Genomic DNA, 136,447 nt, shown 5'->3' with positions numbered 1-136,447 from the left:
TTAATATGTAATGTCGCATTTTCCTGGTATTAGAAAATACATTGTCACTTGTATTCCCCTAAAGCACAAAGATTCAGATCTATGATGATTGTCTGGTTCTTGGTAGAACAAGAATTAGTTTTGCTAGAACAGGAATGTAGACCATGGGTGACTTATGGTCCACTTCTTGCATTCTGTGGAAGTTCGGAGCCTGGAAAATATAGTATTTTTTTCATATTTTTAAAGTGCTCACCACTTCCCCCCCCCCCCCCCCCCCCCAGGAATTCAGAACTAGCTGTTCAGTTTCTTACTAACACCATGCATTACCATTTATGGCTTCCCTTCCTTTACTTGGGCCCTGTACCTCCCTGTTTTTAACTGCTTTCAACCTGAGTTGAAATGAGAAAGGTAATATTGCTGGTCAGCCCATAGCACTCTTTAAAAACAAACGGGGCAGAACATTATACTGTATATGTAAGTCTTGAAAGACACAAATTTCTCTCAATTTTCCTTTAATGTTATGAAAAAACTTTTTTTCACTACATAAACAGACCAGTTCAAAAAAATAAATCCAGATGCACCAGACAGCAAATTGGGAATTTTTTTCACTTTTCTTTTCTTGTAGTGCATGTATACTAGGAAACTCTAAAACATCTATATTTTTCTAGCCAGTGAAGTCAAAACAAAGAAGCTTTTGCAGTGCCTAATTTTAAAAATAGCATGTAGGCTAGCAGAACGCAGTCCCACATAAGACTAAGCCAGGAACACTTTGTATATTTGAACGCTTAGCTCTTTTCTTACTCATTTTCTTTTACATTATTTGCTGGTGAACACTGCAGATCTTTGTGGAAATAATCCACATGCTATTCAACAATCCATGTATTATGGTTGCATCCCTGACCATGTGTGCTCACGCTCGCTTTCACTCTGCTTTCCTTGCACTAGTGCCTAAGGCAAAATGTGGGTATCTGCCAGTCACTAGCTCTGTAGCTTTCCCCTTGTCAGAAACTATTTTTAGATTTACGTATCCCAAGAGAAAATAGAAATGTGATTCTGGTCCCATGAGGATTCTGTTGCTTGGAAAGGACAAATCTACAGTTCGTGAACCTCCTAACTTTTTAGTTACCTCTGGTTCTCTAATGGTTTTGCTTTCTCTGTTGTAGTTTGCTGGACTCATTACAGGATAGGTATAAAACAGATCATGTTGCCACCTTTGTGCTCTTCTACCAGAGTATTGGAGGTCTGTCTGATTTGTTTTGGAGGAATGTGTTACTGCTGAAGACTGTCTTAAAGTGAAAATGGCATCTTGAGGTGCTTATAAGCACAGAGATTAGATTGCTAGGTATCAAGTGCTTCGTGCCGAGAGGACAGCCATGTTTGCACTAAGGGTAATTTGTCTTGCTTGGCAGCATTTCTTTCTGTGAGAGCGTCTCACAGCAAAAACATGAAGGTTCTCAAACCTGCTACCAGATTGTGAATACTGTTTGCAGTTTGGGGAGTTTGATAAAACACCATGTTGTAATGTGGCATCTTTGAAAAGGAAGTAGAGAAAACACTGGTGGGAGAAAGCAGTCCATCTGAGTTTGTGCAGCTAGAGCCACAGAAAGCAGGAGATGCAGCACCGGGCAGGGGCACTAAGAACTGTTACTTCTAGCTGGCTTGAAAGAAAAACTGAGCAAGAGAGAAAATTCAGAAGATGAGGAGATCGATGGAGTCAGATGGAAGAGAATGAATTTTTGTGTATGGAGTAAGAAGTTTTGGACTAAGAAGCCCCATGCCTACAGCCACTTTGCAGTGAGAATATCACTGCCTGACTGCAAGAAGATGTATTTGGCTTTTTTGTTTCCAAAATCAAATATGGTATGCCATGTTAATTTGGTATTGTCTGAGCTTTTCTCGGTGAGACCTCTGTAGAAAATTACCTTGAAAGAGGATTTTTTTCTGTATCCTAAGAATTTCCTATGCCAACCTGTAGGTCCATAATGAAGAGGATGTCTGAGTGGGAATACCAAATACAGTCTTATAGGCTAATGCTGCCATAAAGCTGGCACAGTTGAAAAACAACAGCTATCCTGTGACTTTGATGAACAGGTGGAAACCGTGACATAATTGTTGAGCCAATAGTATTTCACAAGCAGCAGACGCCCAGCCATAGCTATTGCTCATAAATATCCATAGCCAGCGTGCTGAGGGGTATGAATAAGCATCAGTCAATTGGCTACTGCTGAAGTGCCATTATAATCAATGTAAATGGCTATTTTTAAATGCTATTTAAAAAAAAAAGTTAACAAACCTGGCATAGTAAAATCGAAGGACTGCTAATTGTTACTTATTAGAATAACTATCCTGCAGTTCAGAGCTGCTGTTCAGTTCATCTTGCAAACTTGAATCACTTTTGTTTCCAGAAGATGCAAGTAACTGCTCAGGGCTTAGTTTGGGTTTGTTCAGTGCAGAGATATCTCTGTTGTTTGACTCCTGCACAATATAAAAAAATTAAATGATAGTAGCATTTAAACTTTTGAAGGCATTACTGTGGTTTTTGGATGATTTAAGTGCATTAAACCTATACAAAATTTAACCTGCCATTTTTATGTGGGTATGTTTTCTGTGTGTACATAGGAAAACGATATGTATTAAGTCTAAGTTTAAATAACTCCCCCTCCAAAAAAAAAAAAAAAATCCTCTGCTTATCTTGAGACTTAGGATCTAGTTTAGTTAGAACTGAAAATAAAAAGTTGTATAAGGATGGAGAACTTCACTAGGAAGGACTTACCACTTGTTTATTACCTGTTGCCATTGAGCAGGTATAGTGGTTTTGTGGTCTGAGACTTCATTTGCATTCTCTCATGCTCATTTTAAACGTGGCCTACTAGATGTTTTGCAGTTTCTTGAATTCGGACATTGGGTGTTAGAACAGAGCACTTGTTCTTTGTTTCCATGGCTTCTTCAGCAAGTCCAAATAGGCTTAAACTCCTGTTGATAATTTTATAGGGAAGTAATTGCTACACATGAAGTCTTCCCAAAACATCTAAGTGGCATATACAAGAGCAAGCCAAATTTAAGACAAAATCAGTGTGAAGCAAGTGGAACTGGCCCCACAGGCCATTTGCTTCTGGAATCCACTTTTTTTCTTTCCTTTCATTGTCTTCCCCACTGTGGGTAGCTCCATTCATACATGGACAGCTGCATTCAATTCTTGCTGCTCACTTCATGCCACTTACCCACCCCTCATAATCCAGACCAGAGGTTAACATATTCAAGCTCAGTGAGGAAAAATGTAGAGGCATATAGGTAAACAGAGTCCCACATAGTTGTAAAACTCCATAAAAATCTTCAGTCTCCATGTTTTGGGTGTGTGCTGGGATTTTGGATATTTAGCTTTCTTGCTAAAGGACTTGTTTCAGAAGTGATGCGTAGAACAAACATGACAAGAAATGTAGATGGTCCTGCTTGTACAGAAGACTTAATAGAAAGCAAGCAAACATGAGCTTTACAGGCAGATTTGAAGGAGGAAAATGTGATAGCTTGGGAAATGTGTTCTAATGACAACTGAAGGGCCTTAGATGGAGCTCTTTGGTAATTCAGTATGCTAATGACTTCAAAGTGACCTGTGCTCCACTGTGCTGCAAATAGATTTCTTTGTATTGGTACACACAGGCTTGTGCTTTCTGGTCCATAGCCTTATTCATTAATCCTTACTGACGTCTGTTACTGAATTTGCCTTCTCTAAACAGTTGGTTTCCATCTCTGTTATTAAATCTCTATCCTAGCAAATAGATAAAAATTACTTTTAAAACACAGCCCTGTGAAGACACAAGACTGAGACATTCTTTTTTCTAAAGACAGTACCCCTACTGTTTAAATATACTTTTTTTTTTTTTTTTTTTTTGTAGTTGATATTCACATGTGTGTTCAGATCTGACAACAGTTTTGTTCTCTTGGTGAGGGAATTTTTCCTGGAAGGTTACAAAAGCCCATTAATACAACCGCACAATGCAGTGCTGAGGAGCGTGCATGCATGAACTACAAGTCTGCCAGCTTTTTGTGAAGCTCTGCAGGGGACAGTATACTGAAATAAAGCCTTTCAGGCCCTTTTCATGTAGTTCTGACCTTCCACTCTATATTAAACAGATGACTGGAACCAGAAAGATAGGTCATTGTGATTGCAGTTAATATTTGTAAGGACCAAAGCAGCTCTCAGCCTTTGAGGTAGAAGGGAATCATCTTAAGTGTGAAAATGTATCATCACAAGAATGGAGAGGATCAAAGGAAGGCCAGCTGGTGCTCGGACATCTTTTCATAACCTTTATTACAATGCTAGAATACACTAACCTCAATGGGAAGTCCATTCAGTTCATGTATTTCAAATAGATAATCTGTATTCTGGTGAAACAAAGCAAGCTAAAAAAGCCCCTTCTAAAAAGGGGGTGGTCGACACAAATTTGCCTATGATTTAATCATATTGGTTTTCTAAAATCAGCTTAGCTTTTTCAATGCAAATATATGAATGTATGACATGCTTATTTTAGAATTGGCTGAAAATTTGTAAATTTAGGTACAGAGAGTTCTAGCTGTTTTTACTGTGGTTTACTTCCACTTCAGAATAAAGGCCCTCTGCATTCTCACTTGCCATGCACAAAAAGTAAGTGACAGTATTTCAGGGCAAAACTATACAGAACAACCATAAGCATTAAATCATCCACGAGGCATATGTATGTGGAGTCATGAAGAGGCCAAGATTAAGGCTGACTAGTTTTGACAAACACCAAAATTTAAGCTTGGGCTTCCAGGGAATATCATACCACTGTAAGTATATATGAAATTAGCAATATCAAAGCAGAAAATCGATGAAGATTGCTGTTCAGAGGTAGGCTGTTACAGTAAAGTCCTGTGTCCACAGGCTGAGGGCTGTGCTACCAGCTCCATGCTAAATTGATAGGGAAAAGCAGTGGGACTGTAGGTACAGGCCAGAGGTGAGCACTTCTGCCATGGTATTTTTCAGATGGGGAATAATGGAGATCACTAGAACATCAAAGTTCAAACTCAAGTGTTAAATGGTTTAGTCGTTACTTTCAGATTTGGATTTCAATGAATCACTTTCTGAATTTGTTCCATGGATCCAGAATGGGGAAAGTATCCCTTCTACTTGTTGAGCAGGGACTTACTTCCAACCAACTTTTATTAAACATTTTGTCTAAAGATTGACACCTATGTAAGAATTGCATTATTTATGAAGTTAGGCCTTGACAGGAAATTCAGCAGTCAGTCTCTTATTGCAAAACACCAAACAGACAAAAGAATATTGCCTTTTCCTACCCAGAAAGCGATGGCAGGCAGTCATCACATCATCTGAGCAACGACTGCAGCCTGTGAAACAGGTCTGAGGGGTGCTGAAGTTCTGACAGCTTCAGGAGATGCAACAACTTCGTTTCAATTCAAAAGTCATTAAAATCATTCCTAAATTCTAAAGCTCAGGAAAAAAAAAGGTATTTAGTTTCTTTTTCTCCAAGTAATTTGCATGTCAAATCTCTCTCCCTCTCTCACACACACTCTCTCCCTCTCTCTCCTGTCAGTGATGTCTCTCTCAGCAGCTGTCTAGTCATGAATCACTCCTGTCATCTGAAGCATATTTTTAACACTTCTGGACGTGCTCTAAAAGCAAATGCTGTTAAGCAAACAATTTGCACTGTTTTTCCATACATTCTCTTCACTTCCCAAAACCTTTCATAATCATGATTTTAAAAGCTGGGTCACAGGGGAATCAGGTACTGGAAAATACAACCTTTTGTATTGGTGAGAGTATCAAAAAGTTACATCAAGTTCTCATGTAATGCAGATCTTCTGTCTGACTTGCAGAAGAGTTGAAGTTGCCTGAAGCTTGAAAATTTCACTTCATTAAGATTCATATGAATGTTGCCTTTGGATTCACTCATTGTAGTCTGCACCCTCTCAAGCTCAAACTTTTGAGTTTAGGAATTGAGCATACAAAAAGAAAATCACTGTCAAAGCTTAATTCAGGTGCTGTTACAGTAAAGTAGATTAGATTACGCTATGTTTGCTTCAGAGCAGTTATTTTACAGCCTGAATTGGAGAACATAATCATGGAGCCTGATAAATTATTTGTCTTGTAATCATGAGTTTCAGAGCTACCAGGAAAAGGACATTGACCAAAAAGGTTTTGATCTTAAAAGCTTTTCTGCTTTTCTCATCTCTCCTTTGGCAGAAGGATGCCTGCTGGGGCCTTAGGGCACTGAGGATCTTCGCTACGTGCCTGGAAGGCCTTTGGAATCATCCAGTAACAAGTCAAGTAGGAAGAAAAGTGTATTTTTTTCTTCTGCCACTGGCTAGTAAGTGACTCTTCTGGTAATTCTAATATTTGTCAGGAATACAAGTTTTTGAGCTCCGGATCTAAATGATTACATTAACACATGGGGAAAACAGGAATCCTGATTGTGCCCAGCTGGACAACTCTTTCCAAATAAAATGTGGCTTTTAAATAGCTAGGACCAAGTTAATTTTGAATTTTCCAAAGCCTAGAAGTGAAAACGCTAAAGGACGCTTTTGACTGAAATCCTAATGCAAATGTTATACAAACAGTATTTATGAGCTAAGTACTTCCACTTTGTGTTTGCATCTGGAACTTCTGCTTTTCTTTCTTGTTGCTTTGATGTCACATCCCTTTGTATTTTTTAAGTGCTTAGAAGAAACTCAGTGTGACAAAATACTAAATAATAATCGAAGTCTAAGACATAAAATGATACTGTGTAACGTATTTCTGATAAGGAGTGCTCTCATACGTGGACTGCAATATGGATGAGCATCTCGAGCGGTCTGACTGTCCTGCATATGTCGTTTGTCTTCGTTAGTAACCTGACTGTAGTGGAATCATCAAAGAGTTATCACTTCTGAAAGTTTTGTTTTAAACAAGGAAGCTTTGTCAACCACTACTAATATAGTCACTATTCAGCAGCTTAATTATAAGATCTGTGCTATTTGCTGTTCTCAAAAGTTCTTCCCTCTGAAGATGTGATTAGGTAAAACCTGCCATGAAAAGGGGTTAGCCCTTGGTATTGCAAGAAAATCCTGACATATTGTAAGTGTCTAGAAATCAGAAGACAAAAAGCATTTCAAAATATTTGTAGCTATTATTTGGAAGTCCCATTCATGATGCTTTAGGATATACCCACGTGATTTTAGAATGCGGGGTTCGTATCAAGTAACAGGTTCCTTTACCTCTCCCTTATTCCTCCGTGAATTTAGGCTAAGCGATTTATTTTCTCCTATAAATCCGCTGGGCCAAATGTCTCTCTGAGGCATCGTCACTAGTAGGTGGGATTCAGAGTAACTCCGCGGTGTAAGCCCGTTTGCCCACCGGGTGGCAGTGGAAGCCCGAGTTACAAAGGGGATGGTCCGGCTGGCCAGGCTGCTCCGCTGCGGAGTCGGCTCCTCGGCCCGCTGCGCCTTCTGACCGCACGTCCCAGGCAGTCGGGCTGTGGCTTTAGCAGTACTGATAAACCTCATTCCTTTATGTTAGGAAGCGATAATGTCTTAACTGGTTTGCTATCTACATCTTTAACAAACTGTAAGGAAATAATTTCGTACCCTTAGGCACACCTTCCCAACAGAGGTGGAGATAGCGTTGCCAACAACAGCCGGAATATCTCTGTGCTTCAGTCTTGTGGATATTGTGATTCGTGATACAACCATCATTAGTTTTATAATGTGCTTTATCCCCATGTGTTTGGTGAACATGTGCTCCTACCTTATGCCTTAATACTTCACAACTCTGCTCTTGCTGCAGGTTGTTATGCAAGGTAAGCCAGCTCCCCAGCACTCAGGCAGTGGTCCCTCGGGAAATGCTCTGACCCCACGGCAGAGCTCTGTGGGCTCTGGGGACCTCTTATCATTTCCTGATACTATTTGCTAAAGAAACCCTTAATTACTTGTTTAACTTAACCTGAAAGGATGCTCAGCACCCTAAGTAGTTTTAACATTACTCCGTTTTGAACTTACTGGTAACCACCTTTTGCCATCCTTTGATTGTAAGATGCCCTGCCAACTCACCTGCTAACTTAGGAAGTCATTCCCCACTAATTCTCCCTGCAGAACAAATGTCTTGGCTTCTACTTCTGGCAAGGATCTGAAAGTATTGTCCAGCTGCATGTATTCAAACTCAAAGGGCAGGGATCAGAGAAACCAGTCAAAGCATAAACAGAGAAAAGTTGTTTGTGTTCAGAATAATTAAAGTATGAGTGTTTGGACATTGCAAGATTGAAATTGCTTAGCTGTACCCTTGCCAGAATGGGAGGACAATAGGTCAAAAATCAACAAAAAAGAATCTGAAAGTGCTTCCTTTCAGAGTAAGCAAATATTCTCTTAAAAAAATGTACAAAACCTAAAATCTAGTAGTAAAGTGAAAAGTATGGATTTTGGTCCTTACATGTAATTTCTAAGGATGTCTTGATAGGGAGCTGCAATGTTTGGCTTTGTGATTTTGGCTGTACAGGTTAGTAATAGACGCAGATCAAATACTACCGTTGGTTTTAAAGCTGCTTAGAGGTCTGGCAGCAATAAAGGTATCTATAAAGTGTTATGAGTCAAATGCTACAACTTTGTCAGTACTTTAGCTTTACAACCCGACTACATTTCATTGCTTTACCATTTGTGGTGAGGGCTGTTATCACTATAACTGGTATTGCCATGTTGTTACTACCTGTGTCATTGCCAGAAAAACAACAGATTGCTGTCGTGGTTTAATGCCAGCCAGCAACTAAGCACCACACAGCTGTTCGCTCACTCCTCCCTCAGCAGGTTGGGGGAGAGAATCAGAAGGGTAAAAGTGAGAGAACTTGTGGGTTGAGATAACAGCCATTTAATAACTGATATAAAATTTAATAATAATAAATCATAATGAAAAAGAAAATAAGAAAAAGAAAAAAAGAGAGAAGTAAAACCCAAGAAAGACAAGTGATGCAAATGAAAAACAATTGCTCACCACCAACTGACTGATGCCCAGTCAGTCCCTGAGCAGCGGTCCCTGGCCAACTTTCCCCCTAGTTTATATGCTGAGCATGACGTCCTATGGTCTGGAATATCGCTTTGGTCAGCTGGGGTCAGCCGTCCCGGCTGTGTCCTCTCGCAGCTTCTTGTGCACCCCCAGCCTACTTGCTGGCAGGACGGTGTGAGAAGCAGAAAAGGCCTTGACTCTGTGTGAGCACTGCTCTGCAATAATGAAAACATCCCTGAATTATCAACACTGTTTGCAGCACAAATCCAAAACATAGCCCCATGCAAGCTACCACGAAGAAAATTAACTCTATCGCAGCCAAAATCAGCACAATTGCCTAAACTGGAACAGGATGCGTACCTCACTCTTGCTTCAACAGGGATTTTACTGCTATAGCATTTTCAACTCTGTTCAGTAGTACTTTTCCAAATGAATCTTAACTAAATGTAAATGTGTTTGTTTACGTGTTAGTTACTCTTTGAAAGCATATTGCTTTCTGTGTTTCTTGAGTCCACAGCAGCTGATAACCACAAGTACTATGCTTGTTTATCATAAGTATTTTAAGTACTCAGTTCTACCAGAACTGTCAATTGCTTTACTAATAGGCAATTAGTAAATTGTAATATTGTAATAGATATCCATCTATTTGTAATAGAGATCCATTAAAATACTGTTCCACAAAAACATTCTAAAACAACTATTATTTTACAACAATTATTTTCTAGAAAACAATTACTTTCCAAATATTTTTAATATTTTGGTACTAGTAGTGTCTTGGTAACTGGGTTTTCTTTAAGGAATCTAAATGAGTTATGTACATTGGACAAGGATGCTAAAGATATTCAGGCTCCTTGTTAGATTTATAAAAGCACTCAGGTGTCTCAAAAAGACACCCTCCTGTACCTACCTATATACAGGTACCCATAGACATATGTAAAAATGTCTTCAAACTTGGCCTTCGGTTTCCAGCAAGGCTGGACATTGGTGTTCTTTAGAGTTTGTGTATACAATGTACCTTGGGTTGGTTGGACTACTGAAGGAACACATGAACCATACTTGCTATCCATTTGTAGTCAGTATCATTATTTATGCTTGACATATGTGTAATTTTTCCCAAATGAGAGAAAGAATAAGCTTGATCAGGATGAGATGACTTTATACAACTGGAACTGCCGTTGCACTATGGTGTTCTGTGGGCATGATGATAATTGGTTTTTTAAAAAAAACCCATGTCCCAAACTGACATAATTGTAGCCTGAGCAAAAATCGTCCTTTGAACAGGCTTAAACTTTCTCTGAAATTCCATGAGTTAATACACTGATCCTCTAGAAAAATGTCTTGAGTAAAAAAGTAATTAAAAGCCTCTGTGAATGAAGATCACAACTTTTCCCCAAAAGCAAATATTAGAGACTTAGACTTACTGAAGCTCAATATGATGTAGTTTAAGAAAAAATGTCTATATGGATTAAAAGTTATTCTCCTGAAGTGGGGAGAAGGCAACCAGTCCCTGCTGCTGCAGGGATTAGAATGTTTAGAATGTTTTATAATATCCATAGCGGCACAGTAGGACTAGATCAGCAGAACAGATAGGAAAGCTCTTGAATGGCTGATGTCCTCCTTTAGTAGAAGTGACGGATACTTCCTTGTCTTTGCTGAATATTTCCTTACGCAGCACTCCTTTTTGACTTTCTAGTAGTTGACACCTATGTACGATAATTGGAGACAGATGAAATCAAGAACAGACTACTGGGAAACAACAAAAATATCCACCTGCTCCTCTCTGTGTCCAGTGAGCTGTTGCTTTATGATCTTATGACTATCTGCAAATTCTTTTTTTGTTAAGAGCCAGTTGGATCAAGTTCAGCTGAGGAAAATGCAGTTAGGCAGTTGGGAAGGTATTAAAATATACCACTTTGGACTTGTCTGTAGGGGTTATAACCTGGAGATTGTCACTAAACTACTACTATGAATTAGCTTGGCCATCCCAACACTCTTGAAAAATTTTCTGTCTGTTCTTTTCTGTCTGTCAAGCCTCAGGCCTGATTTGCTTTTCTTTTGGAATTCAGCTTTGTCTATAATGGGAAATGGAGGAGGGAATTGTTAGTTCATCTTTGTCCAGTGCTTTGAAGACGTGAAGTATTTTTGGAAGCTGCTTATTACAGTAGCTCATATTCTCCTCAGGCAAAGCAATCTAATATTTGCTCTCCACAGCCTGCCCTTAGCCAAGCATTCGAGGAGCTCTTGCTCCCCTTCTGTTCCCACAAGGCAACTGGATGTCTTCACTCCCAGTTCTGATTGAGACACTGATTCAAGAACCCCATTTATGGAGAGTTGAGACACTGATTCAAGAACCCCATTTATGGAGAGTCCTGAATGTGTTTGGCAGATTTCCTCAACTGCTGTACTTTAACACTCAGTGGGAACCCTATCTTTCTGGAATCGTTCCTTGCTTGGCATTTTTATTTTCTATTTTTCACTGTGTTTTCATTTTGACTAATTCTTTTTCAAATGTGCACCACGTTTAGAGATTTGATTCATTTAAAATTCCTAAGTACTGGGTTTAGATTTTTTAGCATCCAGGGTGCTTAATGCTCTCAGTTGCAGTTTCCTAAAGTAACATAAAATAAGTAATTCAACTGTAGTGGTGACAACGCTGCATATTTTACAGAATACAAATAGGTTTTTTTAAGTTCTTGGATCTCTTGCTGTGAAGTACCAATAATCCTGTGCTAGTCAACATCTGTGCTGTCTGGATGTAGCTGGTCTTGGTTTTCATTTTTTCAGGTAGCAGAGAAGGAATTATTCCTGTACAACCAGATCCTGCAGGGTTAATAATATTTCTTTGAAGTTACTATACTGCTTGCTACATCTTTTTGTCATCGTTTTTCAAAGTATCTTCTCTTGCATGGATTGTCAGTTTAAAGGAATGCAAAATGGGTTACCAGGATAGGAAAAACGCTGCTGTTTCAAACCCATGATAAAGCTCTAATCTTACAAATGAGTGTGATATGCAGTGCACATAAACTGTGAATGAGGTTTTACTTTTACGGTTCTTAATAACAGGCAAGACTTGTGCCTGTGAAACCGTTTCCATCCAGGATATAAAACTAGTAATATTATATGTTAATAGCAATACATTTTTAAGTTAAGAGTCCCCTTCTGATACTAGTTAATTAGTTACAGTTTTACTTCATTCATTGAATTACTATTTACTTGATTCCCTTGCTCCACCCACGCTGAAAAATATAATAGTAAGCACAGTACCTTGCTGTTTAGTAACATGTCTGTTTGCAGTTCTCTGTTTTTCACTGTACTGTATTTAAAACTTTATAAAAAAAAAAGTTTACTTACAGTGAAGAGCTGCTGTAGTCTAGGCACCTAATTCTAAGAATTCATTACTTCTAAAGGAACAATTCATCCTTTCAGTAAAGGTAGCTGGCTCATTCATGACTTGCTTTGCAGGCTCCCTCTTATTTTTCTTCATAATTTCACTTGTTAGTCATCTGAAGTGAGTAGACGTTTTGTACATCCCCCGTCTTTGTCTTTAGACATTTAGATATCTTTGTAAATAGGAAGCATATTTAGGAGCCACAAAACAAGACCTATGAAAACTGCCATAGTCAATAAACGAAATACCAACAGATTTAGGCTCCTCTCTCATTTGGCTGTTTCGGAAAACTTTTTCCATTATGCTGCATCCCTTTCCATTCATTTCACCATTTCGCCATTTCTTCTCATCATATATTTAAATATTGATCAACTTTAAAAAGTGCTGACCTGAATTATCAAAAGTGATCATTAATTTCCCATGCCTCAGATTTTAAGTGCTCAAATTAAGAGTGGATCTTGACTAGCTGGCTCCCTTCCCTTTGCTTTCTTGAAGCCTTTCAGTTTCCCTACTGAAGACTGAGTGAGATACCCCAAATCACTTGCTGCTTTTGGCAATTTCAATCACTGGATACTGAAGTGAAAGTGAAATCTTCTTAGAATTCTATCACAAGTACAAATTGAATGAGAAAGCATAGATGCAAAGATACAGAGGTTTGAATTTACATGTACATTAGAAAATGCCCGATTGCTTTTTTTTTTCCCCTGGACAAGTTCTATTTGCAAACTGAAATACAGCAAGATCAATGCCATGTCCAAAAACTTAAATGGCAGCTTTTGAAAAATTGCCCCATTAACCTGATGAGTTTCTAATTACAGTAAGATGTAAAAGCTTTTTTCCCCCGTGCTATGTAGGATTTTTGTCCTAACAGTTTTTTTAAAGCTACCCTGCTGTTAAAATAATTTAACTGCAGTGTTTGAGTATAATTTGTCCTACATTTCTTTTGCTTTCTCTGAGGAGTTACATAACTTCTTCATTTCTAATGAGTTTTCCTAAATATAAATTGTGATGTTATATTATGCACCTCCTTTGGCTCCAAACCAATTAATCTGAAGTGGTTCAAGGCCAAAGAGAAGTCTGGGATCGCATCCTAGCATTCCTGGTGAAAGGTTTGTTTATGTACTTTTTGTTTTAAATAAATGGTTCAGTGGTTAAGTCAATCTTCTGTTGAAATTGATCTTATCCTTTAAATTCATGTAATATTCTAAATTAATAGAGGATCATTTGGGTATCTGCATGACCTTGTGTTACTTAGATGCTGTTTAGAATCCATTTGTATAACAGCCAAAACATTACTGTGCTTTCCTAAATCAGATAACTTTAGCCATTTAAATGACTGTTTAAATCATAAGCAGGATTAACCTGGGAAGAGATCAGTAAAAGATCAACCTCACTTTACCCCTAAAGCAGTGCTTCCTTGCCTTTGAGTATATCCCATCACTGCTGTCTCCCCAAATCCCTCTGCCAGAGCTCTGCCTCCTCCTCACCAGGACTGTCACCTCTCTGCCCCAGCTTAGCAAAGCGGTGGGTCTGGTAGCTGGGACTAGCAAGAGGCCTCGTCTGTCAGTACTGCCTCTCCCTTTCTCCCCCAGAGCCAGAGTGCTCATCTCCCCTCCTGTATTTTGGCACCTTCTCTTCGCTAAGAGATGAATCTGCAGGTCTACAGACGGTGTGAGGAGGTACGGTACCTCATCTGCCTTGCAGCGCAATTTCTCCCTCCTGCTGCATCTGCAAGCTCAGAGTACTGACTCTCAGAGCAATCCTTCTGGCTTTTACTGTGCTGTATTTTATGTGGGTATATCACTGATGTTTGCTTCACCATTTGAGAAATGCCGCTCTTGAGAATCTGAGTGCTTAGAACTTCCTCTGTCTCAGTGTTATGCCAACGTGTGGGACTATTTTCCTTCTGAAAAATCTTATTTAGATCTCTGCATATGAATTCAGGATGATTAACACTAGGAAGCCAGGCTTGAAGCATTGTTTGATGTTTTAAAGAAAGAATTTCACAGCTTTCCGGTGACCATTTCTCCATTTTCCCCCATCAAAGAAGAATTCAATCTCCTCCTTTTCAGTGATTTTGGAAATAACAGAAACGCATTCTTCAATAGCAATACCTTTATTTCCATTCAGCAGTTCTACAGATCTCACAGTAACTGGCAGTAACTGAAAATCACAATTTTTTCATATTGCTATTTTCTGTCATCAAGGTATCACTATTGTTCATGCACAGGTTCACCATCCATTTACCCATTTCAGCATCAACGTAACAATTCTAGAGCTGTTCACACATAAGCCTATCACATATACAAATCAGAGAATAAAATCCTAAAGAAGTTCAGTTTTAGCTTCATTGCTGTCCCAGTGTGGATTTACTGGGCAGAGGCAGGCACTAAAGGGGCTATATAAACCTTAGCACTACCTGGTGAGGTGAACTCCTGGTTGTATCATGTGCTAGTAGCCAGGCAGTTGACTCTACCTGTCTGACTTTGTCATGCATTTCTTGCATCTCCTTTGGTACATCACTTAATCGGTGTTTCCCTATTGCTGACAAGAGTTTAATATAATTTCTGAAGATTATTGGCTTGTTAAACAGACTAGTGGTTCATGAGCGTTTTTATGAGAATGCTCTTCTTCCTTTGGTATTAAGTAACCTCAGATACCAAAGGGATGGACCACTCGATGCTTTAGGGTAAATAAACTGCTAGGACACCTGACAAATAACAATAGGTAGTGCTGCTTTACTTCAGCAGAGTTTGCTGCTTTTCATGCATGCTTATGTTGCACAAGCAATTGCTGCATTGCACTGCATCAGCACTGTTCCTAATCCTGATTTGGAAACATCAACTGTTAAGTTGACAAAGCATGACACATGGTATGGTGAAGTGTTTTCAGCTGCACTAACACAACAAATTGTAATGGCTCCAGAAGAGCCATTTCAGTTGATTGTGTCAATAAACTACAACCCACAAAGAAAAAGACATGTGGCCAATCTGAATAAAGCATCATCAAATCACAAATAATAGGTTAATGGTCACAATTTTTGTCCTCATTTTCAGAAAAAGTATTTTGCAGGAAAACAACCCTGTAATTTCTAGAGCTTTTGCCTGTGATGATTCAGTCCAGCCCTATGGCACTTACCAGTTTACAGTATTTCCTTCATTTCCGTTTGTAGGGAGTGTGTAACTTCACTCTTCGTACTTCTTCTACAAAATGAGGACTTGGTATGTGCTCTCGGTTTAGGTCAAAATGCAGGCTGTCCCGTGCAATTGGTCTTTCTCCAGCTTTTGTGAGACATAGGCCTACTGTTATTTAAGGAAGACTTCTGTATCATTTCCTGGAGCAAGTGCCAGCAGACACAAGCTTAGCATTACTTCCTACTTTTATCCTCCATTAGTTAGTTCATTAGGAAGAACTACATCTGCTTGACAGTAGTGCAAATTTTCTGCTTTCATAGTTAGGCTGATGGTACACACAGTGAATTCTAACCTCACTGAGAGTATTAAGGTTTCAGAGTAAGTAAATCAGGGTACAATCTGACTTAATGAGACTAGCCGCTAGGTCATCAATTCCGTGCATCGGCTGCTTTTTCTGTTGCCTATGTACCAGTCAAAACCCACAAGGAGCTATCGTGTTTCCTCAGAGATCACTAACATTAGATAAAGATTGCTGGCCATGACACTTAAGTGCCTCAGCAAGGATGTGCGTTTTTTGTTAAGCACCTGGAACTTGAGTTACTCTGTAGAAGGTACAGAGGACAGCCCTTTCCCAAAATTTACAACCCCCTGAATAACCATAGCAAAATGACCTACAGCAGGAGCCCTGGAGGAAAGAGGTGTGCTAGTTTTGAAGACACATTTCTTTTCAAATATTCTTTAGATTAATATATACCTTTTTGCATCCTTAAGGCAGCAACTTCTGACTAGGAAGCATGCCAGTTTTCTTAGTAAGTTACCTCATTCTTTCTTCTAAAACCATCAGTAGCAAACTACAGTTGGTCATTTGATATCAGAAATTAAACCCTCTTAGCTGCTCATTTCGCATAACTGGCCAATAAAGACACTTATTAGTCACAGATATTTGTGTGTGTATGTACGTATATGCATATGCACGCACAAACACGTATCTTTTTTCTGTTACATCATAGTATATGGGTGAAATGCACTTAAAATGAAAAATGTTAAGCCAAGTATTTGTAGTAGTACCGAGTGGCAACAGTGCAGTATCTAGTTGCTTAATAAAAATGCTAGGTAAGGATTTTTCTGTAAAACTAGAGAACTGGATAAGACCATGCCTAGTAAGTTCATAAAAGGCAGATTACCATTAAAGAAATGCACGGTGCCAAAGAGAAGAATAACTTACACTGTAGATAGGCTATCCAAAATTCTCCTTTTCTCTACAGGAGACACTAAAACAGAGTACCCCGTGAATATGCTCAAATAACTGAAAAAAAAGGCTTCACAAGTCAACTGGGGAATTTACATCCATTCATCTTAATCTGATACTGATACTTCCTCAGGCACACACTTAATACACAATTGCCCATTGCTTTTGACCATCTTCAGCCAACAGAAGGGCTCAAATATAAAATCACAGAAGCTGGAGATGAAAGGACCTAGTCAGTCAATTTGTTAAACCATTTGCTGTGTTATTTTGGCTCCCTATAGTATACTGTCAAAAATACTTCTGATCATCACTTGGACTTTTGATGTCATTTAGATTCTGAATGACTTTGGTTTCACATACAAATGAATGGCTTACACTCATCCATCCGTGGGTTATTCATCTGTTCTGTTCAATAACACTTGCCTGTAACACAAGGGTATTGCCAAAATTAAATAAAGTGCTGCTTGTTTTCTGAGAAACCCCTTCATTTCCACTTACAGGTGCAATTTTCTATGTAAAATGAATAACTTTTTTTTCTACTTAACACATCCAAGTATGATTTATGAAATGTTACTCAAGTAAGACAAACTTATTTTACAGTTTATTTACTCAGAACAGAACACTGATGGGAGAAATAAATGAGATAGACAAGACGATCCACAGTCAGAGACACGACTTGCTTTATGCCACAGCCAGGAAGGGAATCTGGGCCTCTAGCATTACAGACCATTGACCTCGGAAAAAGAGAGATGGAATGCATTTTGGATTGGACAACTGGAACAAACCATGTAAGAAATCAGTATGTATTGAGAGCCAATGACTGAATGTCAGCCATATCTGCCAGACACATGCATCTAGATGCTCTGAACATGTAAGGCTGAAAAAATAAGGCATCGAGAGGTGTATAAATGCTGCTGCCCTCATAATGCTCAGAGGTAAGTTCACTACTTCAGAGTCCTCCTCTTACCTATTTGGTATGGTCTTCAACAACAACAAAATCAGAACTGCTTGCTCAGTAATTCAGAGACACAACAATCAATTGCTACCTTGAAAATGTTTTGTGTTGGTTTGGAAGTATTCTATTCTACATTTGAAGTAACCTATTCAACTGAGAATGTTTTAAAAATATGTATCAGCCCACTGATCATTCTCATCTTCCAGTATGTTTACTTGGCTGCTGCAAAGGTAGTTACCCAGCCAGCAGTTTAACTAATTAAGTTGTACTTCCCAGAACTGTGCTGACGACACTAGCATTATCAATGATGTTTATGACAAAAAAACAAAGCCAATGAAGGAAAATCCATTGTTCTGTGCCCTGTGAGAAAGAAAGGAGGAGAAAAAAAAAAATCAATTATTTGCCAGAGAAAAATGAAAAGAGATTATAAGAACCAGAGCATCTTTCTTTAGGAGACCAATGAAAAATAAATCTTATTATCATTTTTAACTGTGAGATTGAGATTTATTTTTGTAGCAATAGGATGTTAAACAGTACATTTTTGTCATTAACTCTGCACCAGATTCACTGAGATTCTCGCATGTGAAGTGAGTGAAATAGTGAGTCCAATGAAGTCAACAGGACTTTCTCCAGTGACTGTAATTGAACTCAGGTTTCATTTGCACTCTTAACACTCACTTAAGAGCTTGCCTGAGAGCCAAAAAAGGATGTAGATGGCTAATGTGATTTTCAGACAAAATAAAATTCTTAAAAACAATACTCACAAAAATAAGGGTTTTTTTGAGATTTAAAAAAACCCACCAAACCAACCCTTAGTTTTGCTATGGTCTGCATAGAAAAGCCTAAATTCCCACGAAAGACATGAAATTCTGACTTGTTTGTGGAAGGGCTCACTGCTGAAATATCTCGGGTATTGTCCATCTACACACATTACGACCTTGCCCATTTTAGAATTAGCTCAAATTCAGCCACCCACGACCAGCGTCTGGTGCTGTTAAATGCAAAGCAGGAAAGCCATGTCTGTAACATCAGTTCCTAGGATAAAAGAAGCTGTGATCAGCACGGTTTGACTTTTATCTGCAGTTCACATTTGCATCAGCACTGTTAAATATTTCTGTGGACTGACAGCTGAATCCCAAGCACAAGCAAACCTTTAGTCCCTGCCCCTCCTGGTACCAAGACAAACCTTGTCCAAATGGTAGAATAAACTAACACAATGATGCTCTGACAGCAAGAAAATTTGAAATGAGAATTGGAGTCACTTTCAAGTTCTACAATCCGATTTTTAATACTTTACAATATTTTGCCTGTAATCTGTGCTTGCTCAAAGCACAGAAGGGAAAAGAAGGGCTGCTCATGCTATCATCTGTGAGGTTGGTTGGTTTTGAAGCATAAAACTGGCTCTAGGCTGAGCACCCGTCTGGCTCTCCTCTCTCGAGAGAGCTGCCTACCATCCAAGTCACTTGTTGCATCGCCTACAGTGGTTTTCCCTCCACACGCTGGAAACAATGCCCCTGCAAGACTACAAAACGAGCATGCTGGTTGCCTTGGGTTATAGAGACAGCATACTGAATACGAATCACTTTTTTTTTTTTTTTTTTTTTTTAAGACAGACGAGATCATAAGATGTCCTCTCTCACTCGGGCCGCACAGCCCTGCAATACGCATTTACCTCGAAGTGACGCGAGCGCCGGTTCCAATACTCGCGTCCCCCCCTTTGCAGAGAGGAAACCCGGTCTCACCGTCCTGACAAGTACGCTCGTCCTTTCCCTGCAGGAACGACTGGAGGGGAAAAAAGCAGAGGCGCTGAGGACGAAGCTAGCCGACCGGTGATAAACCCCCCAACCCGGCTCTCCCCGCCGCACGCAGCCGGCGCCCAGCCCCGGGGAAGCCGAGGCCGGGGCCCCCTCGCCGCCGCCTTATTTAGCGCAGCTTCCCCGCCCGAGGTACCGAGGCTGAGCCCGCCGGGGCTCCCCTGGGGCGGGGGCAGCCCGGCCGGGAGGCCCCTACCTCAGGGACAAGGGGCTGCCGTGAGGGGCAGGGCGGCGGCCGCCCTGGCCCCCGCCCGCCCCGGGAGCCGTTAGCGCAGGGCGCTTCTATAGGCAGCCGGCTCCCCCCGTACCGTAGCGTACCGTACGGTACCGTACGGCTCCGGCAGGGGAGGGGCGCGGAGGGCGGCGCGTCCCGTCCCGTCCTCCCGCCGCCGCCTCCTCCTCCTCCACCTGCTGCCGCTGCGCCAGTAGCCGGCTGGGGGGAGCCGCCCGCCTCATCCCCGCGGGGCCCCTTTGTGCTGCTGCTGCTGCTCCAGAGCTGCCCTCAGCCAGGCGGCGGGTGCGTCACGGCCCAGGCGCTGCGGCCGCCCAGAGTCACCCCGCGGAGGGAGAGCCGCCGCCTCGCCCCCCCCCCCCCGCTCCGCCATTGCTGCGCGGGCCGCGGCGGAACGACGCCTCGCCGCCCCCGAGGAAGGGCCGGGAGCCGCGGCGGTGAGTGGCGGGGCCGCTGTCTCGCACCTCGCCGTCCCTCGCGGAAGGGCCGGGAGCCGCGGAGGCGGCGCCGCCGTTCGCCGGCCGGCCGGCTCGGCGGCCGCGGAGGGGGGGCCGTTGCCCCTGCCCCTGTGAGGGGAGGCCGGGGAGCGCCATGGCGGGGCGCGGCGGGAGAAGGGCGGCGGGGTGCCCTGCGGGCACGGCCCCGCGGCGGGCGGCTGGCAGCGAGGGGAGCCGGCGCGCTGGGCGGGCGGGCGGGGAGGTGAGCGGCGGTGGGGCCGGGGCGGGGGTCAGCATCGGAGCCCGCCCGACCCCGCGGGCTGAGGGGCGATGCCGCAGCGGGGCCGCGCGGGACGTCCTCGCTCGGAGCAGGCTAACGTGTCGGGGATTTGGGGGCGCTTTGGGGTTTTGCTGGCGTTTCGTGGGGTTTTTTTTGTTTTGGTTTTTTTTGTTTTAACTTTGACAATGAAAGCGCTGGCCATCCTTCTTACCTCCCGAAACGCCAAAATGTAAGCGAGTCACAGCGACCAACGCGTATTTTTTCTTTTTTTTCTTCTGCCGTAAGATATTTCCCCCGGGGAGTGGGGAAAGGTCTGGTGCATCCCGAGTTTCTGACGGTTTGCATTTCTGTGCCTGTGTGTGTGTGCCAGCAGAAAATCCCTCTATCCTGGAAGAATGGTGAAACTGGGGAATAATTTCAGCGAGAAGAGCACAAAGCAGCCCCTTTTGGAGGATGGATTTGACACCATCCCCCTGATCACACCCCTAGATGTCAATCAGCTCCAGTTCCCACCTCCTGATAAGGTACAGTAGGCTTTAGTTTCCACCCTGGAGAATCACACCCAAATCTCAGGCAAACAACAAAAGAATAGGTTATGTGTAACGAGCGGCTTGGAAATCTTAAGAAATACGGGGTGTTTTAAGGCAAATTCATTCCCTCTGGGGAAAAAAATTAACAGCTAAGCTCGTGAAAATCCAGTAGTAGTGATTTGCATTAAAAAGCAGCGGGAAATGTTAGCAAGAAGCATATATAGATTTCAGTGCTGCTGTATGAAATACATAAACATGTAAGCTTCTCTATGCTGTAATGTCATAGCCCTTCCCATTCTTTATCTTTCTTTCTTGTATCTGGAAAGCACTGTATATTCTCTGGGAATGACGTGAATTTTCTCCACCCAGAAAAAGCCCCCCTAATGGGGGGATAAAGCACTGCTTTATTTTTCTGCAAGATGTGCATGGGCAGACTGGCTACAGAGAGAAAGAGCTTCCATGTGCCTTCTGTGCTTCAGTAGGAAATTAATGCTAGCCCCAGACAAGCTGAAATAATGAGATGAGAACAGGCAACTGAGTTTTCGCCTGGGCAACTTAAAGGGTTCAAAACCCTCCAAATAGGTGATTCAGATACTCTGTAGCGGGAAGGGAGCGGTCGGACATGCTGCTCACAGGTTGGAAGGGAAATGTACATCCTGGATTCCTCATTACATGGCTTGATTACTAAGGATTTAATTTTAAGGATTTAGGGAGGTGATGTGATAGCCTGTAAATATTTTTATTCTCCTCACAATAAAGAATTCAGTTAACTAAGTGTTACTACAGGTAAGGCATACAATAGTAGAATACTTTTTCAGATATTTCAATATTCTGTTTTTTCAGTACCCTGTTTTAGTAGGCTACTTACTTGCACATTTCTCACATAGGCATCTGGCAAAAAAGCTTTGCAGTCTTTGGAAAAAAAATTATCTGGGAAGTGGTCAGTAATATCTTCATGTTGATTTTTATTTTTGGCATTGTGTCTTGCCCGAGCTCAATTCTACTTCTAGATAAACTGGTAGATGTATGTTCCTTATAGGTCAAAAAAATTCACATAATCTTATCTTGGGGTAAAGAATTTTAGCTTGTGATATTTGCCTCGGTAGAGTATTGCTTGTAGGCAATACAAATAAATTTGTGACCTCCATTTTAATTGCTATCAACATCATTCTGTGTTGTGTGTGGTGACCAGTTGGCAGACATAAATGCAATAAGCCGTAACAGCTGTTAGAGAGCCTGAGGGTCCATTTTCTGCCCTCGGTTACGTGGGTGTAAATCTTGTAACTGAGGACAAAATTGCACCCTAAGGCTTTAAAACAAGTTAAGTCTTACTGTGTCTGGTAGCCCTGCCAACTGGTGACTGGATATAACTGATTAGCAAGGACCAACGTCCAAAGGAATTTGTTATGTTACTGCACTGCTAAGCAGAAGTCTGAACTAGGGACCTGTATGGTAATAGGTTTAACCTGAGCAGAGCCTCTGTAATGAACCCAGGAGGTTCTGTGCCAGCCTCATTGCTCCTGCTAGAATGGGGTGGAACTCCTCCCACCTTCACAGCATTTGCCTTGAACGAAAGAAAATGCACAACTAGGCTAGAAGCTTAAATAAAGGAATATTTGATTGGCTCTTCTACTGTTTCCACTGTCTATTTGTATATTAGCTTTCCTTTCTTTTTGCAAACATAGAGGGGGAAAAATTAAAAACGTATTTATTGGTCCTACTGGCTTCCTTTTGTAACTATCTGGTTAGTCATGTCAATGTGTCTTTACTGGTTGCTACAGACTTAAAGGGAGTAGAGCAACTGATGTGAAAAAAAGAAACAGTATTAAGATTGACACACAGATCAAATTCTGAAGTACGAAGACGCTCGTGTATAATGAATAGGAGTACATACTTCATATATCTATGCTTTTTACTCACAAGGCTCCAGTACGGCAGTGAAGCATAACTTCTTGAACAGTAGCGACTACAGTGCTAAGAATTTGAGGATTTTGACAGGTTCTAAATTAAAGGGGTGAACTGATTTAAATTCATATTTAGGTATGTTAAACAAAAGAAGACATTACATAACCAAGCAGATAGAACTGTACGTTCAGTGTCAGCTGAATGTGATTTGAGTTGCCTGAGATTATGCAACATAAAGGGGGGAGGAAGGGAAGTAAAATGCTAAAAAGCATTCCAGGAATCTTCAGGCAGTTTACTTCCATGATGCTGTTGGGCAGTTGTAAAGTTAAATAGTTAATAATTATAATCTTATTAATTATAGCTGAAAATAGGTATAGTAGTTTCTAAATCTATGTCCTGCATGTATATGTGTAATGCTGTAAAAGTGTCTAATAAGCTTTGTGGTACTGAGTCCAGGTACAGTTACACATTCTAGATACCATTTCAGGGAAGTGAGGAGAGGGGAAACCCAAAGCTTCAATTCCAGTGTCTGGCTACCTGTAAGTGTCACAATCTTCATTTCAGAACAATGTAGTTGCTATTGATACCATGGGCTGTGCTAAAGATAGAATCTGGTTCTAAAAATCTAAGAGTCTAGATATTTATTCTTTGGAACAACAGAGAAAATGGAGCAAATCTTAATAGCACTGCCAACACGATAAACTGCACCCTATCTTAAGAGTGATACTTTGAAAAAGATCCTGAAAAATTGCAGAAGCCAAAAATGAGGCAAATAGGTTAGGTATGTGAAAATTTTGTACAATTAGAATGCCTAGGAGAGTGCTAGAGATATGACTGACGTAATGAATATTTTAGGAATACAGGTAAGGTGCTAAATTGTGTAGCTTGGGGCAGTAGCTCATAGCAAGGAATAAACTGAAGTTAGAGCCCTAGGTGTTTCAAGAAATCTCATTAACACAAGGGTTTGTGTGCATCTTGCTGCTTGCAGCTGATAATTTAAAAGTTAGATGTTAAAAATAAGGGTGCCAAGAGCCATAGTCTAGCACATAGTGAATAGCAACTAGATGGGTCATTTCACTTCTTTTCAACTCAAAATCCTGCCACCAAAGAACATGGCTACTGGCAGCATCATCATCTGCTGAATTTCTATGGGCACTCTTCAATCGCCGTCTCATCGGTCACCAGTTTGAAATCCCATTAATGGGATCTCCTGAAGCAAATGGAGGTGGCTATTTTCAAACTATACAAAGCAGGAAGTTTCATGGTTTGGATTTGAACTAAGTAGATGCTTGCTTAGTATAGCAGCACAGTACCACCACAGCTGAAAAAATTGAATGTTTGGGAAACTGCTGCATAACAAGTCTTCCTGTAGGTCTATCAGAACCACTTTGAGAGATAATTTTGTTGATGATTGCTATGACAGGAAAAATAACTTAACAACTTACAGCTTCCAAAGAAGAGTTACACAAAGTGGGGAAAAAAAAAAATACTGTGCTAGACACGCTTGTAAGCAGGGAAAAGAAGAGTTAATGAATAAATAAGATTCCGGTGGCTGGCTTCAGCTGACAGCTTTTTTATTCTTTTTTTTTTTTTTTTTTTTTTTTTTTTTTAAAAGGTTGTGGTCAAAACGAAAACAGAATATGAACCTGATCGCAAGAAGGGAAAGTTCCGTACTCCTAAAATAGCTGAATTCACAATCAGCATCACTGAAGGGGTTTCAGAAAGATTTAAGGTAAGCAGTGCTATCTGAAGATGTTCATGACTCGGTTGTGTCCACAGAAGTCCCTAAAATCACTTGCTGAACGTAGTCAGAACTAGCTATAACTGAGTGGCTGTTGTGCGTATAGCTGGGTGTGAGAAAAATAAATTCAATGATATAATAGTTCAGTATTTAGCAATTAGAAGCAAAAGCAAATCTTGCAGAATTATTGCTTGTAATCCCTTGCTGGCAGATGAATTCAGAAGGCACTTCTGTCACCGTGTGGGTTTCGGAACATGACTGGCCAGCATGTATGTGGGCTGCACACAGGTAGCTCTCATGGCATGGATAAAGCTCCTGTTAGTGTTGAAGGACAAGAACCACAAGAGTATTTGTTTTCTTTTTGGCTGCTTATTTTTCACTGTGGCCAAACCATTCTCTTAAAAGCACTGTCATAGCCCATTATGTATTTTTTTTATAGTTAAAATGTATTACTTGGCAGCTCAGGGATGTATACCAGAGCTCTTTGCTATCTGTTTTCCTGGTCCAGTTGTATCTTACAGCTTGGTGATGACTGTTAGTGGCAGATGGCAGTTCAGCAAGAATCTGACTCAGATTTACTCTTTAGTGTCCACACCCCTATTGCTCCCTTCAGTAGTCCCAGAGGAAAGCTGAGAGCTTAACTGGTTGCAAGGATTGAATTACCTTTCCCCCTTCTCACTGGAGGATAGGTTTTCTTGCTCTGTGTAAGTAAAGCAAAACAGGAAAGTTGGCACTTCAGCTCATGCTTTCCTAGCTAGTCTCTTAACAAAGGAAGACTACAGTTTTTCAGTGCTGTTAATTTGGCATGTTGCCCAAGGATGCCAAAGCATTTTTAAACAGTAGGCAACCACACTGTTCAGGGCACAAGTACAAATGCATTTGGAAAGCCTAACATTTAGTAGGAGGGAAAAATACGGAGTTTCAGTAAAGATGTAGATTCTTTTTATATTGCACACTTCTAACCTCTCTTTGTATGATAGGAGTTTTAGGCCACACCCAAAGATTATAGTTCTGTTGTGCCTGACAAGTGCCTCTAAAAGTTGCCCAGGCCCAAGCCTACCTTCAGAATCGTATATACAGTGCTCTGTGGAATTGGAGCATGCTAAACAAAGGGAAGGCTCAAGGAGGCATTAGAGACTTTAGGCTACGTTTGCGAAGGAACTGTGCAGACTCTTGCCAGGACAAATGTTTTAAGTGCAGGTCACCTGGTGGAGGCTTCAGCCATACAGTGAAGCATGTAGGTTCCCAGTAAGCTGTGTGGGGAACCACCCCAGATAGCTAATAAGAGATGTTATGGGGTGTGGCAGGGATTTACTGAGGAGGTGAGAAACCTAGTTCCAGTTTTTCTATTCCCTGATTTGGAGCAAGGACATCCCATCCCTCAGGGAAAATGCTACATTCTGACTAACGTTCTTTCTTTTCCTGGCACTATAGTACTAGTCCTTGAGAGTAATCCCCTTCCTCTCAGGTGGGGGTTGTGCACTATATATTGTTGGGTAAGACGCAGATGGACAGCTCAGAACAAGGAGGACTTATGTCCGGCTGTCTTTTGTGCATGTCCTGGTCACACACTAAGGTGATCTGCAAATGCTTACTATGTTGTAGAAGAGAAAGGGCAGAAAGTGTTTAGTCTGAGTACCCTGCTAGGACTTTGGTTCCAAGCAACTGAGCAGAACCTATACCTGAGGAATTTTGCACTTACCCACTAGCTGTAGGGACTAAGGGATTTCATCGCTCGAACATTAAATGTTAGGTAAGGAAGGGTTTTGAATATCTTAGTCACATCTAAATGTTTGCACATCCCTTTGTAGATCTGGTTTCTTTCTGTCTTTGTTGGGAGAGCTGAGCAAATGAGACCTCGCTGAACAACAAATAAATAGCTTGTCATGCTGTTGGGTAGTCTTTTCTATAATTTGTATAGCTAAACATTTAGAAACCTTAACATTTTTGCATTGTGTTTTTATATACCTTTGGATGGCATACTTAAATAAAATATCTTTTAGATACTACTTCATGATGATCACTCTGGGATTAATCTCATAGTACAGGGTTGCTAGGTTTTGCTGCTAGGTAACTACTGCATCAGAGAGGTTTCAGTATGATTTGGTATCTCTTGGGAATTGCAGGGTGATTCACACTGTGGCTGTAAGTCTAGGCTTCTAAAGAAGAGTGTGGGGGTTGATCAGTTAGGAAAATTGTGGTTTAGTTAATTGAAAACAATAGTTTCATGCAGAACATTCAGGTCCTAAAAATGTCCCTTAATCTCTATATAACAGTTCTGGAATTGAATTATGCTGCTTGCAACATTTTAAAGAGAACTGACTGGTTCTCCAGCAGGGATGATTGTCATATTCACCACTCCCAGTAGTAAATATTACATGAATAATTGATGAAATTTCATAAATATGTAGATGAAAAGTACTGATTGTGTGAGGTTTTCTCCTGGGTCCTTATTAATTGTGAACCATCATGTTAACTGCTGCTGTTGATTCTGAGAGAGCAAAAGGATATTTGTTTGAAAATTAAATATTTGCTATAATTATGAAATGCATTATTTAACTGGTGGGATATTGACTTTGGCTTGTGTTCATGAAAAAAGCTTCAGATGCCATTTTAATGACTTTAATATTGTACATCACCGATGCCTAAGCTTGCCACAAGACACAGCCCAAATGTTGTGCTAAAAATAAAAAAATTCAGTCATATTTACAAATAATTCACATGTGTATTCTAAGATGTACTCCTTAAATAAGGACAAAGCTGATTGCATTTTTGGGATTCAGCAGTGCAGATCATCTAAAGCTGTTCTTGAGAAATTATACATTATAACAAATGAAGCAACTACAGCATGTGCATATGTCATGTAGATCATTTGGTGGTTTAGCAGCTGGGTGAATAAGAAATTATAAAATGTATTTCTGTATTCAGTCCACATTACCACAGTTATTACAACAGAACTGAGAATGTTTACAAAGAAAACTGCAAGTATAATTTTCCTGTATGAAGCCACATTCTGAATTCAAATCAGAATCTGTCAGAAGAATGTGAAGACTTACTGATTCTGAGAACCCTGTTGTCTTAATTTAGTTCTACGGCACTAACCACACCAAGGAAGATGTGATTTTTCACTGAAGATTATTTTTCATTGAGAAATAGAAGTCTTGGTTTTGTTCTTTGAACAGTGTAGGCTAATGTGGGGAGTTGGTCCTTCACATCTGGAAAGCAACTTTGAATGTGGCAGATTTTTCTTCTGTAAATTGAACGCTGTACAGAATAACACAACAAAGCTGGAAATGTCATTTCAAAGGAGTCTTATGAATCGGGACATAGGAGGAAGCTATTGCAGGAGAAAATTGATGGTATCAGTTACCCTAAAGACCAAACCTTTGCGTCCCCCATTGACAGAGCAGCATTTTTACAAACTCCAGTTGGATTTTGTTGTGGGATGTTTGTTCTGGCGCCCATTGAATTGGGCTACAATTGACAGTTGTGCACAAACACACCAATTTAAAAAAATGTCTGTTGTATCAAAGCATCAGATTTTTTTTTCTGTCTTTGGGTAAACCTGAATAAAGAACATTCAGAAGTATTTTGAAAGCAAACATGTTTCCCAGTAAATCTCAAGCCCTTAAATAAACCCAAGCTGCGGTATGCCTTCAACCATTTGGTTCTGTTCAAAGGCAATTCAATTCTTCAGATTTTATCCTTGACATCTCTACATACATCTAACTGCAGAGCCAAAGCCTCAAGCTTATTTCTGTGGTAAGACCATATGGTGCAAGCCATGTACTATCAAGTAGCAAGCAGTTGTTGAAATGTGCGCATGAGGTTACGGAAGAGGAATTGAGACTTCCTTTCAAAATCAGTTCTTGCAGTTTTTACCTGGTTATTTTAAGACTGAAAGAATGTATGCAACATATTTAAATATTCTACTTTTGGTCTGTCTTAAAGGGGCATCCTTTATAACATATTTCTGCCTCAAGGCTTTTTTACCTGTTCTTAGTAATACCAATGATTATTACTGCTGCAAAAAATAATCAGAGACAAGGAAAATACTTCTCTCTCTGTTTCTGTGTGATTAGTCTGCGTGTTGAGTAGCTCTTTGCTCCCACTTAAAAAGTCTGCTAGGTGCATGAGATGTCAGCTGATTCCTGTACAGGATATCACTTCCTTAAGTACATTCTGTGTCTGTCACTTAGTGCTGGAAGAGTGACAGGTACTTACTGCCATGAGTAGCTCTGTTTTCTTCAGTAGAACTACTCACAGGATTAAAGTTGTTCACAAGTATAAGCATTTGGCAGGCTTTGAATTTTTCCGTTATTACTTCAAGCAAGAAAAAGAAAGGAGATTCTTCTTTCAATATGACTGCTATTTTAAAACAATTGATGTAATTAACTGCATGGTAACTGTCATTTTTCCTTTTTTTAAAATGTTTGATAATCCTCTGATACAACATTGACAATCCTTCTGCTAAATTTTTGGCTAAAAGGAGTTTTTTTAGTCAGAGCTGGAAGATTTAGGTAAAGTGGATGCCTAATAGCAGCTCCCCTGCTCTTGTCGGGTGTCCTCTGCCATTGTATCCATTAGAAATCCTTTTCTTGGAGCAGAACCAGTGACACTGGTGACACAGAAGATGTTTTGGGTCTCTCCAGATGTAACAATCAAATAGCCTTTCCTCTTCTGCAGTAACCTTTTCCAGCCTTTCTCCTGGCCTCAGTAATATCTTTTGGGTTTGTATGGGAAGGTAGCGAGGTTCTTATCTCAGGGCCACAGGGTTTCTTGAACTGCTTCCTCAGATCTCTGTAGTTAAGAAACTAATACATGGTGCCACGTGATGGAGGATGATGGGAACACTGTCTTGAACAGCTGTGTTAAGCCATGGTGCTAGACTCTCAAGGCCACTGCCTTGTTAACCTGTTTTTGTCTAACAGTATCTCCCTCAGGTTTCGTTAATGAACTTCTTTGCAGGCTGGTTCTGTTGTCTTGCACTGTTGCTGTTAATAAGCACTGGGTCTGTAGCTTCTTTTCAGTTACTGTCCTTCATGAACCTTATCTGCCCTTCTTGCTGCTACTCCCAATCATCTCCAGGTAAGCATCCGAGCCAGTTCTCTCTTCCTCTTTGTCATCTCTGTTTGAGAAGGACAGTCTTTTGATTTCTCTTGCTTTTTCTGTACAGTTTACCCCAAAACTATCATGCTCTTTGAGCACAAAGCTTTGATGGGAACGTTCTGGTGAAGAAGTTGAGTTTAATAGATAGATACCAGTCGTATAGCTAATGACTGATGTGATGTTAGAAATACTCTTCTGAAATGAGGCACCTGGTTGTGTTTTGAGTCACCAGTCATCTTGTATATGTATGTATATTCCCACAGCAAGTATGGGAAATTTTACCAAGTTGTTCTGTATAATTTGGATTACTCCGTAAATGAATACGAGTCAAAGGTTGCATGTATAGATGTGAATATTCCTTATTTTCTTTCATGTTGCCATTTACTTCAAACTGAACATTTCTTAATCTTCGAGTGCATTGTTTCAGATGCATTTTTCATGTAAAATTCTAGGACAGGCCCAGGTAATAGCAAACAAGAATATAATTTTGGAAAAGCAGGAACGTTAGGGGAAGTGGAGGGCTGATTTCAGTGTTCTCTAACGTGCTGGTAGAGGGCATTGTGCAGCTGGAGATGCAGGATTTTAGTGGAGAGAGGTGAAATGGAGGTCACGGCCATTTGCAGGGAAGTTGGTGTGATGTTTTATGAATTTTAGTCTGTAGGATGTAGCCAGACGCAATCTATTGTAATTACAGTCTGCTTGCCTAAAATTCTCTTGTAGTTTAAATTGGATAGCAATAATCTTAATTTCCTGTCCTAAATGTTGTACAGAGTTGCTGTATTTCATCCCAGAGGGCTTTGCGTTTCACTGGTGAGCAAAGCATAAATTGGTTGTAAATCACTTCATATGAAGGGTGCTCTATAAATGTATGTCTTCACTCTTTTTGTTTGGTGCTAGCACCAAGTCTGTGTGTAGCACTTTACAGATGAATCAGAAATTAAAGTTGTGTTCCCAAGAGGCTGCAATTGAAACAGATAATGCATAGATGTAGAGCAGAGATGAGATGTGACCGAGTGGCAGTGATTGAGCAGTGAAAATTACTGCATGTCTCGTTAGTTCCACTTTAGTTCCACTTCTTGTAATAACAGGCATGCTCCTAGGTCGGTTTGTGTGCTGAAAGGTGCACAACAGAGGGAAAAGCGTGAAGGAAGGCAGTGCAAAGCAGCACAGTAAGAGTGGGTTAATGAAAGCATTTCAGGCAAGAGGAGGAGGCATGACAAGGAAAGTTGAGGTGAAGGCAGAGGAGAACCAGATGGCATCCAGGCTTTAGTGGGACAGTGGGATACAGGCAAAATGGAAGGAGATAGAGGTAAGAGGAGCAAAAGGGGCAGACTTGTGCATGCCTTGAAACATGGCTTGTAATTTGTTCAGGAAGGGGTGTGAAGAGAAGCAGGCACAGTTGGTGCAATTGAGGAATTTTGCTGTAATATTTGGGCTTGATTAAAAAGGGAGCACAATAAATGTTAGCAAAGTGAGGAAGGAGGAGACTACAGTAGCCAGGCAGAGAAAATACAGCTTGCAGTTTTTTGCAGCTGCAGCACGGACTGATTGGGAAGATCTAGCAGATCTTGATGGTAAGGCCTTATAACAAGCAGTTTACATGTTAGTGTAGTTGTCAGATCTAGTGAGTTTCATTTGTTCAGCTAAATGCTTACAGAGTCTGAAGACAGGGTTTTTTTGCTGTGGGTACACTTAGTTCATTCATTAGTCATCTCTCATTTCGATTACTGTAATGGCTTCTGGCTAGACATTGTCCTTCTTCTGCTCTTCACTTACAATCTATTAAAAAATCTGCCACATACATAGTATCTTGTCATCTTTTCTGTTCACTTAGTTTTGCTGCCAGATCCCCTTAAAACCAACTTTAAAGGACACTCTCAAGATGAAAACAAAACCACACTTTGAGTTCCTAGTTAAAAGAAACGGTTGGTTGTGCCATGTTGTAGTTATTTCATAAAAAGTATTTTAAAAGCCCATCACTCGTGTGGTGTGACAGTCACCTTGGAGTTCTGCAGGATGTACATGGCAGTGAACGATCATAGTAATTCAAAAGACTTCTGCTGCCACTGTGTGGGGTCCTACACTCAGCCAGCTGGCTACCGCAAAGAGAAGAGATTCGAGATTTCCTTCCAGAAGAGAGGGAGTGGTGCTTGTGCATGCATTGCATCCTCCCGTACCTTGAACAGGGGAAGAGGGAAAGTTGCTGCTAGTGCCTCAGTAGGAAGAAGAGAATAACTTTGCTTTAGTTTATAGTGAGTGTGCAAAGTTGCTGTGGGAGGAAGCAATAAAATGACAGCTTTGGTAGTGCTTGTGTTCTAAAGAGCAGCTTGTCACCTTCCCTCTTTCCATGTTTTTATTTCTGAAAGGCATCTGGGAGGAGAGGGCTCAGAAGGTGAGGCAGAGAGGTAGGGTTGCACAGTGTTACTCATGGGGGAGAGAAGCTGACTGCCTCAGGTTCAGAAGTGAACCTGGGGATCTGAGAATTGTGGACCATCAGTGGTGGGTTATTATGAGAGTGAAGGAAAATGGCTATTAGAAGGAAGAGAATGATTTTCAGCTTATAAGGGAGAAGTGGATTGGATTAACAGGTGATTGCTATCACCTTGGAATCCAGTGATGGGTTTCTTTCTATCTGTGTCATTTGCATGTGTGACTGTCCTTTACTTAAATAGAAGTTACTCGTATCCTGAAGGATGGTAAGAGAAGGGAGCTTCTCTTCTAATAGGAAGGAGACAAGAGTTTACTTGATTAGGGATTTGCAAATGGAGTGTGATTGCGAACTATTGGAGATAATGAGAGTAAAAATTTACATGTTAATACCAAAATTAATAAAATTAGGAAATACAGTGAGGGAGAAAGATTCAGTGAGAATTATGAACCAGGAACCCTGAGAGCTCTTCCCAGGGGCTTACTGTGTGGTAACGGAAGAACCATGCTGGATGTGACTTGTACAAGCAGTGAGAACTCACAGCTCCATGTAGGTCGCTGAAACAGGTAAATGCTCCATGTCTCAGCAAATCAGCCCTGAGATTGTGGCTCTGCAACTTGCCAGGCTCCAGCAATCCATGCAACAGTGGGCTTTTGACCTCTTTCAGAAAACATAATTACTTTCCAAAATAGCTTCAGAGCCTTGGAGAGTGATCCTGCAGTGACTGTGGAAATACAGATCTTTTTCTGTTGTCTGATATTTGGTCTGAACTACAAAATAGCTTGTTAGCTTTACAGTATGTTCCTGAGGCCTCATCTGTATGTCAAAATGGTTATAACTGGGAAATAATGTTACAATGCTACTATTCCCTGCTAGTAGGATGGCCAGGGAATATGGTTAAAATGCTTTGAGATTTGAGAGTATTTTTCAAAGCATTTTAAACTGTTTACTCCTATCTGTGGAGGAGACAAATGTGACCTGAATCGATAGGTACCATAGCAATAGTTCTGCTTGGTGTCCGTGTCCCATGTCACAGGCCTGTGCTCCTAGAGAGAGCAGCCTTTGTCGAAGGCTGTGTGGAATATATCTTGTAGGGCATGGGCAGCCTCAGCAATAATCCCATCCAGATTTTATCTTTCCTATCCTCACTTTCTAGTCTCTCTTTTGCCTTTCTGCTCTAAGGGAAAGAGCAGTGACTGGCAGAGCAAAAGGAACAGTGTAAGGTACACTTTGAGTCGGTGGGAAGTGAATGACCCAAAACCTGCAACTTGGGCCAGGCCACACGTGTGCTGTATTGCTGCTGGGCTGGATGAGGAGTGCTTCCTCCTTTCTGGTTCCTCATCTTCCCATGCTGCCCAGCAGCACCTGGAGCTCGGTGGGGAAAGGCGGCCTTGGGCCCATGGCCCCACAGGCAGACAGGGCTGCGGACTTGTGCTGGGGCACCTTGGCCTGGTGGGGCAGGTGTACCCTGGGCATCTGCATTCGGGTACAGCATGACGCAGGTGGTGTGCGGGACCTGGAGATACCAGCAAGGCATTAGAGAGGTCAGACAAGGAGCTCCAAGCAGGAACTGCAAGCTTAGGGGAGAAAGGTCAGTTTTTCTAGAACCTGGAGTGCAAGGAGAATTTTGGGGGGAGAACAGAGAATAAGGCTCGTTACAGTTTTGGGGAAGGGAAAACGCTGGAAGATGGGATGCAGGGTTTGGGCCAAGCTGGAGTGTGAAGGGCCTTGTACATGTGTGTGGGTGAGATAGCTGAGGAAACACAGGAAGAAACCTGTGAAGAAACCCAACCAACCACAGAAGAAAAAAGGGAGAGGCCCAATTAAAAAAGTATGAAAAGGGCTGAGGTAGGGCGTAGCTTGGCCAGGAATGGGGGGAGCAGGGATTACGTTGTTCATTATTAAACTGGGCCACAGAGGATGACCAGAAAGGAAAATGCACTTTATCTCTTGGATTCGTGCAGGACATACTGAGACATGGGACATGTGAGCAGAAAACATGAGGTTGGCAAGACAGAGTGATCTATCCATGTTAACCTTTGTGTATGCAAATGAGTAATAAACTTGGGGAAAGAGTAGCTGGATTTAAAATTTATGTCAGTGTGAGGTTTTCCGAGGGTGATTAAGAATATGGGGTTTTTTGTTGTTTTTTTTTTTTTGTAATCCAGTGACTGTTCTGAGAAACTGAAGATGTTGCTGTTAACCAGGAAGGTCCTTTGCTCCATGTCTTATTTTGATTGGCATTGTTACATTAATATCTGTATTTCTTCTGCTAAATTACCTTCTGATCTGCAGTTCTCCCTGCCTCTCCTTCAGCCCTCCTTTTTTTTTTTGCTTATTTTCTGTCTAACAAAAATCCTGATAAAATCCTTGGCTTCAGCAGCACATGATATTCCCCAGCCTTGTTTCAGCCAGGAAATTAGCACTCACTGTTGTCTGCCCATGGTGAAGTTCGCTTCCCCAGCATGAGAAGTCTCTAAAAGTTCATCTCAGTCCTCCACTATGCTAGTTCCACTGCCACACGCAGTTTGCAGTGTTGCAAATCCTATTAGTTCTGGGGTTTATCATAAAGGGAGTGTGTGGTGGGTTTTTTTACCAAGAGGCAAAGCTACAATTTTTTTTATTGCTTTCTCAAATACCAGATTATTCTTGTTTGCATAATTGACCCTGAATTGCCAAAGTTCTCTTTTTAGGAGGTGTATAGCTAGCTTACTCATTTTCCTTTAAAATTTAGATCATATTATACTTTAATTAATTAATCACATAATCTTGTTTGTTTCTGTTTATTACTGTTTCTTACGCTATAGCACATGCTGGCTTCTTTCTAACTTGACAAAAAAAAAAAAACAACTCAACCACTCTTACTCTGTAATCTCCTTGAGCTACTCACTTGTCTATCAGTAGAAGCTTTAGAATAATAAAAACACACATCAGGGACACTATCCCACGTAATGAATGCTATTTGCTCACACCTTCCACAAAAATGGGTCTGAATTAGGGAGCTTTGCAGCGTAACTGCAAAGCCAAAATCTTGTGCTTTCTCTTGTCAGTGGGTGAGGTAATTCTAGAGGTAGTTCTGTCTCTCATCTCACCTAAAAGGCTGCCAGTCCCCAGCTGCTCGGAATTTTTTCCTGGGAAAGGTTAGCTTGATACTAACACTGATTTCAGATTCAACTTAAGGTGTGTCTTGGATTTTCCTCCAGCCCAAATTCAGGACCAGGGAGGTAAAAAGTCAGTGCCATGTAATGCAGTCTGTAAAGGCTTCCCTGTGAGCGCTGTGGAAGGAGTTGCAACAGAACTTCTTGAGGCTAGCCCTATGTTGAACATCGTGTATTCCCTTATGGATCTGGCAGTGAACTACTTCTGTACAGTCTCTGATGAAGAAGGACTGTTTCAACCTATAAATTAAGGAGCACTGAGCAACCAAGCATGCAGACTACTGGTGTAACTATCCATACATGCATAGCAGGTGTAACAAACTCTCATCCTAACAAGAGAGGGCAGACATCACTTTCTCCTTGCCCTGCTAGTCACCTTTGTATTATCTGGATGACACCTGTGCTAACTTACTGTCACCTGACTCCATTCTTGGACAGGCGCACGGAAACAAACATGCTTACCAGCTGACTTAAACTAGACTTACATCATCCAAATACTAATAAAGCAGCAGACCCATACTACCTCGATGTGTCCTTCTGGCCTCGTGTGCGCTGAACAGAAATGCAACCAAAAAAGCCTTGCAGTACAGAGGCAATGGGCCACTGACCAGATACCCACTTTCTTCTTTGAGAAGGGGGAGGTAGAAGCACTTAATGTGCTGCTTCCCTGTTCTCCCTCAATAATTAAGAAGCTGTTTTTATCCTTTGCTTGATTTTACTGTTAACTGCATTGATAGCTGGCTTCTGCTGCCTACAGTAACAAACAGCAATATAATAAGCAGTGCATTACTAACATAAGCATGTTTTGTTTTTCTTCACAGGTAACTGTGCTGGTCCTTTTTGCCCTTGCATTCTTAACGTGTGTTGTATTTCTGGTAGTCTACAAGGTTTACAAGTATGATCATACCTGTCCAGAAGGATTTGTTTTCAAGGTAAATTGTGTACACATTCTAGAAAAATGGGAGAGTATGTAATATTCTCTGTGGTATTTTCTGCATAACCTTGGTTAAGTCATGCTGTGTTGCATAGAAGTTTGTTTTTGTACGTTAGTGTGCTTCCTGCTGTGTTTCTTTCTGCTTAATTTATAATTGTGGTTGTACTATTGCACAGTTTCCATAATGTTATTTTGCTAATGCTTTAAACACTGAAAATATAGCAAAAGACCCAACGCCAGTGTCCTTCAAACCTACTTTATCTGCAGTTGTCTGGACAAAGCCCTCATTTATTGGATCGTATGGTTTAGTGTTGCATGTTCCTCCAAGTTCATGTCTCTTAAGAAAGAAGAGAATGATAAAACCTGGGGGAAAAAAAAATTACTCTGGAATATGCATCCAAAACAATAGAATGATGTTCTCATTAAGAGTAGCAGAGTTACCTTAGGGTTATTTTTGTAGAAAGAACTTCTTGTTCTACAACAGTGACCTCTGAGCCCTACTGCCACAGGCCAAAAGTGATGCCAAAAAAGGGAAAACACATTTACTGGAAAAAATCCTGGTGCTAACCGAAAGGGAGTCTGGGGCTCACTTCATTTGTGTGAGATGGTAGTGCTGGCTCGTCAGCTATGACCTGGGCTGAAAGTCAGAAAGGTAACATTGATTTCTCAGTTGTAAATTTAGCAGGGTTGAATTTGGCTGTAATTAGATAAGAAAAGTAACAGTGATGATGGCATTCTTCCCTCTAATTTTTTAAGAATATTTAGTTATGTAATGAATCAAATGGGTACCTAGTATGATCTTCAAAAGGATTAAAGAAGGAATGGCTGCTTCAGCACTCCTTGACGATCCTGTTCAGGACTTTTGATTCTGTCACTTCAGGCGCATAAATATCTTACAAGAATCTAGTCCAACGTTATAGTCAGTGATGCCCTGCTGGATTAACTTAGCTCCAAGCATTCACTTTTAGGTTACTGCTTTCCCTTGGTTCAAGGGCAAAAGATCCTGTGGTTAGAATATTCGGCTGTAACTTAGGAGATCCAGCTTTTGGCTCTGCTGTTGGTTTTTTGTGTTGTCTCAGACAAGCACTGAAATCCTGCTGTGCTCATGTCTCATGGGACGATAGCCTTTTTTTTTCTCCAAGCTTTCGCTTGGCTTTGAGCAATTTGGGATATGGACTGTACATCCCTACCGAGCCTATCTTGATGTGATCCTGACTTGACAGGAAAGGCCAGTTACGTGCTCCTGTTGTAAGTCTATTAACAGTCTGCTGCTTCTGCTTCCTCTCATACCATGTTGTCCCCTGCTTTGAGTTGCAGCCTTATGGCTTCTTTTGTTCTTTCTTCCTAGTGTCGCAAACATTGAAGGGGAGAACAGTTTCTTAACTATATTTCTGTTACACTGTGAACAGAATCTGCTTGGGTTTCTCTCCTTAGGGCCCTGTGTTTGAAACAGAAGTCACACAGAACGTCCCATAGCTCATGCTTTGTTTTTAAGGGCTGTGCTACTATTAGTCTCTCCCACTGTTGGGTTTTGTGGAAGCTGTTTCCTAGCTGCTTGATGGCATAATGCCAGGAGACATAGCATCTTTAGTCATGTAACGCTTGAGAGTTTTACAGGATAAACATGTTGGCAAATGACACAAGGCCTGAAACTAGCAGTGTTGACGTGAATTTGTATTTGTTGCCTTTGCATCTTTTTTTGGGAGAGTACATAATACATAATGGCATAGCTTGGCACAGATGTCCTAAGAGAGATGAAGAAGTCTGTCACCTTGCGACCAGTGTCTCTGTGAACTGGCTTCGTGCTTCAGGTGAACTCAACAGCATTCTCTGGCCTGGATGTCCTCTGGCTTTGGATGCTGATGTGATTTTGCTGGATAAGGGCAAAGGTATCCCCTGCCTCAGGAAGCCTGGTACCATGGGAATCTCTGCATAAAGGCTGAGCTACCACAGCTGTGCGTCAGACTCACTCTTCTCTGCTTTGATGCTCTCATACATGGAGCAGTTTCAAAGGTTTCAGTGTTTTCAGCCTTTCTGCTGTCCTACACATCCAGGGCTTGACGGTGTGCTTAAAAAGGTGCTTATTTTCCTTTGTATAGCAACCTTAAACTGCTCGAGCCTCAATTTTGCGCTTGCTCAAGCTTTCCGACACAGCCCTAATACTGCTGTTGTGTAGATCACTCCTCTGAAGCCCTCTTTACTGGCTATTGGTGAGACTCACCAGAGTTTTTCTCAAAGACCTGAGTGCACTTGGATCCCGGAGGAATTTCTCCAGGGCTTCAGTAAGCTCCATACTGCATCTGTTACCCTTTAGCTTTCATTGCCAAGGCACCTGCATTCTGTCAGACTCATGGACAGTACAACAAAGTAATTTCAATGCATTAAAGACAACACCATCATCTATTGAGTTTGGAATTACTGAGCCAGCAAAGTTAATGTGACAGAAGATACTATTTATAAGTGAATACCACTGGGGTCTTTATGTCAAGGGAAAAAGGAGTCATGTTAATACAGCCAGATACAGACTGGCAACCAGGATTTTCTCTGGCATCAAAGGCCTTAACCCATAATCAATTTCTGAAATAGAAGCATTGTGAAAGAAACAAGAGACTGGCAACTCACTCTGGAGCATCCCAGTGTCTCCTCATGGCCTTCCTTATTACTTCTCTCACCTTGGAACCACGGAAACAAATAAAAAGGACGGAGAGGAATGTTCTGCATAAGCTGAAGGTCTCAGGCAAGTGGCAGGATGAGAATCGGCACCAGTTCCCATCGCTCGGTCACTCCTGAGTGCTGCATGGCTTGCCTTGATTAAGAGCTAAGGAAAGGGGGGCTATCCTTGGGCAGTACACAAGGAACAATGAGTAATAGGGGAAGTTTTTCCTGTCTTTTCTAGAAGCATGAAATCCCGGGAGCAAAAATGCAGTCAAGATGGAAACTCTGCTGTGTGTTTCTTTAGGCTCTTGTCAGATGTTGTGTGTGTTTGTAACTACAAAAAATAACATTACTGAGTCATTTTGCCTGTTACAAAGCAAATTGCTTCTAAAAGCAACACAAGATTCTGTGGCGGTTTTTTTAGACTGGCAGTAATCTTGGCTTGTCTTCAGTGCTAATAATTATATTTGCTTCAATTTCCTTGGCAGATTTCATTAGATCAATGGATTATGTTCCTTCCCCCATTTTAAGTATTTAGAATTGTGACTACATCCCATGACTAGGTGAAATAATCACTAGAAAGATGTCTGTGTCTATGTACTTAGTCATTTTATCACATCAGAAGTAGTGTCAGTTATCCCAGATAAAGCATGGATGATACTTCTAGAAGATGGCATGGTTGTTGTAGGTGAACATGCATATCACATAGCTGTATTCCAGATTCCTGGACTATTATTTTTTTAAAAATCTATGTCCCAGGCTTGCAGCTGGCATATACGATGATTATGACCATGGGGAAACCTCCGTTGACTTAAACAATGCTGAATAGGCACAAGTGTCTTCTTAGCCGGGGTTAAATCCCATCTGATTTCTAGCGCTACTTCAAACAAAACTGTGAGGGAAGATTTGCCCTGGTTGCTACTTTAACAAAAGGTAACAAATAAACTGAACCTGGGTGGATGTGGTAACTGTGAGCACTATTGCAAGTCTGACACACATCCAGGCTTCTGTCACACAAGCAGGTTAGAGCCAATGAGGTGTTAGCTCCGTGGGAGGACTGTTAGTCTTGTGACAGCGACTGTTCTTTTCAGCAGTCAAATTTGCCACAGGATTGTATTCTCTGGGGGCAGGCAGGTTCATAAGACTACCTGTAGGCCTGTTGTTTTGGCAAGTCTTGCTTTTTCTTTCATACCTTCTGATGCTTTTTTTCAGTCTAACATTTTTAGGATGCAAACTTTATATTCAGCCAAGACTGTCTGCTGGATCTTTCCCCCAGTCATTTTGAGCTTTATGATTTAAACCATTTGAAACTGTTGTTACTGGTGCTTATTTATGCCACTTTTGGTTGTTTGGGGTTTGTTTTTTTTTTTTTTTTTTTTTGGGTCTAACAAGGACAAGAGTCAACCCAAAAGTAAATGTGGACACATTTGAGATAGATAGCATCTGGTCCTAAAAACCATGACATTTTTGCATGTGATTTTGTGCTCAGAAATTTCCAATATTAAGTTTCATTTGCCAAGATCTACAAGAACAGTAGCAGTTCAAAGTTGCTGTGCTGTAGTATTATAAATGTTGGTCTTGTGGTGCTGGAAGCAGGAAGACTGAACAGCCTATTTCTTTTTAAAATAGTCAGAGTAGAAATTATTATTTTTCCTCAAGCTGCAGCTACTCATAGCTTGTATTTTAGAGGGTCAATTTAGTTGCCCAGATGACTACCCCAGCAGTCTGAGGTATCAAGCAAGACTGTCTGGACTGGCAGAGATGGCAGAGGACCTGCAGAGAGACCCATGACCTTCTGGAGCAAAACCTGGGGGGGCGGGTCACAGGATACGTCTAAGTCAGTTTTTTTCCTTCAGTGCAACTAGCTGCTTCGTTGGCTTTTACTGCATCATCACTGGAACAGTTGCTAGAGGATAACTGCTGACTAATGCACTGCATGTGCACATTCACTTTGGTTTTTAAGATGACAGCAAAGTTTGGATCCTCCTTAGTATTTAACTCTCTAAATCAGGTATTTCACTTTCAAAAGCTCTGAGCATCTAGCAGTTTCTATGTTGTGCTCTTACACTTCTAGGAGATTAAATAATGTAGTCCCACAGCTAAAGATAGCTTTTTAAAAGCCTGCTGTTGGCTACATCTTTCTGACAACCAAGAGTGAAGTATTTTCTGTGTGTGTACACACTTGCACATAAGCTTGGCCACCCACAATGTGCTCCCTGTGTGACTTGTTTACTGGGCTGTAAAACTGTTCATACCTTGGCACCAATACATCTGTATTAATTTCTGTCCCTCAGACTGAAACCACAGTATTAAAGTGCCTGAAGCTAATCTAACAGTGGGATGCAGACATCTGTAATTGTAGACCAAACATTTGGAACTAGGTGGGGAGGGAAAAATGGCAAAATATGGCTGGAACTAGAGATTGAGTCCTTTTAAAAATAATTTCAGGCAAGCATGTTTCTGTATGTTAATTACTCTGGCATATAAACCCAGATTGGGCTTCCTGGCAAATGCAAGAGTAGTTGAAGGATTGCAGGGAAGAACATTTTGAACACAGTAGGACAACACTGTAGTTAATTGCTGTATGTTGCATCTTGACTCACAGAAATTGAATGTTGGCTTAGACTAAAAGGAAAAGAAAAAAAACCCCTAACCTACTTCTGATGTGTATGAGGCTGTATCTGTAATCTAAGTGATGGATTTTCTTTTCAGAATAATCAATGCATTCCAGCTGGGTTGGAAAACTACTACTCCGAGCAAGACTCCAGTGCTCGAGGGAAATTTTACACAGTCATAAACCACTACAATCTGGCCAAACAAACCATCACGCGCTCAGTGTCCCCATGGATGACAGTACTGTCAGAAGAGAAACTATCTGAACAGGAGACTGAAGCCGCTGAGAAATCAGCTTAGTATGATAAGCTAATTATTAACACTATGTCATTTGAAGGTAACTAAGGGACTTTAAGGAACTTTTCATTAAATATAATTATGGATAATTTAGAGGTTACTCATGTTTATGGTGCAATTGCTTCTGTTTGCTGATACTGCTTTGCAAAAAAACCAAAAAAACTTGCTGCAGAACATTCATGGGCATAAAACAAGGTGCATATCAGCATTGCTTTAGAGCTTGGACACCATTTTCAATGTTAAAAAAAAAAAATCCAATGTTAGATATGTTCTTGCAGTTTATTGGATACTGACAGATTTCTTCACTGGATTTTTGGGGCTTGGACCTTAGATAAATCATGTGTTCTGTTGTCTGAACTGATACTTTATTTATTAATTATTTTAATTCTTTGTCATTTTGCAAACTGAAACACCCCAGCCATAACTAGAGTGATCTCTTGTTTAGCTGAAAGCTATATTAAATATTTAGTTTTGGCTCAAGCAAGAATGATAGTCAGCGTTGATGTCAAGGGCATAATGTAATGACTTGTATGGAGAAAGAAACTGTCAGGTAGCATTTTTCTTACATTTTCTTTACTGTTGTTTATTTGTAAGTGATAATGAAGTTCTCTGCAACAAGGCATGCTCAATGTTTTATTATTGCTGTCAACAGGATTTAACTGCATTTCCACTGTGGCTTTAGCATCTTGGTAAGGATGTGCACTGAAACACAAACTAGATAGACATTATGGAAAAACACGGACAGTTTTAGTGATTGATGTTGAGGAAAGTGTAAAAAATATACAGTTCAGGATGTTCTAACGAGAAATGACATCTTTTGATCATACTTGAGGCAGAAAGCCTATTCATAGTAGATGTAGTCCATTATGTAATCTGATGGATACAACCGAGGGAGTAATATGTCTAAATTTTCTCTTCCATTACATTAACATTTTCCTTTTTTATTAATTAGAGGTTTCAGTTTATGTATGGTTTGCAGTTTGATACTTTTTAAAACACAGAGCATCACAAGTAAAACAATAGCATATTAGGTAACACAGCTGGCTGTTTTAAAGCTACATGTGAACCAGAGTGAAGAGTAGAACTGTTTATGTATGGCTTGGGAGGGGAAAACACGTAGGAGAACATAGTATTGTGGATGCACGTTAAAGTTCCATTGTAATTACAAACTTATCTATTCTTTGTGTGAAACCATGTTTTCATTTTTATTATAAATCTTAAATATATATTACAAAAAAGACATTAATTTAACAGACAAAGTAAGTGTGTGAAACATCTGGGCAAGCAAGTCACCTTTTTGTTCATGTAACTTGAATGGGACAAGGTGTAGTGGACATGTCAAAAGTTCCTTTTTTTTTTTTTGGTAGAGACTATACAAAAATGAAGGGCAAACATTGGTACGGGCTGTTTCTGAAGATTGGTAGTAGAACAAACACGTTCAGCTCTACTTTTATTTTTCTCCAGTAGAACTGCTTTATCAGCAACCTTTTTTACCAATACAGTAAAAATAACCATTATTACTTAATTCTCTAGGTTTGATATGAAATGTGCATTACACAGTGTATCTGTAAAAGGCTTTTTATTAAGTCATTATGGTATGTGGAATGCATAAAAAGCAATAAATTATGTGCCAAATTTTTCTTTGCATTTAAAAATTTCAAGCTTAAGATACTCAAAACATACCATGTTTGCATTTTCTAATAGGCATATGCTTCAGTGAGTGTAATTAATTCACATGTAACTTTTGACATTTTCACTCTGCAAAGTAAAGAATAAGGATGATGCTGCTTGTTGCATATAATGTATAGAAATGTACATTTCAGAAGAGAGATAGCAAAACACACATTTCATATCAACATATTTACAGAGGACATTCAGATTTTACAGGATGGAAAGATCTGTTCCCCAAGACTGTCCTACATAGAAGTGATTCATGATACATCTCCTCCCCTTAAATTTAGGACAATAAAAACTTTAATGCACAAGTAAATACTGATGAGAAAACTTATTTCTCTCTCTCTCGTAACAAACATTAAAAAATACTAAGCTTTACAATCCAGGAGAAACAGATTGCTTATGCTTCTTGAAGTCAAAACCATTTTTTCCTCCTATTTAACAGGAGGGAGTTTATTGATTCTTATCTACAGTTGGTTTTGAGACCTTTTTTTTTTAGTTAACGAATTGCTCCCAATTTTAGTACTTCGAAGAGTTTAGCTTAAATATTGTCTATCCTTTGGCTTTGTTCCAACATCCCAGAACATCTGTTTCACTGCACAATCTGTTTGTGTTGTATTCTCTCTTTTCACCTAGAAGTAAAGCTCTCTAGCTGACTTATCATTATTATTACTATTAAATCAACCTGATCTCTGACTCGAGTAGTTCCAAAGGATTAGAAGTAGAGGTCATACATGTGCAAAGTGATCACTATGTACTGAAGTGGTATGATTAAATAAAAGCCTGAGAGAGTGTAGATGCTTTTGCACAGGAACAGTTTTCTCTTGATCTGGTCTGCACACTGGGAGCTGGACTTTAAACATGACAGATGTGTGGGTGACTATGATAAAACCATTATCGGTTTTTTTCTTCTGTTAGCTCTGCTCCAGCTTGTAGCTTTCTTAGCAGCTCTTTCAAAGGTTTCTATGCTATTTGCAGGATTAAGTGTGGGTTTATGTTCGATAAAGGGATTTAAAATGAATCCTATCTGCTCCCTCTGCACTAATGGATATATACACATGCTTATTTACTGGAAAACATTTCCATCATAGCAGTATGAAAAAAATGCATAAAAGACACAGGTATGCCATATATACCCTGCTCCATTGAAAAAAATGTCAAAAAGTTTTACAAACAAAGCATGTAGACAATATTATATTTTTAATTATCATACCAGTCCAGGAAAAGCAAGGAAAATGAACACATCACAAGGAAGAATAGGATCCATACTCTAAATCCAGCATTGTTTTTGATGGCCTGTGAGGAAAAGGTTATCGCCATTACCATCACCAGTAAACATACAGTAGAATTTCAACAGTGGCAACCGAGGATGACTGTTGGTGGCTTCACTCCTCCCTCCCCCAAGAGAGAACAAAACTTGCCATTAATTTCAAGTGAATAAAAGTAAGGTTGGCTACACCTCTTTAGATTTGTCATACTTCAGTTTCTCTCAAAATCTTAAAATTGGTCATTAAAAAAAAACCAAAACCAACACACACAACAAAAAAATCCCAAGATCCCACACAATGGAAATACACTTAAAACATGAAGAACTACATCAAAACATACATGCATAAAGGTTAGTTTTAAGTTCCAAAAGCAAAATTCTGTGATTAGAAATAATCAGGCCTTCAAACTTCTTCTGACTACACCCCCCCCCCCCCCCCCCCAAAACCTGACAACTAGTTTTGGAAGTTGCTTTAGCACTGTCATTCACTTATTTCAGTCTTATTTCAGTCTCAGAGCAAGTAGAGCAAGGAATAAGAATAGGAAGTATTTTTCTTGGATTCTCCTTCCCAAAACTGAGACTGGCATATAGCAGGGGACCTCTTTTTCTCTCTCATTTTTCAGATTTACACATGGAATAGACTTTTTAATGCAATACAAACATTAATGTGAGTGACAAAGTTTTGTATTTGTCACCTTTCTCTACTGTTTCTCAGCGTAGTTTAGGAAACTTAGTTTTACCTACAAATGTGAAAATTGTGGCAAAAATAACATCAGTTCATGCATGTTTGATGCACTTTTCAGAAGAGCTGAGCAGAAGGTAACTCAGGGGTGAGCTACATACCCTGTATGCTTTCAGGAGGGAGAAAAAAAAAAAAAAAACTGAGCCATTTACTCAGTAGCCTAATATAGGAACTCTCTTTTTATTGAAATCTCAGGTCCTGAAAGAAAACATCATTTCATTCTAATTAGTAAGACAATGGGATAGATTTGTTTACTAGGAGCATGTGAGATGCATTCAGTATGGTAAAGAGAGTCTTCGGCTAACACTCAGCATTTAACTCTAGTTCCAACAATTTCAGCACTGTCTTTCATTCATAGTCTGCAATTTCTCCCCCTCTTCATTTTATTTTAAACAAACTTCACAGGTGCTTAAATGCATGCCAGGTGACCTTCATGTTTAAAACGCAGGTGAGGCCAAGTAGATTTCTGCAGACCTGTATAGCTATTCAAATCATGGTTAGCGAGACAAGCAACACAAACTATTAAGAACCTCCACTAACTTGTACAGTTTTTCCAAAATCATGTCCCAGCACCCCAGCACACACTGCACCTGTACTCTGGGTGAGCTCGCATGTGCTGTTTAAAGCAACACTTGGGCAAAACTGAAAGTTAAGAGAAACAAGTGAGTTTAAAACACAACTCAGAAATGTTACCTCTCGTATGTCTTCGTTGCCTTCTTTGATATTCTCTGTTGCACCCACAACTAATTGATGGATATTGTCAATATCAGTTTCCTGTTAAAAAAAAAATAAAAATTGAGAAACAGTGATGTATGTTAGGAAAAAAACACTTCCAAGGACTTTGGGAACAAGCAGAACTCAGAAATAAAATCTGGTATTGCTAACATCTTAGTTTCAATGATGCAAAGGTACAGAGGCAATTAAGTTGTAATTTATCTGTGATTTTATGAGCCTGAACGGAGACCACCAAGATCAATAGGGAGTCTCCCATTTATCTAGAATCAAATCTAACCTGTCTAATTTTTGCCAGCTCTTTTGGAAGAGGTGCCACCATTTCCAGAAAAGATGCTATTAAGTAACACATTTAACAGGACACTAATTCTGAGGCAAAGGGATCATTCTAACACACATGTTGCATTTTCCATTCCCAGTACATACTGTTAAGTAACAACAGTAAATACCTTGATTTCACATCTGAAAAAAAAAAATTTTCCTTCACATTTGCGTCAAAGATTCATTAATCTTATGTTTACATCTTGCACGCAACCAAGACCAAAATACCCCCAAGAAAATCTTCCAACTGTATTTGCTGTCCTAGTATTAAATAATACTAACCTGTTGCAAGACTTTTTCAGTGAATATCTCTTGTAATCTGGAGATTTCCACCACTTTTCCTTCGATTTGTCTTGGCAAAGAACAGAAATACTCCGTTAGAAACTAGTGCAAACATTTCTTGCTCCTGCAGATTCAGATTCTCCAACCTGGTAAGCGGGCTATTCAAAAGGCACGGCTATTTTGTTAGCCGCCTGTTACGCAGCAATAGCCTGTGATTAGTGCTCTGACAGTTCACGGTTGGAAGACAACCGGCCCACAGTGAAGCTCCGGGAAAGGCACCACCCAGAAATTTGCAGATACCAGCTTTCACTGCAAGGGTTTCAGCTATCTTCCTTCTTACACCTAATGTAACAAAATCCATGGTGGACCCTAAGTAGTTCATTTTGACATATCATTTTATATGCTACTACGAAGTGCAGAATTCACCTTGCCTAGTACTAATAATCCGAAAGTAAAGCTCTCGCTTGAGTTAACCATTCCTGTTTTCTGCACAGCGAGTGGAGAGCAAGCGGCACCGCCGCTCTGCCGTGAAGAGAGGTCTCTGCATGGGGGTCAGTGATTGCACCTCCCCTCCTGCTGTCTGTATATGCAGCAGACAACGTCATAGGAATGGAAAACTAATCTTTTAAACTTAGATACGTGAGACAGAACATAAACCTTCCAAATTTAACCAGTACTATTTTGGATAGTCCGCGTGTCACTCAGAACCATTCTTTACACTGTGGGACAGCACAATGTGTAAACTCATACAGTTTGTTTCCTGGGCGCTCCTATTTCATCCCTCCTTCTACCACACCACTACAATTCAGGCAGCCAGGTGTCCTGCAACAAATGTACTGTGCGTGGGTTCTGGGACTGGTGTGCTCAGGAATCTGTCAAGTAACAGAAAACTGTACCTGACTTCATCAAAGAGGTTATTCATTTCACCCACAAGTCTCTGGTTCTCCTGTTCAAACTGGAAGAAAGGAAGAAGGAAATGACACACATGAGTTCACATGCTTGGATTCAGAGAACTTTCTTCAACCCCCACCCCTGATCAACCAACTTCCACCCTTCCTTGCAGTATATTTACGGTGTCTCAACTAAAAAGATCTTCCAAGAATTACTAATACTGGCCTAAATAAACAATATGAATCTGCTTATTTGTAACCAGTCATTGTAACACTTGTCATTCTCTTCCCATTAATGAAACAAACCCCAAAATAACTTGAAGATTTTGCTCAAGTTACTTTGCAGTAAGGAAAAATACAGTGGATTAAACCTGTCCTTTTTTATTATTTTAGAAATTTGAGTGGGGAAGGCTTTCATGCTTGTGAAAGCATGTGATTCTCTTCATGAGATCTTTGCAGTGTCCTTCACATTATTCATGTACTGCCCATGCCATGAAGTTAAGAGCTTTTAGATTTTGCTACAATAGGAAATATTTTGACATCTAGTACTTCATGCTTTACAAACGCATTGGCTTTAGTTATTCCAGCAGACCTCTTCTATTTAAAACTCATCAGTAGTCAATGAAACGTTTAAATATACTTTCAGCACTACATTTTTCAAATACAGGCATATATAGAAGACTTCATACAGGAAAATGAGCTTTGACTTTTCAGATGTACTTGACTGTCAGATCATTTGGGATTCATTACAGGACAAGCGATCATGCAGCAAGTATAATGACACGATTTGCTGACACAAAAACTGCACAGCCAAAACACAGCTGAGAAAGGTATCCCATGTTGCAGTGGCACTGGTTGGAAACCATTGTTAAGGACTGTGTTTTAGAAAGAACCCTTTAGGACGTGCTGAGCTGGGATTTTCAAGGTGCCTGAATACTCGAGTTTGATCCTGCAGTCTGGCAGCCAGCTACAGCTGGTTAAAAGCCCGAGGGGGGCCTGCAGCTCTCGGCCCCACAGCCACTGGGCTCCGGGCAGTACGCTCACGCTCCTGGGGAGCTCCTTGGCCTGCCCCTGCCCCTGCCCCTGCCCCAGCCCCAGCCAGAAGGCTCCTGCCATCAGGGACAGCAGAGCACCCTGTATTGGAAGGGTCACAAGTCCCGCTCCGGCGGAAGGAGGGGAAGCGTATTCAGGGTATTCTGCCAATTAATTCTACACGGCCAAAGCCCCGGTAACAGCTGGACCTTTGTGGTATGGACACAGCTGACTGACTAGATCTTTGCACTTTTCTCACGAAGCTGGAAAAGACCTGGGCTACATGGTTGTACAGAAATTCATTTCTACTGAAAACAGTACCTGCTGCACACCTCTGACGAACCCGAGTGATGCATGCAGCAGTGCAAATACCAGAAAACAGGATTCAGAATGCAAGGAATTTGACACAGGAGCTGTGCAAGACAGCAAGGCCTGTTCTAGTTCAGTTAATCTCCTTATTTTGAACGAGCCTTCATAACACACTGGGATTTTGGCATAATTCAATCACGTTACAATTTCATTAGCAGTAAAAGCACAGCAGTGCCCTCAGTCACCTTGCAAGGTCTCGTCATCCTTTTTAAGACAGAGCAGTGTGTTAAAGATGAAAATGCCAACAGAGCAGCACTGCTCACAGGTCAGACTAGGTTTTCAGTTGGTACAAGAGGAACTGCTCGCTATCTGAGCGTACGCCCAAAGCTTAAGCTTGCAAGAAAAGGTGTTGCCCAGAGAAGATAGTAAGTGTTTGAAAACAACTATCATCTTGTGCAAAAAGCAAAAGAAGGAAGGAGGGGGGGGAAAAGACTGAATCACAGAAATTACTATGACACTGAGGGTCATGTTACATCAGTGAAAGGCAAATGGGCATTTTGTTTTTAGAAGTGCTACTGAAATAGCTGAAAATGAAGCACGCACTTAGTATTTCGAAGTAGTTTAAACAACGACGCAGTTCGTCATTAAAATGCAACATGAAAACTAGTGGCTATAATATGACATACAGTTCATCTGACACATAGCTTCTTTCACAGAGCCAGTCTGTAATAATTTAACATTATTATACTGCTCTGTTTGGTGACCATCTTTGGCTCACCACTGTGACCCCCACCCTGCCCCAATCATGCCACCAGCATCTCTATCCCTAAGATCTTCTTTATACAGCTTGTACAACTCCTCGTGTGTGTTGCTTCAGATGCTGATGTATCCCTTGAAATGATACAGAATGTTCAAGCTGAAACTTCTGCCCTATCAAGTACTTTTATAATACTAACACAGAGAAAAAATAAAGTGTGTGGACTACTCAGGGTGAAGTGAATAAGATCTAGTGCAGCCACTGAGGAATTTGTCCTTCTCTCTCTCCCCACATGTGCAGTCAAGCAAGCGCTGCTTGCTGCTCGTCTGGTTTCACGGTATGACATTTTAGCTCACTGACCATTTTTTCCTTGTGCGTTTTCTGGTAGATTCGTAAACTGAATCCTACCACAGGACCAGATGATAGGGCTGGCTTAAGGGAGCGTGGGTAGCAGGAGCTGAGCAAGACTTCTGCACTGCCACAGACCCAACAGAAAAGCAAGAAAATAAGAAGGGGCAAGCTACCTTTCATACCCTTCACCTTCATTCCCTCCTTCTCATACCTCACACTATCACCACTGTCCCCCACACTTTGTGCTGTAACATTTTTCATCCTGCTTCAGGCCCATCAGGACACTTGGAAAAACAGTACCTGACTTTCTGCCAACAGCAAATTAAATGTCAACCTGCATGACTTAGGAGGAAAGGTTACAAATTTCTGATTTTTAACGCAGTACATTTAATTTCGCAGAAGTGAGTGTGAAATGACAGGTGTGTTTAAAGAAGGGTAACAGTGAATCTCATAGAAAAAGGTTCAGTCTTCTGACATAGGCAATCTATGTCATGAAAAATAATGAAAAATGATTTTTTATTTCTTTTAAAATACAAATTTCTTTTTGTATTAGAGGTTCACTGTCTGCGTGATTGGTAAGAACAGCTTTCTCTCCTTGGTTAAAGGACTCCAGAGGGTCCAAGATCACAGATGAGGAGGAGGGCTGTCAGGCACTGTCACCTTCACTGTGGGGTGGAGGCCTTGGGAAAGGAGCCCATGGGTCCAGGGGAAACAGAGAGGAACATACTGCACAGCTCCCTGAAGTCCCACTGATTTCCACCCTAAAGATCCAATGGATTTGTTACATAAAAAAGTATCAGTGTTGCAATACATTCAAGTGGCATTGTCACGGCTGTCTGTAGTGTCTCCTTCTACAGAGTAGAGCATTTGTTAAAATATAATTGACTAATACAGTTATATTTACTTTACAGTGGCAGATTGTTAAAGGTGTTTCATCACTGCACTTGTGCGTTCACACCACTGTATGTCTCTGGTTTTAGTAGAGTCACCTCAGAACAAAGCCAAGGAACAGAGCAATGAAATAGAGCCATGAGATACAGCACCGAGTTGACTGGTTGGTCCTTAAGTGACTAAATGGGGCCAGCAAACTGTAATTGTTTTTCCGACTTCTGTAAGGATAAGTATTTCTGCACAAATATTCAACATCAAAAATTCCCTATTTTGCTGCCTTAGTAAAACTGAGATAACTAATTTAGAAGGCAAATTTTCAATAAAGAAACAGTGAATGATTTTAATCCCTTACAAATAGCACAAATCCACTTGAGAAAGTATTCTTTAAAAAGTCCCTTTGATATTTAAAACCCTCCACTGGCACAGATTGCCTTTTAAACTGCTAAATTATTTTTGCAATTTGAAATCATAGCTGATGGACCGCTTGGCACAGACAGCGGTAAGATATGCTAAAACAGTCAATTGAACAAAAGGTTAGAGCGCAGAACACATCATATGCCAGTGTGTCACAAAGGGATTTACATGAGGGGAACATAAACCAAATGCTAGCTATCAGCATAGCTCAATGATTTATGGCTTATTAAAGTAGCCTCTTTTATGACAGTGAAATATTCTGTTACCAAAGTATGGCATAAAGTGACAAACTGCTTAAGGTATGTCTAAAGATCTAATGCATAAGAAGAAATGATCAGTTCTTTTTTGTTATCCCATGAGATAAGTCATTATATGTACTGTACCTGAATTTAAGACAAAACCAACCAAAAAAAAAAAAAAAAAGATACAGTCAAGAAAAATTAGGTATTTTCACAATTCAAACAGCAGAGCCCAATTTTTTCCCACTCAATGCAACCACAAGACATCTGCTCACAATAACTATAAAACCCATTAATATACCTGTACTCAGGGTTATAAACTGAAATTTATTGTGCAAATCATACAATAGCCTGCAACCATTTTGAACAATGTAAAGCTCTCTCCTGTGGGTAAAATACTGATAGAAATTGCTGCTGTAGCAATATGATAGGGCTTTAATTCATTATTTTACCCCCAGGAAGGATCATGGAACCATGACTAAGAATTGTTAAGTATGATTTGACACAACACATTCCATTTTAAAACCAACACAGCAGTTTCTACACTGTAACCTACCCTCTTCTGAGAACTGCTGGATTTTCTGAATAACTTAAATGCAGTTGGTCCACTCTTCACAAATCAAATGTTAAAAAAGTAGAAATTAACTTCTCTGTAACAGCAAACAATGCAGAGGAGAAATAATTAACTGTCCTTTGAGTGAATAAATGTATTGGTTTTGCTGGCAAGGTTTTGGTAGCGGGGGGGGTTACAGGGGTGGCTTCTGTAAGAAGTTGCTGGAAGTTTCCCCTGTGTTCGAGAGAGAGCCAATACCAGCTGGCTCTAAGATGGACCTGCCGCTGGCCAAGGCCGAGCCAATCAGCAATAGCGGTAACGCCTCTGTGATAACATTTTTAAGAAGGAAAAAAGTTGGGATAGGCAGATTCGGCAGCCGGAGAGAGGAGTGAGAACATGTAAGAGAAACAACCCTGCGGACACCAAGGTCAGTGCAGAAGGAGGGGGAGGAGATGCTCTAGGCGCCGGAGCAGAGATTCCCCTGCAGCCCGTGGGGAAGACCATGGTGAGGCAGGCTGTCCCCCTGCAGTCCTTGGAGGTCCACGGTGGAGCAGATATCTACCTGTAGCCCGTGGAGGACCCCACGCCGGAGCAGGTGGGTTTCCCGAAGGAGGCTGTGACCCCGTGGGAACCCTGCGCTGGAGCAGGTTCCTGGCAGGACCTGTGGGCCCGTGGAGAGAGGAGCCCACGGAGCAGGTTTTCTGGCAGGACTTGTGACCCCGTGGGGGACCCACGCTGGAGCAGTGTGCTCCTGAAGGACTGCACACCGTGGAAAGGACCCATGCTGGAGCAGTTCGTGAAGAACTGCAGCCCGTGGGAAGGGCCCACGTTGGAGAAGTTCGTGGAGGACTGTCTCCCGTGGGTGGGACCCCACGTTGGAGCAGGGAAGAGTGTTATGAGTCCTCCCCCTGAGGAGGATGAAGCGGCAGAAAACAACGTGTGATGAACTGACCGTAAACCCCATTCCCCGTCCCCCTGTGCCGCTGGGGGGGGTTGGTAGAGAAGCCGGGAGTGAAGTTGTGCCCGGGAAGAAGGGAGGGGTGGAGGGAAGGTGTTCTGAGATTTGGTTTTATTTCTCATTACCCTACTCTGGTTGATTTGTAATAAAGTGAGTTAATTTCCCCAAGTTGAGTCTGTTTCGCCCGTGACGGTAAGTGATGAGTGATATCTCTCCTGTCCTTATCTCGACCCACAAGCTCTTTGTTATATTTTCTCTCCCCTGTTCAGCTGAGGAGGGGGAGTGATAGAACAGCTTTGGTGGGCACCTGGCAACCAGCCAGGGTCAACCCATCACAATAAATTAACTAAAGGGTGAGGCTTTGTTACATGTTTGTAAAGACGCTTTCATTCCTGCATTAAAAGCACAATGAAGTCATTAAATATTGCTAAGTTAGTATGAAGGATTCATGCAAGCAATGAAAAAAGGAATGCACATTCAAATACTCAAATTATTTGCTAGTTACACCTATATTTGCACCTTGAACCCAAATTTACCTGAAGATTAGAATAATGGATCCAGTGACTTTAAAGTCCATTAAGAGTACAATTATATAATATCCAACTTTTACTAATAAAGGCCAACTCTTAGCTATAAATTGCCTCAAAAATACACTGAAAGAGCAGTTTTGCTGTGGAATAGTCACCACATACATCTCTAACCTTTGTAAATTATTTAATTATAGTGTTCAGAAAAAAAAACCCCAAACCCTAAAAAAAGAAGAAAAAAAATCATGCTAGGTCCACAGAACAGACCGATGGCTTCCTCAGCTCTGAGCATCAACATGTTAGTGGCAACATTTACATTTGAAACTCTACTGTGCACATATATGTATTACACAAATATACAACTCTGTTTACAGTTTGACAACTCCAATAATATGCAATCCAATCCAACAGTAAAAAAATTACCTGACAAGAAATGACCCTCATTGGGGGGCATTAACTAGAAACAATCAGCTCGCTTTCTACTCGCCAACTTGGTGGAGAAAGAAAAAAATGTCTGTATTAACACTGCCATGAATGCTGACTCACTTTTCTTTTAAATCATAATAAATGTAGACTCCTTCCAAGGCATAACGTGGAAGTAACTGATGCTTGTTCATTTTTAGGAGAAGTAGAAAGTAAGCCTGGATTTCTTCACAACAGTGCCAGAAGCACAGATTCATAGTGTGAGAGACAGACAGCCCTGACTGCTGGTGGTCATACTGTCAGCCTGCAGTGAGCTACAACAGGGGAGAACAGCTCTGGGTCAGATCAGAGCCACAGCAAGATTCAACAGGAGATTCAGACATCCAGCTTAGAACCAGATTTCTGCAAAACTCAGAATAAATTATAAGCAGAGAGGAGGCTATTCTAGTGGTAACTTCCCTTTGTATGCTTTTTTCAATTCTGGTTTCCTAGTGTCAGTACTAAAACACAAGTACTGAGAGCACATAAAAATAAATTTTAAATGTGAATTCACACATGGAAATTTAAGAACAAACTATGGCACAAGAGCAGTAATAATATTTCAGTGGATTAATATATATAGGACTACATGTTATTTTTATTTTGGTAGCATTTTGATCTTCTGCTTCTCTAAACAGACTAGTAAATTTGTGTCTCTCTTCCCACAGAGCAGACTGATAAAGCTGACATCTAAAGTTTCCAGCAGAAGTAATTTTTCTAAGCTTAATCATGGCACTGACATCAAGGCACTGTTATATAGTATAAATTTTCTTGCAAGCTATAGGCAGAACTGTGTAGGCTAAGAATAAGGACATATTATAGTCTGTCTGAACTAAAAGTTCATTTAATTTGGAACATCAGTGTTATTTTTATACCCTTTTTCACAGGAAGTGCAACTCCTGAAAGCACAACAGAAGTAAATCAGTACAAAACAACCAGTAAAAGTTTTAAAAATATATAATAATAAAAAAAGCATAGCACAGGAGAGCTCTGAATGGGTAAAGAATAATAATGGATTTTTTAAAAGTACATGTTGGTTCTACCCTAGGAAGAGCTGTCTGAATGCCTAATAAGAAGCGGTTTAGGATTGGAGATTTATGAGTCTAGAAATCCTTCAAAGCGTTAAACTATGAACGTAAATTTTCTCTTACTTAAGCCTGGAATCGCTCCCCCTCACAAGTCAATAAAGAGAACTTATTCCAGGGAAAAATTCAAATTCTTGGTGGGCAAAAATCAGAATTTTAAGATGTTTATCCTTCTTCACTCGATAACAGAACAGAACAAAACTCACAGACTTCAGCAACTCATCTAAGTCGTGAGGTATCTGGGGCCTTACTCTAAAAAGTATAAAAGGATTTCATGAAAAAGAAATGTATTTATTCCCAAAGTACCATGGCAAGGGATGTAATGTGTAAAACTTAATTACAGTGTGAGGCCTACAAAAAGCAATCCAACATTTAGTAGTCAGTTATTAGTAAACCCTGTCAGAGCCATCACCTCTGATGCTTGTTCCCTCCTGATCCTCTGGAAGATTACAGCAAGGGGGCTAATAATATTGTGCCTAAACACAGAAGAATGAAAATATGTAAAGAATTCTCTTTAAAAAGAAAGCAGGAGTAAGCCTTTAGATTTCAGACTGGCACTCAAGGACAACATGAGAGCATCAAGAGCAGCCTCTGAAGAACCTTTTCTCTTTGACAAACCATGCCATAATTATGTGCAACTTACTCATCGCTGACGGGAAGAGTGATGCATATTGTGTTTGGGAAGATCTCTAATCACTGCCAAGGAAGCTTCACATATTCATACTGCAGCAGCCCTCTGCCTTAGTAAAGTTCATCATTTTGAAAACTGCACATCTACCGGCTAGTTATAAATCAGTTTTTCCTTCTTTATATAAAATAAGGCAATGGGTGCTAATGTGGAGAGATTTTCTAAGAATTTTGAACCATGTCCAAATCAATAAATTTTAGGAATATCAAAAAGTCTAACATATAGGTTGTCAGCAATCATGCCTATGTCAGAAATTTTGTAGTATATCAGTTCAACTGTAAGCAGAATTGGATCAAATAATACATAAACGTGCTGATAATGGGGAAATGAACAAAAGGTAAAATTCATGAGATTCTGTTGCAACAGCAAGCTTGTAGCTATTTCTTCTAGTAACCAATCTGATTTTGATAATCCAAAAAAATAAAAAGGAATAAAATGAAGTATAACTTCATAGTTATACTTAAATAGTATAACTATTTAAGGTGTGTTCTAGAAATAATCCAAGCAAAAAATGGCCAACACTTTATTCTTTCAGAAGTTTCATAATGCTTCTTCTGATGTTGACTTGACTTCTATTGTTTCTTGACTAAAAAAGGAACTCATAATTGTAATTTTAAAAACAATTCTAATTTCAATCGTTGGAAAAATAGTTGTTACTAATTTCATGCCTCCATGTATGTATTTTGTAGCACTTTTAAATATTAGCGGCTACCAGAAGAACCAGGAAGCCATATACAAAAGGTATATCTTGTTATGGCGTTATTCTGCATAAAATGAAAGTTGAAAATGAGTTTGGGTGAATCTGTACTTTAACACATATGAATACAGCAGAAAATATAATAAAATGGACAATAAGACACAATATATACTTACCATCTGTATTTCTTCAGGTGACAGCTCATCTTCACCTTTGCCGTCCCCCCATAATCCAAGGTTACTTTGGGCATCAGGCAGATTCCTGTCTGTAAAAGAACCACCAAACACTTGAGACAATGCAGGACACTGAATAGTAGAGTGAAAATCATTCTTCATCCATTTCAGAATGCTGATGAAATTGTTATATCTCATTATCATTAACTGAGATTCACCTTATATTTACAGCACAAAATTACACCAATAACATTTAACTTCTAAACTGGAACAAAAGTCTACGCGTGAGTTTAATTTTGTGAACTACGAGGAGCTGCACTAATATATTGACAGTGAAGGATGTAAAACAACTTGCAATGCACTAAGGCTTGTTAGGGCACAAAATACTGTAGCATTTGTCTTTAACAGAAGATAACACAGAGTTTTCAAAATAACAGTCTATATGCAAAGCTATTATCTTCCAATGAGACTTGACAGAACTACCAGCTCCTCATTCCAAAGACTAAAAACAGAATCTCAAAGACATTTTGAGCAAAGTTCACAGGATGAGCTCAATTTCCTCACGCTGTTGTTCAAACTGCATATTACAGTGCAAATCCTACAGCACACTGTGCAAGGGGTCTTCCTGCATACAACAGGAATCAGATCTGATCCCACAAACTAACCCTTACACATCATGGCTGCTTCATTGATTTCAATAGCACTTCCCCTTTGATTAAAGCTAATCTGCATAAATCTTAGCAGGAGTTGGGCATAAAAGATCTTGAATGGCTATTTCTGGGATATTTCCTTCTGGAAGATTTATTTTTAGGCTTAATTATATACTTCTGATTATAGACGCAGAAGTTAGCATGGGAAAGAAAAGAAACTAAAGAAAAGAAACAGGAACCTACTGTTTTCTGAAGCTGTTCTAGCATCAGTGTTTAAAATCCCAATGGTAAGACTGCACTCTTGAGAGGGCCTCTCTTTTCCCTGCTGGCTGTGGCATTTTTACAAAACCCAAAAGAGAGATTTGCACCACCCCAAAACGGATCAAAGCTGAACCTGCTTTGACTTACGAGATGCAGGCTGCAAATTAAAATACAGAAAGTTTTTACTTTTTCATAGATTTCAGACTTCCTATTTAACCCAGTCATTTTTTAAAAGGCATTTATAAGTATTTTCATTTGTTTTGTTATAACCTTCTAAACCTAATTTTTTTTCAAATGCATAAGCAGCACGGATGCACCATCATTCAGATACTGACTTGGGAAGCCTCTGAAAGGAGTAGTCCTATTTATAAACGAATATATGAAAAGGATTATAAGGAGAAATTTTCACTTTTATCCTTCACTATAATATTCGTGAAAACTATTGAAAAATAAGTATTATAAAAGAGCATTGTTGTGTATGTCTCCTTTATAAATGTTATTTTGCTTCCCAACAACTAAACCAGGACGTAAAAACAATGACAATGTTATAAATGAGGCATGTGGATAAGGAATATAGTAAATAAAAAAAAATAAAACAAACAAACAAACAAAAAACCCAACCCCCCCCCCAAAACCCAAACCACAACCAAAAATAGATCTGTTCTTTCTTACAAGTAATAACAAATAAAAACAAGAATATCTTTTACAATTGTTTAGAAAGGATTCATCTCTATGTTTTCCATGGGGTATCTTCAGTATTTCAAGTCTATTTCACAGAAACACAAAACTTACTTGTTTAGGTAATCAATGTATTTACATTATATCAAAATTATAATGAATTATTTACTGGATTCAAAGAAAAGAAGATAATTAGTTTATGGAGCCAAGGAAAAAAAAAAAAGATATATTCCTATTTTATCCCAGAGGAACCAATTACTTTCAGGCACTGTCAGCACCATTAAAAAAACAGCACCTGTATCCAATGTGATTGCTAATAAGCAAATACACTTACGTAAGAGGTAAGCAAGAAACATGTATCTCCACAGGGTTCCTCCTGTCACTGCAGTACGTTTCCAGCTACTGGGAAAGTTGTTCTGCAGCTTTCATGGACCTGACATTAATGCTTTTCTACAATTCACCCAGCAAAAGCCAAACTACACTTCTTTTGCAGAAAGAGAAGTAGTTAACGCATGACGGAGATACAAAGTAATGATCAAATGCTCTGAACCCTTTTCCATGCTGAAAGGAGACAGCTGCTAGGCTTGTGGACCAGTTCAAAAGCTACTCATTATTTACATTTATTTCCATAAACTAAATGCCAATTTGTAATATGCAGATAAATACTGTCAGCATATAAAAGCAGTCTCCAGAGAGACTATTTTCCTACCATGAGGCATGTCCAGTATAATTCTCATGTAAACAGGTGCTTTGCCTCAAAACAAATGTAATCACATTTTGCTTTGGCTTCTGCCAAAAAAAAAAGACAAAACCCAAGTTATGCTTCAGCACGCCAAGCAGGACATTCAGCTGTTCATCATAATGTTCAATTTAAGAACAGGGCCACAAGCTGCTCTCAGAAGAACTATCTTTACAGCTGAGATATTTAATGCAAGGGACCCAGGCATGCTGATGATGGCTAATTCATAAATACAAATGATCACCATTCTCTAAACTACCAACATCCTGAGGATGAAATAGTTTCTTTCTAAATGCGGTTAATTTCTCCAGTTTCTTAAAAATCTGAAAAGTTACTTGAAAAAAAAACAAAAAACCCAAACCAACAAAAAAACCAAAGGCTATAAGATTTAAACTGAGCTTCTTGTTTCCTAGTCATCTTGTTCACGCTATTTCCATGCTTTGACAACCACCTACCAGAAAAGTCACAAGGCTGACTTCTATAAGCAGCAGCAACCAACACTTACCCTTATGTGAGGAATCACAGGCTGTGTGCATTTACAAACTGCTTCAGACAGATTTATTTTGATACACAAGTTTCATAGTTTTCTCAAAGACTAGTCAGCAATCCCTCATAAGTATGGCATCAGCATCACTTACATGACAGGAACCCTACTTTCTTGAAAAAAATTAAAGCATAAACTAATAAAAGTGAAAACTGGAGTAATCAAAATGAATGTGCAATAAACAAAGCTTCATTTCTGTTTACTGCACTGGTTTGCTGTGTCCAAGGCAAAGAAGAGCGTTTTCCACAGTGTAGCACAGATTTTTGGAGCTAAAAATTGTAATGACACTATGTGGTGGGAGTGCACACTTTCAGAGATTGCGGAGACATTCAGTAACAAGGAAAGAGCACAGGGCAACAAAGATGCTACTACGCTGCCGCTTCTCTGCTGGCACTAGCTCACAGCTGCAAAACACTGATAACGTGTTAAGGTGAAACTCATCTATGTGCCTATGTGCTGCATCACTTAAGACATACTATAAAAACATAGTAAGCACTAGAAACGACACATAATCAAAGCCTTTACTTCTTACCATAAATTCAGTGTTGGGGGCGGGGAGGAAGCATACTGATAGGGCCTGCAGAAGTACAAACTGGTTAGGAAGATAAGCAATGCCGTATCAGAAAATGAAACCGTTCGCACACTGTGAGGTAATTCAGTATTAGTCTTCATCCAGAAATGGAGCATCCACTTCACATGAATCTACCCTTTGTATGGCCCTACAGTCACCAACCAGAGGAACTTGACTCTTTTAATAATCACCAAAGAAACCATAACTGATTATCAGAATAATATGGCCATCCAGTGCATTTCTTCTATCTTGATGAAGTATTATCCTAACGTAATGTCACCTTTCATACAGTTTCTCTTTCTCTCCAAAAAAAAAAAAAAAAAAAAAAAAAAAAAAAAAGAAAAAAAAAGTTCACACTGTTAATCTGTAAATCACAGGGTGCCTTGGACTCCTGTAGACAGCACAAGCAGGAGAATTCAAGCCAGGGAAAACAACTCCAGAATCACAGAAATGAGACTTCTCTTTAGGTGTGAAACCTGAAATTATCTGCATAGTGGTGGTACTCTGAAAGGCACTCTGCAACAAAGTTCTGCCAGCGTACACATCCCAGGACAGACCAAAACAGCTAAGAGAAGGGACTTACATCCCCTGCCCTCAGAAGCAGGCCACCAAGGAATCAGAAGCAATGTTCACCAGTCCTGTCAAGAACAGCACCAGCTGAAATGACCCTGGGGTCAGAAATACTGCTTCAGACTTCTATCTCCTGCCCACTGAAAGATGAGATGTAATCCTTCCAGCAGGTAAACTCAATGCTGTGGAGAACATCCCCAAAACTACTGGATCTGGCCAGCCAGTAACCTCCCCTCTATGAGCATATTCTACCTTCAACTTCCTACTGTAGGAGTGTCCAACTCAATGTCTCTGTACTTAAAAAACTAGAAAATGTTCCCGGAAAGTCATTGAGCTACTTTCCAATTCCTTGCCATCAGTAAAAGGAATGTGGAAAAATCAGACAGGTCTCAAAATAAGTAGATGGATATTGATAAAAATAAATAAAAAGGAAAGAGTTCACCCAGAGTTTATTGAGAGGATAAGGAATCCAGCAAGGCATAAGACTTTTTTAGCTGGTTGGAAAAAGCATGTCAAAAAGTTTAAGATTTTGCTTCCTCAGTCTCACAATGTGCTTCACAAAAGCCTGATCAACTCAGGGAAGATGAAAATAGAAAAGGTGCAAGTCACAGGAACAGGCCCTTGTAATGTGAAGAAAGTACTATTTAACAGACAGGCCTTGCCACAAAAGTGAAATGTAACTATGTTTTATTCTTACCTTTGCTTTCCTCAGCAGAAAGCTTTTCTTCAGAATCATCTAAAGGATTCTGTGAAGATTTTTCAGGGGAAAGAGGTGATTTGGACACGTTGCTCTGCTCAGGCTCAAGTCTGGACCTAGAAGCACAAAAGCCTATAATTTAACTGATATTACACGGTTGAATTTCTCTAAAATGAGAACAACCACAGACTTAAATTTGACACTTAAACTCTTGCAAGCTTCATATTAAAGATTTCCCAGTCAAGATACAAAATGTAGTTAGCAACTTTCACTGAAATAGTTACAAAAGCAAAGAAAGCACAAACAGTATTCCTGAACATAACACATTACATGTTCAGAGTTGAGGAGAATTTTGAAGGCTATAGCATAGAAATACAATACATTTTATTAAACTTCCTTTCAAAAATCCAGTGTATTAAAATATATGTATTTTAAAAAAAGCAAACGACATTTTAGTCATACTGAAAATTCTTTTTAGTAGCAATAGCCAACACCAACCACTACTTTATTTTTTTCAAGTAATAATTACAATTTTACTTTATATTGTCAATTACCATAAAGGAAAAGTAAGAAAATACGACAGAATTAGTTTTTCCCAGAACAAGTATTTTTATTTAACTAGCTTTAAAGAATAGTTTAATGATAATGAGTGTGATCCTTACTTTGTGTGCCAAAAGACATAACAGACCATTTAGAAGGAAAAGAAAAAACATATGCAGTGGACAGATATATACTACATCTAAGTCCCTGCTATGTAATTTTAATACAAAGGCAATGCAACAAATGAGAAGCATGTTTATTGATTATATATTAAGTACTTGTCAAGCATGTTTCACTGTGGCACTAAAAAAAGTTTAAAAGTGGTGGCAACATATTTTTTCCAGTAAACTTCTGTGGTTTACTGTTGTCTGCAATGAATTCTGTAACTGCTACATACTAGACAGTTAAATGCTTAGCAATTATGCTGTTAGAGAAACTAAAGAACAAAAAACCAAAAAGCAATGGGCTGAATCACCTCCTATGCCACCTTCAGCACTTCCTCCCCTCTCAAATATAATCAACAGTTAATCTCATTATGATCTGCAATCTTCCCCTGTTGCTTAACAGAAGGTGTTGTATTTTGTGTTCCTTTCCTTCTTTGTATTGTGTCTAAATTCTAACCCATAATTAGAAAATTCTGAGAAAAACAGAATATAATGCATTAGTCATCACTGAGTGACTATGTTATTTAAACAGGAAAAAACAGTAACAGGGAACTTTTTGTAGTTCTAAAACCCCTGCAAGTACTGGGCTTTCGGTAATTTTGCAAAAAAGAACTCTTTTTCTCTCATCTCCTCCCTCTCAAGTCCCAAACTTGCCTAATAATGAGGAAAAGACTTATCTGGATGTCCTTGCAGTTCAAATAACTAGGTCTGATACTAATAAAACACCAATTCCCCAGATAATAAAAATATCAGCTTAATTTTAATAATTGCATACATAATTCACAAGACAATCTAATGGAAAAAGAAGTTTAAAATTGAAATGAAATATAATTTTGAATACCAATAAACATAAAAACTGAAAATCACAACCAAGTACGTTTACAGAAAAAGCTGCTTGTGTTTCTATTTCTCAGCTTTTCGTTCTGGGGAACTAGTCCTATGTAATTGGCAGAAATTTTTAATCAAATAATATAAGTTAATACATAAAGGCAACTTATGTAAGAAAATTATAACACTGAAGCAATTTATTGAAGAGCTTAGGAAGCTTATCAATATAAAAGTAGTATACTTTTACTGCAAACTTTTCAGTATTGTCTGATACGCTCCTGTTTCAAGTTGACTAAACTGCAGGAAAGAAGAACTGCACTAGGATTAATTTACTTTTAAAGAAATATATTCCTTTATTGTTTGTTGTCCTTACTTTGAACAGTAGGCTAATGTATGAAGTTTTCAATTAAAAATGAACAAGATGCCTGGGATGCACTATTTAAAGAATGCCTAGTTCTTTTAAGCAATGAAACATGTTCTTATTATCACATAAAGTGCCTGCTGAAATCCTTGGGGAAATTACAAATCAACTAGTTGAAGGCATATGAAAAAAGAGAATTTTTCTTCAAGTCATCATAAAGATTGGTTTATGCCCTGTGATTTATTTAAATTCAATTTTAATTTAAATGACAATTTAGCCATTACATCACATCTGCAATGCATACAGACTCCACCTGGGCAACATCTGTTTTCTAGTTTTTACATCCATAAAAAGAGGCAATCTCCAGTATCCTCCAATATTACATAAAAGGACTGCATCTTCCTGATTATTTTTTAATGCCTTATTGCTCTTTATTTGTACTCTTAACTTCTGAAATAGCTTTTTTATTGCTCCATGTTTACCATACATCAAATTGAGTTGTTTTCTCTGTGTAGTCATCTGAGAAATCTTGAACCTGGGGTTTCACATGGAAACAATAATATAAGAGTACCACAAACCGAAGAGGTGGTATTTGTTAGCCAATTCTATAACTGCAGGAACCATGCTATCTTTCTTTGAAGTTCTTTAGTGTGAAGAATACTGATAAGGTTATGTATTTTTACACACGAAAAATATCACACAGTTTGTTTCTGTATGTTTTTTCTGAACAGTTATGGGAGTTACAAAAATACCAATGCCTTACTTTTCTCTCATTACTTCTTACCAAATTTCACAACTGGTTTGGGGTACTTTGTTTACTGGGTTTTGGCTTGTACTACTATTTATGTCTTAGGAGGATATATTTGAGTGAATCTAATTGTGCTTAATCAAGCTGAATCACTCTGAATAAAATGTACTTACGGACTTCTGAAAACATCTCTCTAGTTTCAATGCAAATAGCTAATCGAGCCAAACAACAAACTGATAAAGCAGCATCAAGTCTTGGAAAAACACTCAAGAATTTATTTATTGATGTGTATGTTCTAGAATTTGTTATTTTTAAATTAAAATGTACATAATGGAACGTAAGGTTAGAATTCAAATAATGCAGACTGAGAAGACATGGAAAGCCTTTCAGGTATTAAATAAATTGCAAACCTGTTCATTCTCCCTGTCATTCTTACACCAGGGAGTGTGCAGAAAAAAAACTGAAAAAAGTATGTTTTTTGATACTTGACTGAAAAAAAAAAAAAATCCCAACAGACCAAAAAGCCAGCAAGCACATGATCTTTAACTTATAGGCATTTTCACCTCTACATTAACAGCCTGAATGTATGCCATGACAGGAAGCAGAAACTCTTTTGTTTCAGTTAAGAAGTTACATTCAAGATTTTTATTTTAATCATGTTTCTACTTGCCATGAAGACCTGCCATCTCAAGTAGCATTTATTCACAACATAATCACTTGCTTCAGCAGAAAGATAATGGCTTTAAAAAAAAAAAAAAAAAAAAAAAAAAAAAAAAAAAAAAAAAAAAAGACAAAAAGAGACCAGGAGAGAGAAGTGAATGTCTCTTGTACCTAAACAGATGGTATCCTAAATAGCATCTTTGAGATATATTACCAGTGTGCAAGATTTCATTCTAAATTATTTTATGCAGAATATTACTTAATGGGACACACAAAGATATTTTGTTGCATTTGTAGAAGTCCAACAGGTTTATTAACCCACATTTTACTGATTCGGTGCTTTAATTATTTACATAAATGAGAAGTACAACACTATATTGGCACTCTGCCATTTACAGATTTAACTTCACATGCCAGAAGTGTAAGAGAGCCCTGGAATGTACCTGTTGACAGCAAAAGTTGCTCATCCAACTACAGATTTCCATTAAAACAATCTCCTTAGAATCTAAACATGAATAATAGTTTTGTTGAATGTCCTACAAATGAAAGGCACAGTTAAACTATATTTTGACACTACTCACAGTCTCTTCTTATCTATCACTCGCTTAACTCGTATGGCTCTTTGTTCAGAATACAGCTTACACACTCCTGTTCAAGATAGCAGTAAACAAAATTTCAGGTTAGAAGAGCATTATTTCTCTCTTGGAAAATACAATCATTCATTTTTAACCATTCAATAAATACTAAGTACTTTTTAAGTAATCTTCAATGAAGTCCAAGACAGCTGTTCTGTGCTCCTTTACCTGAGCAGACTGGACACCCTTGTGTGCTGAAATACATAAGAAAGATATAACACAATCTTTTAAATTTTTACTGAATTGCACAAAAGTTTGCGTTTTCAGTTGATATGCAAGTTATATTCAAGAGCCTATTAAGACTTTATATATTAGTATTTATTTTAAACACAGCTATATTTAAATATAGGTTCTGTAAAACAACAAATAATTACAACAAAGCAAAAGCTGAAAACAGCTAGTGTCTTACAATATTTATGTTATTGATTTGTTATATATGCCACTGAGTCATATTATGTCAATTAAATTTCTAAACAAGAATAGATGTCACCAAGCTAAGCATAGCAAAACAGATCTAGAGATTTAACTTCCTTAAAATATTTAACTTCTTAACATTTTAAATTCTCCAGTGTATAGACTATGTGGAAATCTTTGGGATTTATTATGTCAAGCATACTTTTAATTCACATATATTAATATTTCTTATTTTGATACTATGTAGTGCCAATGCATGACTGACTTTCAATAATTCTGAATAATGCTACAGCTATGTTTAGGTAGCATTTCAAAGCTGATGAAAATCTTTGGTATATTGATAAAACACACACATAAAGTCAACTTGAAAATGGCAAAACAGAAGTTCTCTCTAGAACTTTCATAAGATAGTGTTGTAAAGGTATGATCCCCTACTCAAGTTGTCAAAAACGCTCTTACTTTACCAGGACTCTGTTAAAGTTATTTAATTATCTCAAACTTGGAAAGATTGTATTTGTAATACCTTACAGATGGACAAGTAAGACAGACACAACCATTGAATTTAGTGAGCTATGGTTCAGGTCTCTGTGCCACAGTGCTAAATTACTATTCGAGTGGTAAATATTTAAGACTATCTTTTTTACACTTGCTAATTAGTGTATTTGAACAAATAAATAAAATTCTATGCTCTGGTTTCTCCTTCCACTAACATTAAAGAAAATTAAGTACAGTACTAATCAGGCAATAGGATTACACAGATGCAAACAAAAAGGCAATGAGACTTCACCAAATCTCTTTCCAAAAGCATTTCAGATTCACCATCCATATTCAGCATTATATTAACCTTTATCAATAACTAAGAAAAAACATTTAAGAGTTGCTCAGTTTACCTTCTGTTCTCAGCTGATGAATGGCATCGGCACACGTCCTCATAAATATCTGAGCATCTTGATCTATCTGATCACGCTCTGTATCTGTCATCCTCACATACTCAGACATAATATGGCTGAGAAACAAGACAAACTGTCACTTAAGAAATCCCCGACATAAAATCTACAAGTACACATCTTAGACCTTCTTCCCACTCACCATCTCCACAGAAGCTTTTCTGCAACACTGATTTTCATGGAAAAAGTAAAAAGTACAATAACTATCAGTGATAAAAATGCCACTTCTATAAAGTTGAGAGGTTTTTTAAAAATATTTTTTGACTAGTAAAAGATGTAGAAAAAGCAATATAGCCTATCATCTCGTACATAAATGAAATACTGAGCAGATAAGGAGAAAATGCAACTAGAAAAATATATCATTACCCTCAGTACTTACTCCATTGAAGCATATTTCAATTCTAAAACCAGGAAAACAAGTAAGATAAAGGAATAGCTCAAATGTTTAAAGTAGTACAAAAAATTGAAGCTTATTTTACTTAAATGTATGTTTTCATTATCCTAAATACTGAGCTTCATTTTTAAAGTAGCTGTAACTATGAAATCTGTGAATTCAAACCAGACTAAATAATAATACTGGAAAATAACGCACATTTTTAATATCAAGTCGATTATAAGATTTATTAAAACCTGTTCCCATTGTTTATTTCTATTTTAGATAATACATTATGTATTTAATATTTTCTAATAGGATTAATATATCTTTTTGTTACTAAATTAATCAAAATGGAGGCCTGTCAGTAAAATATTAACACACTGTAGATAACCACCAGAAAAGCATACTGTATAAAGGTATTTAACAGTGTTTCCACAGCCATAGATGACAGGATAATAAAACTTTGCTACAGCAGCTTATCCTATGTTCATCCTGGGCTTCCTGATGATAGTCATTACAGCCTATCATGTTTGCTTTTCAAAAAAGGAAAGAAAACCCAACTCATAACCTCATTTAGATTTTTTTTAATATGTGAAGATTTCCCCACTCGTTCAAGGTATGTATAATGCAACTATATTAATGCAGTAATACAAGGAAAAAGAAGGGATCTTCAGTTTCCTAAGCCAGCCTGATACCCTTAGAGAGATCTCACACACATCACTGCAATAACACCAAATATACCCTGTGTCTGCTGTAATCCCTGCCACAGGAATGCCTACAACCAATTGACATCATCCCATCTCATCATCTCTCACCACATACAAACCCATCAGTTACTTCCTGCATCTTCAATGTACCATCAGCACAGGTCTCCCAGATCTCCTCCACAAAGTTTTAAGCCTACTCTAAGGTCCCTGAGTATTACACCAAAATCTGTTCTTTCTCTTCCCATGTGACTGGTCGCACATGAAAAAAGCAGCACGTTTCATCTGGCTTGAAAGTCAGTTTCTGCTTACTGGCCAGCTAGTACACAAGCATGGATTAGCTAGTGAACAGTTAGGCAAACTAACTAGAAGTAATATTCTCTATTTTACTTGTTTCCAACACTGCCATGTATTTGACATCTAAATATCAGGGCTTTTTTCCCCCCTCTGGTTAAAACTATTCTAGATGTTATAAAATTATTTTTTATAACTTATAGAAAACTTACAGAAATGCAGCCATATATACTGTTTCCATTTATATTTTACTAGCTGAATTGCTCTCCATTGGTCAGGACAGACAGGTTTCATAAATTTGTGGCAAAATCCCTATCGCAGCTGTAATCAGTAGTCTTCTAAGCTGTAACTCTAATTTGCACTCTCTGAGAAAGCAGCTTCTGAATGATGAAAGATCAAGAGTGTGAGGAGTCCTCCCCCTGAGGAGGATGAAGCGGCAGAAAATAACGTGTGATGAACTGACCGTAAACCCCACTCCCCGTCCCCCTGTGCCGCTGGGGGTGGGGGGTAGGTAGAGAATCCGGGAGTGAAGTTGTGCCAGGGAAGAAGGGAGGGGTGGAAGGAAGATGTTTTGAGATTTGGTTTTATTTCTCATTACCCTACTCTGGTTGATTTGTAATAAATTGAGTTAATTTTCCCCAAGCTGAGTCTGTTTTGCCTGTGACGGTAATTGGTGAGTGATCTCTCCCATCCTTATCTCAACCCACAAGCCCTTTGTTATATTTTCTCTCCCCTGTCCAGTTGAGGAGGGGGGGGAGTGATAGAACGGCTTTGGTGGGCACCTGGCCTCCAGCCAGGGTCAACACACCACAAGAGATTATACTGAAAATCCATCTAATCAGCATCCTCTAGCCTTACTGTAAAAAGAACCATTCATTCAAAAAGAACAGGCCAAGGAAAAACAAAACCACAAAAAACTTAACAAAGAACAACTGAACAACAACAAAAAAATCCAGCTGTGTTCCTGTATGTCAGAGATACAAATACTTGCTCAGAAGTGCAGTGGCAGTATCATACCAATGGACTGATACCATCACTAAATCAAGAAAGGTCAAACCATTTTTTTCAGAAGCAATCAGAAGAATTAGCCAAGACACGCACTGGCTAATGCATGCAGATAAAGAAGGGAGAAAGGGAGAAAAGAAATTCTTATAAATTTTTATGCTAATCAATAGGAGAAAGCTTCACAAGAAACTTGGGCTGGAAGACAACTTGGGTTATTCGTGATTTTTAAGAAGGTGGGTGAAGACTAAGATAAAGACAGTGGCCATCAAGTAGGCAGACTTCAACAGTCTAGAAAAATTAGGTTAAACTGCATAGAAAAGGGAAACCTAAAAAGGAAAAGAATTCAGATGAACTAGTAGTTTTCATATAGAAATTACATTACGATAATTTGCAATTCTGCCCTTGATGAACTGGAAGAATAGGCAATGCAGTAAGACTTCAACTTCGCTACTTTATGAGCTCTTCATTTAGCTCAAAACACAAAAAGCAGAATATAGAAAGTGCAAATTAGGTCTGATTGCTACTGACAAGTCTAAAGGCACACAACATGTAGGGACACAATCAGAAAAGCTTCAACTGAAGGATGAGACACAACTGGCAAGGGATGCCAGTGACAAGAGATTGCTCTGCAAACATTACTAAGAGAAACACCTAAGAATATGGTGTTAGGTTGTTACTCAGTAGAGAAATAAAATTATATGCAGAGTATGAATAAATTCTAGATGTTTCTTGCTTTTTTTTTTTTTGCATTAACTTTCATCACTAAGGTCATTTATAAGCTGCAGTTACTATTCCCTTTAGCTTACTGCTTCTAAATCACCTGGGCCCAATTTAGTACCTCCATTATTTTTAAAAACAAAAAAGAAACCATAATTATTTGTTGATTTTTCATCAGTAATAACAAGTGTCAGATGATATATTAATAACAAGATGCTAAGTGAATGACTATGAGAAAGAGTGCTATGCAAACCAGGTCATGGCACGAGTGTACCTGAGGGTGCAGTGCCTCCTGGGATAACGCTGAAGGTAAACTTGATGAAGTATATATCCTTCCTGTCTGTGTGCCAAAGGTGTACTCTTGAAGGGAACTAACTGACTTCCAGAAAAGCCCAGGGTGTACGCACATCCATATAGTGTGCGGAAACAGGAGACCCGGCCCTGGAAAAAAAATAGGAAATGCATCAAATGACAGGATGTATCCTCACTGCCAAGAACTAGGGGAATAAGTGACTGCTAGGTCAATGAAAAGATGAAGCATAACAACTATCTTTAATAAATAGGGATAAGGGGTGGGGGGGAAGCAGAGGACTTATTGACCACTCAGCCTAGGAAAATACAGGAATAATCAAACAATTTTTAAGCACTTATGAAAGAATAAAAAGATAACCAGTAGCCAAGATGAATCAAGAGTAAGTCATACACAGTGTAATTTACTTCTGGGATGCAGTAACAGGTGTTACGGATGGATGAAAAACAATCATGGCTATATATCTTCTCTTTAGTGTGGCTTTTGTTACCATCTCACATGACATTCTCATAAGCTACCAGTGAATAAATGAGTTAGAAGAAACAAGCACCACATGGATGTGAAACTGTTTGAAAACCTGAACTTGGAGTAGTTATATACCAAAAGAGGAGGACACACTGAGTTGTGTTCCACAGGGGTTTGTCCTGAATCCAATGCTATTTAATACTTTCATTAACAACTCAGACAGTAGAATGGAGTATACACTTATTAAATTTGCAGAGGCATACAGCTAAGCAAATTAAAACTGTATCAAGAGAACAAGACTTCAATTCAAAACAATACTGCCAACTTGGAAACATGACATGAAGAATTTGAATAAGGTCAGAGGCTCTTTGTTGCAGCAGGAACAATTATCTGAACCCACAGAGAATGGGGAACAACTGATTAGGGAACAGTTCTTCAGAAAGCCATCTGGGATCATAATGGATCATAAACCGAACATAACAACACATTGTTGCATAAAAAGTCATCATTACAATGGGATGCATAAATGCAGTATAATCCATTATGAATGAAAGGTAATCTTTCTGCTATCCTTAGCTTTGGGCAAGTCCTCAGCTGGAGTTTTGTTTCATTTCAGCACCTCATTGCAACACCTACTGGGACAGTGTCCAAAGAAGAGGAAAAAAGTATGATCAAAGGTCGAGAAGAACATGTATGAAAAACCAAATATACTGTAATTGTTGATTCTAGAAGAGACTGAGGAAAATCAAAATAAGTTAGTGTAAAAAAAAAAAAATTCTAGTAGCATGGATAAGGAAACAGGAGAAAGCAGAGAGAGGATATGGAATCTCTACTGAAAGAAATATTTAAGACCAAGCAAAACACAGTGGTAGAATGACCTAGTCATTCTCTTTTTGAATGTGTCAGCCATGCTCTTTCCAGCCTATCATTTCTATGATCTATTTTGCTGGCAAAGCACAAGGAATCAGAGCTGATGGAGAGGTTACAGCAGCTTTTGGAATTAGTAACTCTTTCTGCTGGTGCATAAAATATTTTCTGCTTACTGATTCAATAAAGACACCAAATCAAGCAGAAAAACTTGATTTTCTTCCAACAACATAATACAAAAGAGAGAGAAGCAATAAGCTGAAATAAACCAGTCCTAAAATATCAATATGTACTGTTTTAGCAGAGATATGCCCAACTTACCACCTGCAGATATTGCCTTACAAATATATACATAAATGCTCTTACACACACACAAGTGTGTAGGTATATGCCCATATGTACATGTATGTATAACCTTAGTTGTAAATACAGCAGACATTTTTAAACTTCTTCCCTTTGGGCATCCAGTATGTTTTAAATTATTTTATTTCTTATTTAACTATTAAGTTTAAACATTATTTATTACAATTTGTGCATTTTAATTTACTGCCTTTTCCATCTACATGCTGTCCGACATAAATTCAAGGTAAAAACTTGTCTACTCAAATGACAAAACATTCCACAACAACATATTTTAATTTTTTTTTAGGTCTGTGGGGAAGCTTCAGCTACTAGAACAGGCAGTACAGGCATACCTGAATTAGTACTTTTGGTTTTGTAAAATATTGCAGAGAAATTCCAGAATGCTGCTAGGAAGAATTACTATTTCTAAAATGTGATATATGAACTTAGTACAATAGAAAAAGAAGAGAAATAATTTGAAAATAATTCCCTGGAGAACAGAAAAATACTACATACTCCTCCACGAAGAAAGTCCTTACAGATCATCTACATGTTTTACTATTTTAATATAACAAACAAAGTCATGCTTCTTGTAAAAATGTGATTAAGTCAAGACAAGAAAGAAGTCTGGCATTGTACGGGAGCCAGTAAGACACTATTTTTAGAGCCCTTTAATGGCTACTTCTTTTCTTTTTATTGGTTAAGCCAAGGGAACACTCTCCACAAAACACAGGGTAAGCATTCAACGATCTTCTATTAGGTGGCAAACATGTTATGTGATTTGTTGACTTTTTTTTTTTCTCCAGCTTTACTAGGGAGATAAATGCTAGGGCAAAAGGCATAATTACTGGGCACCAACATTATTTTTTAAGAGAGAAAGATAATTTGTTAAGAATTTTTTCAGAGTATATTATTTGCAATAAACAACATATGAAACGTTCAAACACTTAACTGCACAGAAGGACCTCAGAAGCATGTAATGAAGACACATCAGAAGCCACCCATCCAGCCTTTCCTGTGGAAAAAGCATCATTTCTACTCAGAACCAACCTACACTACACTGATAAACTACATCAGTATCTCTGCAGTTGCAAAAGACAATAAATTAGATGTCTAATAATCCCAGATGGAAAGCTCTTCTCTCAAAGATTTTCCTTAAGTATGAGGTGTTCTGTGGTCAAAATCTAGAATTCTCTCAATTCCTTTCCAATGTCTGATTAAAACAGTAGGAATAACTACTGGTCTTTAAACTGTCTAAACCTTGAAAGATCCTTCAGAGAAACTGGAGGCTGTGGAGGAATCCCAAGAGGACCATTTCAAATTCCCAAGTGTTAGGGCACTACAGCTAGTTCCTCAAACTATATTTAACACAAACATACAAACTGTCTTGGTGGTTCAATGATCAAAACCATGAAGGAGCCGATGATGAAAAGCAAAGGCACAAGCTGTTCACAGATGAAACATCAGACAATTTACCAAAGACTGAAGATCGGATCTCACACAGCACAGAAAGCAATGTAGGAATGCATTATAGCAAATGGACTGGGAGAAAGGATATATAGAATGTATAGCAGTCATACACTAAAAATGGGAAGGTAAGTAACAATCCTCATCTGAAAGGAATGATCACAGTTTGCTTAAGAAAAAAAGCACCCACATCTTATTAACATCTTCAGGAACCAAGAGTCCCTGCCTTCTCCTTTCCAGGAAAAGTGATCAACTTGTTCTGACCAGTTTATGACCAAAGGGAAATGAAAGAAATAGCCACCTACCCCTACAGCTCATTTTCTACAGAACTGAAAAAAGGAAAGGTACTATTCATTTTTCTGTTATGGCAACATAAATGAGAAATTATTCCACTATAGTCAATAAAGTCTCATCAGCATATCACTTACAAGAGAAGAATCTGATATTCAGACTTTATAGAGTCAGGAAGGGGCTTTCTTCCCCCCTTTTTTTTTTAAAAAAAAAAAAAAGGTATTGTGCATCACAACTCACTAAAGATACACATTAGCCAAATGCAACATTGCTGGGAAAGTCCTTAAAGATCACAATATAGCAGGGATAATTTTTTAATATATGTCAGGAGTTTACCATATTTACTCATAAATTGAAAATTACTTTTGTGATTATCTAGTAAACTTAAAAAAAATAGTTCACCAGTTCTGTTTTAAGGAAAAGTCCTTGGTTTGCTTATACATTGCCTCAAGGACTATACCCCACATGTGCTTTCTAAACACCACTATGAAGCTTAATAAGCCCACTTGAAAAAGCTGGTGAGGAAGTCCTTGAGATAAGCCATAAACCAGATATGAACAAATACCCAAATACTGTTTACCATAGCTGTTTTTCAGTATTGTCAGAGCATTTTCCAATAGAAATTAATGAATTTTCAAATACTCTGAGATGTCATAAAGTATTTCTTGATTGTTGAATTTCACTTCTTTCCAAAAATTCTTGGAGAGAGACTACAGTTAACAACACCACAAGTGACAGCTCAGAGACAAATACTATTAGCAGAAACAGTGATGATGCAACGTCCCATGATTTAGCTACACGTTTCTTATAAAATACCCTGCCACTGACTGTGTTCACTGATCATGAGTGTGACATCCAAAGGGCTTCCTTAGGTTTGAAATGTGTATATGAAACCAGCAAGAAAATAATTAAAATAATTTAAGTTATTTTTCTTCAAAACAAGGCTCTAATGTTAAATAAAAGCAATGGTACATATAAAGTTATTGGTCCTTCTCTTAGTAGGTGTAACCAATAATAACATGAGTCATGCAGTCTTTGCTACTCATTCAGTGTTTTCATTATTTATTATTTTTCCTTAAAACATGTGTTGTAGAGAAAGTCCAATGATCCTCTTTGCATCCACAAAGTAGAACAGCATAAGCAATCTAGTATGGAATTTGACAGTACTATTTTATAAGTTTGACCATTAAGGACAGGATCAAGTGCAATCACAGATGAGATTTGGAGGATTATTTTATGGTTTAATAAAGGAAATGACACTTCTTTTTTCCTCTCCGTAGTTAATACCTAAGGTGTGGGGAGGTAAAAATCACTGAGAATTACCATGATAACTGGTTAGAATAGAGTTTACAAAAAGAACATTAAAAACTTTTAAAAAACAAAATAGCTTGGCCAAATTCTTACTCCTCTTATCACTTCAATTTTATGCACGCTACTGTTAAAATACAAATGGTACCCCAAATTTAACTGCTACTGACTGTTTGCTCTTACTGCAATTATTTGCAGTTTCTCAGCCTATGCATTCACACAAAGTTTTCACATAGTAAAAACAGTTATTTCAGTATTAAATTGGTAGCTCCACCTAGTGTTGTTCATGACCTATTCCAACAGGAGCCGAAAAGCAGAGAGCTAGTCATAACACATAGCTGTACACCATTTCTGCTTGCTGCTTGGAAAAGCAGTTCCTCAAACACCTTGCATACAGAATTGACACCCACCCCCCCGAGCTTCATTTTCACCAGCACTGACTACGAATAGTTCTCAGGGCCTTACACTTATAAAACATGCCAAAAATCTTCTTTTTTTTTGTTTGTTTTATTTTTGACCCAAGAAAATGCTGCTCTTAGAATCTCAGGGAGGCAAAAATAGGTGCTAGAAGTCTTCTGGCAACTTAGGCATACATTTTGATACCACTGATTGTATAGTATGGCTATTACTGTGAAAGACCCTTTCAGGCCTAGAAGTTGTTTCTCAGAAAGACTGTTCCTCCAATGTGGACCGAGCTTAAGGAATAGCAGTTAGCTCATCTATTCCTATTGTCTTCTCCTGGGGGATGGATATCTGTCTCGATAACGCTCCTATTTGGTACCCGTAAAGCCTTTTAGAGAAAGGTATTAAATTGACTTGGGACTCAGTGTCTTCAACCCAAGATGACTTTAGACTGTATTTTCTCTACCTTAATTGCAGCAACAGCTTAGCTTTAGTCAGGGTTGTGGCAGAATTGGAACGCAGACAGGCCTGACTCACCCCATGCAATACTGCAGTTATGTTGAGGGACTGGAGAAATACAACACAGGAATTTGTGAAATTTCAGAAGATCCTTTAAAAGGGAAAGCTTACCTACGCTATTCCATTTGGATATATACACACACACTCCCGCCCCCCCCCCCCCAAACCAAACCCAAACCAAAACAACCAAGTGAGTTGTGTGCTTCTCAGATGACTGTGAAAAAAAGACATGTAGTTCTTTTAAGTGATACTTCACACGCTTCCACCCAAGAAGGGCATTGCCACAATGATCCACCTTTGTCACCTCAAGAACAACTTGCTGACATTCTCTTTAAAGTGGAAACTTCACTTGGGAGAAATTCATTGGCATCTTTATAAAAAGTGCATCCCAGTTCTTTAATGCATCCCAAGTGGGATGCATTCTGTATTGCACACACTGTACATTCTTCCAATTTTACATCTGGTTGAAATTTTAAAAGTTTTGGGTTTGAACCACAAATCTCAAAATAAAATGGTGTCCCAGAACCCTGGAGAACACCTCTTTCCCTATGCATAACCAGGGTGGCAGATCAACCCACTTTAAATAACAGCGTGACGAAGGCCAGGCAGTTTTGGTGAGCGGTTTTCCCCACACAAATATATTTCCCCAAAAGACAGCATTCACTGTATGTCATTGTTGTGGTTTAACCCCAACAACTATGCACCACACAACCTCTCGCTCACTCCATCCACACCCAGTGGGATGGGGGAGAGAATCGGGGAAAAAAAAAGTAAAACTCATGGGTTGAGATAAGAACAGTTTAATAGAACAGAAAAGAAGAAAATAATAATGGTAATAATAAAAAAAATAAAATACTGATAATAATAAAAGAATTGGAATATACAAAACAAGTAATGCACAGTGCAATTGCTCACCACTTGCTGACTGATGCCCAGTTAGTTCCCGAGCAGCGATCCGCACCCCCCCAGCCACCTCCCCCCAGTTTATATACCAGGTATGACGTCCCATGGTATGGAATACCCCTTTGGCCAGTTTGGGTCAGCTGTCCTGGCTGTGTCCCCTCCCGACTTCTTGTGCTCCTCCAGCCTTCTTGCTGGCTGGGCATGAAAGCTGAAAAATCCTTGACTTAGTCTAAACACTACTTAGCAACCACTGAAAACATCAGTGTGTTATCAACATTCTACTCACCCTAAATCCAAAGCATAACACTATACCAGCTACTAGAAAAAAAATGAACTCTATCCCAGCTGAAACCAGGACAGGTATGGTGCACTGTTCATTTTTTATCTTAGAGATACCTATAGACTGAGAAGGAAGTAAAGGAATTATTAGTTAGATGTTATGGGGTCTGCACTACGAAGACACAAAGAGGATATCTACGTTTTTCAAATAAATATTTGTAGCAGTCGTGTGTCACAAACCCATTTCTACAATATGAAATAAAATAAAATGGTGAGTAGTTCAACTGGAACCGTTAAACTTCTATTTACAACAGCAATGTTAAAGAAGTGGAGATACCTATGAAGTATTTTCTATTTCTGGAATGAAATATTGTGCAACCTATAATATGACTACCAAGTTTGCACATAACAATAGTGTCATCAAAAAGCAAGTTTTTCATTTCTCAAAAGATATGGTTATTTGTACTCAGTTCACCAAAAAACAAGTTGCCGTAACATTTAGATCTTAGATTAACTTGATTTAGTAATTCATTAAGAATGTTAAATCTGCAGACCACAAGATACTCTTATTTTTTCTTACTAACACCAACCTGTAAACTGTGTTTTAATCTTCTAAAAATCCTACTACTAAAGCTATCAGCAAGTAAGCAGATACAGCAGTTTTGAATGTTTGAATGGCTGAAGAGAATCAAAACTTTCTCCAAACAATAATAACTACCAGAACTGAAGCCTACAGTTTTTGTCACAGAAAAGGAAATCCTGTGCTGCTGTCCCCTGACACCATGTTCTCAACGGTGTCCTTCATCTGGAATTCACATTCTGGAGTCTGAAGAGTTTGCATCACTCTCCTCCAGGACCTGCCGATGCTACTGACTGTATACTTAGTGATAACAGGTAGATTTAGTGTCACAGAGTGAAAGGGAAAAGCTGGATCATTGAATCTAGCATTCTGCTGTCTCGGGAACCACTCAGAAATCTACTCTGTAGGTCCTTAAAAGGTATTGGACTCAGACTGCCAGGTTGTTTTGTTTCAGAACTCACTCCTAAGAGCCAGAAATTCTCTTCAAATTCTGAGTCTCATTTTATTTAGGAGCATTTTCTTCTTGTGACAGCACTATTCTTCATCTTAATTAGCTAACAGTAAGCCAATTAATAAGCAATCTATGTTTTGGTTTTAGTCATTATGCTACAGATTTTTAAACAGTTCACTTTATAAATCTGAAAATAAATAAACAAATCTATTCAAACATGATGCACACTTACCTGTAAGCATTAATGTAATCCTTTCTGTGTTGCAGAAGAAAATCTTTCAGCTTTCCAATATGAGAAATCTAGATGAACAGAAATAATAATTAAACTTCAGTCAGATAACTAATTTTATGTTTAAAGTTCAGTATTCCATGCTTCAAACATGAATTTGTAAAATTATTTATTCTGTAATTAAATAGAACCATAAAATTTACTCTTTTACTGTTGAATTTTCACATTTTGCAGTCAATATATAAAAATAATCTAAAAATATCTCTTGTATGAAAGTACAACTCAGAAAAGAGTAGTAAAAATGTCTTCTATCCAAAAAAGCATAAACTAAACACTACTAAACACTAAATATAACTACAATATTAAACATTAAAAATATTAAACATAATAACAACACAAAACACTATCTAAACTGGCAATCCAGAACCTAATGTCTATTTTAGAAAATAAATTCATTTTAGAAGACCACACAAAGTTTTAAACATTTTACTGATGAGATACAATACAAATATTCAAGTTCAGTTATTAGAACTTGTACAGCAAGGTGCTGTCCCTCTGCTTTCTATTTTTGCCGTAAAAGACTGATCGGTTTGTGCCCAAACTAAAGTAGTATCTCTGTCATCTGATAATCATTACTAAGTTTTGCCAGAGCATACATCCCCATCAGATTTCTATTTCTGGATTTCTACTTCACTGTGGATTCATTTTACTATAAATCCACTTGATTTTCTTCATTAAAAGTCTTTACAAAGATCCTTTGAAAAGATGAAAAAACTCCTAAAAATCTGAAAGAACTTTTGCAATCTTTAGTCTGATTTAAAAGATTTGACGTAGCATAAGATGCTGCTCATTTTAGAGAGTGGAGGAATTACAGAAATCTAGTTTAATTGGCCACAGAAATGACATGACTACCAATATGACTTCCTTAGCAGGTCTTGAAGGAGACGTGATGGGGGAGGAGGAGGGGGGAGAACTATATACATTAGTGATATATATTTTCAAGGGGGAGGCAGGGGGAACCTTTCTAAAGCATGTTCTCAAATATTCAATAATAATTCAGTGTAAAAAAGCATGCAAGGAATTTTACAAAACAATAGTTATTTTAGTTTACAAATACAATAAATGTGGTTTACTCCATGTATCTGGGAAAAAGCATCAAAAGCTGTTCAAGTCTTAAAATCCTATTTTCATGCAAATGTTCCTTGTAATTAAACAAACAAAAAAACCACAGAGAAAGAACATAGAATAGTTTGGATAAATAGAAGATTAATTCCCCCAATTTTTTTTTTTCAAAAGATCAGCAGCTCTTTGAAAAAAGATGAAAAAAATTTACTTAGTAAGACTACAGTGATTTGTACAACTAGAAAGAAGTGTTTCCTTGTGCAAATATGCATAATTTCCCTATTATTATTTTTTCTGTTTCATTTTTACTACAACTCATCATATTAGATAAGAATTTTCCCAGTTTTAATGTTTAAAGTTTTCCATGTGATTAACAGCACAGGAAATGTAATCCCATTCATAGCAAACTGAGTTCTGTTAGTACCTCCAGCAGATCTGAAGTTTCCTGAAGCGTGTTAGCGCTGTCATACACAGTAAGAAGGGAAATACTGAAATCACTACACGATCAATAAAGCACAAAGAGTAAGCTAAACCATGCCACAGATGTTCCTTCTCATTGCCACTGGAACTTATTTTCTGTATAGTAATCTCTTTCTTAGCTCAGACTTGGTATGTCATGAAATTTGCTGAATAGGTAAATTAAGCTTGACTATGAAAGCAAAACATTTAAAACAGTCATACACTGTTTCAGTAGAACAATAATACTTAATAGGCAGAAAGAAAGTACTACAGATGACAAAGACTAGAAATGTAAAATAAGAAACACATTTCAAAATATTTATATTAATATGTGAACAAACACTAAACTAAGAAAATTCTGCTGATCTATTTTCAAGTAATAAATCTTAATATTACTGCAATAGCTACAATTTAGGAGTGATTAACAAGCAGAAAGAATCAGAATGACAAGCAAGAACACTGTCTTACAGTAATTAATTCATCTAGTCACAAAGAGCATTCTATTTAGGCTAAAATTGTCATCGTGTGTTTGAATTGCACTGACCCCACTTTGCCTCTCCTTCATTTGTAAAGCTATTTTCATGAATTTAGAATGACACCATTATGCCCATACTTGCATCAAGCTCTTAGTTCCCAAGATTTGCATCAGAAGTGAGACTACTTGTTCTACTTTCCCTCAAATTCTAACAGCACCTTCTGCGAGATCCTGCGCTGCTGCTGTTTCTCTTTTGCTTTTTCTTACCATGTACTACTGATACAGTTTCAAATTCAACGTGTCATTAGCGTACCAACAAAATCAAACAATTTTTACAAAAAAAGTCTCATTAGCATTAAAGGGAATGTGAATTTTATTTAAAAAAAAAAAAGAAAAAGATTTTTAATCTTAAGCTTAATCTTCTGCAGACACAAAATATCCCTGATTATACAAATATAAATCTTGAAGGTATCTCAAGGGTCATCAACCTGCAGTTATTCTGGGGTTATCAGAGGCACAACATGCACTCTTTACAAAGTTATCAAGCTCCAACCTAAAGGTAATAAAGCATCTCCCTATTCCAACTGAATGGCTTTATTAGAATCCTACTGCTCTCATTATGAATGAGAACTGACAAATTTCCAGGTTTACTGATTACCAACTTCTACCCAGCTGCTCTTGCTTCAAAACAGTCCTTTCCCTTAAAATCTCTGCTTCCCTGCATGAATGTTTGTTTACCGTCAATAATCCTATCTCCCTCTAACTTCTGTAGCCCCAGACAAATGACCCCAAGCTTCTTCTCACAATGTAGTTATGAAGTTGCCTAACCCATAACTTTCCTTTGCATTTGCTCCAGTTCACATCCCTCCTTTTCCAATGCAGATGACTAGAAGGCCATTCACTGGTGTTGGTTACTTTGCAACTCAGCTGGAAATACCTTTCTTCCACCGTTTTCATCATTTAGTTTCAAGCTTATTCTTTGTTTCAGTCTCTAAATACATATTCTACTGCTGAATTTCTTTCTTCTCCCCACAACTCCAGACCCCAGAGTCATTCAGCACTTGCTGTAACATATCATGCTCCTCCCTCTCCTTCCTCTCAGCATTCCCTCATCAGTAAATTTTACCGATCCATCTTACTCTGGGACTGATTTTAAAACTCATCTTCTTTAGCACTGTCCTTATTTTGGGGAATACAAAAAGTAATTCTGCTATTAACCCGTCTTCAGCCCAACACTTCCTTCAACACAGAAGAATTGCTTCTGCTTATTCATCTTATTCAGTTAATATTTTCTCTGCTAATCTCCTCCAGACTTCCTATTAGCACTTCATCAGACACTTTACCATCTGACATGAGGTCATCTTAATGAAGGAAAAGCAGATTATCTTAAAGCATCAAGTTGGTTGGGCACATCCTATTTTTAGTAAGATAGCAAGTTATACTGCATTGTATCTTGCTTTCTATTTATCTTTTTCCCCTCGAAATCTTTTCTGAATTCTGGACCACTTCTGGATCAGGCCCTGCTGATGCCATTATCAGTTTCCCTCTGCTGACTTAATTATAGGCATTAAATTTGCTTCACTCTAATCAAATGGTACCATCTTCAATTCAATGTATTTTCACTAAAAATAGCTGCCTTCAGAACCTGGGATTTCTCAAATCCCCTGTGTCTGAACTCAATGCAGAGATTATCTGATAACCACAATTTGACTGCATTAAAGTCCTGAGATTTTGTACAGATTTCTAATTCCATGCTCTGGTTCCCAGTACATATCTTGCCTTTACCCTGCTGGTCCATGGCTTTTTCCTTATTAATTTAGTCTGGAGACCATGCCTAAACTATTTTTAATCTATACTCCAGCTACATGACTAATCCACTTTTTTGCTAATTCTCTTTTTATTTACACAGCTAAAGAATATTTTAACTTTGGGGGATTTAAAGTTAACTTAAATAGTTAAGTTAACTCTATGTGAATTTTGCCAAACCTGACTTTATCTCTACAAAGTCTTCCCTTCTGCAACAGTTTTCTTGGCCAGTCAGTGCCTCTCTCCCTCCCCTGCCTTTTACTGCCTCTGGGCTAATTTTTTGTATCTTCTCTAATTAATCTTTCAAGTAGACCTTGAACAATTTTAAATCCCACTTGCATTTCAGCATATCCATTTTTTCCACTCCATTTACCCATCCATAACTGCAACTTCCTATTTGCTGTATATGCCTGTTTTCAAAACAATTATACCACCAGTTGACACAGCTGTCAAAAGGATAGATGAAAGCAATTTGAAGACAAAGCACAAACACACCTGAACATTGGCCTCTTGTCATAGTTCCCATTCTTTGCCTCTGGAAATTAGCTTTCTTCTTCTCTGAAAGTCTGGAGCAGAAAAATAAACCTCTCCTTCAACCCTGAAATAATAAAATTATTTCCTTTTCTCCCTGAGAGGATAGGAGGGCTTAGAGAAATGCCCTTCATAGTTGCAGCACTCTTGCACTGCATTAAGACTAAACTTCTCTTATGGGGAAGAACGCTACTGAATTTCCAGATATAACTGACATTTTTATGAGAATCATGGGAGAAAAATATGTTTCCTCTCAATATTGCCATCATCAGTTATACCATTACACTAACAGCATGTTCTCGAGCTTCTGTTCACTACCAGAATACGGAGGCTTACGTTCTTCCTAACAATGAAGACCGCTTACAAAACTCCAGGCTCTCCCTCTTCTCTTCCCATTCCCACCGGCACTCCCTTAAGGGTCAATACCACACACCAGAACACTGAAATTACTTTTTTTTAAATTACTCTTCTGGAAATGGGGGTTAATAATGCAAAAGACCAAATATAAAGAATCTGTTTCTTTCATTTCAACTCCACAAACACCTGTATCAGCACAAGGGAGAGCAGAAGCTGGATAGCACTAGTAGGGAACTTGCTAAAAGATGCATCTGCCTTGAAAGGAGGTATATTTAGTTACAACTTAAGAAATTTAACAAGATAACCTCCTAAGCTCAAGTATCAAAGCTGGAGACTCCAGGTGTTATTTAAAAACTCCCAAGTGTAGTTCTGATCATGAAAAACCAATTGATTTTCTACAGTGAAGCAGAAGCAGTTTTCCACAGGGTGGCAACAAAAGCGTCAGCATCACACAAGTAAAAAACACTCTATAAATTCACATTAAAGCCTGTAACGTAACGTTTTTAAGTTACTTTAGGTTCCAGTTTGTACTTTAAAAAGTTTATTTTAATTGTAAACTACCTCTTTAATGCATATATCTGTGTTTTGTTGCCCCTGTAGATTTTCTAAACAACTCTTATTAAAACATAAAAGCAAATATTGCATATAATGCAGGTCAGCACAAAAGGAAGCTGTGAATGGCTGCCATCTGCTACCACAGGTGGCACGCACAGCTCTATTTATACTTGGGGCCTTCACTAGAAGTGGTAGATGCTCCTCTATTTAGAGATTTTCCTTACGATTTTAGAGCATGCTATATTTTTAAATAAGAAGAGAAACAGGCAAGCATTCTCTGCAAAGCAGCATCTTCAAAAGATGCATATACTTTAGAACGGAGACGCTGACTATGCTTCCTTCAGTATCTTAGCAATACATACAACATTTCTTTCCACTCCCAACAAAGAATTGATCACTCATGAAACAGTAGGTTCCAATTTGCATACGTTTAACCCACTGCAAGAAGAAGCAGCATTGTTTACGATTAAAATGATTGGAGTAGGTTCCCGTGACATATTGTAGAGAGAATTCGACAGTGCTGAATAGTCATTTTCACTGAACAAACATAGCATTTTATCAAGTTTATTCCTCCATCAGAACAATAAGCAACTACTCTACTACCATATAAAATTGACTGTTACACTTCACACTATGTTACCACTCTGAATTTTTAAAAGATGTACTTTGTTAAAGGAAACTTTAAAAATACTTAAAACCAAAACATAACAGAAAGGCTCTTGCAAAAGTCATAAGAGACACAGCATTTACTGTTGACTCAGCAGTATTGACAAGCACTGCTGATGGAAGTGTCTGATTAACCACAAAAATAAATTTAGAAAAAAATGAAAGAAGTTTTACATTGAATTTTTCAGTATGTCCAAAAAGCTTGATCTTCAACTGTCTTACCTAAATAGATTCCATCTACAGATTCATGAAAAGGTGACTACATTCTACAATCCCCTCTGCAAAGAGCAGAAAAATTAAGATTGTTATAATATTAATATCTAGACAACTATGATGTTTTCAATTCCAAACATACAGTCAACCCAAACATACCTACTGCCTATTTCAGAAGAAATTAAGAATTTTAATAAGACATCAGGTGATGTACAGGGACTGCGTGTTTCCAACCAAAAAAGTACAGTCTCAGTACTAAGATGAGATACAGCAACTGGTGTAAGAACATAAGCTAGTTCTTATTACAAAAAAAAAATTGTTTCCGATGTCTAAACCATATTAAAAAAAAAAAAAGAGAGGAAATTTTCCATGGTTAGTGCATGTAATGAAGGCAAGTATTTTCAAAAATCTGGAACAAAACCCAAACAGAATAGATACTATAAACAGAACCCAAATTTATATTAAATAAATTTTAAAGTTAAGAGCTTGAGCTCTTACCTAAACTATTACAGTTGGGAAAGACTAGTTAGAAAAGTTTTGAAGCAGAAATGACTCCTGCAGAAAAGTTTTCCACTACAAACTACCTTTGATTAATAGAGTTGTGAACTTTTTAAAAATACAAACATATGAAAGGCCAGGTCCCACACAGCTTCCTTGTAGGTTATATTTTAAGCACTGTCAGCCCATTGAATTCACAGAGGCTCCTGCAGAATGTTGCCCAAGAACAGACAAGATTTTATTTTGAAATACTACTGGATTCTACATTTCGGAAACTGGAACCTTCAAAAGACAAAATTATATAATTCCCCGATACAGTGACATGCAACAAATATTTAGCCAATTAAATTAAACCTTTGGGAAGCTTCAGCTCTGAATTTAATAGTGTGAAAACTGTTACTTCCAAGGGTTTGGATGGTGACTTATTCGTAGGCCATGAGGTGGTGCTGTCCTACCAGAATTCACTGCAGAGGAGCACTGGCTGCTTCCAAATGTCAACTGGCCAGTTTTCAGCTGATTTGTCTCTTGAGGGGATACATTTGGTTTAGGTTTCCCCAGCAAACGTGAAAGTTTCTAAAACAGGTCACGCAGATCAATTGCTCTCGTAATCTGAAACCCAAAAGAGCAAATAATATCTAAACTGTGGCGTGGGGGTGGCCCGACACTGGAAGCGGGTAGCAGGAGGCGAGGAGACAGCCAGCCTGGCTACCTCTAATCTCAGGAAAATTGTGACTTTGTTCAGTTTCTGCTTTACATCAGCTTATATGTTACAGCAGCAGCAACGGGCAGGGAAACATAATTGCATTTTATTAGTAGTCTTGCATTCAGAGCAAAGGAATTAACATCACCAAGAATGGGGGTGTTGTATTAATAAAATGTGTGGTACATGGGATAAGAACATTCAAAATTGAATTAACTGAATTAAAGGCCATGAAAATTAAGACTGAGGCATTTTGACTCTTCAAGGTAAAGATGGTACAAAACTTTAAAAATATTTTGAAAATAAAATGTGTAATATTTCTAATTTAAAATAACAGTATTTTTTTTGTAAAACCAAAGTAAAATTTTAAGGAATCACTGCAAAAAATTTCATTAGCCATTGTGGGATATTGGAAGATAAAACCTGTTTGCAGAATACCACAGGCAGTATTTGGTGATCATTAATGAACCAATTAAGAAACCTCTAAACTGCAGTAAGAAGCAAAGCCACTTTCCTAACAGCTGGTTTGGAGCACAAAATGCTTCCTTTTGTTTAGTATCAAACTGGCAAAAAGGAAAAAGTAAAAAAGCACTGCCTTGTGCAGTTAAAAGAAAAAAAAAGTTTGCTTTTAAAGGAAATTATTTTTTGTTTTTAATTCCTGCTTTACTTAGCATATATTTATAAATACTGCTATGGTTCAAAAATTGTCTTTCATTGATTTTTGCTACTATCAGTTCACATTTGAAATACTTAGCCTCTAAAGTGCACTTTGTATAATAAACAGTGAATAAAAAAATGAAAATAAAGTGGAAAATTTGGTAGTAAATAACTATTATCACTGGACGAAGGTTTTACTGGGGTATTATTTGGAGCTGGGTTTGCTGTATGTTTCAAAAATGTGCGTGGTACCTACAGAAAACTCCAATTGTATAGAAAACTTATTTTGAAGCCACTGAATTTTAAGATTGAAATTATCCTAAAGTATATTGTATATTCTTAAAACCATTTTAATGCTTTGTATTTCAGGCATTTATAAATACAGAAGAAAAAAAAAAATCTTTTTTAATAGGATAATTACTTATAAACACTGAATTTGAATTCTGAACCAGAAAACTGCAATACACATAGAAATTAAGACAGAGGTCTGTATTAATTTTGTCACTGTTTTCTTAGGTCTTGTGGGAACACACTGGTTTGATACCTGCACGTACAGAAGCACATCTAAATTTTCTGAAAAAAAAGTCTGTAGAGAGTCAATAGAAACATGAGGTGACCTCCAGAAAAAAATTAACAGTAGGTTTTCTACAATGTAACATCATGCTAAACGTTTTTAGTAACCAATCTTCATTTATTCTCTGTGGCAACAAATACTTCCAATAAAAAAAAAAAAGCAACATCTGATTTTAATAAAACTTACTATTTCCCTTTTTCTTGTTTATTGTCCAACTCTAATCATAACTTTCTTTAACATTTATACTTTTACATAATCATCCAAAACCTCATTGACTAAAATATAAACCCCACAACAATTGTGGGGAATGTTTTGGTTGAGAGATAAAAGTAAATTGGTCAAAATACATATTTGGCAATAATTGGCCTTTACCATTGCTGTTCAAAACGCTCCATTTACAACCTTTCAGTAACTGCATTCAAATTTGCTTGTGTCTTTCTGTAAGAGATGTTTTTCTTGTCCCTTGTTCTCACAGTCTGAACTCATTTAGTACTATGTTTTCTTGACTCAAAGATGTTTTACGATATAAAGAGATTTCCAGTCTCATTTAACAGACAGACAGTAATAAAAGGTTACTCTGTCTGACCACCATTACGAAATTCAGAATCCAAGTTTTTGCAGTGCAATTCAGAGAGAGTTACATGTGCATGTGCGTCGCTTTGGGACTAAACTGAATCTGCTTCAGCAGAAGCCATCACAGGGCACCAGAGCAGTTCAGCCTGTGGCATCAGCTGTGCCGACAGGCTCTCTGCTGAAGCCGCAGCCGGACCTGAGCCTCCCTCGCGCACACTGCAGTCCCACGCTCCTCTGCCAGGCCCTTTTCATTGAGTCTCTTACATTTTTGGTGTATTTACACTAACACACCTATACACGGAAGCAGCATGAACTGACACTGCACTTACTCTGTCTCAAAATCCTACCACTCTGTCAAATACAGTTCAAGGGGACAAGCACCATCCTGTTTCAGTGTCCAAATATTTTTCTGGATTTTCATCATCGGTACAATAATGTTCTTAGTGCAAAAATCCTTTCATTATGTTTCAACACCTTCATTTGTATTACACAGATGAAACGTTACTTTAGCGGCTGCTCTAGCATTTATGCCAAGTAAGGTTCTCCCCCATTAAAACACTGGGCTGGACCAAGAAAACACCCAGTCGGAAATGAGACGTTTATGATTCCTTACCTAAAGAACATGTATAGATCAGGCACAAAAGCAAATAAATAAATATACTGGAAAGAAGCTAATTCTGTACACATTAAGATTGTCATCCAAGTGCTTTATGGTATCGGCAGAAAAATTAAGACAAAGGGCCCATCGTCCGTCCCCTCCCGCCCCCCAGTGTAACAGAAAACCCCAAGACCTGGATCATCTGCCCTAAATCTTAGGAACTTAGTCGGCCCTGGTCACTGTAAGTCCTTATGTAGCTGATGTGGAGTGACGCACTGACAGAGGTTATTCACATCTTCAGTAAACCTAGACCAAGTTTCTCAGTCAGGCACACAGATCTCTTCCGTGCTGCCTCACTTCACACGGACTGCTCTGCTACGTTTTCTGAGCAAGCTACTACTCCCCTGTTATAGCACCTATGAAGTAGAACCAAACAAATAAATCCCTTGGGAATATAACTCTTCTCCACTAGTCCTTTTAACAGTGAAAATTTTGGCTAAACTGAGGTGAGGAAAACAGTAGCAAAAAAAAGCATCATCCTTTTAATAACTCTTGGACTGGACAGGGATACTAACACTCAGTCTGAAATCCAGTCTCCCAATATTACCCTGTTCCCTCCACCCTGCCCCTTTCTAAGAAACAGAAGTGTCTTATAAAATGGTAATTAAGCCAAACCATGACAGGTTCTCCACTCCACAGCAAGGGCTTGAAGCTTATCAGAGCACAAGCTGGCCTAAAAGCATCACTGAGAATGAAGGCACCTTACTTTGTCCCCACTCAAGAATCTTCTGACATGACCGAAGTCCAGCCGTAATGTCTGAGAAAAATCCCTTCCTTCAGAGTACATTGCTCTGTCCTATTTCTATTAAGTTAACTACCAAATGACCATTAGCGTCCCAAGGTAACATATGATGTGGCATGAAAAAGTGTCTCTGGACCCCTGCATTTGTTCACCATAAAATGCTATTCATGTTGGTTTTGATCTACCACCTGGGTATTTGCCAACTGGTTTGGCCTATGAAAAAAATCTCCCTCCCAACCATGGGGGAGAATAATTTCTACTTGAAAAAATTCCAGTAGATAGTCATGTAGAAATTTCTCCCAAGAAAGTGCTTGCAGAATTTGGGAGCAGTAAGCTCTAGCTGTAATTAAAAGGGAAATCAATGCTATTCTTTTGCATCTGAGTAATGCTGACAATTCAAAAGTATATTTTTAATCACTGAAAAGCAGAAACTCCTGACAAGAATTTAAGTTGTGAAGTCAGGCACTTTTCCTTTCTCATTTTTTCTCAGCCATGAATCTCAGTAAGATTTTTTTAAATGTCCATTTCCTGTAATTTTGGTAATTTTAGAGTATAATTATTTTTACATTTTTATGATGCCTTTGGGGTATCATTACAAATATTTTTTAAGCATTTAAACTCAGAAAAATAAAATTAAGTAATAGCTTCTCTTAAGGAGAGACTGTCAACCCTGTTCTGAATAAACAATCCCTTTTAAAGCAATCTAGAGATTTATATCCACTGTAACCATAGAAATTAATCTTGAGTTTAAAAAAAAAAATAGAGTAAAACATAATTTATTTAATGAAAATCAGAACACTGCTATTGCAAATGAAAGGCAGGTTTCTGTTTTTTTTTTAATTCAACAGACAGCTTTGTACGCAGTCGTAAGATTTTAGTTGATGGGCTACTTCTTACAACTTAATCATACTTGCTTAACTAATTTGATCAAAGCATTCAGATTTCTGAGTATTTTAATTTTACTCAAGATAGATGCCAATCAGTAATAAAAAAGTTAAAGACTTTTCATATTAAAGAAGCTGAAGTTAAATCTAAGAAACATTTTAATGATAAGAGCAATCATGAGAAACTGCTATGACATTGTGAGGCCAACAAGAAGACAGCACAAAAATTTTTATGATTTTTTCATGTAAAAGTTTGTGAATAGCAGAGAAGAAAAAAAGCACAAGCTGCGAAACATTTTTATATGTCAGCATAGCTAAAAAAAATTACATTCTGTTCAGAAAAAACACAGTGTTTTCTATAAACTAAGAGTATTTACAAAGTTGCATGAAACATTCCAGCATGCAGACCATCAAAACCAATGATAATGCATAAAGAACTTCAAGGTTAAAATAATTAAATATTTATAGCTCAGTTAGGGAAGAGCTAAAAGAGCATCCGCATTTGCTGTATTTTCAAAGAGCAAGGAAAAGAACTTGAAGTTCACATGAGGAAACACTGATACGCTTCACAATATAACATCAAAACAAGAAATCATAGCCCAAAACCTAGAAAATTTTTGACATCACAATAGATTGAAATAGTTTCCTGTGGGAACACCTGTAACAGCCACATAAATTTAACAGAAATTGTGAAAAATATACAAGTATACAGTAGAAGGAATCTTTACCAAAAGAAATACAACCTAACAGATCATTTCTCTAATTCTCATATGTATTATGATAAACTATTATGTGGCACTTCTAGCTGTTACATTACCTGTATATAAGGCCTTCTTCTAAGCCTCCCTCAATCATATCAACAGGAAATTTTCAGACCATATCAGAAAAAAAAAAAAAAAAAAAACAAAACCAAAAAAACTTATTTACAACTAGAAAGCGAAACTCTGAACTCTAAACTCAATTATTCTATTATACAATGACAGATATACAACTGAAGAATAGAAAGAAAGAAAATTAAGCTGCTTTAAAGCCAGAATTTTCTAAAAAGACAGTAGCTGTTCATAAGCCAGAGTACCAACTCTGAAGTCCTCAGGAAGCCCCTCTACATGGGGTGACTCACTGTCTAGCTTCGCGATTTGAAAACCAGCAAGCTGCTACGATACTTGCAGCTGAAAAACATAGTGTTTCCCATCATTTAAAATTTTATTCCAACTTTAATTTTTCTCTCACTGCCTGTGATAGAGATGAGTTCCCAGTATGGCAAAGCCCATACCTCCTTGACTGAGGGTTTCTTTAGAAGGAAATGAACAGCTGAATGTAAAAGGGCAACTGTTACAAAAGCAACGATTTCAAAGAGTATGTTTTTGTTGTCAATACATAAAATAACAAGGTTCTCTACTGCAATGTATGAACAGTTCTAGGATGCCTCTATCAATCCAACTAGACCACAATTTGCAGTGTTACTGGTTTATTCCAAATACTTTTGTCCATAGGTCCCCCTGTAAAACCTCATTTGAGCAAAACCTGAACCTGGCTCTTTGTTCACAGTCAGAAACCAAACTATTACTTACAACAGCTTTAACTTTTACCATCAAGAAAACAAAGGTAACACAATGGCACACTGACAACATTTTAACATGAGCTCCCTCCAAAGTCATCTCTCTCAAACAGAGAATGTAGGTGACTTTTCCTGGCAAAGTAACCTTCTCCTGTCTTGCCGAAAAGGTAAATTGCATGCCCTCGTCATCCTCCCCCCACTCCCTCCTTCAAACATATGCACCCTCCCAGGAAAACTTTCTATTTCTTTCAGCTGCATCCAAAGCCCAATGACATTGAACGTACTATATGTTCCTCTTATCAGCACCTCAAAGAGGGATTTATGAAAACCTCTGTATCTAGCAATGCTCCTTAGCAGCAATGGCAAAAATACGCCAAAAGAGCACACATTTAGGGCCTGGAGCGTACTGGCCCAAATCGATGCTTGCTCTTGCAACATCACTATTAGTCAGCAGAAAAGAAACTTGGATGTGACTGGGGAGAGCTAAGCAACTGTATAAAAAGATGCATGAATATGTCATGGTTTAACCCCAGCCAGCAACTAGGCACCACGCAGCTGCTCACTCACTCCCCCCCACCCAGTGGGATGGGGGAGAAAATCTGGAAAAAGAAGCAAAACCCACGGGTTGAGATAAGAACAGTTTAATAGAACAGAAAGGAAGAAACTAATAATGATAATGATAACACTAATAAAATGACAACAGCAATAATGAAAGGATTGGAATGCACAAATGATGCGCAGTGCAATTGCTCACCACCCACCGACCGGCACCCAGCTAGTCCCCCAGCGGCGATTCCCCACCCCCCCTTCCCAGTTCCTAAACTAGATGTGACGTCACATGGTATGGAATACCCTGGTGGCCAGTTTGGGTCAGGTGCCCTGGCTGTGTCCTGTGCCAACTTCTTGTGCCCCTCCAGCTTTCTCGCTGGCTGGGCATGAGAAGCTGAAAAATCCTTGACATTAGTCTAAACACTACTTAGCAACAACTGAAACCATCAGTGTTATCAACATTCTTCGCATACTGAACTCAAAACATAGCACTGTACCAGCTACTAGGAAGACAGTTAACTCTATCCCAGCTGAAACTAGGACAATCATCCTAACCAATGCTAACATGGGAGATATAAGCTTCTGGTCTCCTCCTCTTACCCCAGTCCATAAAGGAGAATGATCTAGGAGACTTGGCCAAACTGAATGCTCATACAAACATAAGAAAGCTTGGCTTATAATACAAATGGGAAAGAAGAGACTCAGTGCAGTGAGCTTTGCAAGCATACAAGACACCTGAAAATACAACAGTCCATTCCTGTCTCCTAGCTAACTCACCTGTTTACTGTAACAGGCTACCTCTCCCTGCAACACATTACTCAATTCTGAAAGCATTATGTCTATCTCTACAAAGCCTCAAATTCATAGGAACCCACAACTTAATGTAGTGGGTAGATTTTTGATGGTATGCATCCACAGGAAAGAAAATACACAGTGTGCAAATAGGGAGAGAACACAGAAACAACCCCCAAAAACTAAGGCAAAAACTTAGTACAGATACACAAGAAGAGGAAACAAAAGGGTTGTCTGAAATAAAAGGAAACAGCATCTGCACTGAGACATACCACCACCATATACTGCTGAATCAAGCCTGAGGTTTCAGCCAGCAGTCAACTCCAAAGAGCCTCCCAGAAGAACAGGCTGCAGAGTTACCTTCATGGCTGCTCAGGAAAGCAACAGAGTTTCCATTCTGAATTACTAAGTGACTACAAATACAACTGAGCGCCCAGCCAGCTGTAAGACAATCTTAAGAAACAAGATGGTGAAACACACACTGACACATCTTGTATTTATTGACAGATTTATGTTCATAAGTACTTTGCAGTGAGAGCACACTTCAGTTATCCAGCACCTCAGTACACTGAGGTAAGACCACATTAACTACCAGTGGGAGGAAAGAGATTGTGCTTATTCTGTAAACTCTGATGAATCAGAAGAGCTTCATAAGATAAAAATCTACTAAAACACCATTTTGCAAAATGAATTTGAGTTCTGATTTTACTTGAAACAATCTGCTAGAAAGAATAAAACAGGGACCGCTTCCCTGCCCCCTCCGATTTTTTAAGGTAGATTTTACTGGCAACATCAGTTATTCAACAGCTTGTGGCACATGAGCATTTCAATGACATTAACAGTCTTCACAGAGGTCTTACTTTCCAGAACTTTCTGCTAATCTACATATGGGCATTGCTGTATCATGTAGGGCAAGAAGGAACCATCAGGTAACTAAACCACCACCATGTCAACAAGTAAACAGGTACAAACTTGTAGACAAGTTTATAGATTAAGCCATTAAGAGTTACTAAGAAGCTTTGTGTTAAGATTCAGTGTCCATCAAGCAGTTTCATTGTGTCTCGCCAACCTGTACACAGGGAAGTAATGAATGTTCCCTCTGCCTTTTGCCATAAAACTAGATTGCCTGGGTTGGGCTGCAGTAGCTGAATGCTACTGCATTGGAGGGGAAAATAACAAAACAACTGGACAGAAAATACTTGTGTTTCAGCAGATATGCATATGTAGAAATAGGAGTATCTCTTGTAAGATGGATATTGGTTTGTATGCAATTTTCACTCAAGGTTAGAGTAAAATGCTACTGCAATTTGCCACATCAATGTTTCAGAGCTCTTAGATGAATTCTGTGAACAGTCTCTCATGTCAAGGACAGAGGTGATACTACATTTTCCTGTTTTTATTGGGGTTACAAACACCTGATTTACAGATGTCATACCACTGCTCCACAGTTCTGCTCTGCATTACAGATGAGTCAGTATTACTGACATGTATTTCATCAGTATTTCAGTATTCTGCCCATGCACTGGGCATGATGTACTTAGGAAGAGAGCAGGGTAAACATGAGGTACCTCCCCACTGGGGAGCTATCTCACTAGCAACTTTAAGATGAAAATTTTAAGGCTATGAATCAGAATTAAAACATGAAAGCTTAATATTGGGAAGAGAATTTACCATAAAAGACTGGTCAAGATTACGTGATAAATGTCAAGCAGATAGTTGACTGTAAGAGTAGATGGAACAGGAGTTGGGAAAGCTTATTGTCACATAGAGGTGAAAAAATAAGAGCAACACTGAAAAGTGAAGGAAGGGAAGAACTGAAGATGGAAGTGAGAATAAAAACAGCAGCAGAATGGCATGGTCTGCAGTAAAGAGAAAAAAAAAAAAAAACAAAAACCCCAAACCCAAAACATCGTAAGATAAATCCTTGCTAAAGCAATAACTGTATTTTCAGTGTAAATGTGAGACACATATGGCAGACACAAGAGCTAGCATGCACTTGGAAGAATGGAACCCTTATTTAGGGTAATAAAACAAAAAACCACTTAATGGGGTAAAGAAACAACCCCCCCTTCAACCAATAATTAAATTATTAGGATGCAAAATATTCTCCTTGAAGGTGTTCAAAATAGCCTAAACAAAACTCTGTATGCTATATATATGCTAACAAAAAGAGGGTTAACATGTTTTTAATAGCATGTTTTACTCCTTGACACATCAACATTAGAACCACAGCATCCCCAAATTATAATTTTTCCCCACAGAAACACACAACAATTTTGAATGCCTGCAGCTCTAACATTATACCAATGGAAAAGCACATTGTTGACCGGCCTGCGTAGCTGTATAACTATATAGCAGCAGTGCAGATACTGAAAGCCATGATATCTAAATCAGTTTGAAGGTATTTTTTTTTCTTGTCCCCTTCATAATGATTCAAACACTGTTTCTGCAATAAGCAATTCAAGTGTCTGACATGGATACAGCATCAATAAGCATGGAAGAGACAGACAAAAATGACTAATGATAGAAAAACAGAGAAGGAAAATAAAAATCGTTGTCTAAATAGAAAGTTTTACTAATGTAACTTTAGTTATTTAGTTGCACTGTATCAAATTACTTAAACTTCATAAAAAGACACAGTTCAGCTAACTCAAGCTGGTTTTTCTTTTATTTAAACTGATTTGAGGAATTTGCACTTTAGAAAATAAAAAAGCATAGCTTTAATGACTGCATGCATCTTTTTGTTGCTTAATTAGTAGCCATTATTAATACTAATTAATGATATGGAGTCAAAAAAAGGAGAAAGTCCAAAAAGCAAGAGCTGGGCAAGGGGGGGGGGGGGGGGAAGACAAAGGAAAAATTAATTATATAGATTAGAGCTTCACATGGATTGCCCTTTTCCTTTTAATTTCTTTGTCTTATAAGACAAATTATGCAGCAACAAAAAGAATAAGCCTGCCTTCTGCTGCAGAAAGAAAGTAAAAAAACTCACTAGATATTTGTAGGCAACCAATTTATCCTTCCTGCAGTTAAAGTTTTCTTACCATTTAAATAAACAAGCAACTATTAATTCTGTGATAAGTGCTGGTAGAAAAATCAGGAAACAAATACAATAACAAAGGAATCAAATGGAGCATAAACGAAGAGGAAAATGCCAACAAGAAGAAATCAGTGACACTAAAATTGTGAGAGAGGTTTTAACAGAGAGCTATGACGAAATACAACACACAGAGCCAGAAATGAAAGCACACATTGTAAAAAAACAGTAAGAGTTGGAAGTAACAAATGAAGGCAAAAGAAAGCTACTCCTTTTAAATGAGTGAAACAGAAGAAAATGGGGTAACTCCTGAAGAGCCATCCTACAAGGAAAATTAAATGCATTTACTTGAACAGAGGCAGTTAAAAGATGCATGCTCTCCACCTGGTTTGGAGTGTGTGCTCCGAGGCAGAGGACATACATAAAACTATAAGAGCCGACTTAAGTAATCTGGTTTGGAAACAATCAACACAAAAATATCCACTGAAGCACAAAGGACAAATACTTTCACTTTTAAAATTTCCCTTTCCATTAAACTGAAAAAAAAGGTTTTTTTTTTAAAAATAATAGTACTGTTTTTCTCTTACATTACAAATATAAAGCATATGCAATGCACATGGCAGAAAATCTATTAGCCAGTATTAGTTGAATGCGACTTCCTAACTAAAATTCAGTAGTTTCTTGCAACAGTCACAAAACAAAGTCCTTTTGCTAATGAGCAAAGAGGTGGAACTGTACCAACCAACCCTCACTGGGGACAGAGAGTTGATAAGGTCATGAAAAATCTCGAGATATACTATGAAACAGTCATTTTTCCATTTTTACCATAACACAATTTTTGTCTATTGTAGCAGGCATTAGTCTTTTAATGATCACTGTTAGCAGCCTTAGCATTTGGGGTGAGAGGAAGAGTGTCACTACACCTTAGAATTACAATTATCTAGAATGGACTAAACACAGTGCAAAAATCTAGACTTCTCATTTCAGGTAACCTACAGACTAAAGGCATTGCCTTACTTTACTCTCGGAACATACTTATTTTAGCTGTTGGGTCTAAAATGCTTTTTCTGAAGTTCTGTGCAACACTGAAGCCCTATAAAATGAAATGGAGCACAGGCAACAGATTCAGCATCCTGGATGTAGTAGCCTTTTCCTATGAAGCTATAACACAATTTTATTACATAAATTAAAAATTCAGAAATTTATATCAACCATCCTTTCAATTACAAAGCCTGGTGGTATGTTGAATGGCAGCATAAACCTTACCAGAATTTCCAGGTGAATTGTTTATTTCTCATGGCCATTATGGTAAAGAGGAGAAAAAAAAGTGCTAGGGGTCCTATTGGAAGCGCTCAATGTTTTTACACACCGTATGGTCCTATCTTCTATGATAAATTTACTAATACAAATATGGTTGTACCACAGATTATGACATTTGCCATTAGCAACAGCTGAAAGGTCTTCTTAGCTCCTGATGTGGAGTTAAGGCAAGGAGGAAGCAAGAAGTTCTCAGTGCTTTTGTAAATAGGATTTTGATGAAGGACTGAAATCGAAAACTGGATTTCCTGACCTCTGAGTGTATGACAGTCCTTCTTTTTTGAAAGAAAAAAACCCAGACTGATGTTATATACAAAAAACTACATTTCCTCATTATATACTATTACAAATTTTGCTTTAAAATTATGAGTATGAAAATAATTTGATATATTTCCATATTACCTTTTCAGAACACTATCATTTATCCAGAAAACTACTACACACTACAAAAAAACAGAAGATAAATACCAGAGAACTCTTCCCATGCTTATAAAATATAGACACAAAAATACATTCAGAATAATCAATGCAATCTCTTAGGCCTCTCAGCTTTACAGTTACGCAACATTTCATTAGATTAGTTTTTTCAAGTGTTACAAGGAAAACCAATTAAACATCAAAAGATTCCTGCTTGTCACATCAAATTTACTACTCATTGGAACAGTATGCGTTATTCGCTAAATACGTGTTGACTTGGAAGTCATCGTGAACCACATTCTTAAATAATTACAGCAACTGCTACAAAATACTGATTACTATTAAGAAACAGTAAGTTAAAGTAAACGCACCAATTATCATAGCCTTCACTTGCCAAGAGACACCATTCCATCAAAAGCACACAGCACAATTAAAAGTTAAAAATATAGTGTTTATTTTGTCCTTAATCATTGCTCCTCTACTGCTACCCAAGAGACAGGAAATGTACTACAGTAACAGCAAGTGTCTTGCACACTGTGGTTGGTTTCTGCAAACTACACACAGCTTTATTGCAAAGAACGCTTTTCAGGTGAAGGTTGCACATAAACCCGTCATCTAAGGAATAAGAACATCATGTTGGCGATGTTGTTAATGTCAGACAGTGAATGCAGCACAAGAAACTTCTCAGCAAGATGTACATTATGTGGTTTGTTTCGGTTGTGCGATAATATCAAAAGATGGCTGGGCTTCAACTTGGTGGTCAAAGGGATAACCTATACTAGCTGCTACAACTTGTAGCCGCGTATGTATTCTTTAACACTGTCTGTATGGCTGAATGGATAGTCTGTTTGCTCTAACTGAAATAAATTAAAATAGTCAAAAAATCTATTTTCAGCATAGTTTCTAATCTGTGTCAACTACTGGCAATATTGCAGTCAGGTAGGTTTGGGGTTCATTCTTCTAAAGGAGCAAAAAACATCAAAGTTTTTTTTAAATCTGAACATTAAATATACAGATATGAGCACAGAGAATAAATGATACAATTTTGTTCATATTCTTTCATAATTTCATTGTTGCAATATTAAAGACTCAAAAGAGCTGGTTAACCCACTTTTGTTCCATTTAAAATGATTTATCCAGTAAACTCTTAGGAATTGGTGACATTTTATTAACTTCACTGTGATAAAAATGTAGCCATAAACACTAGATCAAAAAGTAAAAACTTTCATGATCTAGCAACTAGGTAGCAAAATAAAAGCTTTAAAAACTAACAAACGAAGCTAAAAATAAAATTAGATATAAATTCAAGTTTTAGACTGTGGTCAATTGAGGTCTAGACAAAACCCTATGTTTGTTCACTGCCTAGTCTCCAGTCTGCTCCAAGTTTGAAAAGGTAATTGAACTCAGTCTATAATTACTGGATTAGATACAGATGGGCTCTGTACATTTTAGGGGAGGAAAGAACTGTTTTGATTCATTTTATGATTGCCTGTAAGGTCAAACTTTTCAAAATGTACTTTCATCTGTTAAACGGTTTCTCAAAGTCCCAGGGGGACATCTTCAATAACTGATGTTTTAAGCAATTTGGGTCTATCAGATCCAGTCTTTGAATGTAATATGCTGTCCATTTTCTAGAATTATAAATGTGCATGTAGGTTAATTGCTACAACTCATACATATTTTCAAAACTACACTTTTTTGAAAAATTGCAAGTTTTACCCAACAACTGTTATGCATAAATATTTGTAGAATTATTTTGGTTTAGGGTACAGAGTATCTTTGGAAATACAAATAAATAACTCAAATTAGAAGTGTTCTTACTCATAATTCCTTCCCATTTGTCAGAAGTTTCTGAGAATGCTCTCTTAGGACCCAACTCAACAATGTTTGAATAGCCCCAACGAATTCAGTTCACTTCTTACAAACCCCCCAAAATTAGGAACATACCTTAATAAAAAATCCTAAAAAGCACTTGAAGACTTCTCTTTTATTACTCTTATTTGAGCATTCATCCTCACTCTCACTCACAAGATAAAATGTGGACAAACAAAGAGCATTAAACTTCCACTCTGCTAAGAATTTTTTGCGAAATCTTTTCTTCAATTAAATCAGCCATAACTCTGCAGCCTGTTTCAGTACAACCAGGATTTCATCTTGCATCTTTAAATGTCTTGCTTAGTTAAAAGTTCAAACGCTCCACAAAGGATATCTAGCTCTGCTCTCAGTTAGGGACTCTCAGAGCTACCACAATAGCAATTTAAAGCAGAAAACACACCATGCAATCAGAAGGCAATATAATAGTTTAGTTCATAGTCCTAAAAGAGGTAGCAAACTTAATTCCAAACAACTTACTATTCAAGAGTTTCAGTTTATTTGCATTACAACAATCTTCTTCCTTATAAAATTCCAATAAGAAAGTATTTTTTGTTACAACATACATTTGTGTTTAATCAACAACAATATCTCACTGGCAACAGCCTCAGTCAAACAGTTATTTTTGTAGGATCAGACACCTATAGAGCTGTTCTGCCAGAGATTTAGTATTTAAGCACAGGTAATAAGGATAATAGGAAATATGTTAATATAATCTTCCTCTGCCTCCAAGTGTGCTAATTAAAGAGGTTTAAGAGCATAGCAAGTTATCTCATGTAATTTCCACGTTAACATTTTATTCACATTATTTCAAAGTCCTCCACGTAAGGGACAAAACCTGAAGTCAAAACCAATCACCACAAAGCCCCAGCAGAAAGATACATGATTATAACTGTTACTCGTATGTCTGCTCTGACAGAACACCGTGCCTATCACCATCAGCCTGTGCAGAATTCCCACTACAACTTACAAGTCTCACTGAAGGAAGAAACTTCTTCCACTATATTTTAAAGAACTGATTGATAGAAATCAGTTTGTTCAAAACAGTTCAATCCACAAAATGCCTGCAAACAAACAATGGGGTTGTTTAACAGTAGCTCTTTTTTAAATGTAAAAGCATCAGTAACAAGCACATATAAGCAAATAAAAAAAAGTCTTTCAAGTAAACTTCTGATTATTAGTGTCAAAAACAAAATCCAGATTTACTCAAAAGATAAAATCCATGTAATATCTGCATTATCTTCCTTCCCATATCTCTAATGAATGCTTTTAAATGTATTTCTTTAAAATTGGAATAATATTCAGATTAGAATTTACATAGGGTGCATATGCTTAATTCAGTAAAATAAGAATCAATCTTTACCTAAGAGCTATATAGAAAAGGCTTCTTTTCATTCACTGTAAGTAAAAAAAAATTCCTTCAAAAAATGCACATGCCTTATCTTCCCTACAAAATAAAATTATAGTAAGTATTTCAAGTGTATTGTGTGAACCCACAAACCACTCCTGAAACTACACAATCTATCATCTGAAAAATTACAGAAGAAATGGTACAGTATTAGCCAGACCACAGCACTGTGCATTCTGTATGCTGTTACACGGAAGAAAAGAAATATGATATAAAGTTATACTAGATCACATTTTAGACCAACTAATTAACTCTTTGATATTTTTTCCTTTTTTCTTCTCCTTCACATTTTGATTATCTCTAAGAAGCATTTTCCTGTATTTGCTGTACGCTCCTTTATATCATATTCAAAAACACAAGAAGCAGCATCTGAGCTCTCATAAGTATTTCCCATCTACACTTTAATAGGTTCCACATCTTAGGAATTGGAAACAACATCATTAAGAAAAATTAAGTGTATTCTTACAATGAGCTAGTCTCACTCACATTATGGTGTATCATCGTGTCTTTACACAAATCTTAAAAAACAAAGAAAGGAGATATCCAATTCACATACATGAAACTGAGTCAGTATGCAGACTACAGCAATGTAGTATTATTTAATCAAGGAATACCTCACATTTTTTTTTTTTAATGACTGGAGTCATTAACCAAAAAAAAAAAAAAAAAAAAAAAATCACTTAGCTGGCTTTGTACAACCATTCATCCTCTGAAATTTGCAAGGAAGACACCAGAAAAAAAAAACCCCAACATTAAAAAGTGGTCCCTTACTTCATGGTAAATAACTTCTGTGGTAGATAATTAGATTAAGCACCCCGTTAAGTCTAATACAGCTATTTTATTTTAGAAATACTTTAACACATTGTTTCCTGTAAGTTCATTTATTATTAAAAACGAAGACAGAACATTCATACATTCGCACAGTCTAAGGTCAGACTGATCAGAGTCATAGGTCACTGGAGCAGTAGTCTGGGATTTGGAAAACCAGTATCCAATTCTTTGCTTTGGTATGAAGCAGTGTCCCATATGTAAAAAGGAATTCCTGAGCCATCCCTCTGTATTAACTCCTGAATTACTTGTTGAGTACCCTATGTATTTTGGAATATATGCACTTGACTCAGATTTCAAGTGACACAGAATCTACCAAATCAAGGATCAGCTGAATCATACCACCAACAATGTGTACTTTTTTCAGCACTGTACCTTATTTTTGCTTTTTCATAAGACTCATGAACAAATCGGAGACTTTTTTCTTGTGATCATGTCCCCTAACAAAATAGGATGAAAAAATTTCTCACCACAAAGTAGATATTCCAGACCTTAGACCATTTTTGTAGCCCTTTTCTATAAAAAAACCCCAACAAACAAAAACAACCTCCCACCACTACCACCATATTTCTGAAAAAGGTTGACATCAGAACTGGACGCTATTTTTGTCATTTTAGTAATGCTATACGCTTTTCCTTTACTTGATAATTACCTCCATGTTTCATTAAACTTACATCTTTTAAAAACTTAAGTTTCTTTATTTTGGTATTGACTCCTACATGCAGTATTTACTAGGAGCCAAAGAGGTGAAATTACGCCCTACCATATCCACAACCAGAATCAGTAAATGCCCTACTTAATGCATGCAAAGGTAATACCACACCCAAGAATCTCTGCATATATGTAATTATTTTTCTATATAGTTGAATGAGCTGTGCCTCAATTTAAGCCTACATAAAGGAACACTTTCCCTTGAATATCACAGCAGAAACTACAGTATGCATCACAATGTCCAGCTGAATTGACCCAAAGACGATAATATATAGCAAAGACAACTGAAGAGGGAGAATTTTAAATTAATCAAAAATTTGTAGCTGTCACTTGAAAACGGGTATGCAACAAGGTTCTGAAAGAAGAATATCCCAAGAACACACACATCTGTTTAATATTACAAGCCAACTGTCAACATCCCAAGTGAAGTTTTAATTTAATATTTTTTCTTTCTTGATGTTTTACCTTTAGTCAATGCCTCGTGAGAGTATCAGCTTTCTATAAGAAACTGTTAAATATAAAGAAATGTTATTGTAGCATGTTTATAAAATCATAGTTCGAGAACTTTTTATTTTTCTAAAGCCCGACCACAACTTAATTATCTGCAGGACATTCCAAGCTCACAATTGCAAGCTCCAGTTCCCAAGCAATTTTAAACAATATCTACTGTACAGGACATATGGTATTGCAAATACCACAACATGGTAGTGTTTCCAAAAGTCAGCATTAGAGCCTTTAGACATGGTTTTTATTTTCAATAAATATTTGTTTCCCTACTAATCATTAAATGGTTTTCATCACCATTACATTTGTCTTTCACATGTCAGTTTGCTATCACCATTTATTTTTAATATAAGTGAACTAGTTATAAAAAAGACAGATATAATTTATAACATGTTTATGTTATACATAAAGTGTCATAAGAGTAAGCAGTACGTTCCTCTGCAGCTCACACAATGTTTTGCTTCTTTTCCAGGAAAGAGCAAGAGTAAAAGCAAGAAGAAAAAACTTGTTAAACTGGAGATAAGGTAGGGGGGGAAAAATGAGACCATTAGCTCAGCCAAAAACTCTCAGAGGAAAGCTGGAATTTCTTTAAGAATAAGAAAGCTCAAAAAGCCTGGGAATTTAAAGTTGTCTCTACTTCGTAAGAACATCCAAACCACCTGAAACTAGGCAAGAAAAAAAATCCACGATGCAATTACATCTGTATTTTACATGTCAATCTGAAAACCAGCAGATGATGCACTTCTAGAACAACTCAGAACTCCGAAAGCGTGTTTTCCTCCCCAAAATACCGATACTCTGTAGAACACCTTGGTTTCAACACATTCCTAACAAACTCCCCTGTCTTCCTGCCCTTTTAATCAATTTTCCCCTTCCCTAGAGACTGTTGGAGGACTCTGGCTACTTTGCACTCCCGTGCATGCTGCCACCATGGGGAGGAGTCCCCACCGCACTCACGGTGGGCTGCTGTACAAGCTGGTGCTCCGTTCTCAGCTCCTCTTTTACCTGCCAGGCCTCAGGTGTGTATTTTATACCAGAAACCCCCACAAGTCCTGCAGCAAGATTATTTCTGGTCTTCTAAATGTAGTGATATTTTACTTTCACCTGTACTAAACATTTGAGGGCTTTTTTTTCCATTAAAAAAAAGAAAAAAAAAAAATCATTGAATGACCATATTAGAATTCTAATTAGAATATTACTCCATATTAGAGCTCTAATAAACTTATGAGTCAAGCCAAGATTCCTTCTCTTATTTTCAACCATAGACCAACATAACATTTAAGAGCTTCTGGATAACTTCACAGAACCGCCACCGACATTCACTTGAAACCCATTTCACACTTGCTACCCAGCTGAGATGTGGAGAGATGGGAAACACCAGTCAGTTGCATCTTGTACTACAGAAATTAAATATTCAATTTAGAATCAGTGAGATTACATTCACATTCAAAACCATTTAAAAGTCAACCAAAAAAGGAAATATCCAGTGGAAAAGGCCAAGCAATCTATTAATAGTGGAAAAGCAAAAGATTGAAAGGAAGCTGGATTACATTTAACTGTATCTGGTTTTTGTTTTGTTTGCTTATTTTTCAAATGATGGACAATACCTAAGGAAATTGAATAAATTTAAATATGAGCAGATGCAGTACATCCGCTTTTCTCTTGCTCTCACCACCCTCCATCAAAAGGGAAGGCAGAATCAGAATGAAAGGGTAAAAAGGGACAACAAAGACCTCAAGGCTGGTACTGGATCACTATAAAATGTCATTTTTTGGCAGACAAAAAGCTTTGACACACCACCCTGAAGTCAGAAAACTTGTATTTTCAAGAAAGTATCCATAATTTAAAATTCTGTACTATTATATCACACTGTAACATTTTCAACATTGAAGAACATTTTCCCAAAATTGCTGAAAACAATTCATACCTTCAATTTTTACCCTTTAATTGCTTTCACTGCTGAAGCTATCATCCCAAGGTTTAATATTTGCCAGTCTGAAAAATATTTTCAAGCATAGTGGTCTGAAGTTTCAAAGACAGAGCATGTAATTACATAATCTTTCACTGAAAATTTATATCCTTTTGTCTATGGTGAAACACACAAAAACTTAATCCACTCATTACCAAAAATCACAAGGAATCAGCTCAGCATTACAGCAATAACTAATCCTGATGACCAAAGCCAGCCCCAATTAGCAGAAACACAAGTGTCAGTACTACTTGTTGAAAGCAATGATTTGTAACCAATTTTTGTGAGAAGTTGCAAAACCTTTATGCTTTGAAATAGCTGTTCCCCGAGATTAAGACAGTTTAAACTTTTTTTGCTGATCACACATGTGAAGCATAGCTAGCATCCTATGTTATAATATCTCCCCATTTTATTAATATTTCAATACACTTCAGAGTTCAAAGCAATTAACGTGCAATGACTTGGAAATTTTGTTCGCTAATTGTCAGAAGAGAAGAAAATTCCTTAGTCCAAGTCCAGATTTAGCAGAAGCTAACAAAAAGAGTACTTTCTGAATGTCCAAGAACACCCCTCTCCACCTAACTTAACAAGCCATGCACATAGAAAATGACAACTGCAGGATGCTGGGAAGAGTCACAGGCAAGTTCTCTGGGCTACTATCTACCAAACTTGTCCTATTTTCAAAAAAGAGGAGAAGGAGAATCAGAACCTTAAAGTTACTAACTTCCAGAGAGATTAGCTTTATTTTGGCCTCACTGCTAATACCTGGAAAAATAAATCCCAGCAGTTCAATCTCTAACAAATCACACCAGTATTCTTTTAAATCTGCTTATTTTTAAGTTAACTTCTGTCCCAAACAAGAGATTGTATTTTAAAAAAATATAAATACAGAGCCCAAAGCTTCTGGCAATGACAGTGTATCAAAGTACTCAAAATAATGAGCTGTTCTTGCTCCAAAATCTTTGATAAAGAACTCAGAGAAAAAGTAAAAAGCATAAATGCATCAATTAAATTCAGTGACCTGTAAATATTGAGTTTCATTCTCACTCTTTCTTCTTCCATTTCTTTTCCTTTCTTTCCTCTTTAGATGTATTCTATCATAACCTCTGTATCATTTCCTGATATTCATTCTTTTTCTTTTTTTACCTATATATCTACCTCTCATGTTAGACCATCTCTTCTCCAACCTACATCATTTTATTTTCTTCCAGCTAAGCCTGCTCACTTTCTGTTGTCCTTCTCTTCCATTGTATCTCTCCAGCTTTTCAGATGCTACAGGACCCACCATCCTGCCCCAGCCCACCTTCCTCCTTCTTCAGACATCATGCTAATGTAACTGATGTTTAAGAAAAGGAGGAGGCTACACATGATAAACACCTCAGCTTTCTTCCGCTTCCATATGCACTCAAAACTTCCATAAATTTTATCCTTATTTGTGGCAAGATGACAAATCAAGAACTCACAGGGGGTGTCAGTTTAATGGACAGCCACAGTCCGGAAAGAGTTCATGGTAACCAGCTACATGATATAACAATTCCTCCAACAACTGTAAGTCCGTAAAGAACTTCCCACGACCAACCTGGAAGCAGGTGAGGGTGAAGAAAGCATCCTCAAAATGGGAACTGCAGCCTTAGATACTTTTGGACTCCTCAGCACCACATGAGGTCCAGTTAGTCAAAACAAAACTAACATGCGACTAAGGAAAGTCGTCTCCCAAGCCAACTTTCAATCCTGCTGTTCAGTTATAGTCAGAAAATAATTCCCATGGAGTTAACAATGTACTTAAAAACAAACAAAGGGGGGGAGACACAACAACAGACATTTGCACAGACATTTCCCAAAATGTAAGAGTTCAAAACACTTCCCCCAAGGCCAACCTATACCCTCACCCACCGTTACTGATCTGAGTTTTGCTAAAATCAGAGGCATCACATGGGGAACATCAGTGATTTAGCATTTAATCCTTTTGCATTAAACAAGGTCAGCATTTCATTCCTCTCTAATAATCTTAAAAAAAAAAAAAAAAAAAAAAAAAAAAAAAAAAAATCTTTCCTCTGCTATTTCCTTAACCGGCTTTTTAAGTGTTTCTCCTCTACTAATTAAAATTATCAACTTCTTCCCCTTCCACCTCTCGGGCTAAATGTCTTCTCTAACAAGGATGAAGGAAATGAGAAGTAAAAACAATAAATGCTCATAATAAAAAAGTAACATTAACCATAATTTGCAGAGGGGAAGAGATAAATCTGAAATATTAGAAAGTAGTACACTATAACTCCCCATTTGAAAAAGTATAATTTAGAACCACATTTTCTGCCTAGAAACCCACGTGTGTGTAAACAAGTACAAAATGCGGCACTATCAGTGAACTTTGAGGAGGAAAGTGACTGTTCATAACTGTATGTGGGAGAAGTCAGAATTAATTCTAATTACCTCAGCTATGGGCCCAATTTATTAGAACTTACCTCTCATTAAAAGTTAAGAAGTGAACTGAAATATCACTTGCTGTCCAAAATTTGGCACAGTCATTAATTTCTAATAAAGGCTATAATTGGCTATACCATAATCAGTATATATTTCCCTTGCATCCAAATATTCTCTCATGGGAGTTATTCTTATGTAATCATTAGAGTCAAAACGATCGTATAAACTAACCTTAGTAAATCAGGTTAGAATTTTTTAGTTTGAGTATAAAACCAAAAACATTAAAGCACACCATTTTAACCATTTTTGGCCACCTCTCTCACAGCACTGGTTAGTATCAGTTATTCAAGTACAACAGAAGTAGTTCACCACATGACCATGCAGTCTTCAATGCACTGCCTGTGTTCTGCCATGGACTTTAATGCTACCACTCTTGGATATGCAAATTTTTAGAATTAAGCCCCATTCAGGTCTATTCTAGACCTGGCAAATACACATCCCATCCTATAAAAAGCTAATATAGCAAGCTGGCTATTTCATTATTTTTTATATTTCTCGCTCTTAAAAAGCTTAGATATAAATTTGATACATTCTGGAGACACCAACCTGAACTTGACTCGGAAGCAGCAGCATAGTAGTTATTGTCATATTCCAATAAAACATTTAATACTTGGCGGTTTTATTTTCATATAACTTGTACTTTTTATAACAGGGATGGTGTTACTCCCTGCATCAGCAGATTGGTACCTGCCTACCACCAAAGCTACTATATACCCAAAAGTAGGCAGTGGAAAAGCCTGTGTATGTCCCAATCTGCAAGCCAACTCTTTTTTCTTATGATACTAAAATGGTATTAAGCACAAGGAATTCTTTGTTTGAAGTCTAGATCTAATCATCTAGCAATGTTTTTCAAACCTTTTTTGATTTGTAAACCCCTAGAAATTTTCCAGTGAGGGTGCAGACTTGTCTTTCTCTATTAGTGCTATGTACTGGCTACTGATCATATACTATAACCAGACCCATTACACAATTTCAGTGGCTGAATTTTATTCTTGGTACCTCTTCAAACGATCCTGAATAGTCTGAAAGGGATCAGAAAGTATATATGTTTAAAAACACTCACTTTTAATTGTGCTATGTCAATAATTATGTCATGCTATTCAAGGTGGTCCTATGTGGTCAATTTGGGGGGACCAGCTACTGGTTTGGGTATTCCCCATGCTTTTTTAGGCTTTATTAATGCAGTGACAGGGGCAAAGATTAAGCCATTGTAAACACCATATACAAACACCTCTACCCCTTTTTTCTCCTACAAGAATGCTCTAAATACCAAACTGTGCAAAGATGTGCAGGAAGATCCCATGTTTGGGACCAAGCACAAAACATCAGCTCTCCATCTCTTCTAATAGCAATGTTATTTTCAATTATCCCATGGGCTGCATCCAAACGAGATATTTTGGCCTTACAGAGGCATGCATGAAAAGCTGTTTTACTCAGAGTATGTTAAAATAAAAAAAAAAAAAAAAAAAAACCAAAACACCACACAAAAAAAGCCACCGCTAACCTCTGTGTATCCAGAGCCAAAAGTCAGGTGGCCTTGTAATTAAAAGGTTTGCTCAAAATTTATATACAATGTCATTTGTTCTGGCTTTCACAAGAAATAGTTTTGGAGACAAGTTTTATGTGGGGATTTTTCCTCCTCATTACATATTTGTTCAGAGCAGCCAAGCATATTTTTGATGTGAATATTGGCCTATCATACTGATTTTTTTGAAGAATCGGTTAATCATCCTACAGAATCCATACACAGAAGTTATATGAGTAACAGATGTTGTAGCCTCATGAATCTGGCATCCTTATGCGTTCAACAGCTTCAAACACAGACATTTGATCATTCTGAAATTTTGCATTTAAAGACTTAGAAACATTTAACCTTTCAAATTTTCCAATCTCAAGGATATGTTTTCAGATATGTCTGGTATTGCTTTTGAAGAATTCATGCTCCAACACTTTATTTTTCAGCTTTTCACAAAACCTTAAAGAAGAAAATCTCCCTAGCAAAACACAAAATTTCATTCATGGCTGCAATCAAGCCCACCATGAAATTCTGCTTGACCGTTAATTTATCTTTATTTCTGTCAATAGGCTGTATCAGCCCTGATTCCATTTCTCCAACACATATTGAACAGTCAGCAGTGATAAAAAGTTCTCATTCCTTCAATATTTTCAAATAACTAAGAAGCAAGCATATTTGACAAGTTATATTCCCAGTAGCTCACACCCGCCATAAAAAAGTAACAGGAAAGGCTTAAATAGTCAGATTTCCTAAAACTGTCCGAAGACAGAAGTTCAAGTGCCAAACACCTTCCAAAACTGACAATCTTTTAAAATAACCAAAACTGCAGGTTTAAGACCACGCTAAAGCTGTGAACAAGTGTCACATAAAGTGGGCCTATGCCATATCTGAACTGCTTATGTTTGTAACTGAGCACTTACTTCAAGCCCAATTTTTTTTATTTAAATACTTCTGCTCTAATCCTTAAAATTCTTCAATCACTTAGCACATTAACTCAGCTTAATCTCAAATCTGATACCATACCAAGGAACTAATGTATTGGGTTTGCATGGCAAGGTTTTGGTAGCAGGGGGGTTACAGGGGTGGCTTCTGTGAGAAGCTGCTGGAAGCTTCCCCTGTATCTGACAGAGCCAATGCCAGCCGGCTCCAAGACGGACCCGCCGCTGGCCAAGGCCGAGCCCATCAGCGACAGTGGTAGTACCTCTGGGATAACAGATTTAAGAAGGGGAAAAAGTTGTTGCGCAACAGCAGCCGGCAGAGTGAGTGAAATATGAGAAACAGCCCTGCAGACCCCCAGGTCAGTGCAGAAGGAGGGGGAGGAGATGCTCCAGGCGCCAGAGCAGAGATTCCCCTGCAGCCTGTGGGGAAGACCATGGTGAGGCAGGCTGTCCCCCTGCAGCCCACGGAGGTCCATGGTGGAGCAGATATCCACCTGCAGCCTGGGGAGGACCCCACGCTGGAGCAGGGGGATGCCCGAAGGAGGCTGTGACCCCGTGGGAAGCCTGCCCTGGAGCAGGCTCCTGGGAGGACCTGTGGCCCCGTGGAGAGAGGAGCCCACGTTGGAGCAGGTTTTCTGGCAGGACTTGTGACCCCACAGGTGACCCATGCTGGAGCAGTCTGGAGCAGCGTGCTCCTGAAGGACTGCAGCCCATGGAAGGGACCCACGTTGGAGCAGTTCGTGAAGCACTGCAGCCCATGGGAAGGACTCGTGTTGGAGAAGTTCATGGAGGACTGTCTCCCGTGGGAGGGACCCCACACTGGAGCAGGGGACGAGTGAGGAGTCCTGTCCCTGAGGAGGAAGGAGCAGCAGAAATAACGTGTGATGAACTGACCCCAACCCCCATTCCCCATCCCCCTGCGCGGCTGCGGAGGAGGAGGTAGAGAAAACTGGGAGTGGTAGGTTGAGCCCAGGATGAAGGGAGGGGTGGAGGGAAGGTGTTTTGAGATTTAGTTTTTATTTTCTCATTTTCCTGCTCTGATTGGATTGGTAATAAATTAAACTAATTTCCCCAAGTCGAGTCTGTTTTGCCCATGACAGTAATTGATCTCTCCCTGTCCTTATCTCGATCTACAAGCCTTTCATTATATTTTCTCTCCCCTGTCCAACTGAGGAGCAATAGAGCAGCTTTGGTGGGTACCTGGCATCCAGCCAGGGTCAACCGACAGCAACTATGTCAGCTTGTAAAAGTACGATGAAATGCAAACTTTAACATCCCTGTATACCACATTTTAAATAGCCATGTCACTGTAAAAGTCTAAAGAAAAAAGAAAAATTGCTTTTGTTTTAATTGACCAAAAAGCACTAACATATACGTAATGAATTCTAACAGTCTTTTATAAATTGCAAGCAATGGAAAGTCTGTCACTGTTATTGTAGCTTTCTTGTAGGGAATCCCTCAACAACCATTTCTTACCTGGTCCTAGTCAATATGTAACTGGTGAACAGGTGGAAAGATGCCAAAAACATTCACCATACATACAGCATTAGTCATCTTTCATTACTCATCAGACAACACCATGGTTGTACAATGCAGTTGACAGACCAAAGAAAACCCAAACCAAATAAACAGTAATGGGTCAACACTGGGGCAAAGAAAATCCTTTCAAAAGATCACGGCCATAACATTCCTCTTTGATTTAGAAGAGCATCCATAGGCAAACAGATCAGTTTTGTCACAGTTTAACAATATCAGCAGCAACAGCAGTCTCTGCAACTAACATTACAATGGTTTTAGATAACCTCGTAACATCCTTGTGTTACCAACTTAGTCTCAAATATAAAAACCTTCATCAGCTCCACACAGACTGCAGCAATACAGTACACATGAGCATAAAAAAGTCAGCTTTGAAAAAATACGAATTAATACAGAATGTTGAAGTATTTTTTGTGACCAACACAAAATACCAAGAGGACACAAAATGTATCCCCCCATCTCTAAACTGGTTTCCCCATGCAGTATTGATTCAAGTCAGAGCTCTTATATTCCATTCTCCATGCCTACTTCAATCCACCTAAAAAATCATGTTAAGTTTGAGAATAACTCTATCTCCCAGGTGCAATGAAACTTTGCCATAAATACAGAAGCCCACTGTACAGACACAGAGCTTTCTTAGGAAAGAAAAATGAAATTCAACAGAAAATAAGGAACTATTACAACTTTGCCAGCCTTTTCTCCAAATGCTAAGCACCTTCAGTCTTCCTTCTTAAACACCACTTAGAGTCTGCCTATGATACAAAGAAGACAAAAAAAAAAAAAAAAAAGTAAACATTTCCACAGTCCTCAGATCCTACAGCAAAAACTCATAGTCATGCAGGGGCAGGGTGGGAGAAAATATAATATCTATGATAGAGTTACATCACTTAATACAGTTCAGACAAGTGCTCAAGCATATTAATAATGTGATACAAAACCTCCATGGGATGCACTAGAAAGGAGAATTCTGATCCTACAGCTGTGTGGCTGCCCCAGGCAAGGCTGAGCACCTTCCCAGCCCCGTACTCCAGCTGTGCTGCCACGTGTTTGGACCAGGGCTGGCTGCCCCTCACACAGCTTGGAGCACAGGCAGCATCAGCACAGCTCTACCTGCAAGAAGCAAGGTAAACCTACCCAGAATATAACATTGAAAGGAGTAGGTCTGTGTGTAGACTCTGCACAAGTATTTCAGTATTTCCACATCTGCATGCCAAATGGAGATCTTCAGCTAAGGACTTTGTGCTTATCTAATTTGGAGAAAAGGAGGCTGAGGGGTGACCTCATTGCTCTCTACAGCTTCCTGAGAAGGGGGAGAGGGAGGTGCTGAGCTCTTCTCCCTGGTACACAGTGATAGGACACATGGGAATAGTTCAAAGCTGTGCCAGGGGAGGTTTAAACTGAACATTAGGAAACATTTCTCTACTGAGAGGATGGTCAAACATTGGAACAGGCTTCCTAGAGAGGGGGTTGATGCCCCAAGCCCGTCAGTGTTTAAGAGGCATTTGGACAATGCCCTTAATAACATGTTTTAACTTTTGGTCAGCCCTGAGGTGGTCAGGCAGTTGGACTAGATGATCATTGTAGGTCCCTTCCAACTGAAACTATTTTATTCTGCAACCAAATAAGGCATAAGGAACCTGGTGACTAGGTGTAGGTTATTCAGGGTCTCCACTGTTATCCTATATGGATTCTGACCAGTATCTTTCAGAAATTGTAAAGGCAACACTAATTAACCATTTGATATGTTCCTCCGATTAAACAATAAACAAAAAAACTGTACATAGACATGGAAGAATTCAATAGCTTTTGGGGAGCTTTTAAAAAAAGAAGTATCTTAAAGAATTAATGCATCTATCAAAGATTACATTTGCAAGCTGAGTTGCATAGTCTTGGTAGAAGCAGCTAAATTTGTAATTGCAAGGCTACAACAAAGTATTTGAAAGAGCTTTTGACACATACATAATCAAACCAAACCGTACTTGGCTGAAACAAGCAATTAAAATCACAATTTATTTTACTACAAAGCTTATTCTTCTAGCTGCAGTTTCAATGTTTTATTCACACATTAAAATGGTGGTCTCTGGTCTGGCAGGTTGTTGGCTCACTGTCACAAATGTAACTGAGTTACAGGAGCAGAGCAAGGCCAATCCATCTCATCCTCCTCACTGATCAGCATGGTGACAGAAATTATGTTCAGACGTGCTTCAGCAACACATTTTTAGCCTCAGCTTTTTCTCCAAAGTCATTGTTTATGCAAGTACCATTAATTAAACCCATTGTCCCCCTCAGACAGACTGTTCAGCTCATCCATGTTGGCATTAGCTGTTTATTTCACTTGAAGCTCTTGCAATTAAAGAAGATACTTTTATCGACATCTTTGTCCTTCTTTCTGTTGCCTGGACAGTGCCCTGAAGAAACTCAGAAAGGACGAGGAGCTCGGAGAGAAGGTTGGCACCAACAGGAAATAGTAGCTGTAAACAGGGGGGAACAAAGGACTTGGGCAGAAGGAAAATGACGTAGCTATAGCACACCATCAGTGCACAGAACTATGGCTGGGCAGTGAGAAGAAGATGAAGGTGAGGCTAGGCTTGCGTATGAACAGAACTTAAGAAAAAAAACCAAAACTGGGAGGAAGCAAAAGCAAGGGAGCATTGGTGGTAGAAAGAGAAGAGAGAAAAGACTAGGAGGGAGGAATAAGTAGGTGTGAGCCTAGTCTGAGGCTATAAATTATTTGGAATACAGACACTGAAACTGAGAGGAAGGAACTGAAGTGCAGAGACAGTACTGGAGGCAATGGGGCAGAAGGTAAAAAGCTTTGGAGGGAATGAACAGAAATCTGCGGCTATAAGAGTACCTAGAATCGAACCCCAAAACCTTGGATTTCCTCTTGCTTCCTCTGCTACCACAAATAACCGTGAAACACTTTGGCAAAGCACCCAAACACCATCTAGTCCTAAACCCTCAGAGGGTAACAACCTCCCCTCAGCATCAGCCCAAGTGCTGGAGTTCTGAATGGCAGATTTAAAAGCTGCAGCCGTGTTTATCATGCAGATAAATGTCAACATGATGACCTGTGATAAAATTTCAACCCTTTTTAGAATTCTAGGAATTTACACACACAAAAATTGTGTTAAAAATTTAAAAAGCTGCCCTGTTCTGGGGTAAGACTGAAGGAACCTGCTCTCTCTAACACTGCAGAATGTGGAATATCTTTAGTTAAAATCAGGAGATGCAGTGGGGGAAGAAAGGTAGATCTCATGGACAAAGATCTTGAATGTAGTTTTATGGACTGGTCTGATCACTGCAGATAGATCCTTACCATGGAAGACACAGTTGACAAGTCACTTAATTCAACTTTTTGCAATGATTAATAATTATACGTTCATTTAACAGGTACCCAACTCAACACCCTCTGCTTAAGCCTCAAAGCAATCACTGAGCTACTGAACATCAAACATCAATTGTTATAAAACGCATTAGTTTCTAAGTACTCTCTCTCAGAATTGGGAAAAGTGCAATGAGCACGGAAACATGACATTAATATCTGTGCTTGAAAACTAAATTATTCAAAAGTTAGAAAACAACAGAACAAGGTTACTTGTGCGTTCTTTGTTTAGTCCTAAACTTGCATATGTGTTCTGTAAGCCCGTCTCCTCAGAGAGTGTACTGAGCAGTCTTTTTCTCTTAGGTTTTCAAAATACAGTCCGATACCTTATGAAACGTGTGTTACTCAAACCCTGCCTTGGCATCAGACTTTTTCCCCTGCCTTTTACTCAGTATGGAGGACAATGATCTGCAACGAATTTGTTTTTAGAGCACGACTGTGGACTGAGAACTATTATTAATGCTGGTCAGCCTTCGGCTCTGCAATTCCTTAACTTCTCTGTGCTTGCCTTTTCAAGTCTTAAAATGTTCCGATTACCTTTTCACATGTAGTTTGCATAAAGTGGCACTTTACAGCCACACTGCGTGACAGAAGAAAAAAAAAATACTAAAGGCAGCATATAGAGTGCGACATTACGAACGCTTATGCTCCTACGTGCTATGGAGGCGTTCTCTTACGTGGCAACTGGCACGAAGAAACGCTCGTGTGAACGCGCGCACGACCGCGGCGCAGCCTGGAGGAAAGCCGGTTTCGCCGGGTTAGAAGCGTCAGCCCTCGCAGGAAGGGGCGGCAGCCCGCCGAGCCCCCCGGGACGGCCCCGCGGGGCCCTGCCGCGGAGCGGGCCCCCGCCCGGGGGGAAGGCGGGCGACGGGCGGCCTCGGAGCCTTCCCCAGCCGCCACATCGGCCGCCGGGCTCCCGGCTCTCACGCTGCGCTCCCGCCCTCCCAGCCCACAGCCGTGTGGGAAAGAGCTGCCCCGGGGTTGCTTGCGGCCGACTCCGGGGCTCGCTCGCTCGCCCGCTCGCCCCGGGCCCCCGGGGAACAGCCGGACGCGGCGGCCCGCTCCGAGGCGGGGGTGAGGGGGGCGGGCTGCCCGCGGCGGCGCCCAGGCGGAGCCGCTGGCCGGGCGCCGCCAAGCGCGGGCCGCCGCCGGGCCCGGCTGCCGCTCGTCACCGTCACACCCCCCGCTCCCGTCCCGTCCCGTCCCGGGGCCTGGGTGCCCGCCGCCGCACTCACCACCTCCCGCGCCCGGCTGGTGAAGTCGCTCTTGGAGCGGGCGGCGCTCCGCTTGAGCAGCTCGTCCCTGGCGCTGTCCCCCGCCGCCACCCCCAGCGCCTTGTTGCGGGTCTTCACCGTCTTCACGCTGGCCTTGAAGAGCAGGGTGATGTCCACCGCCATGGCGGCCCGCCCCCTCAGCCGCCGGCCGGTGCCGCCGCGCACTCTTCCCCGCGCAACGCGGGCCCGCGCGGCGCGTTCCGCCCTGCGTGGGGGCGGGCGAGGGGTGCGGCGGGGGAGAGCCCCGTCCCCACGCTGCCTGCCTTCCCTGCGCCCCCGGTTTAATTCCTCGCCGCCGTCAGCCGCCGCCGAGCCCGCCTGGGCCGCGGCGGGGTGTGCAACGGGCCGAGCCCGGGCGGCTGCGGGCAGCCGGTGCTCGAGTCGGGGAGAAGCGTCTGCCCGGTGCCTTCGCGGCGCCTCTCGCGGCAGCCGAACCCAGCGCCCGCCGGCCTACCCGCCCGCCGAGGCGGCAGGGCCGTACGCGGTTCCCCTCCGCCTGGCTACTGCCTCCTCCTATCTAATAGCAACTTCGCGCAATAAAAGCTGTATTCCGGCAAAACTTCGACGTCTGTGGCGTCGTGGCAGGTGTCGCCAGGTGGTGCTGTTATACGCGGCCTCACAAGTTTTAGCCCAGCAACTGAGCCGTGGAAAGGCAGGGTAATTGGAGTTGATCAATACACGTGAGCGGACCTGCACTGGGGTCTGGGGTTGGCGCTGGTGTGAGACTCCCCCAGGAGATGGTCACACGTGTGCGTGTGTCCCGTTACGTATGCCCGAGCTGTATCGGTGGAGCAGCCTTGTTACGCCCGGAGCGGGGAGCGAGGATTTCTTCCAAGCCGAGATGCTGACCTTCCAGGTCCGCAGCTGACCTCCGAGGTCCCCCGGCAGCAGGACAGTAGCACACCGGTACCTGGCAGATGTATCGGACAGTCCGTTACCACGCAGCGCTGTTTGTAATCTCATCCTGAAGAAAGCTTTGTGAAATAACCTTCCTTATTGAGGCAACTTTATTACCATGTTCTGTGCAGTAGACTAGCTATGCGGAACTGCGTGACACAGAGCGGAAGGCTTTTGACCAAATAACCAGTGGTGGTGTTTTATATATATGGTGGGGTTTTTTATATATATATATACACACACGCATATATATATGCCATGTAATGCTCTGGGATCCAGCAGATACCATGTAGTTTTTAACTGTGCTCTCGCTGACGAGAAGCACGTTCCTCGAGATGGTCTCCAAAGAACACAGTTTCAAAATCCTGCCTCTCCCCAGAGGACTGGAACTTAATCAACCACAACTATTTTTCCTATCTGCTCCAGGGCTTTCTTCCCTTGTTGATGACTACTCTGCTTTCAGTTCAGTTCTCATCAATTCAGCCTTAGCTATAGGTTAGTGGTTCCCTCCGAGTTATATTGTGATTAGTATTCATTCATACTTTGTTATATCGTTCTGGTTTAAAATGTGTTTTTATTGTGGTACAGATATGTATTTCTAATTAAAGGAATAGGCCGTTTTAAGTCCCTGTCCTCGGTGCTGGATTTACCGTGAAAATATATTCGAGGTATTAAAAAAGTGGACAACGAAGGAGATTAAAATTCTAATTCCAGAAATGCCAGCAGTATTTGATTGAACCTTGAGCCAAATGCCTTTGCTCTTTCAAGATCAAGAAATTCATCGTAAAGATACTTCAGCAAAGGACATATTTAATAAAGCAGTGTAGCATTTACACATAGTAAATCAGACACTTTCAGGTATGTTTCCTAAAATTGGTTGTTTTCTTTGCATTACCAAAAACAAAGTAAGCACACAATAAAATTCCAGGAATGTCTTGATCACGCTGACACCCTCATTCTGAAACTCCCTGAAGACACTTCTGAGACATGTTCACCAATGCTACGTTAGGGTAGTTTTCATATGCTGTGGTTCTGCCATCCTGTCCTAGTTTCAGCTGGGATAGAGTTAACTGTCTTCCTAGTAGCTGGTACAGTGCTATGTTTTGAGTTCAGTATGTGAAGAATGTTGATAACACGGATGTTTTCAGTTGCTGCTAGTAGTGTTTAGACTAATGTCAAGGATTTTTCAGCTTCTCTTGCCCAGCCAGCGAGAAAGCTGGAGGGGCACAAGAAGTTGGCACAGCACACAGCCAGGGCACCTGACCCAAACTGGCCAATGGGGTATTCCATACCATGTGACGTCACATCTAGTTTAGGAACTGGGAAGGGGGGGCGGGGAATCGCCGCTGGGGGACTAGCTGGGTGCCGGTCGGTGGGTGGTGAGCAATTGCACTGCGCATCATTTGTACATTCCAATCCTTTCATTATTGCTGTTGTCATTTTATTGGTGTTATCATTATCATTATTAGTTTCTTCTTTTCTGTTCTATTAAACTGTTCTTATCTCAACCCGTGGGTTTTGCTTCTTTTCCCGATTTTCTCCCCCATCCCACTGGGTGGGGGGGAAGTGAGTGAGCGGCTGCGTGGTGCTTAGTTTCTGGCTGGGGTTAAACCACGACACATCCTTACGGTAACTAATGCCTCACTCCACAAACATGCCATTTCACAGGCACTTGCACAGGTAACTTCTTGCCAATAGAAGTAAGAAATTCACAGCTTGGCCCACAGTAGTATGCTCCTGAAAACCTAAGTGCTAGAATTAACCTCTGATTTTGTACATATTCAGCTATATAGCCTGTTCCAACATTTAATGAAGGTAACATTTACACTCCCTTTAAGTATTCCCACTTAAGTGGGCATTGGGTAAGAATCTATAGATTTTTGCTATTGGAGTGCTGCTTTTTTACATTTAGACTGTAGAAATATGAAATCTATTTTTGAAATTTTGAACTTCACCTTCCCTTCCTGCTTTTAGAAGAAACAACTTATTGGTGCCTGTGTGATGTTTCCTCATTTTCTAATGAAATTTAGGTACTTTAAAATAACTGGAATACTCTGTATATTTTTGGATGAAAAAAGAAGCTACAGCTCATTAAAGCAAAGTAAATTTTAACATACTGTAGTTTACCTCCTAACTTTGCAAATATTTATACACATACTAAACCACTGTGAATACTGCGAATACTCCCATTGAGGTCAACGGAACCACACATGGCACATACAGTTAAGCACATAACCCTTTTACCAGATCAGGACCTTAGCTGGAAATTCTTTGGGAACAAGATCACGTCTTTATTTCTACTTTTACTTATTTATTTGTGCTTTATGTATGTGACCAGTAGTTACTGAAAAACACCCCAAAGCAGTAATAGTAATATTACACAACCAATTTTGAACCTCGACAGTCTTAAAACTTCCATTCAGGCACAAGGAAATAAACAGAGACACATTTTAAAAGAAACACAGTATTAAAATTCCATATAGCTGATCTCATCTGTCAGAAATGGACTGAACAGTTAATCTGGCAAAGGAAAAAGTTAAAGTACTTTTTTAATGTGAAAGAAGGTTGCTCAAATGGTCTAACTCATTAGGTATATAATACCCAGGGCCTCTGCTGTAGAGATAAATAGATAGCTTTGAAGATTACAACTGCTTTAAAATCAGTTGCTAAGAACTGGTGCCCAGAGCTTTTATTTGAACTTGATCCTAGCTTCCTGTATACAGTAACTGCATCTACTCAGTAGTTATTTGCACTTCCACAGCCACGTTGTTTTGAAAGTTTAAAGCTTACTTTCGAGCAGATAGGTTTCAATAGTACATGCTGGAGCTTCCTGTAATTGCTAAAAAGACTAACCTTGAAATTTAAGATTTTAAGGTTGGAATAAAATTCCAAAACACAAAGGACTACAGTCCCACCAGAAGCAATGCAGGTAAATCTGTAAGAACATATGCACTGCGCACTCTGTCGTGCCTCAGCAGGAGCATTTCTGGAAGAGGAGGAATTAGGAGTTTACAACAGTTTTGTGTGCAGTGTGAGGACAGCATGTGGATCATCAGGTCTTGGTGTACCTGCTGAACAGGCATGTCCAGTAAAATGTCCTGGGCAAACCTGCCAGTGAAAAGGAGTCCATGTTTCCCTGTGGTTATCAATCAATTTGCCCATTAAAGATGGCCGGTGGGGTTCATCTCCACTCAGAGACAGGTAACTCCTCAAATTATAATTACCTTTTGTGTGAGAGGTGAACAAAAGGGATAAAGCTCCTGAATGTCTTCCCTTCCAATGCACTCCAGCTACAAAGGTCCTAATTTGGCACATACAATAGAAAACTACATGTGGGCCATTTTATACATTTTATATTTTTTCTGGCATAAACCCAGTTACTTTCTTTATGTGATGGCAGTGTTGCAAACTGAACAAAATATCAAAAGGAAGGCAATTTGCCTACAGTGCACGTTTGTAATCAAGACAAACAAAAGGGGAGAAGCTGTATTTCATGACTGTTTAAACTTTTAAGCCAATAGCATGCATGCTTATTGGCTTAAACTCAAAGTAAATAGAACAACTTTGTGGATGTGTAAAGAAATCTTCTTTGGTGTATAAAAGTAGGATTGGAAGACAGTACAACCTGTACAAAGGAAGTATGGTCACTGTGTACAATGAAACAAAGTTTTGTGAAAAGAATGGATATGAATTGCGTAGCAATAAGCAACTTGTATTGTCTGTGGCAACAAATACTGACCACTAGTAACGAGTTCAATTGGCAGTAACATCAAGGTTCTGTTATTCCTCTTGAAACTAGACCATCACACCAAAATTTGCACCAAAAATAATTTAAAAAAAATAGAAACCCCTCATGTAAAATATATTTTTGCCTTAACATGTATCTGTATATATGATGTCTAACAACAGAAATTCAGGGGAAAAAAGATAACTTGATCTTCCGATTGTTCAGAAGCTTGTTTAATTCTTGGAGATGTTATGTATAAAACCATTCTTTAGTTGCAATGTAAATCGTAACATGACATATGCTATCGAAACTACATCACCAAAGAAGTGTGTGTGTGTGTGTGTGTGTGTGTGTGTGTGTGTGTGTGTGTGTGTATCCAATGCAATTAAGCTTGAACTATGGAAATGTTGAAGAGCTGGCTACTCCATGCAAGAATAATCCTCAGGAGTGCTGATTCTTCCTCATGTAAATGGAAACACTGTCCCTGCCTTTGGACATTGTATGTAAAAAGCAGGTGAAATTCCAAGTGAGGAAGAAAATTGTAGGTCTTCATCAGAAAAACATTACCTTATAGGGCAAGGTTTTATAAAAAAGAATGTCTTGGGTTATGTACTTAACCTATGCACTAAAATAAATGTTATTTTCCAAAGCAGCAGACTTCAGAGGGTAAAATCTTCAGTTCTTTGCTCACAACTCAAACTGTAAACCTGCAGATCTCTTCTTATCCTACAAGGCTTTGAACATTATAGTACAGTGTATATTAGGGGGTTTTGGCCTTATTATCATGGCTGCTTCTTGACTGATCCAACAGCAGCGGTAGTTACAGCAAATGTATTTGTGCAACTAATAACTCTGTTTGCTGCTAGTGTTTTAAGCAGATTATCATCTAACTTGGATAGCACCTGACTAGTGGATCCCACGCAATGGTAGCTAAGAGGAAGCCTAGAATCAAAGCCTTAGGTCAGATTCCCCAAAGGTAGTTAGGAGCTGAACTCCTAAGGAGATCTGAATCCCACTCAAAGTGTTTATACATCACTTGATTTCAGTGAGTTTCGGGTGTCAGGGCTCACCAACAGCCTTGACTGTCCCTGGCCAGCCTCTTCTGGGGCCTCCCTCATGACTTTCCTGTGGGCTGATGTCAGGGAGGTGCCCGATGCCCTGGGCTGGGGGTGTCCCTGGCTGCCCAGCTCCCCTCACTCTGGGGCAGCAGGAGAGGCTCCACCGGCGAGGCTCTGCTGTGCTGGCTGTGGTGTGGCACCCAGCTCCCTGTCCCTGAGCGAGCAGCTGGTCCTGACATTGGGCACCTAAATATCATCATTATGACTGTCATAATTAGAATAAATAAGGCCATTAATACCCATGGCAGTCATTTCCCATAACCAGCACATACACCTGGAAAAAGCCAATAGAGACAGTGTTCTTTGTCTTAAATTTTGCTGAAGAGATTTTAGCTCGTTCAAAGTCTCTCTCCTTTGAGAACTTCCCATACCCTCCTAGATTCTTGCAGACTGGATGGTTTCTTCTCTGAAACTCTGCAGGAAGAGAATACAGCTGGCACTTGATCAAATAGCTGGATTACCTTCTAATTTTCATCAGTGAAGTCATTTTTGAGAGCAGCCGCTAACATATTAGCAAGAATACAGGAAGGCTTGCACTGTCACTATTCCAAGATGTTATTTTTCATGTGCCTTGAAAACATTATATTTTGGTCTCCAGGGGTAGCATGCACATTACATGTATTTTTAAGAAAAACATTTCATGAATGAAAAATGTATTCAGACCTTCCAAACCCACTGATTTTGGAAATCTTGAAAAAATAGTTGAGCATATACTCAGACCAATTCTATGTTGCATATACAAGAATCCCACATGTCTCTGCTGCTAGACCTGCAACATTTGCAGACTTGCATATTCTATACTTTAACATACTGCTATCTGAAGAGCTTCTTCATTAGACAAATGATGGCAGTTAGAAGAATGGGAAATTAAGAATGAAGAAAGAAGTATAATGAGCTTAAAAGAATACTGAAAAGTGGAAGAAGAGATGAAGATAAGGTCTATACCAATTCAAATCTTACAATAAATTCAAGCTGGGAGCAAAGTGTAACGCAAAAAAAATTTAAGAGCTTGTAAAACAAATATGGGACTGGAAGATCTTGGGGCAGGGCACAGACAACTCCATGTAGCTGAATGTTGATGTGGCAATAACCCATCCGAGACAAAGTGAGCCCTTTGAACACTCTCTGAATGGCACTGATGAATGTTAAGAGGCAGCTTTGGTTAAGCACAGGAATGTCCAGATGTTTTAGGTAGTGCTTGTTTTAGTGTCTAGTACATTCACAACCAAGTTTTCTGCTCACAACCTTCCCTGAGTAGACGAACCCTTCTAAATTGAGCAGCAGCCAACACAAAGGAATCTCAACATAGAGGTCTTACAAGTATAATTTAATACAGATAGCGAAGAACATGAATATTCCTAACAACTACATATGTGGCTGTCAGCCGATGGGGCCTTAGAAATGGGATAAAATGAGCACAAACCAGCCAGGACTGGATTTTGCACACCACTGCCCACCATATTGGATGCAAGAGGACTTGGCTTGAAAATTTATATGCAATAAATATTGTATATGTGGGATGCTCACATTGTCCCATGGGCTCTGAGTTACTGGCGCTGAGCAGAGTTAAAAGTATATATGCAAGAGATCCTTTAGAAATTCCCCAAGAAAAATAATGTTGATATGCCCACTGTGAAAAGAGTAGGAGAGAGGTTGAAAAGAAACAGTTTTCAGGAACCATCCTCCTGTGAAGACTGAAAAGCAGCGCAGACACAGCAGTTCCCCATAACATAGTCCAGATTCAATTTATTTCTCAAGGCTCATGGGTTTAAGAGTGAAACCAACCTAGTTACTCTCCAAAATTCCAACCCCTTAATAAAAATGGAGAAGGAAAAAATCTTTTACAAAATATTAAGATGAACTTCTGTCATGGAACACAGTACAGAGCATACTAATGTCCTGCATTAAAGAGGAACTGTATTTAAATGTGATCTATCTTCCACTGATTCTATGTTAACAACATTCAGAAGTGGTGGGAGCGGTGGCCCTTGCAGGAGGATGGGTAGGACAAAAATGCAAAAAGGGTAGAAAAATTAAAATGTTAAAAGAATGTATTTAAAGAATTATTTTAATGGAGAAGAGGAGAGAAAAAGCAAAGAGCTTCTCTGATGTTATTTACAGACAATGGTATAAGAAAGGGAATTGTGAAATATGGACCATTTTTGTTCAATTTTCTCATAAGAAACTCAAATCCTGGTGTGTACATAACAAACCATGGTGGTTGGACGGGCACTGAATTTATGTTATTATGAGTGCTTTGAAAGTAAAAGAGGAAAATTCAAATTGGGTTTTTCATTCTGTTTCATTTGATGTTAACTGCAATGACCAATTGATATGTCAGAAAAACAATATCTTTCTTAATGCCTGAGTGCTCCCCACATTTATAGGGTCAGAAAAAACAATAAGCCAAATCAAAGACATTTCCGTTGTTGGGATTTGAATCAGGCCCAGCATACGTCACTAGAGATCCTATAAAGTGTTTGCCAAACCCACAAAGGACTGGAGTAATTCCATAGCTCCATTCTGACATTTCTGAGGTTAGGCAATGTCTCACTATCTGCTGGATATCACGCAGATTAGCAGTACAGTGGCTTGTCGTGGTGGCTTTCACAATAAAACACCAGTAAAGACACCAAATTAATTAACATTGCAGTACTCAATATTAAGTTCTCTTTAGTTCTGTTCCTTATAACTTTAAGCTTAAGTACGTTCTCACAATATTTGCCTAGTTTTATTACAGCTAAGCTCCCTGAACTTTTTCATGGCCCAGTTGCACAAAGCACTGTGTGGGTACAAGGGATGGGATGGGAAAAAACAGCTTGAGGAAGAAAGGGTAGAAAGGGATTGCAACAGCCCCAGCTTGTATTGGTTTATTCTGCCAGTGAACAGACCCAAAAAACAAGCCAGCAGAAATAAACCAGGCAGACTAGCCTTATAGAGAATAATTTTATTCTCATTTGTATCAGCTCAATTTAGTAGCTCCACAAAGCCAGTGGAAGAGGCATAGAAAATATAGCATCTGACTATTCTTGCTTATCTGGGTAGAAGCAGGAGTTAAACTTGATGTAAATAGGTGTTAGAGCAGTTATGACATGTTTGCAGCCTGCATAGAAGCACTGTATAGAGATCCCTGAGCTGGCTCCAAGCAGGCTAGCATGTCCACAGCGTACTGTGGATTCAGTGCCCTGAATGCTTTCTGCCAGGGTGTAATCATATCCCCCTAGCCTTTCAGCTTAGACTTGTACAAAGGCGTTATTATGACTATACAGAATGTACCTTACCTGATAGTGTCTTAGAGCCAACTTGTTCTTTTTATGTTGATGACTGAGAGTCAGCATCCGGGCTTTCCTGGTCGTCTGTCTTTTCCAACTGATGAACCTCCAGTTTAGAGCAGAAATTCTTCTTGTTAGCCCCTAAGGGGAAAAGAAGGAAAGACTTGATACTCCTTAACTCTAAATAATCTCAAAGTTGGTACACAGTCTCAAATCATTCTCTAGCCACCTCTACAGCCAGTAGTCCTTTTGGCAAAGTGTGCCATTCATTCTAAGGGACATATGTGATGGGTGAGATGCATCTTCTTCTTGCAGTGCCTATTTTCACAATCTAGTTTAGACTAGACTTTCAGCTTAGAGCATCTAGTTTTGAGGCAGATGATTTTTGTTAGATGAATGCAATTTTTCTTATCATGGTACTTCCTGTGATAAAAATGGAATATACCAAAATGAAATAATTCAGTACTTCCTTGAGAACACTGGAGGGAGCTCACAGAAAGAGACAGGAAAAAAAGAGAAAAGGTGGCAAGAAAGAGAAGTTGTTCCAGTTATGTGAAAAGTTACATGAATATTTACACCTCTATATTGTATTTCATTTCAATCCATGTACAGATGTAAGAAAGAGGTATATCTGTTTATATTAAATGCTGGTAATTTTTCTTTGTATTTGTATCCTGGCATCATTGTAACTTTCTATTTTGAACACGTATACTTAGAAAACACACATAACAGGCCCTTTCTTTTTCATTTAAATTGATGTTTATTTGAGTTCTCTTGTTTCTCTTCACTTGGCTTCATGCTCTGCAGTCTGATATTTAATCTAAAATGAGGGAGAGGGACTTTGGCAAACTGTAGTTATACATCCCCTAGGAAAATACCATCATCTTCAGCGAACACAATATAATGAGGAGGTGTCCTATTACATAATTGAGGAAGCATTGTCTTTTATATGCATTCTGGTTCACTTTTCACACTAAATTAATCTTAATAAGCATCTGCTTTGAGTAAAGAGAGTTTTGTGATATTTCAACCATGACCTCTCTGGAAGTCCAAATGATTTCACTTTACGTCTCAGACTGGAGTATTCTTTTGAAACATTTCCCTTTACTATATGATAATCAGTGTGCTAACATGAGCTGATTAATCCCATCAGTCTAACACTGATACCATGGCTCTTGTGCCCTTTCCCCAGTAACCTCATGGCTGCAAAATCACTGGCTTCTTAAATGAATTCAGGGCAACCCTACAGATTATGTTATACAGGAGGTCAACCCTGATGATCATAGTGGTCCCCTCTGGCATATAATCTATGAATCTGTAACTCAAACTGGAAGAAATACAAATAACTGTACAATAGCAGTAACTGAAGAAATAAAACTAGCTGCTTTTAAGACACAGCTTGATATATTTATGAAAAAGATTATATGAGCTGGTTGCCTGCAATAGCTGGAGCATGGACTTGGTGGCCCTGCAGTCACTTCCAGATCTATTTTACTGTGTTTCAATTCCTCATCAGCTCGCTCTCATTTTTAATATTTATTTTAAAACAGTTTTTGATACAGTTACTAGGATAACAAATTAAAGATGGATTTAGCTTTTTAAAGAAAGGCTCCCTTTCATTTCAGATGACAGACTGAATTGAGGCCTATGAATAATGCTTGTGTTGACCTGCCAGAATATGTCTTAGCCGCGATGAATTCTCAAATACCCGGGCTGAGCTTATTCATTTTGAAGTCAATAGGAGGGGAGGCAATACAGTCCAGTGCTGAATCAGGCTGCATTTTAACATAACAGTGATCATATACTGTGTTTTCTTTAAAAAAAAAAAAAACTGCAAAAGCCACATTTGAGCTTGTGAGTGTGACTTTTGCTATATAGTTTATCTGCTTAAAAATATACTATCATACAGCATATGTTACAGAAAATGTTCAAAATTTGCTGCAGAGTTCCACAGTTACAGTTTTCTCCTGCCCTAGTAGTTTGTAAGACTTGAGAGAGTTGCAGCTCAGGGAAGAGCTGGACTGGATGAATATGAGCAATGGAGACATTTCCAAGAAAAGTAGGAGGTGGGTTTAGTAATTTATTCAGGAACACACTCAGGATCTGGTCCAATTAAAATAATAATTGGTAAAATTTACACTGGCTCAGAGGGAATAAATACAGGGCTAATAATTTTAAAAGCAAGCTTCTTACTTACTCTGGAGATATGTCTCAGATGGGACAAATGGAGATTTCCATTCCTGATTGTCATTACCAGTTTCTTGGCATTTTTTAATAGGATTGAGTTTGGGAAAAGGATTGTACACCATCATGTCTTGGCCAAATTTCATCTCCAGTAACTATTTTTAACCACCTTAATTTCTTCCTGCGGTTTCTATTATTTATAGTGTTGCTAGGTTTTACTAATCCTGCTGTTTTCCTCAAGATGTATTTGCCTTCCACTGGCAGGTGACTATCTCCTGGTATACTTTGCTGCCTCATGGAAAGATTTATGGAATTTTGTACGTATTTGTAGAATACTTAGAGCTACATGTTTGAAAAAGAGCTTGGAGATGCTGGTTTAAACTCATAATCACTGTAAATCTCAATATGTAAACCGAAAGCTTAAAGCAAGGGCATACTTAGTTTACATTCTTTTGGAAGCTTTCCGGTCTTTTTCTCTTCTGCTCTTCTCTAACATGAAGTTAAAGTATTTCTTTTATTAAAGGTTAATATTTATTTTGTTGTTTGTATTTCTTTGTCTGCTTATTGGCAAAGCACCAGCTGACTGCTTACATAGTACAAGAAGCAAACGCGCGCAGACTCGGGGTGCAGTTACATCGTCTCTTAAGGTAATATAAATTCAGGCTGATGCTGAAAGACCTGTCCTGCCTGTTGCCGGCCCTGGCAGCCTATGCCCATGTGCTGTCATTACCACTTATGTGGCTGCCCAGTCAACCAGATCACCTTGCATTTTCTGTAGGCTTATATTTCCATCAGATTGGCTTGCTCATGATCACAAGTGCCAGCATATTTAATGCAGTGAAAGTGCATAACCAGAGGCAACTGGGAGGCTAGGATTCCCTTTTTCAGCAATGACCCCATGTAAGAGTGACATGCGCTGATGGAGAAACCACACCTGTGATTTTTAAAGATCACTAGTGATTATGGCTGCCTCTATTTCTGGGTATCCAATTTAAGATATTTTTAGAGTGTGTGAAATTCAAAATCCTTTCATAACCGGATCCCTTTAAGGCACTCAAATTGAGCTGGTCCAAAAAATAAAATAATTTCTGAAAATTATAGCTATAATTCTCTTTCTTAGGGCTTTATATCTAGGGAATTCTTTCAGACATGGGTTATTTAGTTGTTACTTGTACAGAGCTGAGCATCCAAAAACCTGTCTTTATGAATATGAGATGCAATAATACAAATAGGAGATATCAAGATAATAGCAAACTCATATCCTAAGGTTAGTATTTCAAAGATGCATTAAAAGTCCTGTTTGTTTTGTTTAAAAAAAAGTTAGTAAATTCCTTGCAGTGTATCATGTCACATGGATTTTAACATCTCTACCTACAATCCAAATTTTGAATCAAGATTACTTGAGTGGGTATCAGCTATCATGCATCACCAAACCCATTTATTCAACTCATTGTCCCCTTTCATTTCCGGCCCATAGTTGCCTGCAACATACATGCTTAAACTCGCAACTGTAATTCATATGTCAACACATTTCCATTAACTAATCACAAATTATCGACTTCAGTTCTATAGGTCTGACCACAGGTAAGTTTTCCCTTTGTCCAACACACTTTAGAGCTCAGATGGAGATTTTGAATGTGATTATAAGTGATAAGATATGTAATGATAGCAACATTTTGTGTTTGAAAGGGCATTTTTAGATTTGCATGTTTGTGAATACATTTGTGTTTAACTGAATTAGCATGAACCTATGGTGTGCATATAGTCCAAAGCATATGCATATGGGGTTATTCAGTAATTTTTAAAAACCTATTTAGTAACTTTGTTGCTTAAAAATTAACTTGAATCATATGAACTATAATTGTGTGAGTTAAGAGGATTTTAAAGGAATATTATCTGTAGGAAAAATATAACTGTGGGTTAGAACTTGCCTTGGAGAAGAATATTACTTTAGTATGGCCGGGGTGGTCTTTCCCAGCGGATTCCCCAGGTAAGAAGGAAGGCAAAGTGCCTCCAGAGCTTGAAACCACTTCCCAAAAGTTCTGTGGTAGCACTGTTAGAGAAGTCTGGTTCTCTGCGGTGCTTTGTGGGCAGAGACGAAGGGGCAGTTTGTCTGTAGGGAAGAAGCCCAGAGCCTCAATACGTGGAAAACTTTTGTGTCATTCACAGCTGCCACTGAGGGAACTCAGCAGAGCTGAGTTAGCTTGGCTACCACAAGACTGAGAGCACAGTGCTGGCAGGCAGGCGTATGTGCTTTCAGCTTTGTGAGTTCAGGAACCTGTGTGATCACCGGCGGCCTATGACCACGGGTGGACACATGTCTCTGGAGCCCACTTACAAATTTAGTAAGGTATTTTCTTTCTCATGTTCTTTACCAAAAGAACTAAACAAACTCCTTCTTGTGAATTCAGTTTCAGATACTGTTAGGTTGGGCTACTTACCGGTATTAATTATAGCAGAGAGCTTGACTCTAGGTTTCCATATGAACATACAGCATTACTAGACAATCACTTAGAGAACGCTGCCTCAAAATGAAAACTCCAATACAATCAGACAGCTCTAAAACCTTTCCACTGGCACTTCTGTTACATTCATACATGAATTACAAAAAATAAAAGGCTATCTTTTCTGTCCATTCAGATCCTAAAGATTGCACTTTCCTCACTGACTTGAAGATAGGAAGCAAGGCAGATAAAAAGCTGATAAAAATATGTAAATGTGATCAGTTTTATCTGAAAGAGGCCTCATTCTGTAGTTTTTTAAAAGGCAGCAATAATCTTGCTTTTCATTTCAAAGGGTTAGTTTGCTTTTAGGACAATTTGTTTCTCATTTGGTTTATTGCAATATTTCCTTATTTGCATGACAGGTTTTACAAGCAACATAGTTGACTACAAAATATTAAAACCTCTGACAGCTTCTTATTAAAACAGTGTCAAATCCTGAACCCACTTGTTCAGCTTTTTCACCACGTTTCTCTCCCTGACTCACAGTGAATCACTGAAAACTAGTGCTAAGAAAGAGAATACAGATTTTAGCGTTTGTCCCAAAAATAGTTTTAAATTGTTATGTCCAAATTGCTGAACATGTTAACCAGTCTATTTATACACATTCATATATTTCATTTATACTTTGAAATCAAATTGGTGTAATCCTACAGATCTCAGTCTTTGTGTGAGATGATGCTGAAGCCATGTCCACAGTCAGGTCTTGCCAAAATTTAGCTAAATTGGTAGAGGATTGTTAAATCAAAACAATCCTTTTATATTGAGACAGTGGTATCAGCACAAACATGGTCATAGCCTATTTGTTCACACTTGCCTGAATTTATGATGGCTTAACTCTTTGAAAAGAAAATGTCTTTATGATAATATAACTGCATCCAGACTAAGGGATTATAACAATTTAATTTGTCTTTCTGTTTGTTTGTTTGATGCTGGTTTTTTCAAATTATTGATTTGGTCAGATTGTTGGGTGCAAAAATTGAGTGTAGATCAGGCCTCAGATCATGCTCTTATTAGCAAACCAAACACTGGTTTTGTTTTTGTTGCTGACGTTGTTTGTTTTCATTGCTGTCTGAATGAGCCTTTTATGGTCTCTGCCTCTGCCTGGCTGACTGCACCCGATTGTATTTAATTACATTTACTCAGTAGTTTTAGCCGGGATTCCCGGCCATTACCTATCAAGTCCAATCACTATTATTTAAATCCAGCGAGTCAGAATCAGAGAATTTATCTTTTACACAGTTATTGCCTAAACATCCCGCATAAACATGCAGAGATCTGGAGGACTTGTTCTGACTGTGCTGATTAAAGGCAAAGAGCAAGATGGATGGAGTCAGTTGTGATCAGCAGGCTACAGCGTCCTGCTGTGCTCCAGTCTCTGCCATTGTGCTGGGCTCTGGGTACCAGACTCGCCATGGTCCTCTCAGGTCTAAAAGGAAAGCTGGCTTTGTTTGCCTGTAAGCATCTGCAAACTGTTCTGACACATGATCTACCCTCTCAGCAAGGCCACTCATTAGGCTGATTATCACTTCAAAGTTTGTATTATCATCCATCTCTAAAGGCAATTAGGAATGGGTGGCTTTGAGTATCAGACACTGGGTGACACTAAGTGACTCATCTTTATTGATTCTTTTGTGAGCAGAGACAGTGATTGAGATGATAGGATTGCAGCCTACCTGCCCCTTTGACTGGTAAATACTGAAGAAAAACGGTGTGTAATTAACTGACAGTTAATATAGGTTCTGTTTAGTGTTCAGAAAGCACAATAGTGGAAGCTGCCCAAAAGGAACAAAGTAATGAAACTCCTTTGACAAGTTAAACTCTAAAGCCAACTGTGTAATTATCTGACAGTTAAAGGGGGGAGGGGAGGGCTTGGGTTAGTATTTACGGGACCAAAGGAATTCCCGCGCCCGAACAATGGGGACAGTTACTGACAATAATCATAACGGCTCCGCAAAATATTTGTTTGTGCAAGGCCGACTTTCAAGCGAACGACGCCTGGTTGCGGGGTCAGGGGGCGCCTGGCGGTTCGGTACGGCGGTGCCGCTGTCGCCGCCCGGCCCGGCCCGCCCCGCCCGCGGGCCGGGACCCGAGCCCGCCGCGGGGCCGAGCGCTGCCCTGCGCTCCGCTCCGCTCCGCTCCGCCGCGCTGCCCTGCGCCGCGCTGCCCTGCGCCGGCGGCGGCTGCCGGCCCCTCCGCCCCAGTAACTCCCCTGCCCGGCGGAAAGCCGGGCTCGCACAAAAGGCCGAGGGCCTGGCCTGCACGAAGAAATGTACTGGATCCACCCTGCCAATGTTCACGCGTGATGTTGCCCTACTAACTCACTCCTCACTTTCCCAGCACAGTTATAGATAGTCCTTTCTATGTCGTGACACAGGCCTTCTGCCAGAACAAGTCGATCAACACCGGGGCAATTCAGAGGCGCGCTCACTGGTCCTCTGCTGCAGCGTGATAAGCTATTCTCCACGTACGCACTCTCCCGCGATGCGATATTCCCTCCCTGTAGGAATAGCCTGCCTGGCAGCATTCTGAAATCTTCTGCACGGGGGTCACAGTAAACGAGGCAGAAAAAGTCAAATTCGTGTTCAAATGTGAACCATACTGTTTTGGAAAGGGATATGCTCTGTCGTTTTCTCCTGGAAGGTGCTAAGGAGAGAGCTACTGACTTTTCGAGTTCACAAAGAAGGAGGAGTCTTATTGCCGAAATGAGCCTTCTGGTAGGTACCAAAGTCAGAAAGAGGTGATCGAGGTGTGCTGTTGGAAATGTCAGGCTACCATCATGGAGTTTCACAGGAGATCCTTTCAGAGTCTTTAGGTTGGCATTTTGTGGACTGAGGACTGTTTAATACTACTTGTGATTTCATCACCCTGGGAGAGTGGTGGGTTCTCTTTAAATTTTGTATAAATTGTCAGTGAGTAAATAATGCTTTAAGTTTCTTTGTGAATTGAGGATCTCAAAGCGCATGGGAGACTAAATGAGCGTGAGAATGTCTCCATGAGATAGGCAAAGAAAGGAAAGCACCTCAGCCCCGCAAATTTTAAAAAGTACATGCATATACAGCATAGAAATGTAGACTAGGTAGCTTGTTGAAAGAACACTGCTACATGTTTGTGTTTTCCTTTTCTCTTCTGCTGACTTCCCATTGACCTTTTCCATTCAACAGAAAGACTTTAGGGACATGTAGAAATAAGGGCTAGGACTTTTCATTTTTAGCTGTCTCTGACATAAATAATTTCCCTACTGCTAGCACTGATCACATCACATCGTTGGACATGCTCACAACAAGGATGAAAAATGATCTGCGGAGTTTGTGGGGTTCAGTGAAGGCCCAAGCAAGAAAAGACTTAGGAGGACATAGGGAGCTGTGAGGTTAGGCATGGGAGGGAAGGTAACTCGATGGGGGAGGGGATTCAGTTAAATGGGGGGGTTGAATCATCAAGCAATATCAGTATCTTGAGGCAGTGGGAGACCAGCAAGACTGTGTGGACAGAGGTCTGAGGCATGTACAGGTTACCTACTTTTAGTCGTCATGGTAAATAATGAACTGACTATTGTATGGCTGGAAGGTCTCTGGATGTGTCAGCGGAGGAGTTGCCAAATCCAAGGAAAATATTGCCACTGTACATGGTCTTTTCCGAAACTGCTGCAGAAGCAGAATATTGTACCAAGTTTGGATACTCATTCTCCCAAAAGAAAACACTGACAAGGTAGAAGAAGTACAGAAAAAAACTATAAAGATCTATGTGAAAGACTAAAAATCCTAATCTATTTAATTTATCTAAAAGAAGCCTAAGACCATTCAAAACCATCCATTTAGTTGGGAGATTTTAATCTATCAGACAAATACTTAACAAGGATCAACATCTGGAAACTGAAGCCTGACAAATTCAAAATAAAAATAAATCATACATTTTAGAAAATGTACCGTTGGAAGCGGTTACACAAGGGTGCAAAGTTACATAGGGGTGTTGTGTCTTGCTTTCTGGTTTTAAATCAACAAGTCTATCTTAATTAAAAAATAGGCCAGAAGGAAGGAAGACGGGCACCATAACAAAATTATCCAGCTTGTAGAATGAAGGGGCATTGACTAGGTAACTGTATTTTTTCCTCTAGATTTATATCTAAGAGAGGCTGAAGTAAAAAGGAACTGAGGAGAGGGTGAAAAGTGGGAAAGATGCATATACTAGCAGCTTGCGGATGCTGCTGAAGCACAACAGATCTCCAGAATCCTGGCCCTGCCGCTGTTGGCCTGCTGTGACTTTGGCAAGTCATGATGTCCTGCAAGGTTTTTAATTCCCCAGGCATTCTTTGATTGCCTTGTCTACTTGAAATAAAGTCATAAGATAGTGCTGCTTCTGAACGAAGCAGAGTCCAGATCTCAGGTACAGGTATTATTGCAATAAAAAACCAGAACAACAACAAAGGACTTTAATGTGGTTAGTTTCTCCTTTCCAAATCACATCCCAGACAGCCTTCTGAGTCTTCTTGTGAGAAATGTAGGATCAAAGACTTACACTGATAAAACGGTTAAAATGAATCAGTATGAGAAATGTGTAGTAGAACAGAAAGTAATAGCAGCCACTGGAAGGATTGTCAGCAGGCAACAGTGTGACAAAGGGAACTATGTTAACTTTAATTGTGTTAGATTCCTTTATTCTTCCCAAGACATTTTCTTACATTACAACAATAAGAGACATTTCAAATTCACATGATCTAAAGAATTTCCTTTGGACTTGCTGTTATAGCTACCCGCTTCCAGAAAGTACACAGAAAAGGCAGACAAGAGGAAGAGAAAACCTTAAGCATAATGTTTGCTAATTCATTTTGACCTCCACTACTGGTTTGTAAAGTCCATTCTACTTTCTCTGTCTCTCACTTTTACCTTCTTTCCAATTTAATCTGATCCAAACAAATTATACATGAACAGTCATTTTCATTTGGGTCTTGTTCACTGAGATACTTAGCAAACAATCAACTGACAAACAAGATAAGGACAGCCAAAGAAAGATAAGCTTTTGTTTAGGTAGTGGAATCCCAGATAAAGACCTAAGTAGGCCTGCACAAACTCAAGAACCAGTGATACTATCTTTTAAGCCATGGCACTGTGGTGGCTTCCATTGTATTTATTTGCTATACATACTCATAAAGCCTGATTTACAAATAATTTTAAAGGTACACAGTCCAAACGTTTTTGGGGTTTTTTTTTGTTGTTGTTCTCCTTTTGGTTGAAAATGAGAGAGGTAGTCTGAAAATTATATTATATACTTTTGAATCTTTGTGGGTTTAGTCTGGAAAAAGCAAAGAATAAAAATCACCTGAACTGACAGGAAAAGAGGAAACAGGAAAGAAAAAATGTGGAAGTTACAATATGGGAGCCACTCTTCTCATGAGGACTTAGTTTTATTAGTGGTGTTGGAGAGCTGGTACCATGACTATAAATGTAGTACCAGTTCTATGGATAAAAACACCACCACAAGAGATCTGCTTTGCTTTCAAGCCAAATATTTCAGAGCACTTTATAAGCATTAGCAAAATAAGCCTCACAGCTTCCCTACAGAGTAGGTAGGAAAGATTAAGCCCTCCTCACAGATGGGCAAACTGCATTACAAAGCAATCAGGTGGCTGGCCTGAGGTGGGGCAGCAGGTCCAGCAGGGTGGGGAGGGGGAACCTGACCTCTTGACACACACCTCTATTCCCTAACTACAGGACCTGTACTTCTTCTGTAATAGTTGATGTAAAGTAATAGTCTCCAGATGAAACCCATAGAAAATTGTAGTCTCTGAAGATATTTATTTGGCACCTTTCACTAGCTCTGCAGCCACACCATTATTTTTGAAAAGCACACTCCCATTTAAAATACACTGAAAACTACAGCAATTAATTTATTCTGTGAGGAAATACAGGTGTACAATTAGAATACAACCAAACATTTAACTTGATGAATGAACCAAATATTTAATTTGATGAATGTGAACTTTACTAGCAAGTTTTGCTGAGAAGATGTATTTAAATGTTGTTCTGTTGAACATATATACAATATATATTTGTATAAAGTGTTGCTGGAATACGTGTATTGTTATACATGTGGCCTCAAATGATATTTAAATATAGACCTAAAGAATTTTTTAAATATAAGGAACTTAGAACTTGAGCCTGCAACTTCTCCATGTCAGAGAAATAGGCTTTTTGTGAATTTTTGTTAGGACGGCTTTGTATATCTGAGGAGATATTTCTTTCCTTTAGTTTGTGTCATACAGAAGCTTTAAACCACCACTTATACAATCATCACTGTACAATGAGAAAACTGAAGTTTCTTACAGACAATCTAAAGAGTGGATATACTTGCCAAGAACTGTACTGATTGAAGCCTTATGCTGACTGCAAACACTTCACAGTTACTGGAACACTCCCAGCCAAGGCAACTGTCCATGGACACAGGTGTTCCCATGCTCTTTAAAGAACTACAAAAAGAGATGTTGTGCTTGTCTGGTCTTATACCTGTTCAGAAGATCAAAGCAGAAGCAGACATAAAATTTCCCAATGTTTTGTGCAACAAAACCTAAGGATGGTGATGTAAAATTTGGCTGCTGGCGAGCAGATTGGTGTAACTGATCAATACAACAGAAAAACAGAGAAGCAAGCGAAAGGAGAAGTTCAAGGCATCCTGAGGGGAATACGGTGTGAATCTGATGCAGTGGAATGAGAGTAACTAATGAAAGGATTCAAGGCGCCTGTGATGGATACCATGGTCAATACGGTGGATAACGACCATAGCAGCA

The 136,447-nt window shown here is 39.0% G+C and overlaps 2 protein-coding genes across 8 annotated transcripts; one reads left to right on the top strand and one right to left on the bottom strand.

Annotated features, from left to right (window-relative positions):
- Positions 1–19,866: 19,866 nt before the first annotated feature.
- Positions 19,867–43,835, top strand: NSG1 (neuronal vesicle trafficking associated 1). 4 transcript variants are annotated; one of them, XM_030014024.1, is made up of 5 exons: positions 19,888–20,259; positions 20,849–20,999; positions 24,526–24,642; positions 36,168–36,278; positions 41,648–43,835. In XM_030014024.1, exons 2-5 carry the CDS (start codon positions 20,871–20,873, stop codon positions 41,846–41,848), a joined length of 558 nt encoding a protein of 185 aa, XP_029869884.1. In that variant the 5' UTR covers positions 19,888–20,259; positions 20,849–20,870; the 3' UTR covers positions 41,849–43,835. The 4 variants fall into 4 exon arrangements, with proteins under 4 accessions (XP_029870146.1, XP_029869884.1, XP_029869974.1 ...); XM_030014114.1 differs by having other exon boundaries at positions 20,080–20,195; XM_030014200.1 differs by having other exon boundaries at positions 20,080–20,195; positions 20,846–20,999.
- A 213-nt stretch (positions 43,836–44,048) lies between these two features.
- STX18 (syntaxin 18) lies at positions 44,049–116,213 on the bottom strand. 4 transcript variants are annotated; one of them, XM_030013807.2, is made up of 11 exons: positions 115,929–116,205; positions 78,409–78,476; positions 66,840–66,955; positions 65,652–65,729; positions 65,482–65,548; positions 61,600–61,715; positions 56,893–56,981; positions 47,760–47,818; positions 46,864–46,933; positions 46,222–46,302; positions 44,049–44,815 (listed from the first exon to the last, which is right to left on the bottom strand). In XM_030013807.2, exons 1-11 carry the CDS (start codon positions 116,088–116,090, stop codon positions 44,720–44,722), a joined length of 1,002 nt encoding a protein of 333 aa, XP_029869667.1. In that variant the 5' UTR covers positions 116,091–116,205; the 3' UTR covers positions 44,049–44,719. The 4 variants fall into 4 exon arrangements, with proteins under 4 accessions (XP_029869667.1, XP_029869764.1, XP_029869579.1 ...); XM_030013904.2 differs by lacking the exons at positions 44,049–44,815; positions 115,929–116,205 and adding exons at positions 70,267–70,433; positions 82,763–82,845 and having other exon boundaries at positions 45,681–46,302; XM_030013719.2 differs by lacking the exon at positions 44,049–44,815 and having other exon boundaries at positions 45,681–46,302; positions 115,929–116,213.
- Between the last annotated feature and the right edge of the window lie 20,234 nt (positions 116,214–136,447).

The sequence above is a fragment of the Aquila chrysaetos genome, chromosome 1 (genome assembly GCF_900496995.4).
Source record: "Aquila chrysaetos chrysaetos chromosome 1, bAquChr1.4, whole genome shotgun sequence".
In the NCBI taxonomy this organism is placed as follows: Eukaryota; Metazoa; Chordata; class Aves; order Accipitriformes; family Accipitridae; genus Aquila; species Aquila chrysaetos.
This window is presented reverse-complemented; position numbering and strand designations above follow the sequence as displayed.

Coding starts and splice junctions, on each gene's coding strand:
- NSG1 (XM_030014024.1), top strand. CDS start 20,871: ATGGTGAAACTGGGGAATAATTTCAGCGAGAAGAGCACAAAGCAGCCC. Junction 21,000..24,525: donor AGTTCCCACCTCCTGATAAG/GTACAGTAGGCT, acceptor TTTTTTTAAAAG/GTTGTGGTCAAAACGAAAAC. Junction 36,279..41,647: donor CAGAAGGATTTGTTTTCAAG/GTAAATTGTGTA, acceptor TTTTCTTTTCAG/AATAATCAATGCATTCCAGC.
- STX18 (XM_030013719.2), bottom strand. CDS start 116,090: ATGGCGGTGGACATCACCCTGCTCTTCAAGGCCAGCGTGAAGACGGTG. Junction 47,819..56,892: donor CACCTGAAGAAATACAGATG/GTAAGTATATAT, acceptor CCTTTCTTCCAG/TTTGAACAGGAGAACCAGAG. Junction 46,303..46,863: donor CTGAAAAAGTCTTGCAACAG/GTTAGTATTATT, acceptor TTTTTTTAACAG/GAAACTGATATTGACAATAT.